The 140,911-nt window shown below is 43.4% G+C and overlaps 3 protein-coding genes across 3 annotated transcripts; all 3 read left to right on the top strand.

Moving 5' to 3' along the window:
* Positions 1 to 20,904: 20,904 nt before the first annotated feature.
* LOC308293039 (protein shisa-6-like) lies at positions 20,905 to 53,247 on the top strand (the record flags this gene model as incomplete). The annotated part of the gene is made up of 10 exons (XM_080735469.1): positions 20,905 to 21,320; positions 23,286 to 23,528; positions 24,756 to 24,872; positions 26,470 to 26,630; positions 28,818 to 28,868; positions 37,966 to 38,141; positions 39,234 to 39,375; positions 49,514 to 49,925; positions 51,793 to 51,952; positions 52,930 to 53,247. 10 exons carry the CDS (start codon positions 20,905 to 20,907, stop codon positions 53,245 to 53,247), a joined length of 2,196 nt encoding a protein of 731 aa, XP_080591595.1.
* A 12,061-nt stretch (positions 53,248 to 65,308) lies between these two features.
* LOC308293456 (uncharacterized protein) lies at positions 65,309 to 80,272 on the top strand. The gene is made up of 4 exons (XM_080735987.1): positions 65,309 to 65,369; positions 65,808 to 66,664; positions 67,109 to 67,222; positions 74,780 to 80,272. Exon 4 carries the CDS (start codon positions 75,234 to 75,236, stop codon positions 79,308 to 79,310), a length of 4,077 nt encoding a protein of 1,358 aa, XP_080592113.1. The 5' UTR covers positions 65,309 to 65,369; positions 65,808 to 66,664; positions 67,109 to 67,222; positions 74,780 to 75,233; the 3' UTR covers positions 79,311 to 80,272.
* Positions 80,273 to 85,780: 5,508 nt separating this feature from the next.
* On the top strand, positions 85,781 to 127,669 carry dbpa (D site albumin promoter binding protein a). The gene is made up of 5 exons (XM_080735984.1): positions 85,781 to 87,085; positions 93,994 to 94,277; positions 98,305 to 98,476; positions 123,902 to 124,263; positions 126,794 to 127,669. The coding sequence occupies exons 1-5, from the start codon at positions 86,893 to 86,895 to the stop codon at positions 127,007 to 127,009; spliced, it is 1,227 nt and encodes a 408-aa protein (XP_080592110.1). The 5' UTR covers positions 85,781 to 86,892; the 3' UTR covers positions 127,010 to 127,669.
* Positions 127,670 to 140,911: the final 13,242 nt, after the last annotated feature.

Genomic DNA, 140,911 nt, shown 5'->3' with positions numbered 1-140,911 from the left:
GGTCCTGGGTTCGATTCCCGCCGGGGTACTCTGTGGGCGCTGGGGGCGTGTTCTCTCCTCCACGTCATCAGTGTGCGTACCCTAGGTGAGGTTGGTGAAAGGGCCTTTCCGTGTCTCCTAGGGTAGATACCCTCACAAAAAACATGCAGTAATTCTCTATGATGCCTCCCCCTGGCCTGTCGGGGCATCTGTTGGAAGAGAAAGGAACTGGTTGGATTAACGTGTTCCTTCCAAGCAGCCTGCTCACTCCTCATGCACTGAAGGAAGCCTGAGCTCAGTTCGGGGCTCTCCCCAGGTTGGCGAGGGAGAGTAGTGCCCAGGATTACAGTTGAGTTTAGGCAATTGGCACTGGGTGAAAAATGGGTTACAAAATCGTGGGATAAAAATGTAGACCAAAAGATATATATAATATTTGTTTTACATTATTTAAAACATTTTGTCTATAATGATGACCATAATGGGGATTGATTATGAATCAATTATTTTATTAAAGGAATCAATTATCAGGTATTTAAAAATATATAATTGATTAATTCAATTAGTAGATCTGCTATTTTTGAAAAATCGTGAAAATTAGTATTTTGACCCCATTCTATAAGTGTCTTTTGAATCCTTCTAAGAATTTCTGAAAAACCCTATGTTTCTATGTCAGCAATCTGGCCAGCCATCGTCAAAGAAAAGGTCCTTTTCACTTAAAGGAGTCATCCAGACCAAAACACATATAGGGTTAAATCTGCCTTTTATCATACCCCTTCATACCTGCTTTAGTCGATTTTTTTCGGCTGCCCCTGTTGCTAGATTTCGCAGGCTCTCTCATAACTAACACAGTGGATTGTCCTTAGGCTAGTGCGGTCATTTCTTTAGCTTCAAAGTTAGTATTTTTTTATTGGATTGTGTTTACACAACGTCCTGAGATCAACCAAACCGCTGTTTTGACCTCACAGGCACCCTTACTTGTCAAACGGCTTCTGCTCTGCACCAGAGCAGGGAGAGGAGAGGCTAGAAAGGGAGGGAGGGAGGGGTCTGTTTGACAAGTTGTGAGCTTGTATATCTGCTATTTTTCACTGGTTAAAGCATTCAATAATTCTAGGCCTAAATTTAAAGAATGAGCTGCCAGGTAAGAGGAGGTTTAGAAGACATGCATGCATGAGTAAATGTTACTTTCCACCGCGGTGCTGTCAAGCAGATGGACAGACAGGGATGACAACATCGCACGCTGCTTACTTAGACACACTTGATAGGCAAAACAATTATGTTCAGTTCACGCCTTTAAAAACAAAAACAAAAGCCTGGCCTTTATGGAAATGACACGAATGAATGTCCTGTACACAAAGGGAATCATTCTCAGAGCAGATTAAGCGATCATAGCAGATGAGAGTTTCAGAGGGAGACAGTGATGAGAAAGAGGAGAAATGGATGACCAAAGAGGAGGTTTATGGATGTGGCTGGAGTCACAGAGGAAGACCAAAGCTGTCTCCATTGAACATCAACAAAAACTCATTTTGAGTGTCAGTCTGTAGTAACATAAGAGACAATCTAACTCTGAGAGTGTACACATGGAACAAATAGAACCCCCCCAAAGACGCACCACTTTTGTGCGTCACTCCGTGATTCTGTGATGAATTGGGTCATTTATTCCCCCCCCCCAAATCAAACATAAAAGGTTGACAACAGCGATGACACATTTGCTTTTAAGTTGGTCACTCAAATGCACTCTCATGGTCTCATTCCAACACAGAGTGTGTGTGTGTGTGTGTGTGTGTGTGTGCGTGCGTGCGTGCGTGCGTGCGTGCGTGCGTGCGTGCGTGCGTGCGTGCGTCATAGATTGAGAATTAATTCATGGTATTTGGTGTAGGGTCATAATAAAAATATGGCTTCGAGGAAGCAGTGAGTGTTTTACAGGAGGAGGTGTACTATATGACATCACAGCTGTTGGCTCTATTATGAGTCAGTGTGGGGGGTGGGGGGAGGGGGGGGGGGCATCACTAACGGGCAGGCAGAGGTTTTACTGTTAGCTGTTAGCTATAGGTGCGGAGTCAGGAGTGTTTTTTTTTCCAGTAAATGTGTAGGCCTGTTGTTACTGATTATTACATAATCTCTTTTTGTACGATCGGCAGAAGCGCTTGCAGAACATTCACCTGTTGTTGAAAAATATCTACAAGCTCGCCTTGATGTGGTGAGCTTGTATTTGCAGGTTTTCTTTTTCTTCCCCCTGCTATATTTTGGGCAACCTTGAATTGTAATGGGAAAGTAAGCCAAAAATGTCTAAACGGTCTCTAGAGAGAGATCATCGGGCATCATTATTCTGACCTACATACTGAATATGGGTTTCTTCTTGCAATGTTCATGACCTGGGAATGGAAATGTGCTGTCAGGGGTGTCGCACCAAATTCTGGGCCCTGGGTACAAGGATTCACTGCGGGACCCATTTAGACTGGGAATGCATTATTACGCATTATTTTGTGCTTTAACTATTGGAAAATAGCAGATCTACAAGCTCACAGCGCGGCACTCGTAGATCTGCTATTTTTTCAATAGCTAAAGTATAAAATAATTAAGGCCCCTCCACCTTGGGCCCTAGTAACTCAGTCACACTTTCCCCCTTTGTGACACCCCTGCCTGGGAATGTAACTAGGAAATGTGCAGCACAGTAATACTGTATGAGATCATTGAAATACAGTGTAACTGTAGTGAAGTAACTGTAGCCAGCGTTGTCATCTCTGCTTATCATCAGCGACTTATTAGCGATCAATATTAGTGGTTGTGTTTTTCATGGGGACTTGTTTCTAAAGTGTAAATGTTCCTTATTTGGCTTATGTCCTAATGTTTAAAGTAGTGCTTCTCAAACATTTTCATGTCAACGCAAGGACCCCCAAATTAACACATGGGCTGCTCAGGTTTATAACATGTCTAGCTGTTGCTGCTGCCGCCGTTCACTCACGCTTTATTTTGAAGAGCCTCGGAAGCTTCGTGCGTGTGCACGTGGGTGTCCACTGACGATTGAGGAAGATAATCCCTTTGTTTACAAAAGCTCACAAAACTGAAATCCAAACCGCGGCCGACCATCGCGGTAAAGTGTCGCCGTGAAAACAATCAGATCTCGGCTTCCCTGGCGTTCTTTTCACCTCATTCATAGATGAAGCCCTTTTTATGTTTCAGAGTAGAATGGAAATCAATGAGTTTGGCTCCTTGGGTGTTAATGTATTAACACATCTGGTGCCGAGTTTCCCGAGTTTGTATTGATAGCAACGCTGTGCCAACCCCGAGTTTCCCGAGATTGGGCTGTTTTTGAAAAAAAAAAAAAAAAAAAAAAATCAATTTTTTTTTTTTCAATTTTTTTTTGGACCTCCAGAAATGTATTAGGCATGATCGCGATCGCGAAATTGTACGTTTAACCCCCATACCAACCCATTTTTTCAAACATGGCAGCCATGTTTGTTTACATCTGAAGAAAACATAATGGCCCATAAATCATGAATGCCTGAACGGATTTCCAAGCAGATTTTTTTGTTTGAAAGCTGTGAACAGCATCTACACACGTGGTGCATCATCTAGGCATGGGCGTGCACTTTTTACACAATTGCACAATTACATGGAAGTCTATGGTAACCATGGCAACGCGAGACATTGAAGAGAAAAAATCATTGCAACATAAGTGTTAACTATTAACTTAAGTTACTTTGTAGATTTGTATTATTGTTGCCAAACACCACTTAATCCCTTTAGCCTACTTCGGCTATTTGAAAGTAGCCGATCTGCAAGCTCACAACACGCCATTTGCGACAGGTTGTGAGTTTGCAGATCTTCTATTTTCATACGATTTTGACACATTTTTAACACTTTTTAAATAAGACATTCTGCATAATGAGTACTTTTACCTTTGTTACCTTGAGTACATTTCTATGCCAATACTTTTGTACATTTACTGCATTGCAGTATTGACACTTTCACTCAAGTAAGAAATGCAAGTACTTCTTCCACCACTGGTTGACAGCAACTGGGACACACACACACACACTGATCTGAAATTCATTCACCCGGACCTTCAGTTAGTCCCTCATTTGCGTCATCTAGTGTTCGTTCGTGCGACCCAGGTCTTAATTCCCGTTGTGCTGCTGATGTGTCCTGTTCACAACAGCTATTTTTCACCACTTTTGTGCGTCACTCTGACTCTGGTGTGATGAAGTGGGGCATTTATTCACCCCCCAAAATCATAAAAAAGTTGACAGCGACCCAAGAGCAATGACACGCTTGTCAGGACATCTGCTGCTCACCCTATTCGTCAGGCACGTGCACACATAGACATCAAAGGAGGATTGAGCCCCTGCCCTTTTATCCCTCTGCAAAAAGTGCCCTTTCCAGACCATGAATGCAGTTTTTACTCTGGTGAAAGAAATGCCCTCTTTCCAATGCCATTATCTGAAAGCACCATTAAAGAGAGACTTGCCTTGTCTAAACTCTCCTGAACTTGAATGCCGCGTCTTATGTTGAAAGAATTGCCCTCTCTGTGTAGCCACATTACCAGTATTGACTTGATTTTATTTAGTTCAGTGTGGTATATCAAGCACCTAACATAGCCGACCTCCAAGCTCACAACGCGTCGCGCTGCGACACTTGGAGGTTGGCTATTTTCGATATTTCCACCAAACGGCCCTTTTAGAAACTTCAGCCCTTACCTCTCTAACATTCTCTGCACGCAGGGGCGTCACAAGGGGGAGGAAAGTGGGACTGAGTTACTAGGGCCCAAGGTGGAGGGGCCCTAGCAACTATTGAAAAATAGCAGATATACAAGCTCACAGCACGGCACCGAGTGCCGCGCTGCGAGCTTGTAGATCTGCTATTTTTGAAAAGTCGTGAAAATGTGTGCAAATCTTTGAATATATGTATTTTTTAAGCCGACATTTGGAACTCAAATTTTGCTCTTGGGGGGTCCATGGCCAAATACATATCATCTTGGGGGTCCTTAACATGAAAACGTTTGAGCACCACTGACAAGGAAACATATAGGTTTCTTGCACACATTTTCACAATTTTTCAAAAATAGCAGATCTACAAGCTCACAGCGCGGCACCGAGTGCCGCGCTGTGAGCTTGTACCGGTATATCTGCTATTTTTCAATAGTAAACATTCATGGGGGGCCCGCAGTGAATCCTTGTACCCAGGGCCCAGAATTTGGTGTGACGCCCCTGTCTGCACGTCCCTGCTACTCGTTCAGGATACTGGATTCTAGGGATTCTAGGGTTCTGGGCGCTGCAGGCATCTGTTATGCTGAAGGTGACCCTGAGTCCATCCACAAGCAGACCAAAAATATCACAGTCACACAGGGATCACTCCAAGCACTGGTGTCTGGAAGAAGTACTCAGATGTCTTTGTAAGTAAAAGCAGCAATACTGCAATATGAAATGACTCTGTTACAAGTAAAAGGCCTGTATTAATAAAATCCCATTTAGTGCCCCAGACATGAACGGGTTAAAAGTCCAAGCTGCCGTTCGCCTGCTCCGTCCGCGGTCAGTCTCTTATTTTGAAGGCCGCAAGTAGATCGCGCTCACAATTCCTTACTTGACGATGTTTCCTTACTTGACGGAAGTCTTGCCGTCCAAAGCGTAAACCGTAATGGCGGATCGATGCCTTTCAGCTTGTAATATTTTAGCGAGAATCCAATGCCATCCTTGGCATCAAAAGCGTTTTTTGAGAAAGGCCGTTGGCTTCCATGTTAAGGGATCACTATTGTGTGCACGTGGATGCGCGATGATGATGAATCGGCGAGTCCAAGCGTGCCAGCACTTTCCAACGGACGGTACGTAGCCCTTGCCAGCTTTACTGCATACAGTATATTTCGCGAGTATACTCGGGATCGGCTACAAATGAGTAAAAATTTTACTTGAGTAAAAAGTACAAAAGTATAAGGCACGTTTTGTTTCGTCACTGTGTATTCGTAAAGTAAATCCCTGCTTCATCATGCAAGACTGTCGCACAAAACTAATGGAAATAGCAGATCTACAAACACACAACGCCTCACATCGCGAGGCGTTGATCGGCTATTTTCACTATCTTAAATCATTTTTAAAATGATAAATACAAATGGTTTTGGACATACAAGGTTTCCACCCAACAACGACGATTTGTATAGCACATTTCAAGGCAACAAGGCTATTCAATGTGCTTTACACAGAAGGCCAAGCAAAGGAAATTAATATAGCACAATTATACAATGACATTATAATACCAAAGTTAAAGTGCTCATTCAAACATATAGCCGATTTGCTCAACGCGCTACAAGCTTGTTTTTCAACAGCCAAAATATAAACTAGGACCTCTGAAACGTAGAGGAGTACGTTTAAAGTACCAAAAGAGGACGTTAGTCTTTCATCCATATTTTCTAAGGATTTGAATACATTTACTTGTAACAGAGTATGTCTACATTGCAGCATTAATACTTTTACTTAAGTAAAACATGTGAGTGCTTCTTCCACCACTGTGTATACTTTCCACCACCGGTGTCTTCCGGCTGATGGGCAGGCAGGCATGACAACGTCGCACGCTGCTTACTTAGACACACTTTGATATAGGCAAACAATTATGCTCAGTTCACGCCTTTGAAAACAAAGACAAAAGCCTGACAGTTATGAGAACGACAGGAATGTCTGTCAGTGTGCAAAGGCAGTGGTTCTCCGAGCAGATTAAGCGATCATCGTACAGCAGACCAGAGTTTCAGAGGGAGACGGTGATGGCGCTGGTCGGGGACTGTGGGACTGACGGAGTAAATTAATCACAGTGCGCGTGCCCTGTTGAGACGTCTGCATCGTAAAGTAGTGCTGATTAAACCTACAGAAATACTCTAGAAAGGGATTGCTATTGCGCGCCTCTTAACCTTAATTCTGGTCACCAGTGCTAGGCTTGGGTCCTTGCTGTGTGGAAGAAAAACAAATCAAGGTGAACCACCCAAGTATAATATTGTTGCTGTCGGGCAGAAATCTCTTATCTCTGTATTTTAACTTTTTGTGCCTTTTTTTTCTTGGCCTGCTTGATCATGCTACAGCGCTCACACAAAAGCATCAATAGCATTGTTTTGAGCTTGTAGATCTGCTACTTTTCTTTTAGAATTTGAATCCTGAAAAAGTAACAGTTGTGGACATACCTGTATGAGGTTTCCACCCAACACAGACGAAATACTGTATAAAGGGAAACAGTCTGCCAAAGATCATGTCCTTCTGAAATTGCTGCTTAATTGCTTTGCCTCTTGTCACCAGTACTAGTGTGGGTCCTTGCTTGCTGCGGGGAAGAAAAACATAGCAAGGTGATTTATTTCAGAAAACAAGGACCTAAGTACACTACCGTCGTTGTCGGGTGGAAACCTTATATGTCCAAAAGCGTTCGTTTTGTATAATTTAAAAAATGCAACGCATCGCAGCGCGAGTCGTTGTGTGGGGCTTTGTGGAAAAACTTTGTGGAAAAACATACAAATTTGAAACTTGGAGATACGAAGTTTCTGCCCGACAGTGACGATATAAGAAGTTCCATTGTTGAACTGTGTAGATAGTTGAGTTTAGAGAAAATACAGACACACCAGTAAGACTCCCTAATCGGGAGATAAGCGACCGTAGGTGGCTTATCTCCACAAATAGGGCAAAAATTTGTTTTTCCAAAATCTTCCTGATCCATGTTGATGACATGAGTGTAGACATGCTGTGTAGTGATATTCGTGATTTTAGGGCAAAAACTGTAGGAGCAGTGTCCAAAAATGTGTTTTAAAAATCGGCCTGAAGGTGGCGCTAGAATAGGGCCATGTGAGAAATGAGGGGTGGGGTCTCCGCGTTGCCTTGGCGGACGAATAGGTACCGGCCCCGGCTCTCCCGGACGCTCCTAGCCCGAGTTACGGCATTTTATGTGCGCTGCAGTGGCAGGGGGTCCTCCACTGGGGGCGCCACCACTTTTGCATCCGTTCTGGAGCACCAGGAGTCGGTGGTCCCCGGGAATTCCCCGTGAGCAGCCCCGTTGGGGTGGTCATTTGGTCATTTTTGCACATTTGGTCATTTTTTACATCTGGGGGTCCCCCAGGGACCTGGGGGTCCCTGGGGCTCCGGGGGTCCTTGGAGGTTGTAGTTTGGCAGACAAGGAGTGTGTGTGTAAAATCTGGCATGGATCGGGTCAACGGGTGAGGAGATATAAGCAGGGAAAAAGTGTGACGTGTGACGTGTGACGGACTCACTGACTCACTCACAGACAGCCTGTGGAGGTTTTGGTAGTAAATGCGACCTACGGTCGCAATAATTATACTGTATGTTTTTGTCATCAATGAGATGTAATTTACAGTACAGTGCCTACAGTATGTATATGTAAGTAATTAAGTAAGTCAATTGTATTTATTAGCCTGATTTCAGACTCAGCTGAAGCTTTAGTCTGACATTGTTCCCTGTCTGAACGATTTACAGGGGAGGGACTTTGGACTTCCCCTACCAGTAAGACTCCCTAATCGGGAGATAAGCGACCGTAGGTCTCGCTAGAAGAGGGCCATGTGAGAAATGAGGGGTGGGGTCTCCGCGTTGCCTTGGCGGACGAATAGGTACCGGCCCCGGCTCTCCCGGACGCTCCTAGGCCGAGTTAGGGCATTTTATGTGAGCTGCAGTGGAGGGGGTCCTCCACTGGGGGCGCCACCACTTTTGCATCCGTTCTGGAGTAGCAGGAGTGGGTGGTCCCCGGGAATTCCCTGTGAGCAGCCCCGTGGGGGTGGTCATTTGGTCATTTTTGCACATTTGGTATTTTCTTTACACCTGGGGGTCCCCCAGGGACCTGGGGGTCCCCCTGGAACTCCGGGGGTCCTTGGAGGTTGTAGTTTGGCAGGTAAGGAGTGTGTGTGCAAAATCTGGCATGGATCGGGGCAACGGTTGCGGAGATATGAGCAGGGCAAAAGTGTGACGTCTGACGTGTGACGGACGGACTGACTGACTGACTGACGCACGGACACCTGGTGGAGCTTTCTGTAGTAAGTGCGACCTACGGTCGCAATAAACCAATCACTAGAGATCAGCGGATCCGCCTTCTTGTGGCTTCATCAGTGCGCACAACATTGCTAGCCATTAGCATACACAATGGCAACAAACATCGCAATGGCGCACTCTGCTGGCGCACAAGTAGGCCATGTATGGCCTACTTGTGCACAAGGTGCAAGTTGTGCAACTCGTGTGCAGTTCTAGTTATGCTATTGTTGCTATTGCTTCTGTCTCTGTCTCTCTCTCTTTCTCTCCCTCCCTCCCTCCCTGGCTATTTCTGTCTGTCTCTCTTCTCCTTCCCTCTCGTAACACGTGTGTAACGTGTTGATGGCGTAGTCATGCATTTTAGAACGTCGCAAAGAAAGGTCTGAGAAGGTGTAATCTCCTACAACGAAAATATAGCCTAGGTCTGCGAGCTCACAATGCGTAAAGCAAGTTTGCAGATCGGCTGTATACGGAGCGCAACAGCGTCGTACGACGAACATTAAATCAGGCTTAAATGAGCCTGTCACACTGGTGCTACCGTAGGACGCTGACTGATAGTGTCACATGCAGTTCACTGTGTCAAGTCCCAAGTGCAGACCACACATATGTATTCGAATTATGTTTGCAAGTAGCTGCCAGTCTCAACTGGTCTCATTGCGAATCTTTGATCTAAAGCAGGGGTCTTCAACAGGGGCTCAACACGGATCAAAGAATTGAAAAACACACCCTCTCTGCGTCTCCTCCACCTGCTAAACAAAGACAATAATCTGTAACAAGTAGCAACGTTTGGGTCAAGGACCTTCTTCAGACAGCAGACAGTCAAGGTCTCCCTGCTAGAGTTCGAGATGTCACAGTTCCCACCACTAAAGCCTGATTTATACATAGTTGGTGAATATACTTTTACTCTGTAAATAGCATATCTACAAGCTAGCAACACGTCACAAACGTGACGCGTTGCGAGCTCACAGAGCGCGACACCAGCACACAAACAAGTACAGTGCACTATACTGTAAATCAGCCTTAAGTGCACTTGAAACGTCACACGCTCCTGCTGCCGTGCGTGAGTCGAGTCCAAGGACACAGACTGCGTGCAGGGTTTCTCGCCAACCAGACAGACAGAGACACCACATCAGCTTATTGCGCTAGACCTGTCCTCTCAATTCTGTTCAATTCAAACAGTGCCTTGAGTGAGTTATACTATGTCAATGAGCTATTTATGAACGACATGAATACGCATACATAAATACATGTATACATACGGTAGACATAGAAAACAGAGAGAACAGAGAGACAGACAGACACTGTACAGGAAGGAGGGATCGGGGGTGGAGGACAGATGGATGGAGAGATGAAGGAACCCAGAGGAGGTGGAGGAGGAAATGGAGGAGGAAGCACAGGAAGAGCAGTGAGGTGAAACAGAGATTGAATGGAGAGCGCTCAGCATGGGAGAGAGCAAGAGGGGACAGCTGCACAGAACAGCAGAGATGGAGGAGGAGGGGAGGGAGAGTCTATGTCATGGTGTAGTCCTCAAAGGACTACAATTTGTCCGGAAAGATCAAACCGGATTCAGTTTTAACCGAAAATAATTCCCCTGCGATCATACTTTAAGGGCCTACTTAATAAACCCCTTGACGCCGCGTAGTTTTGCTTTTGGAAAATTCGTTTGGTATATGCATCTTTTAGTCCAACTCGTAGCGACTGGCAAGACTACACTACGTAGGCTACTCGAGCATTTTAATAGGGATTGGGGAAACAAAAGGGTGGAACCAAAACAAAGCCTTGCCGCTTCTTCTGCTTGTGGTTTCCGCCGGTCACCGGATCAAACGGCCCGTTGTGAACGAATACCAGGCTTTCCTCCAACAAAGCCTGGTGACGCGAGGTTAGAATGAGACTAAGGTAGATAGTGTGCATGGATTAAAGTTTGAAGCCAGCATTGGCTTCATGTGGAAGCATTTTCGCTTCTCAAAATGCTCTGTAGAAGCCAGCATTCTATACTAATGAGTACGAATATAAAGCAATTTAACACTTATCCTAACAAAAACATCACTTACCCTACCTTTAAAATAGCACATATTATACCCTACCTTTACATAATACAAGCTCACTGTAGAAGCCAGCATTAATGAGAGCATTTTGTGTAGCGAAAATAGCCGATCTACAAGCTCTCAACCACATACTATGACTTGGCCATACACATTCTTTCAGTCGTGAGAGTTTATTTTGCTTTAATCAATGTAATGTCTTAGATTAGTAATGAGTTCTTCAACTTCAGCTCGGGGGACCACCATGAGTCCATTTGGTTCTATCTGAACACTCCCAGAGCTACAGACCTGTAAGGGTCCATTCGGACCGGCGGTGGGTCCCCGAACCAGAGGTTGAGAACCAGCATGTTGTTCAAAGAAATGCAGTGGTGTGAGATGACAGCTGAGTAGTGTGTGTGTGTGTGTGTGTGTGTGTGTGTGTGTGTGTGTGTGTGTGTGTGTGTGTGTGTGTGTGTGTGTGTGTGTGTGTGTGTGTGTGTGTGTGTGTGTGTGTGCGTGCGTGCGTGCGTGCGTGCGTGCGTGCGTGCGTGCGTGCGTGCGTTGTATTATAGATGGACACAACACACAACAGATCGTAACAAACTAACAGCCGAAGAGAGAGAGAGAGCATCTCTGTCTCTCTTCCCTCTTATTCGCTCTCTCCCTCCCTTACTCCCTCCCTCCCTCCCTCCCTCCCTCTGTCTCTTTCTCTCTCTCTCTCTCTCTCTCTCTCTCTCTCTCTCTCTCTCTCTCTCTCTCTCTCTCTCTCTCTCTTCAATGCTGCAGTGCTATTCTGAGTAAGACAGAAACCCACGCGTTGCCAGAAAGGGAGAGAGAGATAGAGGGAATCATGGAGAGAGAGAGAGAGAGAGAGAGAGAGAGAGAGAGAGATAGAGGGAATCATGGAGGGAGAGAGAGAGAGAGAGAGAGAGAGAGAGAGAGAGAGCATGAGGGTCACAGTGGGAATGAATGGGGGGGGGGGTCATCAGTGTTGTGTTCACACGCTGTATGTCAGTGTGTCTCTGTGTCTTCTCTTTATGTAGGCCATACATGGGCAACTGGCGGCCCGCAGGTTAATATCAGAAAACGATATATTACTGATTTCAGCTGTTACAATTCCAAACATTACTTAGTCTATATTAGTAGCTTAATGACTAGTATTAAAATGTTATTGCCTTTTTTATGTCCAATGTATTTGTATTTAAGTTCATAAAGTTAACAAGTATAACTAAACGCAAATATTCAGGATTCCAATGCAAAAATAGCAGATCTACAAGCTCAAAATGCTCCTGTAAAAATACGTACAGTACTCCTGTAAAAATACGTACAGTACTTGAGTAAATGTACTTAGTTACTTTACACCACTGCAGTATAGGCAGTCAAACGAACTGGAAGACATAAGAGAAACACAAAATATCTAGGTCTATAGTATACTATAGGTATACATAGCAGACAGAAATAGGCTGTGTCAGCCCACTCCCATATACAGATCCATCTTTAAAAGATTTGAATGTTGTTGAAAAGTTCATTTTCTTCTGTAATATAATTCAAAAAAAGTGAAAGGCTTACATATTCTAGATTTAGCGACCTACGGTCGCTTATTTCCCGATTAGGGAGTCTTACTGGTATATTATAATATATAAATATGGACCGTCTGATAAGTATGGCAGTTAAAGCACACAACACAATACTTGGTCTGGGCTACAATTGAACACATTGTTTCATCAAAGGGGCGTGGCATGGAGGTGATCGGCCTGTGGCACTGTTAAGGTGTTGTGGAAGCCCAGGTTTGTTGAGTCTCAGGCATTGACACTAAGGCTTGCCCACCTGCCCCTGGCAGGTAACTAAAACTTTGGGGCAGGTGGAGTTTGCTTTCAGGTTGCCTGACCGGGCAAGTGCTTGTTTGAGAGGGAACGCAACAACCGTCTATAAACACAACGCGAGATATCTGTCTAAACACCTGAACATGGCCAGCGTGCTCTGTCTTCTGCTCTGTGGAATGTAACAAGAGTAAAACCATACTCTGTAGACATATTCAGTCATAGCTATGTAGGTATTTGGAGGTATTGAGGCATAACATTATTTATCGCACAGCCCTAGAAAGTAAAGAAATAAGTGTTAAATCGAGCAGTAATTAAAATCGTACCTTTATAACGGACGGTTTACTTTTCAGGGCAAGTGGGCATGACCTTGGGCAAGTAGAACATGACCTGTACTTGCCCGACGGGCAAGTGCCTCTGAGACCTTAGTGTCAACCCCTGAGTCTGGTGTCTCTCACCTTCCTCTTGACAATATAATGTAAATGCTCTGTGGGGCACAAAACATTTTACCAGATGAGCCAAATACGTGTCAAGTTGGGGGTCCTTGACATGAAAATATCACACCCAGTGAGTGGTACTATTTAAGAGTTCATTTCATCAAGCGTCCCACGTAGCTTGGCCAATGTGGGATGGGGCGGGACAGACAGATGTGGGACATACGTACATTCAAACAAAGCCAGATGTAGGAGCAGTTAGCAGCGCTCTATCCTAATGAGAAGATTGGCTACCATTGCCTTCTAAAGTTTGTGTACTGTATGCGACCTGACGGTCGCTTATCTCCCGATTCGGTGAATATTACTGATGTTACTAATGTTCACTGAGTGAATGTGGAGTCAGGCTCTACTAGTCTAAAGCTTTTCATTTTGAGATTGTTGTTTGGCTTTCAGTCCCCCCCAACCCCACGTTTTATTTAGTCATGAAACACATTATTTTGACAGCATAGTAACCCAGATAGCTGTTGGGTGTGTGTGTTGTGTTGTGTTGTGCTAGAAACTGCTGATCTTATGCCCTGCCTGCCTGCCTGGCAGCTTTATAAAGCTGTGTGTGCGTGCGTGCGTGCGCGCCTGCGTGCACGTGGATACCCCCGGGGGACAGTTTTGTCTCTCTGATGTGGTAATTACGAGGCTCCCAGTGCCAGGCAGCTGACGTCCTCCCCCATGTCACACCATGTCACCGTAGAGCCCAGTGATCTTCTTTTTCTAGGCGAAAAACTGGCACTGCTGCACAAAGCTTGCAGAACGTGTGTGAAACTAAGATACAGTACGGGCCTTCACACGCACGCACTCACGCAGGTCGCAGTGCAATACTATTTGACTATTTTAAATCGTTTTGGTAGTGAAAAGAAGACTTGCGCATACCCAGTTCCTTTCAAGCAGGTGCGTATATTAGGGCATTAACGAAAAAGTCGACTTCATTACACAAGTCGACTCCCACCAGAGAAAGTCGAAAGTCGAAGTTGAGGAAAAAAAAAACAAAAAAACATTCTATTGTGAAAATAGCCGATTTTCACAATTTCTGCCTCTATTTATTTGACAATTTGGACAATGTTTAATTTGTCATTTTAGAGGTATTAAAAAGTCCTTAAATTGGCACTTTAGAAATGTGTAGATACCTTCTATACACTTAAACTTTACGTTGGTTTGTTTACAGTTGGGTGAGAAAACAATGTTTCACATTAAGTTAATCATCTGGGGACCCCCCAAAATAATCGGGGTGTCGTGTGTGATGTGATGACGTCATCAAATGATAAAGTCGACTTCAACTCAACTTTTAACTGAGTCGAGTCGACTTGCAAAAATCACAAGTCGTTAATGCCCTAGCGTATATAGGTGACAAGACGGTATACGTATGAATCTTTAAAAGATAAGACCCGCACAATGCCACTTGCGAACAATTTATTAGAGCGACGTTTCAGTGGTGAGACCTTCCGCAGGCTTTTTCATTTCGGGAAAAATGCTATATTTGTCACAAAAGTGGCCGCAAAAAAAGATTGCTGCTATTTGTTTCAAAAAGCTTTATGCTCTTGCGTGTACATATTAACGTTGCAATCTCCAAATATTCATATACTTTTCCCATGTTTTTCTTCAATTGTTTTATTATGTTTTGACACTTGCTTTGTCAATGTAAAGGTATGTTTTCTGCATGCCACCCTGCTCCTAAAACCTTTTTATATAACCTAAAACCTACTTATATAACCTCTAAATGCCTTATCCAAAACCTAACCCAGGCATACTGAATACAAGCATGTAAACCTAACTCTAAAAATATGTTTTATCCATAAAACAACAATTTCTCTTGTGAGGAGGACCAGGACATTGTACTCTGCCGGGTGGAAAATGTCCCAAACTCTTACTTTTCAGGGTTCAAATTCAGATCCACAAGCTTGTGGATCTGCTACTTTTGATGCTTATGTGTGACGCTGTAGTATGAACAAGTAGAAGCATACAGTACATTTACAAAAAAGCACAAAAAACAACAACAACAACGACTTAGTTGTGGGGATATTTGGCACTCCCAAGTATAGTAATACAAGTACACACACACACACACACACACACACACACACACACACACACACACACACACACACACACGCGCGCGCGCGCACACACGCACACACGCACACACGCACACACGCTCACACACGCGCACACATGCACAGGCACACAGAACATCAGCTGGCAGAGGAGAAGGGAGCAGCCGTGTTTTGACTTTGATATAACGACACATACAAGAGGATATCAGGGACACCATATGGACACATCTGACACACTGACAGACAGACAGACAGACAGACACACAGACAGAGGGGTGTGTGTGCGCGTGTGTGTGAGTGTGTGTGCGTGCATGTGTGTGTGTGTGTGGATGGGTGGAGTATCAAAAGGACTGTATGTTCCTGTGTAAAAAGCCCTGTGAAGTTAATCTGACACACGCAGCCATACTGACATTTGAACATGCAATCAGCATCACATGATATTGGCACTCCCTTGACACTTTTAAATCTAGACTAAAAACACACCTCTTCTCCTCCTTTTGACTGCGTTTCATTGCACCCAGGCCCCATGTTCTTATACCTACTGTCTTTGTTTAGTTTAGCTAACGACACTGTAGGTCAGGGGTTCCCAAACTTTTTTGTCTCAAGGCACCCCATAAATATGTTTTTTTAATCCGAGGCACCCCTACATTATAATTTTCACTCCCAGCACGTTATTTTTATAGCATATCGTCGTTGTCGGTGGAAACCTTGTATGTCCAAAACCGTTCGTTTTGTATTCATCATCTATAAAATCTACTAAACTAGCAGATCTAGTGCTTGTAGATCTGCTGTTTTCACTAGTTTTGTGCGACAGTCTTTTATGAGGAAGCAGGGCTTTGCTTTACCAAAAGACGTACACATTTGAAACTTGGAGATACAAGGTTTCTGCCCGGCAGTGAAAACCCCTGCTGTAGGGCTCATGACCCTGATAGGAGAGTGTGGAGGGCAGCGATTAGTTCTGTGTTAATTGTTGTTTACTGTCTGTTACACTTTTGTAAGCTGTTTTATTACAATGTACAGCACTTTGGTCAAACATGGTTGTTTTTAAATGTGCTTTGTGATTACATTTGACTTGACTTGACTTGACATTGTCATGTGTTTGGATAAAGAGAGAGAAGCTATACAGTAACTGATCCTGGGTCTGGGGGCCTATGTGTGCTTCCAGCAGTGGAGGAAAGAAGTACTTAGGTTTTTCTTTAATTTTTGGAGCTGTGTGAAGCACAGGCTCCCTATACGTGGCCGTGTGGGTCTGTCTGTGTGTCTGTCTGTCTGTCTGTCTGTCTGTCTGTATGTAGCCTGAACTTCCTAAACTTCGGCACGCCACTAGTCCCACAGTTTTGCCACCACACACTCGCGCCATATGTCAAATCGACCGGCTTACTCGGGAATCGTGGGCTATTACTTTTCTAAGAGAAAGGTTCTATAGTTTAATTGATATTAATTTATTAGTGAATTAATTTTCCCCATTGACTTATAATGGGAATCGCAAAAACTCACATTCAATTATTTGTCTCTCGCAAACCATAGGGGCTAGAGTTTCAAGACTTGGAGAGGAGGTTCATAATGATTTCAAGGATTAAATAAAAAATAATTGTGTCATTTGGCCGCATGGTGGCGCCATAACACCCCACTTTACGTTTTGGCCTGTAACTCTTGAACCGTAGGTCGGAAAATTAAAAATATTTTTTCCCTGGATTCCTTGGGTCATGACGCATCTCCCCATATAGGCCACGCCCATTTGCGCCATGATAGATTTTCCGCCATCTTGAATTTTCTCCAAAACACACTTTTTGCTCCTTTTCCTACATATTTTCTTCAAATGTCACAAAAATCGGTACACATGATCCACACACACACACACACACACACACACACACACACACACACACACACACACACACACACACACACACACACACACACACACACACACAGCTCCACTTCACACGGGTGTGATTTTTACTTAAAAAGTAGTAATTCCACAATATGAAATACCTGTTTTGCACAAGGCGATTTTTATTTGTATAGCACATTTCAACAATTCAAGTACTTGACACAGGACATCAAGAAAAGGAAACGCAGTTACAGTAGTTATTTCTAGATACTTTTCTTACATTGTGCCACAATGACGAGAAGAATTGTGTTTTCTGTTACCAGTTTTTCACCTTGACAGACATTATACCTGGAGACACCTGTCAACTACTAACCTTGTGTGTGTGTGTGTGTGTGTGTGTGTGTGTGTGTGTGTGTGTGTGTGTGTGTGTGTGTGTGTGTGTGTGTGTGTGTGTTGTTGTGCTCTTTATTTACAGTGTGTGTCTAAGAACCGGCTGTTGAGTGGAAGGAGTACTTAAAAAAGGAAGGAAGAAGAAACAAACAACATATGGACGAAAAAGAGGACCGAAAGAGGAATTTAAGAGAGAATTAAGAAGGCTGCACACAAACGGAAATCTTGTGGTACCAGCTCTCCTCCCTGACCAGGGGGCTCTCTGCTAATTATCTTCCTCTCCTTTTGTTTTGAGTTTTCCACCGTTTGCTTCCAGGAGAGAGAGAGAGGTTTTTGTTTTCTTGGGACTCCACATGTGTGCAGACACACATATAATTATTCTTTGTCTTCTATTGTTTTGAGCGAGACCAAAACCCAGTGCCAAAACTGACTGTGTTGTCCTAAAGTGAAGCAAAAAAACTAAACTAAACAAGAAAAGGGACTTAAAAGGAGAAGAAGAAGAAAAAAAATCAAACCTTTGACAATAGAACCTATCCACTCCACATAACCTGAATAATTGCATTCCTTCGCTCCTTGTTTGGTCATTTAGCTTTGACTTCTTATGAGAGAATTTTGATACTATCTTTTTTTCCTATCTCTCCATTTCATCCCACACAATACCACAAAACCTCCCACCTTACGTTAGCGAACAGCTTTGAAACATATCACACACAGACAGCAAACGCCAGCATTAACAGTAACCAACCCCCAACAGACCCTACGTTAAGTTTTAAGTTTTCACAGTTGGCTGCTGCCATCGCTAGAAACAAAAAAGACTCGATAACGATAACCAGTGCATTATCGGTTCAGAAGTGCTTTATTGATAAACTTCCTGTTAACGAAACGTCGGTAGACGGCACACGCTAAGTCTCTCCATCCTGTTCCCGTCTGTCTGTCTGTCTGTCTGAGCATTTAGACCATCAGGAGGCACGTCTAAACGGACAAGCATTCACTCACCTCACCCCAACCCTACCACCACTCCCTTCTCTACCTTCCCTAAAGCTACTACTGCTGCTATCTCCTAAACACTGAGTGATCTACACGTATACCCACGTCTTAAACTCTACTCTAAAACACTTTGGACACTTTATCTACCTTATCTTATTTCTTCCAGTTGCCATCAGACGAGCCTCTGTTCTGTTGTTGTTGTCGCTGTTGTCCCTCTCTCGTGATCTTCCGTTTGTAGCGTGTGACTGAGCTACATATCTCCCAAGACACCTTCAAACCCTATAACCCTTTCCCTCTTTTTTCTTTCGCCATGACCTTTTTTTCTCCAAAGCCTCTATACGACTTGCAACCCTAAAGTTTTGGGAGGAAAGAAAAAAGCTCATTACCTAAAGCCATATCAGACACCAGCCATATGAGTATCAGCGTTAACACATTCTAAAAAACAGCAAAGGTGACTTTTAGACACACAACGGCGCACTTTCAGGGAGTTAACCGAGGAAACCACTCACGGCGACAACGACTACGTATACCACATGCATCTTTTCGTACATTTTGACGAAAGAACAGCTTTTCTTTTTTAAAGCTCAAACTTTTCTACTGTGTTTTTTTTTTTACTCTAGATCACGCTCAGCTGCACTTTAACGTTCAGCTGGGTTAGCAAACTGGTCACCCTGAGTTCCCCCGTCGTCCTCCTCCCCCCACCACCCACCCAGAGTCGTTTTTCCCTCCCGATTTTGACGTTATTGACGGATGAATCCGGACATTTTCATGTCTGTTCTTTGGGCAGAGCCTCCCTGCCCTGCTAGAGCCGGGCCCAAGCCGTCCCTCGTTCTGTTCTGTTGGGCCAAGCTAAACTCAGAGCAAAGACACACACGCAAAGGGTTCGAGCGCACATAGATCCTCCTCCTTTTTCTTTTTATTGCTGTTTTTTTCTGTCCCTCCTCCCCCTTTTCTCCTCTCTTTATTTCTTTAACGTCCTCTCTCCATCACAGCAACATCCTTCACCCATTAACCTTCCCCCACTCTTAGTTGATGGTTCAATCCCCTTAAGTCTTTCTCATTTGTCGCTGCCTTTATCGTATCTGACGATGAACACGTTGATTTAATCACTCCCTGTTTTAGTTAGTTAGTAGCTGCTGGTTCTCTTAAATCTGTGTCAAACATTTGTTGCTGCTTGTTACCGGCCGTTTAGTACCCAGGACCTAGTTGACTGAGCTCAGTCCAAAATCCAAAAAACATATTTTAGCCGATTGTAGTCTGTGCTAAAATTAGATCCAAGTAGGATCCAAATCTCTCTGAAGCTGACAACACTGTTTACGCCAAACAAAGAGCTAAGGATTTAATTTGATTTCAAAAGAAAGAAAAAAAAAGAATTCCATTATCAATTTCTTTTTCGTATTTGTTTTAACGCAGGACAACAGAAGTGCCAGCCTAAAAAGAAAATCCATCCAGCATAGAAATAAAAACTTCTGAAACGTAAAGAAAAAGGTTTACATATGTACAGCGCTAAATGTTTACACTGCACTACATTTTTCAGTGATAATTTCCTACATGAATCGTAACTGTGTGCCATGAAGTGGATATACCAGTTTAAAAATCTCCCAGAGATTTTCACTTCACTGATTTAAGAGTTTACACTTTTCACACTTTGATTTTGTTTACAGAAAAATGACTGCCTATCGTGAAAATATCCCAAGAATAGTTTAGGATTATTATCCAGTTGATCAGTTAATAGAATTCTCTATTGGTTATATTTTTTAGTTAGGAAGTACTGAATATCCGATACTTGCTGCTATAAATCAAAACCCATATCATTCCACAATTTATTAAGTTCAAGTTTTGCTGGTCCAGAGAAACCTAGCCACTGTACAGGCAGTGTACTTTAAGGCCTACAAACTTTGAAAACATCTCAATGTTTACAAAAGCTGCTTATAGGTGTGGATATATGTAGAGATACTGAAGGTATATATACTTATATATCCACTGTAAGCTATATGTTTACATTAGGATCTAGAGAGTGAAATGCCAAACACGCATAACGTTGCTTGAACAAAAAAAGTGAAAATCTTCATCCCACATCAGAGTGTACTGACACGGGATCAGTTTGCCATAAAAAAGAACTTTTGAGGAGAAGAGGGTTTTCCATTTTTTATACTCTTCAGCCATCACACGTGCATAGGCTGAGTTTAACTCCAAAACTGTGAGATATATAACCCCTGCGGAGCATCTGTGAAGAGCCTGTGGATATCTAATCTCACCTCAACCACCAGCCACTTTATCCTCTTGTTTTTATCCTTTTTTTGTAAGACCAGCTTGAGAACTTTGCGATTTAAAAACAAACATGAGAGCTGCCATGGCGAGGTGGGAGATGTTTCGCGTCTCTTTCCTCCCATTCTTCCTCCTCCTCCTCCTCCTCTCCGGCCTCGCCGCTTCCACAACGGCGACGGCGACCACGGACGACACCAAACCCGGAGGAGGCTCCTCCACCTCCTTGTTCCTCCTCACGGGCTACAAGCCGCCGGTGGCCCCCCGGCCCCCCACGCGGCCCAGGGGGCCAGCGAAGGAAGCCGAGGTGCACGGCGAGGAGAACGGGGACTTCGGCGGCGGTGCCCCCAACGTCGCAGGGGCCGAGATGCCCCCGAAGCCCCTCCCCCAGAAAGCCAGCAACGTGTCGGCGGCGGACGCCCTGAAGCCTCCCCTGGGGGCCGCCAAGGTGGCACCAGCGCCCAGGCAGCTGGTGGACACGGACTCCTGCAGGTACGACACGCAGTGGTGGAAAACATACTCACATATCGTCGTTGTCGGGCGGAAACCTCGTATCTCCAAGTTTCAAATGTGTACATTTTTTCGCAAAGTAAAGCCCTGCCTCACCATACAAGGCCGTTGCACAAAAGTAGTGAAAACAGCAGATCTACAAGCCTCGCGAGGCGTTGTATGTGTGCTTGTAGATCGGCTGTTTTCACTAGTTTAACTAATTTTTAAATTGATAAAAACAAAACAAACGGTTTTGGACATACAACGTTTCCACCCGACAACAACGATATTTTACTTAACTCTTATTGTGCCTATCCCGAACTAGTTCGGGATATTTATTAACGTCCTGGGTGCCTATCCCGAACTAGTTCGGCTTTTAAAAAAAAAAAGATTTTTGTAAAAAAATATATTTTTTTATTTTTATTTTTTTGAGCCGCGCCGCCGGCCGTCATCTGTTTACACGGCCCGCGAGAGTGTCGTGCCGCCGATATTTACCATCCATTCCAATGCAATCCAGGATCTTTAGAGCTCATTTTCTCTGTTCCATGCATATCCATGAGGTGTGCAAGGTTTAATCATGGCTAAATCGCCGAAAATAGGGCTTCTAAAATGCTTGGTAGCCAATAGCTAACTTCAAGCTAACTTCATCCTGTTCCTGTACATGCACAAAGGAAAGTGTTCAGGCGCATCATGGCTGCGCACGGCTTGTGCATATACCAGCATATACCAGCGTATCTCTATGGTGTTTTCTATGGCCATTGGGCGCCCTCTAGTGGTGAAAAGGTGGCATTGAAAGGGTTAAGTAAAAGTATCAATACTGCAATCGGAATACAAAACGTACTTGAATAAAAGTATGAAAGTATTGGCATCAAAATGTACTCGAAGTAAAAAAGTAAAAGTACGAAATGTTTGAAAACAGCAGATCTACGAGCTCTAAGAGCTTGTAGATCGGCTATTTTCAAATAGCCATGGTATAAAGTAGGGCGTATAAAGTAAGTGTTTTATGTATGTTTTATAATATTATAATTTATATCTGTAAAGTAACTAGTAACTAAAGTTGTCAAATAAATGTAGTGGAGTAAAAGTACAATATTTGGATCAGAGATGTGGAGTAAGAAGTAAAAGTATTGGAAATTGGAAATACTCAAGTAAAGTACAAATACCTGAAAGTTGTACTTACCGGTAAGTACAGTACTTAATTAAATCTACTTGGTTACTTTACATCACTGAGGACACCACTGCTTTAAAGGGAACTGTTCCAAACCCTATGTGAGATACACGTATCTTTTTCATACTGTATATAGCCTATCAAGGTCCATTTATTTGGCATTTGAGCCACGGACCACCATTTGATAAGATTTAGCCTCTCAGACCCAAAACCTGGAATATTTTGTCATTGTTGGATAAGATTTTGCCCACAATGCCATGCTGTATTAATGTTCGTACCATAGGGGAGATAACAGGCCGACTTGACCAAAATAAAAACAAAAACTCATTTTTGGGGCCGAACTACTCCTTTAATTAACAATTGCCATATTTTGACAAATCGATATAATTCTGGCCTTCATTTACATGTTTGATGAACACAAATTAAATTGTTCACTGAAGGCTAAGACTATAATCAGAATTAGCTTTCAACAATTCACCCTTTATTAGCCTTCTGGTTGGTCCCTGACTGACCAACCAGCACCGGCTCTATCTGCCTGGTCCCGCCCTGGTTCCACCTGTTTTATGTTGAATTTGCTGAACATTTAAAGTCACTATACTGCCACTGAGAAGCTCCATTTGACTGAAACCAAGTTTGATATTAGAATTGAACGCACAGAATAACAATACGAAGCAACCAAATTAAAAATAAATGGTAGTGGATGGAGTGTCCCACCGAGTGTCCCACCAACCAATGAGTGTGAAGAGGGGCGGGACAACGGGCGGTGACTTGACAATGCTCTATGTCTCTCCATGCACCAGGGGTTACTTTGACGTGATGGGGCAGTTTGACAGCCCCTTTAACTGTTCCAAAGACACCTACATCTACTGCTGTGGGACCTGCCACTACCGCTTCTGCTGTGAGCACCAGAGGAACCGCCTGGACCAGAACTCCTGCAGCAACTACATCAGCCCCGTGTGGGCCAACACCCAGATGACTGCCACCGTGGCCACGGGGAACCGGCCCGACCCGGACTTTGAGACGCTCCTGCAGCAGAGCAGCAGGTACGTGGGACCATATGTTTTTGAACCCTCAAAGACCTGGAACGCGCCCCGAGTCGTGTTAGATTTGAACCACTTTAACCATTATTTTATGCTTAACTATTGAAAAATAGCAGATGTACAAGCTCGCAGCCGCGCTGCAAGCTTGCAGATCTGCTTCTTTTTTTTTTATTGTGAAAATGTGTGCAAGTCTTTGAATATCTTTGACCCGATCTTTGATCCGACTTCTAAATCCTTCCTCTAAATCAGTGGTTCTCAAACTTTTTCATGTCAAGGACCCCCAAAATTACATTTATTTGGCCGCAGACCCCCATCTCAAAATATGTTGTTCCAGGGACCCCCCGGAAGCAGAGATTTGAGTTACAAAAGTTTGCTTTGAAAAATATATATTGAAAGATTTGCACACATTTTCAAGATTTTTCAAAAATAGCAGATCTACAAGCTCGCAGCGCGGCACCGAGTGCCGCGCTGTGAGCTTGTATATCTGCTATTTTTCAATAGTTAAAGCATTCAATAATTCTAGGCCTAAATGGGTTTTAATTAAGAAAGAAATATTGAAAGAATGAGGCAAAAGTTGCTACCCATGAAGTCAGTAGCGCTGTCGCATCACAGCTAGAAGGTCCTGGGTTCGATTCCCGCTGGGGGACGCTGTGGGCATGTTCTCTCCTCCGCGTCATCAGTGCCCACCCTCTAGGTGGGGTTGGAAAAAGGGCCTTTCTGTGTGGAGTTTGCACATTCTCCCTGTGTCCCCTAGGGTAGATACCCTGACAAAAACATGCAGTAATCCTGGTCTCTATAATGGAACTGGTTGGAATAGCGTGTTCCTTCCACTCGCTACGTCCAACCGGGGAAGCTCACCCCCTGTCAGGTGATAAGAAGCGGCCTGCTCACTACTCATGCACTGAAGGAAGCATGAGCTCAGTTCGGGGCTCTCCCCAGGTTGGCAGAGGGAGAGCAGAGCCCAGGATTACAGCTTAGGCAATTGGCACCGGGGGAAAAAATGGGTTACAAAATCGCGGGATAAAAAAAGAAAGAAAGAAAGAAAGAAAGAAAATATTCAGAGTTGAATCTTTTTAAATTCTTTTAATGCTATCTTTGTGCGCCACCAAGTTGTTTTGACTATATTCTTACCATTTTTTGGTTAGGAGATTCTATTTAGCTTAACGTTTCGTGTGAAGCATATTGAGTTGCCCTGCCCTGAAATAAACTTGCCTTGCCTTGAATGTGCAGCACGACCTATGTGATCGGAGGGGTGATTTCCTTCACACTGGTGATGGCTGTGGGCGTCAGGATCGCCTTCAGCAAGGTCTCCCGTCGGCCCAGGAACAGAGACATCAACATGCCCAGGTCAGTCTGAGATCAATGTCTATTGACTGATTATTTACTCTGAATGCATTTCCTCTCTGTTGGGAAGAACCTTGTACCGGTATGTCCAAAAAGGTTATTTTTCAGGAAATGGGGAAAAAAAGAACATGGGCCCTAATCTTGGCCGGGTTTTCTAAAGCCGCAATTTGGGGATTTAGCATTGTACACAGGGCGTTCCCATGCAAAGGTTGCTATTTTGGGAAACCTGCCGTATCCCCAAGACACCTGTGCTACCTGTTACATTATGCATAGGTGCGGTTTGGGCGTTACAATAATAAAACCAGTCACCGTGCCAGATGCCATTGCCTTTAAGAGAAGACTGCGCAAGCCGTTATCCCCAGTGCAATCTGGAGCCCTCCCCCTCTCTGCTAATGAAAGAGCAACGTTGACTTGGAAGACAAATTATATAATAGGCCTTTGTTGTATTATGCTTTTAGCCTTAATTGCGACCACAGGTTGCATTTACTATGAACACCTGCAACTCATGTGCGTCAGTCAGTCAGTCACGCCTCATGTCACGCTCCACAACGCGAGTCACACTTGCAATTTCATTCCGTCCTTGTCCCTTTTATGTCCATATATGGAGATCCCTGATTCCATCAATATTAGGCCCATATCTGGGAATGCCCATATACGGACATATTGTGTCAGTCTCTGTTGTTTCAGCGCGTCCTCTCTTACTGGTGGTAACTTTAACAGACAATAAAATAAAACAATGCTGTTTAAAGAGACTGCTCCCCATCTTACTGCGTCTTACTGCAGTGATTTTCAACCTTTTCAGGCTGCGATCAAATATATATTATATACATATTTGAACTGGGAACCCCCACCCTATGAGCACCAAGAGTTGAGGCTTAAGATTTTGTATAACGCGGTTCTATTGTGAAAATAGCCGATCTACATGTAGATCAACTATTTTGACAATTTCTGCCTCTAATATTTGACAATATTTTACATTTTAGAGGTAAAAAGTCCTTAAAAGGATCCCTGGCTAATACGACAAATATGCCTTAATACATTATAATTGTCCTCTATAACTACAATGTAAAATTAAAAACACCTTCAATTGTATTTCTTCTAGAAATAGCTAATCTTTCACTCAATAGGGGAAATGCCTGTCGCAAGTTGATGATGTCATAAATGTCATGTGTAATTTTTATGGCATGCAATGTGCAAAAAAACAAAACACAAACACATTTGAAATATTGATTTGATGCTCATATTAACCATAGGAAGTATTACGCTTGTTTGTATTTGCACATGCATACCATAAATTCCATAGGGATAAATCACAAATTACATTTATGACATCATCAACTTGCGACGGGCATTTCCCCTATTGAGTGAAAGATTAGCTATTTCTAGAAGAAATAAAACAATTAAGGTGTTTTAAATTTTACATTGTATTTATAGAGGACAATTATAATGTATTAAGGCATATTTGTCGTATTAGCCAGGGATCCCTTTAAATTGTCACTTTAGAAATGTACAGATACCCTAGTAGTCTATACACTTAAACGTTATGCTGGTTTTGTTTACTGTTGAGAGAGATGTTGTTTACATGTCTCTCTGTCCTCAGGGCGTTGGTGGACATCCTGCGTCACCAGTCCAGCCCGGTGCAGCCGGGCGGCGCTGTGAGGAACAACTCCACCATCCTCACCAGCAGCAGCAGCACGGCGCCAGACGGACGCGCCGCCAAGAAGCTCTACGCCCCCGTCCTGACCAGCAAGGACAACCGCAGTGAGTCTCCGCTCGCCTTCACACCGCCTGTCATAATTAACTAATTTACTGTCTTTTACAGTAAATTATGCGTGCATATCGCAAATCATCTGTGCACGGATCATGTAACAGGTGTGTGTAGACCCGATCACAGCTTTCAAATAAAATAAAAAAAATGATTGAAAAAAGAAAAAAACAACATGTTTCAGGGTATTATGGAGGTTTCTGGGTTACCTTTCATAGTTAAATGATTATAGTCTACTTGAACCCAGCTCCTGTCCCAACCAGCTGCTCTATTGTAAAAAATAGGTAGGAAGGTTAGTTAGTTTGATGTATGATGTAGGAACCAATAATTATACAGTATGTGACCTTTTAGCTGTGACTGTGTCACTTGGCTTGCGTTGAGAAATAATTTTCAAAAGTTTATTTCCAAAGACGTCAAGTCTACTTATCTTCGTTATATTTAAATAGCCGTTGACCAATCAAGGATGACCAGCGATGGCATTATAGCCATATAAAAGCAATAATACAAAAGAATAATGTTTAAGTTCTGCTGGTTGTGTGTGGTGTTAAAATAAACGTGCTCTGACAAATACACGTTGCCCACCCATCGATGGGCGGGCCGCATTTTCAAGTGGGCCCTGATCTAGTCTCGCGTAGCCAGACAACTATTCCACAATCTCCGAATGCTATATAGAGTCTGGAACTACAGCTCCTGAACGGCGAGTAATGGAAGATGACATTTCCGTTCAAGAAAATATATTTAAAAATGTAATTTCTGCTAAGCAACAAGCTAAACATGCTTAGATGATTTTTATTTATATTTGGATAAATGTGCGCGATGTGAGACGGAAACGGAACTGAGGAGGAGGCTTCACTTCCACTTTAACCGGGTACTCATCATTCTTCTTACGTTATTCTGTATGACGGGAGCATTTGCAAATCGCGGAGTCAGCAGTCTGGCCACGCAAGACTAGCCCTGATCTAATGGTTGGGCACTGTTGGACTGTGTATTTCTCTCTGTCTCTCTTACATTCTATCTTCCTGTCTCTATGAACATACATTACACACACGCACGCACGCACGCACGCACGCACGCACGCACGCACACACACACACACACACACACACACACACACACACACACACACACACACACACATACACACACACACACACACACACACACAGATGCTCTACCTTTCTGTCCTCTTCCTGTCTTTCTCTACACCAGAGCAGTGGTTCTCAAAGCTGGACCCATTAGGGTATTTGAGGGGGTTCCAGCAAAATGAGTTAGTATATCATCAAAATCTGTTTAACCACTTTAACCCTACTGGATGGTCGAAAATAGTCAATCCAACGGCTCACAATGTTGAGCATCAGGAGTTAGGACACCTTGTGAGCAAACTGCAAATATTTTAACAACACAAAAGAAAGTTCCTTCCTGGCACAAAATGTCTTCCAAATGGGGTTCCAAATGGACACTTAGAGGTGTTTAACTCGGAGAGTACACATTGGCTCCATTTGTATTATCTCAGAGTTATGGGGATCCTTACATTTTAGACCTCCAATACCTACATGTTGTTATACCTTTCAAGCCAGGAACACCTCTGTGTCTCATTAGCTGTTGCTAATATACTGTATGTATGTAGATGTGCCGTTTCAACTCTTCAGTATGTACTGCTCTTTTCCTGAAAATGTCCTGCAAATGCATGTTTTCCACAGGTTTCTTTCCCTTTTTTGCCTTTCACATTTTTATGGAGAATGGAGCGTATTTTTTGAGAAACTCGCAAATGTAAAGAAACCACTCCATTCACATCAAAAAGCAGAATCCACCGAAACTTCAGTCAGAGAAGGTCATAAAAATAGCAAAAATACCTGATCAACAAGCTCAATGTTCTGCAAATCCCCTGAAAATCTACTGTCCTGCCAATGGACGTGTGAAGTTTTTAAATGGCACATCTGTAGCAACATCATTTTTGGTGGAGTTTTTCCAGAAAACCTCAGGTCAGGATTCATTATGCGTTTTTAGAATCGGCTCCTGCAGGGGAGGTACAGGCATCTAAAAATTGTAAAAAAAAAAGAAAAAAGTCTGAGAACCACTACTCTACTACACACGGCGCCACACGCAGACAGAATCGCTCAAGTAGTGTCTCCACTGTGTGAGAAGCATCAGTGAGTGTGTGTGTTGGCTCTGATCTCTTACAGCTTTTAAGCAGCAGGGTGCTGGGTCCAGCCCCAAACATTCTGCCACAATCGGTAAGAACTAAAGAGGAGGCTCCAGAGTCTCTCACAGCACGGCACCGGGCAGCAGCAAGCAGCACGGCACGCTCAGCTGATGATGCAGTCTCACTGTCTCACTAACGGGCTGATGGGCCAACTCTGGCATTGGTGGAAACTAAAACTGAGCACGTTTCCTCTCTGTCGGGAACGAAACCTCTTATCTCCATGTTCTTTTTTCTTTATTTTATTTTGTACTTTAGGTATTGAAAAATAGCAGATGTACAAGCTTGTAGATCTGCTATTTTTTTTTTATCTTGATAATGTGTGCAAATCTTTGAATGTATAATTTCCAAGCAAACCTTTTTGGGACTCGAATCTTTGCTACCGGGGGGTCCCTGGAACAACATATTTTGAGATGGGGGGGGGGGGGGGGGGGTTGTGGCCACATACCTATAATTTTGGGGGTCCTTGACATGAAAATGTTTGAGAACCACTGATGATAGAAACATGAGTTTTATAGAATCGGGTCAAAGACTTGCACAAATTGTCATGATTTTTTCAAAAATAGCAGATCCTGCTATTTTTTATAGTTAAAGCATAAAATAATGGTTAAAGTAATAATACTTGATCACACTACAGCGTCACACAAAAGCATCAAAAGTAGCAAATCTGTTACTTTTGCTGTTTTTGAATTTGAATCCTGAAAAGTAACAGTTTTTTGGACATATGAGGTTTCCAACCTGACAGAGACGACTGTAGGCTACCTAAGTACTTTTTGAGGTAATTTCTTTTTTTTTAACCTTTAATTGGGTATTTCAAGTTCGTTGATACTTTACTCTTCCGATCCACTACTCACATCTAAGAGGCGCAATGGCGCATGTTGTACTTTTTAACTCCGGTTACTAGTTACTTTGCACATTTAGATTATTCATAATTAATACAATTATTCATTACAAAAATATCCGATCATATAGAAGCTCACACAGCACGGCCACAATGTGACACATTGTGATCTTTCAGATTGGCTATTTTTGAATAAGCAAAGTATAAAATAGGGCTTAAGTGGTTACTGGTTAATGATCATAGATTATTGTTCCATAACATGATATATATTAACACATACAGTGCCTATCCCGAACAAGTTCGGCTTTATTTCAATCCAATACAATTTTTTTATTTTATTTTATACCCTGAGCTGCTTGTAGAGCCGTGGGTGGTCCTGGCTCGTCCTACGCTAGCCAGCGAGCCATTTTACATGGTCCGACGATATATTCCATTAAAAATGGTTTAAAATACATTTTTGAGCCCCCCAATGTTCACCGAATGTTCAGCGCCGCTTCCGGAACGTAGTCCAGTGTGCCTATCCCGAACAGGTTCGGCTTTTTTAATGAAATGAATAAAATGATCCGAGGCCTTCTGAAGCCTGGGCCTAAATTTTCAATCCAGTGACTGAGATCCGGCCGCCCCCCGGCCGGCCGTTAGCGAGTAACGTCGCCGCGAATCGCCGCCGAATCCAATGGAAAACCACATCTTTGAAGGTCCATATCTCTGGATTGTGTTTTTAGGGAGGCGGCGCGAGGTTTATTTATGGCGAAATCGCCGAAAAATGATCTTTTAAATGAGAAAATGCTAATAGCTATTGTGTAGCCATTTTCATCCGGGACCTTTCCATGACGTGCATGAACGTGAGCACGCGCGTCACTGCAACGTGAGTCCCCGGATGCTAATGCGCTCGCCTATGGGACATACCCTGGCATTCTTTGGTGCCCTCTAGGGGCTGGCACTGGAAGCGTTAAGTGATTCTGAAATTGCCGTTCTGCATACTTTGAATTTTGCTACTTTAAGTATGTATTTGCCTATTTGGTGCTGATACCTTTGCACTGCAACTTAGGTTTGTAAGCGACCTGAATGCAGGACTTTTACTTGTATCAAAGTATTTCTATCCTGTGGCATTGCTACTTTAACTTCCAAAAACATGAGTACTCAGTTCTTCCACCACTGCCAAATGGCTGGCTGGCTGGCTGGCTGGCTGGCTGGCTGGCTGACTGACTGGCTGGCTGGCTGGCTAGCTGGCTGGCTGACTGGCTGACTGGCTAGCAAGCTGGCTGGCTGGCGGGCTGACTGGCTAGCAAGTCGGCTGGCTGGCTGGCTGACTGGCTGACTGGCTAGCAAGCTGGCTGGCTGGCTGGCTGGCTGGCTGGCTGGCTGGCTGACTGACTGGCTGGCTGGCTGGCTAGCTGGCTGGCTAGCAGGCTGACTGGCTGGCTGGCTGGCTGGCTTGCTTGACGGCCAGCCAGTCCCCTCCTGAACACAGTGTGTGTCTGTCTGTCTTATTGGTGGTGTCTGCTGTTTTATGAACCAGTTCCAGACCTGCACTCTTGCTGTAATCAGTGTGTCATTTTGCAACACGTTCTGTGTGTGTGTGTGTGTGTGTGTGTGTGTGTGTGTGTGTGTGTGTGTGTGTGTGTGTGTATGTGTGTGTGTGTGTGTGTGTGTGTGGGTTTGCTTGTGTTTTGGTTTTCATGTTGCTTTCCAAAACAACATGCGTTGGCAGCAGCCAGCAACACTCTGAATGAGATTAATGTGAGATATTGATGTGGGCAAGGCTGTGCTGCAAAGTCATTCATTATGGGTGATATTAAACAGACGGATGCTGAAGAAGCGCTTTAGCACACTGATCATCACATGGGGCCAAATGGACCTTTACGCTTCTGTAATGCAGTGTAGGTTCCGTTTGTACACTTTCTGGGCCCTATAGTCTCTGAGTCTTATTCCCAGGCCTAATAACGCCACCATCTTATGCACAATAACTATTTTACAAGTCGTGCTGAACACAAACACTCGCCAGTATATTTGGGGGAGTGTTTGTACAGGTACGGTATGTTTTAAAAAAAATATACAGTATAATTAATGTTAATGAATGATTTTAGCCATATTCTTAGTCATCACAACTTAGTTTTTATTTAAAGTCCTTATTTAGCTTTCTGTCAGTGAAATATGGTAGTTGACGAACATACTTAGTAGGGATGGGACGATATGAACAATTCATATCATGATGATCGTGACAAAAGAAATCACGATTTACAATATTATCGCGATACTCAAAATCCATTATACTGGGGGCGGAACATTTGCCAAAAAATAGCCGATCTACAAGCTCACAACTTGACTTGAAAAGCTTGCATCAACTATAAAGTAAGCACAATGCAGACATGTGGGTAGATGCGAGCTTGTAGATCGGTTATTTTTTGATAGAGAGTGAAAAAAAGACTGTATCAAGTATGTACAGTATAAGTACCTTTTACCAATCATAGAGGGTTTAAGCGGTACCGGATATGTGGCTCGGAAAATAAAGGGTGAATTGATCCCATCCCTAAGTAGAAGTGTTCTATCTGCAGTCTCCTGTGGCCTGTTTCCCAAGCACCGCTCCCTCCGTACAGCCTGTCCTGTCCTGTCTGCCTTCCACTGCCTGGCTGCCTCTGGCCTGCTTCACAACTATCCAAGTGTGCTTCCTCTTCTTATCTGTGTAGCAGTGATTTGCAACATGTGCGCTTAACGGCGGGAGCTGCTGCACGTTGCCAGGCCGGGCCTTGGCTTTGAAGGCTGCACGCATGTGCTTGGTTTCTGCTGCTCCAAAGCAGGGAGCAAAGAAATGCTATACTGACAAGGTTTACAGAATACATGACTTGAAAAGCCTGCATCGACTATAAAGTTATCACAGTGCAGACATGTGGATAGATGTGTAAAGGGTTATGCTCTAATCTGGGTCTAGAATTTGTAACCAACGCTATTACGGCTGGAATCAACAATGTGGAGTTACACCGGCCCGTGACTAAAAACACAGGTTGGAAAAGAGAGGAAAATGAAATAAATTTGTAAAGATGTAAGATAATATTTATATTCTCATTTACATATTGTTTTATACAGGTAAATATATATATTATTGTGTCAGTTCAATTTCTTTCATCCTAGCCCTATTTTGTGTGTGTGAAATAAAAAATTAAATAAAAAGAACATAGCAATTCTACAAGCTCACACTATGGTGATGCCATGAATGTTGAGCTTGTACAGTAAGTACATCACCTATTTTAGCTATTTTCTTACGTTTCTTTATGATTTCACAATAGGGGTCTGTTTTGGGCTTGGCATACTACTATAGAATGCGATCATTTGGCTGCAGTGTGGAAGTCATAATGGCAGCAGCCCTAGAATATTCTATGAGGTGGCTGTGTGGGGGGGAACAGGATTCAGCACACTGACCAGTTGCCATGGCAGAGGCCATTATTAGGGCTGTTCCTGAGCATTCCTACTCTCCTGGGAGTCATATGTACTGTCCACACCTGCGCTTGTGCTCTGTTCCCTGACCGTGTTATGGAAATGCTACGCCACATGCAGCCATCTTAGCTGGGTACAAAAAAAAAGACTGGAGTGTCACACCAGGATACCCCCTCTTAAAATATTAAAATATTAAATATTAAAATACATTTTTGACTGTGCTTTGTTTGTTGAAATAGTAATGTCACGCAAATGTTTTTCCAGCGGGCCTTGGTGACGAGATTTGGAAGAGATTTTGGAGCTCCTCTGGCTCCAAAAACGATCGATTAAAATCCTTGATATCCCAAAGCAAACCAACGGGTGAGCTGTAATGTGTGGGGCAGAGCTTGGCGAAAGGTCTATTATTGATTGTTGGGGTGTTTCATTCAGGTGTTTCAGTGTGCCAGCATGACGTTTGGGCAAGTCATTATCGGCGGGAACTTCAAGACATTTGTACAAATGTCGACTAAATTCGCGGTGTGGCCTTTTCGATGGCCTATTTTCTGCCATTCATCGTACGACAAAGTATAAGGTTTAAGTGGTTAAATACTGTTCGGTGTCCATGCTGGTTTTACAGTAATACTAGAATGAAACATGCCCACAATTAATGTCATTCCCTTCAGTGAAATGAGTTCATTGATGGTGTATTAACAGAGATATGTGTGAACTCTGCAGCTTCTACCCAGCAAGACACATTCATCTCCTCCCTCCATCCCCTCCTCTTGTCGATGCAAATTGTCAACTTAAATCTGTACTGTAGCATCGCTGCTCTAACATGGTGGCCATGGTGGCTCCCTGCTGGGCTGTTAAAGGGCACATTACAGGCCTTCATTGCCCATTACTGTCTAATGTGGTCAATGAGCAGTACATGTGCATCCATAATCTGAACTAGAACACAGCTCATAATTACCCCACTGAAAAAGAAAGATTACACTGAGTCTCTCTTTTGTTTTTGGGGGGTTGGGGGCTTTTATGCCTTCATTGATTGTGACTGTAGGTTGCTATTTATATTAGTATATGAAAACCTGCAGCTCATATCCGTCTGTCTGTCTGTCAAACCTCATGCTCCATATATGGCCAAGACACTTGCAAATAGACGTCTGACATCATAGATGTCTGACGTCATAGACCACATGAAACTGACACAATATTTCCATATATATGGGCATTCCCCATAGACCATGAGACTGACACAATATGTCAATTTATGGGTATTCCCATTAAGCCCATATCTGGTATGAAAACCTGCTGCTCATGTCCATCTGTCTGTCTGTCACACCCCTTGCTCCATATATGGCAAAGACACTTGCAAATTGACATCTGACATCATAGATGTCTGATGTCATAGAACACATGAGACTGACACAATATGTCCATATATGAGCATTCCCCATAGACCACATGAGACTGACACATTCCCCATAGACCACATGAGACTGACACATTCCCCATAGACCACATGAGACTGACACGATATGTCCATATATGGGCATTCCCAGATGATGCCCTTTTAGGGCAACCACATACAGTACAGTATATGGACATTTTGTGTCAGTCTCATGTGGTCTATGACGTCAGACATCTATGATGTCAGACGTCAGTCATCTCCATATTTGGGAAAATATGGCCACATTTTGGCCACATTTTGTCCAACTTAAACAACCAGGTCTGTGATTTTTGTGGGGCAAAGTTGATCCCATGCCAAAGCGCCAGCGCTCGCTCAGCAGTCTGCTGTCACCCAGGCGGATGCGTGCACACGCCCATGTGCGCTTTTGCTACGCTTCTCACCCTTAGGGCATCTTACTAGCAGAGTGACATGCAGCAACGGTCGTCAGGCTCGGGACTCAAACCTGCGACGCGCTGTCAGGCTACTTTGGATGAGCTGTAATGTTAGCCTGTAGATCGGTCCTTTGTAAGTGACACCCTCGTACGATGGACGATGAATTCAACTTAAGAAACCAACAATGGGCATGTTTGTGTGTGTCATTCTAAAGGGTGAAAGTACAAATCAGGCATAAAATGTTGAATGTGAGTCTAGGCCTGTCACAATTATTACATAATCGTCTAATCGCAATTATTTGACATAATCACAATTCTTTGACATAATCGCAATTATTTTGTCATAATCGTCATAATTGTTTCCATTCAAACATTTTCAAAAATAGTGGAAATGGCAGATCTACAAGCTCACAACACGTCGCATCGCTTGTAGATCGGCTATTTCCACTATCAATGTTCTTTTTTAATTATAAAGTTGTCAAATATGTCATTTCTTTGTATGTTTAGGTTATATGTCATATACTGTATGCCATGACTTGTGCAACTTCAAAGCCTACTAGCCAAACCGAAATGTAATTTTCAACAACAAAAACACACAAAAAAAGAAGGGGAAAAAATAAATAAATCGTTAATCGCAATTATTTGAGTGACGATTAATCGTCATATAAAATGTCATAATGGTGACAGCCCTATGTGAGTCCTCTCCGTTTTTTGTCAAATGAACCTACATGTTAGGACATTTGCAAAATGCCACTACATGTTAGTTCATTATAAATATGACCCTTAGTTTTAAGAATGACTGTAACTGCATTTATGGTAAAATGTATGTCAATGTTGATTTTATACGTGTCTATATTTGTAAGAACAAGTCATGTACTGTATGTGTATGGCTTCATGGATTGGCTCTGCTTTTGGCATCAATGTGAATGAACACTATATCTGTGATGTTACACATGCATTTATGTACGCACTGTATGTATGTACTGTATATAAATATATACTGTAATATATATTATAACTATTGTCACTGTTGGCCATAAACCTCTTATATCCATATTTTAACTTTGTTATTTCATCAATTAACCCCATTTAGGCCTAGGATTATTGAATGCTTTAACAAAAAAAAATAGCAGATATACAAGCTCACAGCGCGGCACCGAGTGCCGCGCTGCGAGCTTGTAGATCTGCTATTTTTGAAAAATCGTGAAAATTTGAATTTTGACCCGATTCTATAAGTGTCTTTTGAATCCTTCCGAGGTTTTTTGAAAAACCCATGTTTCAATGTCAGCAATCTGGCTAGCCATCGTCAAAGAAAAGGTCCTTTTCACTTAACTCATTGAGTGCCAATCCCGAACTAGTTCGGCTTTATTAGCGTATCGCAGAGTGCCGATCCCGAACAAGTTCGGCTTTTTTTTTTTTTTTTTGGACCCCATCAAATCTGGTGAACATGATTTCAATCGCGATTTTGCATGTTCCACCCCCATACAACCCCATCTAACATACAGGGCAGCCATGTTTGTTTACATAACATGTAAAACATAATGGCGATTATCTCAAGAATGCCTGAACGGATTTCCAATCGGATTTTTTTGTTTGAAAGCTGTGAACAAACTGCACAAATCCACTCCAATGCAATCCAGGATTGCATTGGATTTTTTAGAGCTCATTCTTCTCTGTTTTTTTCCCATGCATGAGGTGTGCAAGGTTTAATCATGGCTAAGTTGACGAAAATAAGGCTTCTAAAATGCTTGGTAGCCAATAGCTAACTTCAAGCTAACTTCATCCTCTTCCTGTACATGCACAAAGGAAAGTGTTCAGGCAAGTCATGGCTGCAGGGCTTCTGCATATACCAGCATATCTCTATGGGATTTTCTATGGCCACTGGGCGCCCTCTAGTGGTGAAAGGGGTGGCACTCAAAGAGTTAACTGGAGCTCAGTTAGCCTGTTCTTGAGAGACTACTGTCAGAGGTTCTCTGACATAGTAGTAGTTTTCATGTGAAGGACCCTCAAAATGATGTGTGTTTGGCCACGGACCCCCATCTCAAATTATTTAGTTCCAGGGACCCCCCAGAAGCAAAATTTGAGTTACAAACGTTCACTTAAAAAATACATATATTCAAAGATTTTCACACATTTTCACGATTTTTCAAAAATAGCAGATCTACAAGCTCGCAGCACGGCACTCGGTGCCGCGCTGTGAGCTTGTATATCTGCTATTTTTCACTGGTTAAAGAATTCAATAATCCTAGGCCTAAATGGGTTAACTCCCCACTTGGTCATACAGTGTCACACAAAAGCACCAAAAGTAGCAGATGTGCCAGCTTGAAACACGACACGAAGCAACACGTTTTGAGCTTGTAGATCTGCTACTTTTGAATTTGAATCCTGAAACAGTAACGTGTGAGGTTTCCACCCGACAGAGACCATATACTGTATATAATATATATTACAACATACTGTATATTATGTTTGTTCCTTCAGAAATATAATTGTACATATACTGTATGTGCATTGTCTGCTGTAGTTGGTTGCTATGGAGATGTTGTTGTGGAGTGATATGCTTTCCTCAATTTTAACCAACCTGTGGATTCTCTCTCTCTCTCTCTCTCGCTCTATCTTCCTTCCTTCTTGCTCTTTCTTCCTTTTCTTTCTGTCCATTATCTCTCTTTCTTACTGTTTTTGTATCTCTCACCTCCACCTCGGCCCTCCTGCTCTCTGTCGATCCTACTCTTATCTTTATTCCGCACTTTGCCACCTGTCTCTCTCTATCTCTCTCTTCCGTCACTCTGTCCTCTCCCACACTAACACCATCTCTCTCTATCACCTCCTCTTCTCTCTCGCTCTTTCCTTACCTCTATCCTTACACCTTGTTCTCTATCGCTCCCCTTCACTTCCCTGTATCTCTGTCTACCCTGCTTTCTCCTCTCTCTCCCTCTCTCTCTCTGTCTTTCTCTCTCCGTCTCTCTCTCTCTACCTCTCTCCTTCTCTCTCTCTGTCTCCTCTCTCCCTCTCTCCATCCTCCTCCCCCCTCCCCCCACAGAGCGAGCTCCTCCTCGCATCATGAACAACAGTCAGCTCCCGGCTCTTCCTCTGGGTGGAGGTGGAGGGACTCTGCCCAACGCCAAACACAACAACACCATCTTCACCAGCACCTCCTTCTCCTCCTCGCTGTCCCGCCCCGCGCCCCATGCCCACCACGCCCACCTCTATCACCAGGTCAGTCGTTTTTTCTTTTTTCAATTTCATTTTTTTTTAAGGCTTAGGTTTAGTATATTTTTAAATTAAAATAAATTAAATAATTGCCACTAAGTGGAGAAAGCCAATCCTTCAGTAGCACCGGCCCACAGAGCAGAGAGACATCACATGATTGGCCCACTGGCTTGTCTATCATCTGAATACCGGCCTAGTAGCCCAATCACAGGCTACTGTGGCCCAGGAGTCACACCCAAACATACAACAGCTGATACAAGCCCACAACGTGTCGCTGCCTCGACGTGTTGTGGGCTTGTGGATCTTCTATGTTCAGTTCGTGCCAAATTTGTGTCCCAGTCCGGCCCTGGCGCAGAACATAGTTTTGTTGAAACGTGTTTCCGGCTGGACGTCTTAGACGTGGCCGGACGCACACAACAACACGGCGGTTTTGGGGCGGCCATAGACCTTATTCACACAGTGGCCATCTTGGATCACATGACCACACATGGTGGCAGCCTGCATTACAAACCATTGTAAACAATGGAGCGATGGTCCCAAAATATACGTTCTTTTCAATCAATTTCTCTCGACCAAATTGACAAATGGGCAGATGAGAACATCAACATCCCCAAAAGGATTAAATACAATTAAATAGAAGGGCTACAGTAACAGTAAGTTAATATGATGGCAGAGCAAGCACTAGTCTGCACAGATACTGTAGCATAACAGCGTAACATTGCAATCATGAATATTGTGGATGTACCCTTCTATTTAATCCTTTTGGGGATGTTGATGTTGTCATCTGCCCATTTATCGATATGGTCAAAAGAAATTGGTTGAACAGAACTCATATTTTGGACCATCGCTCCATTGTTTATAATGGTTTGTAATGCAGGCTGCCAACCCATGTGGTCATGTGATCCAAGATGGCCGCGGTGTGAATAAGGTCTATAGCTGAGTGGTTAGTGAGCCCGTCTGGGGAACCAGAGCCCTGGTTGTCGCATGACGCTTCCTAAGTCACAAACTAACAACACCTGGGCATGGAATGAGCTTGGAATTTAGTCGTTGTAAGATAGGATATGACAATAAAGTTGTGGTACTGTTCCCCACCACCAGGGGCAGCAGCAGCAGCAGCAGCAGCGTCAGCCCTCGTCGCACTCCTTCTCCCACTCCTTCCACAACCTGGCCCAGCTGCCTCCTTCCTACGAGTCTGCTGTCAAGCCTGACATCAGCCGCTACTGCTCCCTGAAGAGACTGGGTGAGTTTCATCATCATTTCATATCATAAAGTAGTCGATTAATACAACATACCTTTTTTTATTATTAGTAGAGCTACAGGCTCAACAAGTGTCGCAATGCAACACGTGAGCTTTTATATCTGCTATTTTCACTATTCTTTTAGATCAGTTGATCTAAAAGAATATTGATCAGGTCAATATTAGACAGTTTACAAGCTTACACCGTGACCAGCATTATGTCATCAGACGACCGGAGCCAACGACCGGATGCACCGGTGCCATGCACCTCCAAAATGTTTCCCCTAGTTTAAAATGTGTTTAGTTTGGTATAATCGTTTTGTTTATTTTGGTATAATAATCGCTTTGGTACGTTAGGTCCATCTTTTATTCTAACTGGTGGCGCGACTAGCAAACTAGTTGATTAGCATTATGTGGGGAACAAAAACAAAGTGACAGCAACCAAAACACAATTATTCTTTTCTAAACCGGATCACATGGGCCAGTTTGGAGCGAATACCAGGCTTTCCTCCACGGTGGAAAGGCTGGTGACGCTAGATTAGGAAGTAGGCGATATCCACTGAAGGAAGACACGCCTCCTCAGAGCAGAGGAGGGAGGGTGGGGAAGGAACGGAAAGAATAGAGCATCGCAGTGAGGTGTCAGAAGTAAACAGCCCATTCATTTTCACCATAGGGTTTTTCATTATCAGCCACAAAGTCGTAGCAATTCAATGTACACTTACTACTAGGCTGGTGGTTGTAAAATGGTTCTATATGCTCCTGTAGAACCCCAGAGTATGTATGCAAACACTCTAGTTTTAGTAAAACACGTTTTAATCAAGATCGCATAGAAAAGAACTGCATTACCCATACTGCTAAAAATGTACATCCGCTGAAATAGACGTCTGTGATTGGTCTAGCTTCTTCTTCTTTCATGTATCTTGCGGTTACCGCGGAAGTAGCTTACTGCCCCCTGTCTTCCCGGCGGATTATTGCACTTCAGCAGAAATCTGTGAGCGAGTGTCTTTCTTTTACAAATATGATGCACTATGTTAAAGATGACGATAAGAGCGTCCACAGAGATGAAAATCACTACATGTCAGGCCATATGCTGGCCTGGATAACTAAACTGAGCGTGATTTAAGGGATATATTTCAGGAAACAAGTGTCATCCGCAATGCATTCTGGGAGTGTAGTTTCCGCAATTTTTTAAATAATGATGTACACAGTCTTGTACCCTGCCCTTTTTCAGCTTTCTAATTAATTGTTGCATTTAAAAAAGAAAATGAATATTGTCATGATTCCTCACCAGCCGAGGTGGCTTTGTCCGAGGCTTAAAACGTTTAAATAAATACTTTATGAAATATCTATGGAAGAAATGAATGAGGAAAACGCTTCCGACACCAGAGTGAGGACGAGGTGGGGCTTCAACTGCGATGCTCTATAGACGGTGAAAGAGGAAGGAAGAGAGACAGAGGTAAAGATGGCATATTTGGATGACCGTACAATTTACAATTTAGGCATTTAGCAGACGCTCTTAATCCAGAGCGACTTAGAATAAGCAAGGTAATACATCAATACATCAAATGCTAAATGAAATAGTAATCTAAAAAAAAAGAACGTAGGTAGACCAAGCACCTATTCAGTAAAAATAATGCTATCTAACTTACTTGTATGGTCATTGAGTGTAGGCAAGTGCCGTAGTGCTATGAATGAGCTAAGGTGGAGTCTGAAGTGGTCTTCAGACCACAGCGGAAGCTAGGGAGTGAGTCTGCTGTTCTAAGTGCGACAGGGAGTTTATTCCACAGTTTGGGGGCCAGAAGGACGAATTGTCTAGGAAAGGTGGATTTTTGTCTTGGGGTTTTTAGCAAGGGTTTTTGACTTTCAAAGCCCGGGACCCTTCAGTGAATGTGCACGTGCACGCCCATTCAGGCACGTTTGCGCGCATGCACATTGTACACACACCATGTCGTTGCATGCATGCATTCAGGCAACCCCTGATTGACACACATCAGTGTTGAATTCAGACACGCAATGCATTGTTCATGTTTTCCGATTGGTTAGGTATATGTGAGCAATAATGTACATGAACAGAACAGTACCGCTGGAAGAAGACAGTATAGACGGGAGCCTTGACAGAGGATGTAAACGGAGAGAGAGAGAGATGGAGAGAGAGAGAAAGAGAGAGAGATATGAAGGGGGAGGGGCACTGAGGTCTGTGCGGGCCTGTGACAGAGAGAGAAAGAACGACCTCTCTCTCTCTCTCTCTCTCTCTCTCTCTATCTCTCTCTCTCTCTCTCTCTCTCTTTCTCTCCCCAGATGTTGTCTTTAGGGCTGGGCAATTCACCGAAAGAATATCACGTAGGTTAATCGAATAATTGAGAAGCAGGTTTATATATATATTTCTCCGTCTTTTTTCGTCTTTTTTATGAATAAACATGAAGATGTTTTTTTTTTTTTTTTTTTTTATTAATTAGATTAGTCTGATTATCCCCGCAAGCCCTATATTATTCTTTGCTGTGCAATGGTGTCGTACAAGAATAGTGAAAACAACAATCTACAACGTTTGTTGATAGCTATTTTCGCTGTTCCTTTTTCAAATCTATTGATCGTAAACGAGGCAAAAGTTTTAAATAATGGTGGTATTGATTTGAAGTCAAACCGCCCATCCCCAGTATGCCTAGTTTATTCCTCCCTAGCTTCTCTCTCTTTTTTTTCCCATTTTTCTTCTTGTGTCTCCCCTCTTTTTTCTCCCCCCCACTACCTTCCACTCTGTTCCTTCCTTCCCTGCTCTCTCTCTCTCTCTCTCTCTCTCTCTGTCTCTCTGTCTCTCTCTCTCTCTCTCTCTCTCTCTCTCTCTCTCTCTCTCTCTCTGTCTCTCTCTCTCTCTCTCTGAGGGCAGTGTGTGTGTGTGGGGAGGGGAGTGGGCTCAGATGGAGCATGCAGAGGGCTGGGTGATGGATAGTCTCTACGTGGGAGATCATATGCACGTGCAAGCCTGTGTACGTGTGTGTGTGTGTGTGTGTGTGTGTGTGTGTGTGTGTGTGTGTGTGTGTGTGTGTGTGTGTGTGTGTGTGTGTGTGTGTGCGCGCGCGCGTGTGTGTGTTACGTGTGTACATGTGTGTGTGTATTACTCGTGTAGCCAAAATGTCCCCGCGCGTATAGAAGAATTTGATAAATAGACGTTGTGAGGACAATTTTTCCTGGTCTTCACAAGATAAATGTTATTTTTTTTTAATGGTTGGGTAAGAATTAAACATTTAAAGGTTAGGTTTAGGGTAAGGATTTAACATTTAGAGGTTAGGTTTAGGGCAGGGGTGTCCATTATGTCAGGAGATGTATAGTCGGCCGCTGGGTGTTTGAATATTTTCTAATGTGGCCCCCTTTGAAAAAGGTTTAGACACCACTGGTTTAGGGTAAGGATTAAACATTTAGAGGTTAGGTTCAGGGTTAGAATTATGCCTTACTTATACTTATAATAGTTGCTTGACAGTACAGAAATTATCAGATTTGTTGATATGCTTGTAGAAATTCAATTCAATTCAAAGGAGCTTTATTGGCATGAGAAAACATATGTTTACATTGCCAGAGCAAGTGTCAAAATATAATAAAAACTGTTGAAAATGGGGAACATATACAGTAGTTGGAGGGGGTTCAGCATTGTGTTAACAGAGCTATGTCATATTGTGTCATTACTCGTTATACAGGGTATAAAGCTTTTGGAACAAATTGCATGACATCAAGTCAAGCAACACTTGACTTGATGTCAAAGCCCTGTGGAGCACATGCAGGCCATAGAGATTTAAACCATATTTACAACCAATAACCCACCTCATCTTGCTCATGAGGGTTAATCCATTAATTGAGTACAAAGGACCCCAATGGAAACAAGTCATTCTTGGGTTTAAAATCATCTTAGAAGACTTTGTATTGAACTCTACTTGCCGTTGCTCTTTTTTTTGGCAAACTGCTAATAAAGTATTCGATCAATCGATCAATTAATCAATCAGTCAGTCAGTCAGTCAGTCAGTCAGTCAGTCAGTCAGTCAGTCGAATAATTGCATGAGAAGCAGTTTTATTTAATATATTATATCAACAAATTGTTTTTTTGAATAAATGATTAAAATGATTAGCTCTGCATTATAGCCTATACTTCATTGTACAATGATACTGTGCAAAAATATCTGATCTACAAATAGCTGATCTACAAGCCTTTCAGTCAGTAGCATACTTTAAGACTTTTTATGCAAGACTTTTACTTTTTTATTGTGGTATTGCTACTTTTTACTTTTAATCTGTCTGAATACTTCTTCCAGCACCACTAATGTCTTCCAGCTGTTGGAGGTTGTCCAGTGCCAGCCTTGCAGGGCCATACATTGAGTTCAGAGGCGCCGCGGGCCATTTTCATTTTTCAACTCATTTGAATCAAAGTTCAACATCTTAACCACTTAAATCCCACTCCTGCTGCACTATTTCTGTAGTTTGAGGGAAACAGAAAATGCATTGCAATACCTTTTGCCGCCAGAGGGAGGAGACAAATCAGTTAAATCCGGGAAATCCTGGATTCCAGCTTTAATAATAGCATTTGCTGTCTCATGTCTGTCTCTATAGCAGTGGTCCCCAATTTCTTTTTTTTTTTTTTTTCTTCTTTTTTTGGGGGGGGGGGGGGGGGGGGGGGGGGGTGAGAACCACTTCTCTATAGCCCTGCAATTCTATGATATATCCCCAGAATGTTTCTTGACGACTGTGAAAGCAAATGAAAAACGGTACTAGCAGAAGAAAAAGAAAGAAAAATCACCATTGGCAAAAACTCAAGGAATAATCATACGCCCAGACATGGAGAGTTAATTTCCTGCGGTCCTATCATTTAGCATACTTTTGTTTATGCTTCAATCACTTAATAGCTTCCAAGAAGGAGGACATCATTTGTTGTAATTCTGTGGTACTAATCATTTTGTACATAATGCCTCTGCTTTTCAGAGCAGAATGTTTCATGTGAGGAGACCTGTCTCTTTTGATGTGGTCTCTTTCTCTCCACACACACACACACACACACACACACACACACACACACACACACACACACACACACACACAACACACACACACACACACACACACACACACAGTGCCACGGACGGGCACGGATAAAGGCCTCTTTGTCTGCAATCTTTGGCCAGGGAGAGTGCAGTGAAGATAATATAAGCTGCACGGGAGGGAGAGAGTAAACACTACAGAGAGAGAGAGAGAGAGAGAGAGAAGAGAGAGAGAGAGAGGTGGAAGGGGGGGGCGAGGGAAGACAGAGAAAGGGAGAGTGAGAGAGTTGGGTATCACTGTGACAGCAATTGTTTCTGTTTAATATTGTCTTGCAAAATTAAGGGAGGGAGAGAAGACAGAGAGAGATGTACTTTGTTGATCAGTCTAAACGCTAGGCTGAAATTGGCTAAACGTGATTGTTTTTTAGGACGTCCTTAAGCTTAGACTTGTTTGGGTCAATTTAGGACCCCCCCCTAAAGGAACCCACAGAGTCCCTGGAACCCACTTTGAGAACCACTGATATAGATCGTCTGAATATTTACGTTGAAATAACGTCTAAGGTTAAGGTTAGGTTTAGGTGGTGGGACCAACGGGAGATCGAACCAAAGTAGTCAGACTTTTGGCACCTCCGCGCAGCCAATCACAAGCTTCTGCTGCCTTAACCAAGGTGCTTTTTTGATACACTCGGACTGAAAGACCTGCAAAAAAGGGAGTCCCAGACAGTGAGAGGAGAGATAGAGAGAATTTTGGGGGTCTTCATGTTTTTCAGGCCAAGGACCCCTTAGTTGAGAGAAAGATGAAGCAGGGACCCTTACTACCTTTTCATAGATTCCTTACTTAGTCTGCTCTTTTTCCCCTCTACACCAAACCTCTTTACCGAAAATAGCCGATCTACAAGCTCACAAACGCCTCACGCCTTTGAGGCGTTGTGAGCGGCTATTTTCGGCTAAAGTTCTCAAAATATGGACGCTAGGGTTCAAGTGGTTAGTACTGACATTAACCCCAAAACAGATGTTCAACTAGTCCTTAAAAAGAGAGAGTTAGGTCTCCATCATCCATCCTCCCCCACCATACATTACACCAGGGGTTTCAAAGTGGGTGACGGGGCACCCTGGGGTTCCATGACGGCAGTCCAGGGGTGCCGGATAAGATAATTTGATGATATATGGAATTTATTTGGACTCTTAAAATAATTTTAAACTTGAAGTACAAAGTTATTTTCAGTCAGTTCAAACCAAAATGGCTATTATCTCAAGGTTTTCCTCGCAACATAATCACTAAAATATCGTCACTGTCGGGCAGAAACCTTGTATCGCCAAGTTTCAAATGTGTACATCTTTTGGCAAAGCAAAGCCCTGCTTCATCATACAAGACTGTATGCGAGGCGTTGTGTGCTTGTAGATCGGCTGTTTTCACTAGTTTAGTACATTTTATAGATGATAAATACAAAACGAACGGTTTTGGACGTACAAGGTTTCCACCCGACAACGACGATATGCTATAAATATAAGGTGCCGGGAGTGAAAATTATAATGTAGGGGTGCCTCGGATTAAAAAAATATTTATAGGGTGCCCTGAGACAAAAAGGTTTGGGAACCCCTGCATTACACAACACATCAGGAGAGAAGCATAGAGGACACATACAGTACACTGTACATTATTGCTTTGATGGGTTCGGCAACACGGTTCTGGGAACGTTCATGTCGATAAAGCTATGACTGAATTGAAGAAAAAAAAAAGAAATAGTAATCACGTAGAGGGAGAAGAATAAAGAAAACCTGAGAGGGAGGGGAGAGAGAGAGAGAGAGAGAGAGAGAGAGAGAGAGGAGAGAGAGAGAGAGAGAGAGAGAGAGAGAGAGAGAGAGGAGAGTGAGAGCTGTGGCTAAAGGTCAGTGTTTAAATTGGCTCTCGGGTAGCTGGTTTCAGGGGAAATGCCTTTGAAGACCGAAGCATCCACACGGTAACAATACGGTAACAATTACGAGTGTTAATTTAACTCAGAGAGCGGACCCGATTGGACCAGTAATTGGGGTCCATTTGTGTACTCTCTGAGCTAAACAAACACCCAGGATTTTACCGTGCTCTGTCCAGAGAACAGAGGGTGAGAAAAACACTGTTTCTTTTCACCATTAATGAATGCTACTTAAAAACGGCTCTCAATTTCAATTCAGTTCAAAGGAAATGGCATGAGAAAACATACGTTTACAAAGCAAAACAAAACAATAGTGCAGGAATACACAATGATTTGTAGTCTTGAATTCCATTAGATATGCTGTGTTTGCACATTGTTGTACTTCAATCACCCAACAGATATGGGAGTTCTTTTGTTTTGTTATTTGTCATTAGTCATGTTTTCAAACTCTCCCTGGGTGATTGTAATCTGTACAGTACAGTATGTGTCTCTGATGTCTTGGTACAGTGGGCAAGTGGTTAGGAAGTGTAGCTCAGTTTCGACCTCCTTTTGGGTTCAGTGGGTGCACAGTCTGTCCACAGTCTGTCTTCTCTCCCTCCCTCCCTTCCCTCCCTCTTTCTCTCTCTCTCTCACTTCATCTTTCTCTGTCACCCTATCTGTCTCTTTCACCTCCTCCCTTATCTTATCATTCTGTTCTGTGGCACCCTGTCACTCTGCCTTTTTGTCTGACCCCTTCTCTCTGTCTCACACATCGCACACGCACGCATGCATGCACGCGCTGGGTGCGCGTGCGCACACACACACACACACACACACACACACACACACACACACACACACACACACACACACACACACACTCTCTCTCTCTCTCTCTCTCTCTCTCTCTGTCTGTATCTGTCTGTCTGTCCCTTTTTTGAGCGGTGGTCCCGCCGCTCCTGTGATTCGCTTTCAAGATGTTACTGGCTGGCTGGCTGGCTGGCCGGCCGTGTATGTCTGTCGCCTGACTCGCCTGCCATACCTCTCCTGACCACACACACAGACCACACACACACACACACGTTAAAGGAGGGGCGCTATTGAGCAGGGCACGCAGACAACACACTCTCTCTCTCTCTCTCTCACACACACACACACACACGCGCACACACACACACACACACACACACACACACACACACACACACACACACACACACACACACACACACACACACACACACACACACGGGCAGTGATGGGCAGTAGCGACGCTACATAGCTTAACTACATTTGTCAGTAGCGTCACGGTAGCGCAGCTCCTTTTGAACCAGCGTAGCTGTAGCGTAGCGTAGCTATTTTTAGACTCCAGTAGTGACGTAGCGTGCAACAAACGCTACACGTTACCATCCCGGCGAAATTTGACTGCTAAATAAAGTTTGTGAGGAAAATAATTCCCACAACAGATCCCCAAACATGTTGTTCTGCACAGCGCTGCTTTCACTTCATTTCAACGAACCTCCTCTGTGTTGAGAAGCGACAGCGTAAAGCGAGACACTTCACCCTGCAACTAGAGGGATTTATGGCTCTTTGAAGTGAGACCGAGCCAAGGATCTGTCTCACTATGCGCTCTCTACTTCGCACTCTCTACTGCGCGAACCGGATTCCCATCGTTCACTTCAAAGAACCGTTCAAAAGATTCGATTCGTTCGCGAACGTCCCACCTCTGCCTGCACCGTGTTCAGGGAACGTCTGAGAACAACTGACATACAAGCTCACATCGCGTTGCAAATGCCAACATTGTGAGCTTGTAGATCTCCGGGGGCGGAGTATAAATCAGGCTTCAGCCAGAGATGGACAGTAGGCTACTCGACCCAAGTACTTGAGTAAGAGTACAGAGTACTCCTGGTCACACTCCAATCCACAGTAAACTCAGTCAAAATGTTACAAGAGTAAAAAAAAGTAGGCCTACTTAATTATATTCACTTGTAAACCTTTTGTAATAAATATCATTGCATTTATTTTGTGTGCTGAAGTCTCTTTTAAGTTGAAATATTAATGAAAGAACAATTGTTTGCCATAACCTTACTGTCTCTGTATCACACTCACCTTGCTTTTGGCCCCACTGCTATACCAGCACCATTTACTTCCAACATCTGGCTGACCTACCTTCAAGTGCCTCTGTTGAGCAATCTTGAAATTAGAGATGTTACCGATCAATCGGCAATGGATCGGATCGGGCCGATCAAAGCGTGATCGGCGATAATCTGTGGTTTAGATCAAAAGGTAAATTCACCGATCCGATCCGATCGGTGCATCCGATCAACCAGCCGTTCAGTATGCCCACTTGAGGCCATTTTGGGGTATTGATTTCCACAGTGCTGAAGGAATAATTAGTTACTGCTATGATAATAAATACATAGTAATGCTGGTAAATAACTATAAGGCAAATATATAAATGAATTCATGAGTGAATGAATGAATTAAAGTTAAAACATTAAAGGAGCTATAGTCAACTTTTTCTTGAAAAACGGATGCTAAAATAAAAATAATGTTTCAAAAATATTTTATAAAAAAATAAGCTTCATATATGTGTTTCAATTAAAAAATGACCACAAAAAGCGGAAAAATAATGATAAAATAATCATTTTGGTCCTTTGTTTACATTTACAGGGCCCGTAAATGTAAACAAAGGGCCAAAATGATTATTTTATCATTATTTTTCTGCTTTTTGTGGTCATTTTTTAATTGAAACACATATATGAAGCTTATTTTTTTATAAAATATTTTCGAAACATTATTTTTATTTTAGCATCCGTTTTTCAAGAAAAAGTTGACTATAGCTCCTTTAACATTTAGAAAATATAAATAATAACTTGATCGGATCGGTGATTGATCGGTATCGGGTGATCAAACTTTTGTGATCGGTGCTCGGTGATCGGTTCCAAAAAACCTGATCGGACCATCCCTACTTGAAATGCATTTATTTGACCCATAAGTACTGCAACCCCCGCTGCACCCACCCAGTAATGCTGTTGCGCAGCCTCCACAACCACCGCTCACTTCACACGGGTGTGATTTTTTCTTTCCTGAAAACTGTGATGAATAATGGAGCCTTCTTGCACAAAATGTGTTTCACCCGCTTTTTTACACCTGTACGCCTGTAACGTGACAATAAAACTGATTCTCCCTCCCCGTCTCTCTCTCTCTCTCTCTCTCTCTCTCTCCCACCAGAGAAAGAGCTGGACGACTACAGCGGCTACTACAGCTCCTCCAACTCCAATAAGCGACGGGGGGGCAACACCAACGCCCCTCCGTCGTTCCACTCCTCACAGCACCACCTGCAGTACGGAGGAGGAGGAGGCGACTACACGCTGGGCGCCCGCGGCACGCTGCCCCTGCACGGCTCGCGGCCGCGCCTCCACATCCCCTCGTCCACGCCCAACCCCTACCCGCTGCCCCCCCAGCAGCCGTCGTACGGGGGAGCCGCCTTCGACCGGCCGCCGCGCCGCGTGCGCTCCCAGGACGAGCTGCTGGCCTTCGGGGAGGGGAACACGCTGTCCCGGCTGGCCAAGAGCCAGCAGCAGCAGCAGCAGTACTACAAGCCCTCCATGAGCAGCAGTAAGACCCAGCAGACGCTACGCAGGTGAGGAGGGCTTTTCAACCCTTTTCATATCAAGGTCCATTATTTATTGGGAATTAATACATTTTAATACTTTGTTATCCTTAGATACAATTGTGTTCACAATTCCATGTGATACCATAGGAGACAGGCACACATAAACACACATACAGTAGACATCAAAGGGGGCCTCAGCCCCTGCCCTTTTATCCGTCTGTAAAAAGTGCCCTCTCCAGACCATGAATGCAGTTTTTACTATGGTGAAAGAAATGCAAATGCCCCCTTTCCATGCCATACCTGAAGGCAGCATTCAAGAGAGTTGCCAAAGTAAATTCTCCTGATCTTTAATGCAGCATCTTATGTGGAAAGAATCGCCCTCTCTGTATAGAAAACCATGCCGTTACACCCCATCTCCAGTGTTGATGATTATGCTTAGTTCAGTGTGGTGTCAAGCACCGAAAATAGCCGACCTCCAAGCTCACAACGCGTTGTGCTGCGAATAGTCTAATAATTCACGTAACCTGTGTCTGTCTGTGTCACGGGCATTACTCGGACACTGTCCAACCGGACTGCCTTAAATTTGGCATGTGTGTCCCATACGACCCCAGGGGGTGCAAGGAAATGAGGGGAGGGGAGAGCAGAGGAGATCAAATGGGGAGTTCCTGACTATTCCACAATATTAGAATGCTACAAAGGGTCTGTAACCATGCCTCTTGAAAGCCACGAACAGAAGCTGTCATCTGTTCGCCATTTACGTTTATTTGTATATATATTTATATATATTTGATATAATATTTGTAAAATATATAATAGAATTTCCATTTCTGCTAAGCAGCAGGCTATGTACACGTCGTATAGGACATATCTATGCAACGGCAAAGACGAAACAAAAGTGGGGTGGTGGGAGGGGGGCATCCACTGTAGTTTCTTCACATTTCCATTTCACAGACACATTTGAAAATTGTGTGAGAGGAGAGGAGAGGAGAGATGGGGAGGGGAGAGGAGAGGAGACATCAGATCACTTTCACTGTTCAATTATTCATCTGAAGTGACTTACCTTCAGTCTCCTCCCTGACACTGACATTTGGTCCCGAGTAACTGAGTACATTTACTCAAGTAGGCTACTGTACTTGAGTATAATTTTAATGTACAACATATACTTCTACTCCACTACATCTCTCAAAAATCATACTTTGATTATGAAAACATAAATCTACACTTTTACAATGCGTGGGCATGTTGTATATTATTTTTTAAATCGCTAATACTTTTGTACTTTCACTCACAGGAATTCAAATACAGGAATGTCTATTTTGCGGTATTGCTACTTTTACTTTTACAAATCTAGCAGACAAGCAGACAGTTTCCTACCGCAGACTAAAAGACTAAATGCTAAATAATGAACATCAACTCATTATGAACATCAACTGTGGTATTACGGCCTTGTAACTGCTTTTAACCTTCTTTTAGAAATGCCTTTAGGGCTGTTTGTATAGGCTTATTGTTATTTATGTATTGTGTTTTACTGTGTATTATGGAGCACCCTGACCCAGGTTTTTCACAGTGCTCATTCTCAGAAATTAAATTTGAATATATTTTTATGTTTTTATGTTTATTTGACAGAGACAATACAAAAAACTATTTGGTATCCTGTTTTTAAGTCATTTTCAATGGGGAAAATTCGTTTTTATAACGTAGTTTTTTTTACATTGTTCCTGTCAAATAAACATAGAAAAAATATATGTGTATCTTTTTTCCTTTTTTTAAATAATTTGAATACATTTTTATATTGGATTTTGGAATATACATTTATTCCTCAGATTCCAATATTCAAAATTAGAATGTTGGTCTACCAGCCCAGCCCTAATGTCCTGGTACATCCTTGTGACAGGTCTCAGGAGAGGCTGCTGGTGTCCCCTGACCGCCTGGAGGAGCGGCTGATGGCCATGGGCCTCCTGATGGGAGACAGGAGAGTGAGCGGAGGAGGAGGAGGAGGAGGAGGAGGAGGAGGTGGTGTTCCCACCATGGGTCGTCTGAGCCACAACCATAAGGTGTGTGTGTGTGTGTGTGTGTGTGTGTGTGTGTGTGTGTGTGTGTGTGTGTGTGTGTGTGTGTGTGTGTGTGCGCGTGTGTGTGTGTGTGTGTTGCTTATTGTCATTGTTCGGTGTCCAAAACCGTTTGTTTTGTATGTATCATTTGAGAAATGATTTAAACTAGCGAAAACAGCCAATCTACAAGCGCACCACGAACGCCTCGCGCTGCGAGGCGTTGTGTGCTTGGTTCTGTGGCGCAGTTCTGCCCGTTGTGTGTGCAGATGCACCCCAGCCTCCGAGATCCTGGACAGGGCTGAAAGTGCTTTGAAATTCTTGCCGGAACTGCTCTCCCCCCCCCCCCCCCCCCCTGCTGTTGTGCTGCTTCTGGTGAATATCTATAAGAAGAAACGGAGAAGCGAAGAAGTGGCTTAGCCTTAATGACCATGCAGTCTTATGCAACGGTTAAAAAGTAATCTAGATAGCCTGTTATTTAGACAGATGGTTCATTTGTTTACCTGGCACTGCATGGCATCCTATAGTTTCAGTGTTATTATTACTATACATTTTTTTTTCTTGGTTTAGCTATGATCCTAGTTTACTGAGGCACTGCACTGTCTCTATGCATTGTGTCCAAAACGGTTACTTTTCAGAAGAAAAAAAAAGAAGCAAAAGTAGCAGATTTACAAGCTCAAAACGAGTCACTTTGCCTACACGTTATGAGCTTGCAGATCTGCTACTTTTGATGCTCTTGTGTGATGCTGTAGTATGATCAAGTAGGACATTCATTTAGGAAAAAAAACTAAAAATGCTAAAATATGTAAATAAGAGATTTCTGCCCGACAGCAACGATTTGATGCATGTGTTTACCTTGCTTACTGTTAATCGCTCTGGATAAAGAATGTCTGCTAAAGGCCTAAATTGTATCTATCCATCCATTTATCCATCCATCCATCCATCCATCCCTCTATCCATCTATCTATCTGTCTCCCTACAAGGCCCAGTCGCAGCAGAACATCTGCGCCACCACTCCCTCGCTGGACCGCCACCACATGATCAAGATGAACTCTCACCCCACCTCGGGCCACGAGCACGAGCAGAGCACCCCGCCCGCCAGGGGCTGGGACCCCCACGGCGGCAGGGGGCACATGGGGGGAGCAGGGGGAGGGCATCCTAACGCCCGGCGGATGGCCTTCGCCACCAAGCGGCAGAACACCATCGAGCAGCTGCACTTCATCCCCGGAGGAGGAGGAGGAGGAGGAGGGGGAGGGGGGCAGGGACTGCGGACTGGGAGCAAGAATGAGGTGACGGTGTGAGCAGAGAGAGAGAGAGAGAGAGAGAAAGACGAAGAGGTAGAAAAAGAAGAAGAAGAAGCAGCGTTTTGAAAGGATGACTAAGCAGAAGGTTGAGGAGATCCTGGACCGATGTCGACCAACCCTCGAGTCCTACACCAGCGATTGACCCAAGTCAACAAAAAGAAAAGTGCTATATCAATTCTAATCATTTGAAAATCGAAAATAAAAACTAAAAAAACTAAAAACAATATAGCAGATCTACGAGATCTTGTAGACCGGCTGATATTGTTGGAACATTTTCGCTGATATCGACGACGAGGCCAAAACAGGGACGCCAAGGTCGAGAGGGGTTAAAAAAAAAGAATCGGCACGTCACACATCGCCCCGCCTAATTGCCGATACCGACGTTGTCGAAACAAGTCAAAAATAAAGGCTGATCTAATTGGCCAGAGCGACGTGCCGGTCTGTCTCTGGCGAGAAGGTGACATTAAGTGAAAAGGAAATGAACACCCTGAGGACTCTGTCAGACTGACGGTCTGAGAAACACGAGATGCACGACAACCACCTCCCCCACACGCCCGCACGCGCTTGCTCGCACACACACACACACACACACACACACACACACACACACACACACACACACACACACACACACACACATACACATTCATGCACATGCACACACAGTAAAGAACCCCAACGGAGGGCAAAAGCTAATTGACCTTATCTCCTAATAAGCTTAGACAATTGATTTTTTCATCCTTGTAACTTTGTGTATCAGAAAAAAGAGAATACTCAGCCATATTAGTATAAGGGGGAGATTTGGATACCCCTAATAACGAGCAAAAAGAAAAACATATTTCAAAAAGGAAGAGAAAAGGTTTAACAGGTTCTGGGGGTAGTCGGGGTATGTTGGACTTGATTTTTATTGTTGAATCCTGAATTTGTTGGATATTACGTAAAACGGTCTCTCTTGAAGTGATTTCTGCCATCTTGTGAGTGCTCTGATGCTCTGACAGACGCAACGCTGTCTTTGAGTCCAGCGTGTTTTTTTTTTTTGGACATAGAGAACAGAGGTAACGAGACGGATGGCTTTGGTTTGTCCTTTTTTTATACCGGTATATCGAAATGAACCCTACGTTAATATCTACCACCAAACGTTGTTGAAAATGGTTGCTTTTGTATGAAAATTAACCTGTTATATTCTCGTTAGTAATGTTATTAATGCCCTGTAAGGACTGTATACTCCTGAGAGAAATAGTGTTGCTTAATTAATAATAAGGCCCTCCGTTTGGACCAGCCTGCGTGCAGGCTGCTAAACAAGCAAACACCCAGCGCAGCACAGCGGTTCCCAACCCTTTTCTGGATCGATCCGGGGGGCCGAAAGGGTTGGCGCGGCCCTCCCATCTGATCACTTAACAACCATTCAAGGTTTAATAGAAAATACCATGACATCTTTATATACATACATTTATATATTAATGATTTATTATCAATAAAAACATAGTGTTTTAGTGCCAATAATATGGGGGCGCACTAGCAATATCCTCAGCGGCCCAGCGGTTGGGAACCGCTGACCTGATGGGGGATATTTGAGGTGCCTGTCGTCTGCCCCTTAAATTAATATTGGACTCACTAACCACCCCATATGGATGAAGAGCTAACAACAGCTTGTCAGTCTGCTATTTTCCTGCGAAAGCTTTCTCCGCAATATGGATGCTGAGGTTAAGGAGATCCAGTGTCACCAGTATCTCACCTTACAGTCCCAATGGAATCCGTGGGAAATTCACGTTAGAATCAATCACTGACTTCCCTCCATTTTACTTTTTTCAAATTCTTCTAATGGTCTGTGTGATGGGCCATTCATTGTCACACACACGCACATGCACACACACACACACCAGAATTTTAAGTTTTATTCCACAATGCAAAAAGATTTGTCATTCCATAGCTAGAATATATAGCCTATAGGCTATATAGAAGAGCCAGTCTGTCACAACAATGACTGAAACGTATCAGCCAGTGTGCACACCCTTCTTCATCCGCTTTAATTTCACGTAATATTCGTAGGTTTCAATTTGTTTCATTTTTTACTTCCTTTTTTTCCCTGAACAATAAGCTGTCTGGTTGCTAGCCAGCAGTTTTCGCAGTATAACCTGAACAACAAAAGCTGCCATATATCTTGGAGTCTTCACCGATTGCCACATACATACAGTATTACCTAAGTCTGTCTCTTCACAGTTAAGGGGATGGGGTATTGGGGCATGGGGGAGGGTTACTCTGTTATGTGACACTTCACAACAAGGGCTATAATAGTAATAAAAAATATATTATGTGTGTGTATATGTCGCCTGTACAGTGTCTGCTTTTTCAAATGTATTTTTTTCCCTCCCTCTTCTCCTCCCACTTATGTGTTGATATGGGGAGACACTGGTGTGCATAAACTATGTTGCTAAATGCACCTGACTTTTTATATAAATATTTAAATATGGGTAAGAAAAAGGGGAAAAAAAGTAAGAAAACTTTGTGCTCTTTGTGAGATCTGAACTATGTCAATGTAAAAAAGAAGTCACGCTGCCATGAGCTCTATTTTGTTTTGCCATTTTTGGTGTCCGTCATAATATGTTATACTGTATACACCGATCATTGCTTTTTTAAGTTATCTTAATTGGTATGAGAGTATGGCTATTATAAGGTAGATATAATCCTCCTTTGTGGATGAAAAGTCACACTGTGTAACATTCATTTTAATAAGTCCTCTTGGCAAATGGCCATGTCTCTGGCAACGTTCCGGTCATTAGGCCTACCTAGAGCCCGGGCGACATTTTGGAACGTGACAACAAGATGTCGGAAATGGTATTTATTAAACGGAATAATACGTGAATAAATGCATTTTCGGTGCCTACATCGTTTTGCTGGTGCAGTGTCGGGGGCTGACACTAGTGAATAAAAGTGTTATTTATTCATGTTTGGAGAAAAAAAGAAAAAAACATGTTTATGTGGAATGGTTATTGTGAAAGATATACCAGTGAAAGATTATAATTATGACAAATGTCTTTTATTTAGTTGTAAACGCGCTACACAGTATGACTTAAAGACAATTGGCCTCTGCTTTACAGTATTCAAGGAGGTCCTCTGAACTGCATTCATGGGGGATTATATGATGGAAGTATGACATTTCTGGAGGGAAATATTCTGGTTTTACTCCATGTGTTCATGTGTTTACGGTTCACAACCATTAAAGTGTGGCGTCCTTTAATATTTCGTTATAAATATTTTAATTATTGGTCATATCCTTTGTTGATGTTTTTACTTTTTTACATTGCAATGTGAATCTTAATGTATACTACTCCTGGATTTTGATTATTCAACTTTCTAGCGGAATTCTAAAAAAAAAGAAAAAAGTTAAAAAGAATCCTTTGTATTCCTAACTGAGAGAAAAAAAGCTGATGCAATCAAAGAGAAAAGAAGAAAAACGCATGAAAATGTCAAAAAGCAAGTGTTGATGATGATATCATAGTGACATCGCGGCGTGTTAACTGTAACATGCGTCTGTTTTTTGTTTTTTATTTGCGTGCCTGTTACGTGTAAACCTTTTTATCAATGTCTTCATAGGAATGCTGAAACCTCATTTTGATTCAACTTGGGAATATAGGAGCCAATAAGGGGACGTTTGATGTGTCTTCTAGGAGCCAGTAAGGGGATGTTTGAAGTGTCTTCAGCGAGGGCACGTTATCAGACAATTTTAAGACCCAAGTTGCGATCATTAAAATGTTCATCTCAAACTTTTTGAGCCTGTAGTAGTATTATTACACACAGACAAAAAAAAAAGAGACATCGCTCACATCTTTTCTTGTTGAGCGGCGTTCACCAAAGCTAGAACTTTTCACACTTTGTGTGTGTGTACATTTTAAAGGTCACTTTGTTAAGGTTTTGGTGTTTAGGACGAAGTGTAACAGGAAAAGTGCAAAAAGTATACTTTTCGATGAAAATAAAATACATGAATCTGCAAAAAGTAGTGTTTCCAAGAATGGAGAAATGTTCTTCTTCGATGCTCATGTATTTTTTTACATGATTTAATTAGGTTTGTTGTGTGTTTCATGGACGAACCCATGGGACATGACAGAGTTGGATTTGCTTGGGTGGGGGGCTGCTTTTGTATATCCCCCCACTCTGGTCAATTTTGTTTTTATCGCTGGTGAGCATTATGTTTTATTATTTTGGGAAATTTAGACTGGTCTCATATGTTTGATAATATCTCTATTTAACAATTTAATTGAACATGTATGTTAATCACATTAAAGCTCTGGGCCTTCCTAGTTTGGGGCAAACTTTCTAAACTTTTTCATAGTTAGTTTTTTATTAAAAAATAGTGAAAATAGCTGATCTACAAGCTCACAAGGCGCCACAATTCGACACATTGTGATCTTTGTAGATCCGCTATTAAGGCTATGTCGTACATGGAAGAATATAAGGTGGTTAAGAAAATATGCCACCATCTCTTGTTCTTTTTTTTCCACAACTCCAACATGAGCAAATTCAACTTGAGACTGAAAAACACCAAAAATGTCAAATGTGTGTTTTATTATTTTTTTCGTTCCACAAAAGTGGTTCTGTTCTGTTCTTATTTCTAAGAGGGATTGTGGTGGAGAATGTATTATTGTGACATGGTTCTGGTTGACAGGACAGGATAGGCCCGGTGATTCTTTTTGCAGTTGTTCCCAAACCTTTTCTGGATCACGGCCCGGCACTTGAAAAGTATTCACATGAATCGCAGCCCACCCATCTGAGTGACCACTAGGTCAGTTCGGTGGGCCACGTGCATATTTTCAGAGCATGTTTATTTTTACCAATCCAATCCAATGTGTTCCCGGCTTGGGATCAATGGAACTATACTTTTTTTTGTATGTTTCTATCACGGTGAAAACTGATGTTTCATATTATCATTAAACTCTTTTACGTGTTTTGCCAATTATTCGGGGGCCCACTTGCAATATCCTCACGGCCTCCCAGTGGGGCCAGGCCCACAGGTTGGGGAATCGCTGCATTAGTGCCAAGAGCAGAACATGCAAAAAAAAAAAAAAAGAAAAGAAAAGAAAGAAAAGGAGGGTGGGGATAGTGGTGCCACAAGAAGATTCAGATGTATAATTAATGTGTCTTTGTTTTCACTTGTATCTTTGGAGATGTAGGGACGACGTGATTCATGCTCAGTTGACCGCACCCCTGATAAATCTGTGTGCCTGTAATATACAGTCTGTGTGCGTGAGTGTATGTGCGTGAGTGTGTGCATGTGTGTGTGTGTGTGTGTGTGTGTGTGTGTGTGTGTGTGTGTTTATGAGGACCTTGAGGGCAGGTCACATAAAATAGTTATAGGGGTGAGCTTGCTGTGCGTGAGTATAAATGAAATGTGGCGTTTTGCGTGGTTTCACAGTATGTATGTAATATGCACGCCACGCGCGCTTATCACGGGTTTGGGGAGGGGAGGCATGGGCTTTTACTTGTATTCTCAAAGTTACTCTGCATTACCTCAGAATAAAGTGTATGATACATTTATTTAATATCATTACCCCCCCTTAATTATAGCCTATGTCTGTTTCCTGCAGAATCCCCTGACAAAAGGTCTCACAAAAATGTGTGCAACCCTTTGATTATTGGTGATCAAATCTTGCGTTTGTAGAATTATTATGTTTGATTGATAATAATAATAAAAAATACAAATGCAAAAAAACTTGTTTGTGCCTTGTGTAATTTCACTATGATGAAATTGATTGATGCATTTGAAATGGATCAACGTGTAAAAGATGCTCACAATGATATTCAATATAGGTCAATTTCAACCACTGAGTCCATTAATCACTTAAAGGAGAATTCTGTGCTAAATCGCTTTCTCACATTTTGTGTTGGTATTTTGTCGCCAAAAAGCTGGTCCAATTTTTTCAAAAGACGCAATATTGTCCATTTAGGCCGATCTGACCATGAGCGGTGGGGCTTATGCAAATCCGTTTATTCCATTGCTCCAAAATCAAGACTCAAATCAGACTTCCAAATCCTAATCGATCCAATAGGATTCAGAATTTTTATTCCCCCTACGCAAAATCTCTTCGTTGAAAGTAGAATGTTTGTCAGAATAGGGAAACTAGGGCTCTTGTGGTTAAATGTACAGAAGTTGATGATAATGGTTTATATATACATTCTGAAAAGTCACAAAAAGCCATGTGACAGGCATGATATGCAAGCTCACAACACATTGTGATGTGTTGTAAACTTGTAGATCTGCTATTTTGGGCTATAACAAGGACATTAGGTTGAGAGTCGTTGAGTTGTTAAATGATCTTCCTGTGTTATGCAGTGGTTCACAAACATTTTAGCTTGAGACCTACAGTACTTTTACTTTGGCCAGGGACCCAAACTAGTGAAAACAGAGCTGTGTTGTGAGCTTGTAGATCATCTATTTTCACTACTTCTTAGACATTTTGTTTTCTAATTTATGGAATTTATTAGATTTTTCTTTTATTTATTAATGAAATTACTTAGAAAGATCCTTGTTTTTTTTTCTTATTCATGAAAATCTTCGCTTTTTTGGTAATGTTTTTGGTGGTTCTACAAAAGAAATGTTAGCTAAGAACACAGGCAAAAATCTGAGCTATTTTTGTGCAAAAGTTGGAGTCTGTAGAACCAACCGACATGCTTACTCGATTACTTCTTATACATAAAATCCCTTCTATGCCCATATATGGAGACCCCTGTCTGTAGAACCAACCGTGTGCTATGACTATGAGACCCCAGACATGGGTCTGTGCGTGTCAGTATCTGTCTCTCACTCCTTTCTGTAGAACCAACCGTGTGCTGTGAGACCCCAGACATGCGTCTGTGCGTGTCAGTCAGTATCTGTCTCTCAGTCCTTGTCCCCTTTTATGGGCATAAAAGGGATTCTATTAGTGTGGTTGCCCTGTTAGGGGCAATCAGATGTAGAGGTCATCTCCATGTATGGATATCCAGGGTTTGATCTTTGATGAGGTGTTGTAACATGATGTCACAATGTCAACAAAATTGAGGAGTCACGGAAGAACGTACAGACAAGCCGGTTTTCATAGTTAACTGCGACCTACGGTCACAATTAAAAACAAAATGTAGGAAACAAAAATTAAGGGACCCATAAAAATGTGTCCGCGACCCACAACTGGGGCCCAACCCACTGTTTGGGAACCAGTGGTGTAATGTTTGTAGTTGTGGACCAATTTCCTTATGGCGAGTGCTGGGCCCTTCCAAGCAAACAGAGAGCACATGCCTCTTCAGTTATTTGCAAAAGGCACAGGAAATGGTTTGGGAGGTGAAACAAGTGTACTGAGGAGGCACATGCCAACACATATCTTTTATCTAACAATCTTGCAGCTGTAAATTAAACATGCTTTTCAGTGGGGCTGGGCAATATTTAAATTATAATATTGATGACGATGAGAGTTATGAGATTTTAGATATTTTTGTTTTTATTCATCATAATATCGTAATAAGAGATACAGTAAGTGAGACATAAATGTAGAGAAAATAGCCAATCTGCATGGTCACAATGCTAAAACTAGAAGCAGTGCTCTTCCGAGCACAGGTCTCCACCAGGTCAGGCATGTAATGTGTTTTACATAAGTCGGCCTCCTGATGGCGCTATAAAAGGCTGATGTAAAAAATGCATGGAAAAGGTTTTACCTTGGCCTCTAAGTCTAAGGAGTGCGCATACAAAGTTTGACACTAATCGGTGGAGTTATAGGTGAAAACATGAATCGGCCTGTTATAGCGCCACCATGAGGCTGATTTGATTTTTCTTAAGTGGCATTTATTCCTCTGCCTATTGGGAATGTGCATGCACAATTTCACCAAAATCGCACACTGCGTTCAGGATTTCAGGCATTTTATTCAAAACTGACCAATCCTGCAAACTTTGAAAGCCAGTTTTAGGCAATCAGGATGGAATATGGAAAATCTGACACATCCATGTCGATCACATGACTGTAGAGATACTGTCTACTGATTTACGTGATTTTTGGAAAAAATCTGTAGGAGTACTGGCAAAAGTTAGTTTTGCAAAAGTCGGCCTCCTGGTGGCGCTAGAACAGGCCCATGTGAAATATTTGGGGCAGAGGTTCTGAATTGGTGTAGAGGGAGTGTGTGTGCACAGTTTGGCAGCGACCGGGCGAACGGCGCCGGAGATTAGCTGGTAACGGACAAACGGACGGACGGACGGACGCACGCACGGACGGACGGAGGGGAAAACATACTCTCCCTCAGCCTTCGGCTGGTGGAGACAAATATATGATCACCACAATACGATGTGATCGTCACAATATCGATATTGAGCTATTTGGCCAAAGGTAATGTCATTTTTGATGTTGTCCACAGTCCAGGCCAAACTTTCACTTGCATCTTTTATATACTGTATGTGCTTCTACTTTCTACCTTTGAACTGGGTATTCACAAATGTAATTTGCACTAAGCTCCCTGGGAACTTAAATGAAAATCATATATCTTTTATATCGTCTCTGTCGGGTGGAAACCTCATATGACCAACACTGTTACTTTTCAGGATTGGGCATGTTCTCCCCTCCATGTCATCAGTGCCTATACCCAAGGTGGGGTTGTTGAAAGGGCCTTTCTGTGGTCTCTCTATACTGACTTCCCCAGGTCAGTCAGGGCGCCTGATGGAGGGGAAAGGAACTGGTTGGTTTAACGTGTTCCTTCCATGCATTCCATACGTCCTACCGGGGAAACTTCCCCCCCTGTCAGGTGATAGGAAGCGGTCTGCTCACTTCTCGTGCATTGAAGGAAGCATGAGCTCAGTTCAGCGCTACTTACCCTCTCCCCAGGTTAGCAGAGGGAGAGTAGCGCCCATGATTACAGCTTAGGCAATTGCGATAAAAATAAAATAATAATAGTAAAGTTAGTGTATGGAGATAAGAGGTTTCTGCCCGACAGTAACAATTTACAATTTAGGCATTTAGCAGATGCTCTTAATCCAGAGCGACTTACATTAAACAAGGTAATACATCAACATCAGTACATCAAATGCACAGCAATAGTAATATAAGAAAAACATAGGTAGATCAAGCACATATTCAATAAAAAAATAAACGTTATAAGAACCAGAAAGAACAGATAAAAAATGCTATCTAAAAACATGTATGATCATTGAGCTACGTTAAGTGCTATGGGCTAAGTTGGAGTCTGAAGAAGTCTGAAGAAAGCGGAAGCTAGAGACTGGGAGTGAGTTTGCTGTTCTAAGTACAACAGGGAGTTTATTCCACAGTTTGGGGGCCAGGAGGGCAAAGACTCTAGGACGAGTGGATCGTTGTCCTGGGTTTTTTAGCGAGGGTTCTGTCAGCCTCCCTGTGTCAGCTGATCTGAGTGAACGGGTAGGGTTGTAGGGTTTGATCAAGCTTTGAAGGTATGGAGGTGCCACACCTTTGGCTGCTTTGAAGGCCAGCATCAGGGTTTTGTACTCTGTGCAGGCTGCAACCGGGAGGGAGCGGAGAAGCGGGGGAGACATCTGAGAATTTGGGCTGGTTGAAGATCAGTCGTGCTGTGGGATTTTGGATCAGTTGGAGAGGCCAGTGAGGAGAGAGATACAGTAGTCGGGTTTTGATAGGACTGAAGTCTGAATGAGGAGCTGGGCTGACTCCTGGGTGAGGAAGGGTCTGATCCTACGAATGTTGAGTGTGAACCTACAGGATTGGGTGACTGATGTATTAAATGAGAGCTTGCTGTCCAGGACCACACCTAGGTTCTTAGCAGTTGGAACTGAAGTCATCAAGGCGTTGTCTATGCAAATAGTGAGATCCTGCATTGGGCAGGACTTAACTGGGAAGAAGAGAAGCTCTGTCTTGTCTGGGTTCAGCTTGAGGTGGTGGGCTGTCATCCACTGTGAGATGTCAGCCAGACATGCAGAGATGCACTCTTCCACCTGGCTGGCAGAGGGGGGAAAGGATAAAAACAGTGTCATCTGCATCGGCATAGCGGTGATAGATAGGATAGATTCATTTTGAGCAGAGATGACGGCACCAAGGGATTTATGGTTTTTCATGGTGTGTCTAATTTCGTATAGAATTTAAATTGTCTAAGAAGCAAGAAAAGGGGTCATACATCTTTGTGAGCAACAGCTTTATTTGTGTTGTGTTAAGTTGCACGTGTGCACACATCATGCATCATGCATAGATATAGGCTCACACTTGCATGCAAACTGCATAAACATTATTTGTTTCTCTCTGTGCCTCTCTCATGCCCAAATAAACATTCATTCAAACTTGCTGGCACACACAAATATAGCACTCTCACACTTGTGCAAGCTTGCACACACACATACACGCACGCACGCACGCACGCACGCACGCACGCACGCACGCACGCACACACACACACACACACACACACACACACACACACACACACACACACACACACACACACAGATAGAGAGATTACATAGCAATATTGTGCTGTAATGACATCTATAATTGAATGCAAATTAACATTCTGCACACTGAGAAGCCAACACACTACACACAAGCACGCGTGCGCACACACACGCGCACTCACGCACAAACGCACACACACACACACACACACACACACACACACACACACACACACACACACTAATGTTATGCAGTATGCCCAGTAATGATATCTTTAATTGACTAATTAACATTTCACACACTGAGTGTGAATACCCAGAGTAGCTACTCACTGTCTCTATTCTCTCTCTCACACACACGCACGCACGCACGCACGCACTCACACACACACACACACACACACACACACACACACACACACACACACACACACACACACACACAGACACACACACACACACACACACACACACACACACACACACACACACACACACACACACACACACTACAGCTTAATGATATACAGTGTCAGAGACTGCACTGTAATGATATCTTTCTTAATGGAATGCTAACACACAAGGGCACGTGTGCACACACTTTTTTCTATGTATTCACAGGCGGCCCTATGCTGGATATAATCCCACATTATTAATGCTTAATAATAGGGATCCGGATGCACCATCGGTATCGGACAGATATCTTTATCGGACAATATTTGCAGTTTTCGGTCAATATCTATATCGGCAAATAAAGCTGACCTAACCGATGGCAGCAGCCGATATTTAACGTTGTTGTAATCATATTTTTTTGCGCTGGCCATGTTGGTGTATTGGCTATCTGCAGCCTACAAAGCTGTAGATTCTGAAGTTATTTTTTATAATGAAGATGTATTCAGGGGTTAAAGTCAAAATACATTCCAAGACTGAAATTTATTTTCAGACCATGACCAATTTGTGATTTTAAAAAGTTCTCACTCTGAATCACTCTCCTGTCTTATTTCTGTGTGATGGATTAATGTATCTCAAAGGGTAATAAGAAGGTGTTGTTGTTTACTAATAATATATTTATCAGTGCCAATCCATGCTTCATTTTATAGAAGTATCTTCTGAAGTTCTGTTGTATTCTATGCTAGTCTGGCCAATTCAAATACAGTACTCATATCTTGAAATTATAACTGCTTTTTAGTTTGGAGATCACTTGACTAGCGTTTTGACGACTTTGTCATTCACGCCATGGACTGATCCATAGCCCCTATGGAATCCTCAAGACTGAAATCAGTCCCCTGGACTGAGAATTTTAACCCCTGTGTATTTGTTTCCCTGGCATAAAAGGACAAAATAAATATAGCCTATAAACAAATATTGGTATTTTAAGTATCGAGTAACGGCTAAATTCGGTAAACATCGGTATCGGTCAATAATTTCCATATCGGTGCATCCCTAATAAATATCAATTAATATAAAGGGCACGGGTATTAATGTGTGGTCAGATTGTGTCCCAACAAAAATAAGACTGGCGGTGTGGGTCTACTACCCGGAAACATTCAAGCACACAGGAAACTACCATTTTAAAGCCTAAAAAAAATAGAGAGATTTATGATCCGTCCGCACGACGGTGTCGTGCAGAAATAGCAGACCCACAAGTCCACAAGGGGTCGCCTCAGTAACGTCGCGTGGGCTTGCAGCTCTGCCATTTCGACACCGCCGCGCGGACGAAGCACACAACGGCCTCTCGTCGGTCGGTCGGGGGCTAACCTCGCCCACCAGGCTTTCTGAGAAAAAGCCTGGTGTTCGTTCACAACAGCCCGTTTGGTTTCCGCCTAAAGCGCGGAAACCACTAGAAGAAGCGGCGTCGCTTTGATTTGGTTCCCTCCGTTTGTTTCCACAATCCCTATTAAAATGCTCGAGTAGCCTAGTGTAGTCTTGCCAGTCGCTAAAAGTTGGACTAAAAGATGCATGTACCAAACGAATTTTTCAAAAGCAAAACTACTCTGCATCAAGGAGTTTATTAGGTAGGTCCTAAAAGTGTGTCCTTGAGCGCAGGGGAATATTTTGGGTTAAAACTGAATCCGGTTTGCTCTTTCCGGCAAATTGTAGTCCTTGGAGTACTACAACATGACGTTTTGTGGTTTCCGCTCCAGACCGGTTACAAACCCGAAAAGTGAAGTGATCCCAGACTAGTCGGGGGCTGCTAAAACACAGCAGCTAGCTAAAAAAAGAGACTGAGCACAGCCTAGCCTGGGCTGGCGGAGGAGAACCGACGACGTGCGAGCGGTTGTGCAACACACTAGGGGGGGGACAAGCTCCAAAAAAGACTTGACACGGGGCGGTAAAGAAAGCAACAGCGAACCAACCGCCGGGGAGTCCAAAATAAACGCCTCGGAACAAAAGCCAAACCGTGGGATAATTATTTTTTTGTGGCCTTTTTTTTTTTTTTTTGGCGACGACGGGACTATTATAGACCTGCATCCACAGTTATACCCAACAACATTAGCGGCCGTGGGGCCTCTTTTTTTCTTCTTTTAGGCTCCAAACAATGGACATAATATCAGGGCCGCGACGACGGAACTAGTTTTTTTCCCCCTTTCCTCTAACAGTCAGCGGGGTTGGGAAAACGTCCTGCTCTCTCCTCTGCTCTGCTCTCCCTCCCCCGTCTCGTCTCGTCTCCCCGGGCCCCGATAATGATGGACGCCGCGGTGGAGGCCTCCTCCTCCTCCTCGTTCACCTCCTCCTCCTCCTTCATCATCACATTCATGAGGGTTTTTCCATCATGGACGGAGACCGAGAGAGAAAAGGCCCGGCAGCAGTAGTGACTTGTTTTTAGAAGAACGTTAACATGAACCAGAAGAACAACCACCAACACCACCGAACGGACCCCGTGTTCTCCTCCTTCTCGCCGCCCCGCGCCTTGTTTTTATTAACCTTCTTATTACCTCCAGCGGTTCTGTGTGTTTTTTAATATATAAATTCTCCTCCTACTCTACTCTGCTCTCCGGGGGGCTCCGCCGCTTGTCGCCGTCGTGTGACAACGAGGTAAAAAAAATACATGAATAAAGGGAAAACGTAAACAAAACGAGCAAAGGAAAGGAAACCAAAACAAACATTTTTTTGTAGTAGATATGCTAGCTAGCCTCCCCCCTTCACCACCCCCCTCCCCTCCGGTTGCTAATTTGCTACGTAGCTAGCCCCCGATGCTAATGGCTGGCGTTAGCATCCGTGCTAACACATTTATCGCCCCATAAAGCGTGTATTTACGTTGTTGTTAGCTGCACATACACGATTACACATCAATCAGGCACAACTTAATGCCTAGAAAATGTCTTAATACACCGGGATAACGTAGCGATTTTGCTGATTATCACTTGCTGAGTGATTGATGACTGCTAGCTTACGTTGATGATGAGTAAACGAAGGGGAGAAAAGGCTATTTTCAGTCCCTTTTGTCATTCACGTGTTTTTATATTCTCGTTATTTTAGGCTCTTGAACTTCACCATACGTGTTATTGACGGATGAAGAGACCTACAGCCTCTCCAGTTCCTTGTGTATCTACTATCATCAGGATTTGGTGCTACGGACCTGTAGCCGAGCTGGTAAGAAGATGCAAACAACACTATACAACTTGTCAAAAATAATAATAAGGCGCCATTCGTTTACTTTTAGTACAGTTCAGTCCTGCTGTTTAAGTTATGGCCCCAGGCCCATACACAGAATTAATGTTTTGCACATATGTGTGATCTTAGGTACAGCATGTCCCTTCTTTGCAAGATAATATGAATTCAAGTCACCACATTTCCTGGAGGATACACATGTGTACTGTGTATATGCCAAATAACGGCAAAAAAAAAGTATGGACTTCTACAAAAAAATGAGAGTGGTGGGAAACTAGGCAATTCAGTCCTTGGTTGGTAAATTACAGAACGTTTGTATATTTATTAATTCAGGTTTAAATCCGAGTGTTGTGGCAATGCATCTCCCAGGATTCATGGGTGACATTTTGGAGCTACTCAGATGCTGTCATAGATCAAAACTAGCCGCAAATTGCAACATTAGATTTTTTTATACTCGGATGAATCTAGGGTTGCAATACCTCCCATAGGGATCCAATGCATGAAAACAGTTTTGCTATCTGATTGTATTAAACGACTTCAAACTCACCAATATTGTGGCTCTATGGAAAGCTTGGAATTTACTCTTGCTATCTGCAAAGTGTTTGTTTCTGAGAATTCCACCGTGGAATTGTTATGATTTATTTTCTGTCAATAAAATCCGAGCAGCCATGTTTTTTTTCTAAGTCTTGAACTTAGGAAGCGCTCGTCTTCTATAACACCACGTCCCGCTGCCTCCTGCATTAGGCTATGTGACAGAACCAGCTGGTACACAGGACTGCTGAGTGACTTCCCACGAGCGCTTCCAAACTCCAGCACTTAGAAAAAATAATCACCCGAACTGAATTTCTTGACAGAAAATAAAATCATAACAATTCCACGGTGGATTTTTCAGAAACAAACACTTTGCAGATAGCAAGAGTAAATTCCAAGCTTTCCATAGAGCCACAATATTGGTGAGTTTGAAGTCGTTTAATACAATCAGATAGCAAAAAACTGTTTTCATGCATTGGATCCCTATGGGAGGTATTGCAACCCTAGATTCATCCGAGTATAAAACAATCTAGTGTTGCAATTTGCGGCTAGATCAAAACATAGGTTGTTGACACCCCCCCCCCCCCCCCCCCCCCAATATCAGGATATTGCGTCTAGTTTAAGAAGTTGTGTCGATTTAGCTCATATACACTCAAGATTGTATGTAACTTTTCCCAATGTTTCCATAACAAATAATAATACATTTTTTTATTACCCATCATTTCCTGCCATATCAGCAGTTACAAGCCACTGGAGTTGGTTGTGGGGGTATTTACCTCCAGAAAGACACTGCTGGTAGACCAAAATGTCCCTGTCTAATGAAACAGTGGAAAGTAAAAACCTCTAAACACGTTTCTGCAGGTAAACACCACCACACTGCTGGCATAGAGGGAAACTATTGTTAAAACACAGGGAAAAGTTGCATACTATGGCTTTAATCTTACATAATCATACAATTATATACCGTAAATTATTAGGCACCACTGACACATACTTATATAAAATACATATTAACTCTACTCTGTTTATCGATAAATTATACTAGACTAAATGGGAAGTTATGCTGCTGGCAAACTATGATCTAAAATTATTTTTAACCGATGTACAACTAATCATCAGTTTTAATAATATTAATAATACAGGTAATGTTGTCTATGAAATTATTGTGGTAGGCTTCTTTTCGTGGGATATTACCACTGTATTGGCCAATAATTTAATTTCATTCAGTTTGCCTCTGTGCGTGACATGAAGCTTCTTCACAAACCGAAGCATCTCCATCTGACTTTCATTTGATGGAATATATTATAGGACATTTGACAGCTAGCTGCGTTATGTGGATTTTAAGTTGTCCTTCAAGTTGTTCAGTTATGTGTCAAACACCGAGCTCAAATAACATGAAACAATCTGTCAGCATTTAGGCTATTTTATGGTCTTCTAAACTGGGCAGTGATAAATAATCAGTGATTCAAGTGGCTCTTTGTCTAATATTTTGCTGCCCACCCACCTTCCTGTACAACCAAACAAACAAATACCCCTCACTGATACACATACAAACACATTACTTTCATGGTGGTTCAAAAATCCTTCTCACAAGGATCCAACAGTGATAGTGAGAAGTCCCCACCCATATATTTGTTTAGGCAGCCTATTACATATTCTAGAAGATCTTCTCTGTCAGGTGGAAACCTCATGTCCAAAAATGTCCAAAACTATTACTTTTCAGGATTCATATTCAAAAACGGCAAAAGTTGCAGATCAAAAAGCCCTGAACGCATCCCTTCATGCTTGCAGATCTGCTACCTTTGACACTTTAGTATGATCAAGTATGGCATTAGTTTACAAAGAAAACACCAATTGATTGAGAGGAGCACACTGGAAGCTCAGGTGGTATTCAGTGCATGGGTAAGTGTATCCTTGCAGTCAGGATGTACCCAGCCCCTTGACCATTGAGAGAAACTATAATGTAACAGAAAAATGTGGTCCGTTTCAATTTTTGGCCAATCTTTTTCAAAAAGGAGGGTGCCACCTGTATACTCTGAACACTCTTTCAGAAAGGAAATATTACCCTGAGATGGTCATTTAGGACAGTAATGTATTTACACTCTTGAATGCCTTCCTTAAGGAATATTTCAATTCATTCTGATTCAGTATTTATATCTTTGATATTTATTTTATCAGACACGCCCCCTTCCTATGCAAACCCATTGCAACTTCAAACTATTTTAACCATGATCGGTTCATTGAAAACACGTGTGCTTGGGTCTGTTAACTGACATTGTCCTTATAATACGTGAGGGGCCTGTGTTTTTTCAATTACTACACACACACACACACACACACACACACACACACACACACACACACACACACACACACACACGGAGCCTCTCACATATTAGAAGGCTAAAATCGGTTGCCAGAACCAAGGACGGGTGTTTTCAATGAATCTAACATGGTTAAAATATTTTGAAGATACAGTACAATGGGTAGGAAGGGGATGTGTCTGATAAAATGAATCAAATATCTAAATATGGAATCAAGCAACTTAAAAAAATGTCTGATGTTGAAATGAACCCAAACATGTTTGTTTCAACTTGTTTTATTCTGATACTTGCAAAATAATTCCCCCTACTACATACTATCTAAGGAGTATTTCATAACAGAGCAGAGGCAATGCATTGTGAGCTTGTAAATCTCCTAATTTGATTTTATATATTATTATTACTTTTCAACTATAATGACCCATTATAGAGATTATTTATAAAGCATTGCATTGAATGATTGATTCCTTGCAAATTGACATCTTTGGTATTTGGCTGAAAAAGGAAAATAATAATTGCAGAAAAGGATGTTGTGATCATGGCGCAGTAGTTGCAACCGAAGGTCGCAGTTAAGTATGTAAACCGCCACATCCTGTGACAGTAGGTCCACGATTCCTTATCACTTCAATGTCTATAGTTGACCTCAATGCCTATGGCTGACCTGCCCATGTATGGAGGCTGACCTGCCCATATATCGAGATCCCTGATGTCATCCTGCCCATAACGTATATGGAGGCTGACCTGCCCATATATGGATATCCATGATGTCATGATGGACCTCCATATATGGAGCTGACCAAACACTAGTTGTGTTTCCATGAAGCTTATTTGAAAATAGGAAGCGAATTATCAGAATTTGCAAAAGCCAAAGCGAATTTTGCCTGTTTCCATTAAACTGATGAAATGTGATTCTTGGGAGACCCGATAGTCCATTGCGCTAATGCACATTACGTTTATTCAATAAAGCCTCAAAATCTGCCTCCAAGCGCATAAATATTTTTGCCGATAATGAAAGTTTATTTGAATTTTGAAGTGTTTCCATTAAAAGATTTACACGCAAAAGCCTTAATGCGCAAAAAAAAAAAACAGCTTCATGGAAACGCAACTCCTGACATAACTCTACATCACCTAGATCTCCATATATGCTATGGCTGACTCATTCTGACATCACCAGGATGACTCCCATAGCTGTGAATGCCGTGGCCAAATACATTCATTTGGGTGTCCTTGACATGAAAAAGTTTAATAACCAATTTAAAAAACTATTAAATGCTAGACAAATAACATACAATGCATGAGGGATTTGGACTATAAACCTTCTGCAGAGTTTAACTGACTTTTGACATGTGGACAACAATGAACTAATGCACTAATGTGACTATTATTTTACCTGCCTAAAGTCTGTCATTTTCTATGCAATATTAATATAAGGGAGGGGCACTAGGGGTAGGGGGAGACAGGAGGGAGATGAGGTTACACCCATGACAACAGCAATGGTCCACAAAATTGGCAAAAATATAATTAAAATATAATTGTAAACAAACAACAAACCCTTATTTTGTGGTGGCTTTTCATTTGGCATCTGGATGACATGACACACTTTGTTATAATGCTGTTATTTCTCACCCAAATATGAGATGTATGTAACATGACACCTCAGTAGTCTTATCTAGGATGTTATATTATGTTCTCAGCTGCTGTTCCATTCTTTCCAGTTGTGGATCTTAACATTCATGTGACTTCACCGTTAAGGTTGTGAGAGGAATAACTTTTGGAAAAGGTCATGTTCTCAGTAGGGCTGGGAAATAAATGTCTTGTTTAATTATCCATGAGTTAATTAGCCATTAACTGACTTAATCTAGGTTAGTTAGGTGAATCAAATAATTTACTTGCAGGTTTTTTAATTTATTTTCATTTCTAAATTCTTCTGGTTGGCTGGTTTGCAAGGAAAACAAGCGCTCCCCATCTCTCACAAACCATCTTTGCTGGAAGGCGAAGTAGCTAGACTAGCAGTTCGCAGACGTAATGACTATGGCTTTGGAAACTTCTTCAATCGCTTACCTCAGAAACTGCATGTATACCTTGGATCAAATCCTGCCAAAACTTTCTTTTTCTTTCTTCAGTGAACTCTCTCCCCCTCTCTCACACTGTCTGCTCTTACCTCAGTAAAGATTAAACACAAAGGGGCGTGAACCTTTTGACAGTGAACCATTCGTCTCATTGCTGATAGTTACAGCTTGTATTTAGTTGATGGATGAAGGTTTACAAAGATTGTTTTTGTGGCAGTTAATATGGATTTAAAATAGAACAGGACAGAAAAGCCAAGGCTGAGAGTGGAGGCTATGACCGGCAACACAGGTTTTCGTTATATTTGTTGTTCTGAGAACTAGGCTTGTCACAATACTGGATTTCTAACTTCGATACGATATTTTGAACATTTTTGATAGTCGATACCATTTTTGATACCACGTAACCACGGCGATTTTAGTGCAGAAATGTTCATTTTTATTTAAAGAAAAATACAGAACTTCTTGAAGTAGACAGTAGTGCACTTTTTAAAGGCCTGCCTTTGATGTTTTCACATTCTAAGTACAAATAGGCCTTTAACATAACTAGGAATAAGTAGGAAGGATACACATAAAAGTAAGGTTGGTGTAACTGTAAACCAACAAGAGAGGTAAAAACTGAGTATCGATATTATTAATACTATGGAAATTTTCAAAATCGATACTTTTCGATAAATCGATATTTTTTACAACACTACTGAGAACAAGCATTGCAAAGCAGAATGCACACAACACCTTCAGATTGATCAAGTCTCAAGGTGCACGGCACAACAATATCACAAAACTGAGAAAACGGCCATTCAATACATGTCATTGTCTAGACTAGAGCAAGGGTTCCCAAACCTTTCAGGCTGTGACCCCCAAAATAATCATTTGAACTGGGAACCCCCCACCCTGACAAGGAGTTGAGGCGGTACATTTGCTGCAGCGTCACAGCACAATGCTCATTATACAATGGTAACATTTATGTCTAATCTCTCTGTCTCAGTGGAGGCCTGTGGGCAGTTCAGAAACATGCCTACCAGGTACATCTTCATTAGGCAGCTGCAGCTTTGGTCATTTCAAACAAGATTTGAAACTTATATTTTTATTTTGTATCAATGCAATAACAACCAAGGTTCACCACACGAGAGACGGTGAATAGATATAAATTGTGCCACCTTATAATGATCAACCATTTGCAATTTTACATGAAGATAGGGTTGAAAGTGGTTGAAGTGCTTCTTCGGTATCGCACATGGAAAACCGTAGACTTGAGGCTTTACAAGCTCACAATAAACCAACGTTCTGGTGCTCCAAAAAGTATTCAGTCATTTAGTTTAGTTGACATTTCTGTTTTATAAATCCTTGTTTTGAGTGGTCTTGTGTAATATTGCAATATTTTGATATATGGAGTTTTGATTTTTATGAGCTTTATGCCATAAAAATCCAATTTAAAACAAAAGAGGTTTTGAACATTTCACTGCATGTGGAATGTATCTAGAACTCTGTTTACTAAACACTGGGTTGGGACCCATTTGTGGGTCGTGGACACATTTTTATGGGTCCCTTAATTTTTGGTTTCCAACATTTAGTTTTTAATTATTATTGATCTGTATACAAACTTAGTTTACTGGAGTCACCCCAGCTGTCTATGCTACGTACCACTTCCTTTTCGCCTCTACAATGATTGTCTTTTACCAAATTCTTGTTTTGAGTGTTCTTGTGTAATATTGCAATATTTTGATATATGGAGTTTTGATTTTCATGAGCTTTATGCCATAAAAATCCAATTTAAAACAAAAGAGGTTTTGAATATTTCACTGCATGTGGAATGTATCTAGAACTCTGTTTACCAAACACTGGGTTGGGACCCATTTGTGGGTCGTGGACACATTTTTATGGGTCCCTTAATTTTTTGGTTTCCAACATTTAGTTTTTTTTTGAGCGGTGGTCACAACGCTCCTATACGTGGCCGTGTGTGTGGGTCTGTCTGTCTGTCTGTCTGCGTGCGTGTCTGTCTGTCTGTCTGTAGCCTGCAGTAACCTTTTCTGACCACACATGTTAAGGGAGGGGCGCTGTTGTTCAGGCCAGGCCAGACCAGGCACACACACACACACACACACACGCACACACACACACACAGGGGGAAGGAGGGGGGGGGGGGGGGGGGGGAACCACCGCTCAGTTCACACGGGTGTGATTTTTATTATTGATCAGTATACAAACTTAGTTCACTGGAGTCACCCCAGCTGTCTATGCTACCTACCACTTCCTTTTCGCCTCTACAACAATTGTCTTTTACCAAAATAGCCTCTACACCAAATTCTTTCCCATAAATTTCTCTTATTTGTTTTGCCTCAGGATAGGGTCAATAGGTTTAACCTTTCAAACAATGTAGATTTTTGCGTTGCGGTTATTTAGAAATAGCAGATGTACAAGCTAGCAGCCCGGCGCTTTGTGCAGCGCTGCTAGCTTGTACATCTGCTATTTTTGAACATTTTTAAAGATTCTTGAAATTGTGAGGACCATTGATTTTAGAAGTCTTTTGTAGAATCGGCTTCGGGGTCTTATGGGTTAATGTGGTTTAAACTAAGTGACCTTTTCACTCATCCTGTGCGCTTGTTGTTGTTTTTCTACAGACACTCTGAAGGACCTCGTCGAGGGACCGAAGAGGAAGTGAAAACGGTTCATCGTCCTTTTGAAGCAGTCGACACGCCTCAGTCCAGGACTCATGCGGCCGGACAGATAAAGAAACAAAGCATACTGTTGACTAACAAGGACCCTCGAAAGAACACTACAAATTTTATCTCTTTTTCCATGTAAATGTTTAGTATGTATTTATAACAGATTTATCCTACCGAAGCACTTGAAGGCTTGAAATGAGTAGGACTTCACTGTGATTTAGAACATAGGAATAAGGGTGTATTGTAGTGGTTGGTAAAATATCACAGTGACGAGAGAAAGTTACAGAATCACTATTTTGTTGGTCAACATTTATTCAACGCTTGTGTTGTTGCCCCAGGAACGGATTGGGCGAGTTGAAGGGGTGGGGTGCGTTTAGCCCGGGACAACCTCCCTTCTCTTAGTTGGGAGATGTTCCAGTTTAGCAAGTACCCTATGGACATTTTAGAAATGCTTAGCGGACACCAAGCCCATCAGTTCAAAGGCCTCGGATTAGAGCGACAACTGAGCCACCAGCAGCAGGTACAGCTCCAGCATCAACAGCAGTTGCAGCAGCCTCACCAGCCCAGTGCCGACGCGTCGGGCAGCCTCCTCTCCGGGCTGGGCCTGGGCTCGTTGCAGAGCTCGCGGAGCAACGCGTTCGCAGACTCCTCCTCCATCTTTGCCAAGATGAGTGCCCCGCCCCCACCCACCATCTCCCACCAGAGCCAGTCCTCATCTTCTCACAGCTCACGCAAGTCCAGCAAGATGAGCAGCAGCAGTAGTAGCAGTGGGAGCTCCTCGTCGGGCTACCCCCAGTTCTTGCGTCCGTTCCATCCGGCAGAGGCTGCTCTTGCCCAGGAGCAGCTTCACTCGGGCATGGGGAGGTTTGACTTTAGTGGGAGCAGCGGGGGAGGGAGCTCCGGGGTCATCGGGAGCGTGGTCACCTCCGCTCCGCCGCCGCCTCCGCTCCACCCGGGCCTCTCTGTCCCACAGCCCTCCTCAGGTCCCTCCTCTTCCTCCCCCTCTCCCTCCACCTCGGCCTCGGCCTCCAACAACGCCTCAGGCAGCACCGCCGTTCCCCTGGTCGGGCAGTCCGACCCCCGCAGCCTGCACCAGCAGTTCAGCTGCATGCTGGCTGCCAACCAGTACTTCTTGTCCGGCGTTCCCACCAACAGCAGCCTGGAGCAGTTCCTCGTGCAGCAGGGAACACACAACCACTTGGGCCTGGGGCTGGGCCAAGGGGCCAGCGACTCCAACTCGGCCCTCGCCCCTCCGCCGGCGCTTCACTCTTCTCACAGCCACAGCCATTCAACCCCTCAGCAACAGCAGCAGCAACAGCAGTTGGCTCCCCATGCCTTAACTCACGGCCATAGCCATACTCACCACCCCCATCCGCTCCACCCGGCTCCACAGCCAGCCCCTCTGGGTGGCTTCGACTTTCAAGGCATTCCCGTTCTCTCCTCCAACCAGATAGCCTCGTTGATGCAGCAGGAGGCCGGACTTCCCCTCCCCCTGCCCCTCCATCTCTCCCTCTCGAAAGACGACGGGAAGGGAGCTGGCGACAGCTCCTCAGGCTCTGGGACAAGTGGAGGCAGCAGGCGGAAGAAGGCGATGGCTGGCTACCTGCCCCAGAGAAAGTCTGAGAGTCACAGCAGCAGCCACAGTAGCAGCCATGGTAGTCATAGTCACGGCCACAGCAGCAGCAGCAACTGCCATAACAGTAGCTCCAGCGGGCACAGCTCGTCAGGGCTTGTGGGGGGCGGATCCGGGGGTGTAGGAATAGAGCAGCACTCCTCTATGCTCTCCCCTTCCTCACAGCAACAGTCTTCCTCAGCCGTCTCTTCGTCCTCTTCCTCTGCCCCGCCTTCCTCTAACTCCACTTCCGTGCTTGTTGCCAATGGTAACCAACAGCTGCCCAAACCACAAGAAAGCCACAGTTCATCTGGTTCATCGGGGCAAGAACCGGAACCCCTTTATCACTGCGGTGAATGTGGCAAGACCTTTACGCATCTCTCCAGCCTCCGTCGACACCTCCGCAGTCATGGTCTGACACCCGAAAACAATATCAGGAGGCAACGCGATTCCCCAAGCCCGGAGAGGGTCTTCAGCTGCGGGGAGTGTGGGAAGGGCTTTAAGAAAAGGGGCCACCTACTCCAACACAACGTCACCCACTCCCAGCAACGCCCCTTTGCTTGCAGCATCTGCCAAAAGTCCTTCAACCGCCGTGAATCCCTCACACGGCATGAGAAGATTCACGATGAGAAGCCTTTCCGCTGTCCAGCCTGTGGCCGTTGCTTCCGGGAGAGTACATCGTTGCTCAACCATGCTGCATCTGGTTCTTGTGGCAAGCCCCCACGAAGCTCCAAGAACCGTTCCAGAGAACCCGGAAGTTCATCTAGTCACAACAACAGCGGCAGCAGCAAAATGGGAGGCAGCGGAGATGGGGCTGGGATGTCCAATGACAAGTATGCCACAGATTATTCCAGGAACCGTTACCAGTCGTCCTATGGCGGCGGGGTAGATGACTACCGTAGGTCACAGTCCTCATCTTTGTACTCCTCAGAGGGATCACTGGGCAATGGCATGGGAAGCCAGACCCTCAGGAAGGCTCCCTTAGCGCCTACTCTCCACCCCCACCCCCAGAGCCAACAGCAGCACCATCACCACCAACCGCAGCAGCAGCCCCACCTGCCCCTCTCCTCCCTGCTGGATGACTCTGAGGACGAGGTAACCAGCAGTGCCATGTCAGCCATTGCTGCTGCTGCTGCCGCTTCCTGCGACATTAACACAGAGAACCGAGATGGAGAGAGGAGGGACATCATTGGAGGCCTGCTTGGAGGTCTAGGCTTTGGCAACATGGGTGGCCCGTCATCAACTTCAGGTGGCCTCAGTGGCTCCACAATGCCCCTGACACATCCCAGCGACCCCCATGCCAAGCCCAAGAGGCCAAGGAAGCCCAGAGACAAGAGAGACCCAATTATGAGGAGGAGAAGGAGCCCAGGACCTCAAGGTGATGGAACAGACAGGCCGTATGGGTGCCAAATCTGTTGTAAGCGTTTCAGGAGGGCTGAGACACTGCGCCGCCACACCCGTGTCCACACAGGTGAAAAGCCACATGCCTGTGATGTCTGTGGCAAGACGTTCCGTGAGCCTTTCCACCTCACAAAGCACTTGACGGTACACTCGGGCTCGAAAAACTACAAGTGCCACTTGTGTGGGAAGGTGTTTGCTTATGCCCAGAGCCTGGTGAGGCACGGGAAGCTGCACAGGAAAGGGGAAATCGACAATGAGGGCAGGAGGGTTAAAGGTGGTATCGGGCCCATCAGTCAAGTTGGAACCACCGCAAATTCTGATTATTACTCCTACTCCCAGGGGGATAAATCTCCGACCTCTGGAACTCCCTCTCAGAGGCTGTACACCTGCACTGTGTGCTGGAAGTCATTCCGTCACCACTTCCATCTGACGGCCCACCAGCAAACTGTCCATGGAGGAGGGCTGGGCTTGGATAAGTCCTTTCGCTGTGACGTCTGTGGAAAATCCTTTGCCTACTCCAACAGCCTAGTGCGCCACAAGCTTTCCCAGCATGGCATTGACCGTAATGGCCAGCGTGTCAGTCAGCCCCAGACCTCTGTATACTCCCCGATCTACTATGACTCTGGGTCAGGGACAGCGACTGACTATACTGGGGCATCCCACATGGCCGAAGGCGGCAGCGGACAGCAGCACCCTTTTCACTACCGCTCAAAGTCCTACCAAAGGCGGCACGGTCAGACAAAAAAGCACCGCAAGAAAAAACGCGTAGTGATCCACAGCATCATGAGGGACGGCAAACTGGTGGGCGTCCCTCTGAGTAAGTCTACACGCAGGAAACTGATAATCCTGAGGAAAAGGAGGGGCAAATTCATGGCACAGCTAAATAGGAAAAAGTTGCTGGCCCAGCTTAGGGTCAAGAGCGGCGCCTTGAGGATCAAGTCATGGTCTGGTGGAGTCGTGAAAGTCACCAACCTCACTTCCATGGAGCTGCAGGTGAAGCGCTTCCCATGCCCCATCTGCCCCAGTGCCACCTACGCCACCAAGGCTTTCTTGCTGATCCACCACGCCGTACGACACCCGCCCAGAAGCTCTGGACGCCAGTCCCGTCGGAAGTGCCAGGCGTGCGGCAAGCGCACCAGTTCCTTACGGAAAGCCCTGCAACACCGGGGACGCCACCTAAAGGACAATGCCTTCCGGTGTCAAAAATGCCGCCACCGCTTTTGGAATGCCAAGCTTCTGAAACGCCACAAGTTCTCGTGCCGGGGTTTGTCGGGGGGAGGCAGCGCAAACTGGGGGATGAGGAAAGCAAGGTCTCCCTCTCCTGAGCCAGTGGTTGAGAGTGTGCAACCCGCGGATGCAGAGGCACAACCTCATGAGCAGGTCCCAGCAAGTGAGCAGGTCCCAGTTCAAATTGTTGAACCGGAATTGGTCCAGCCCGAGAGATCAACGGTTCTGACCGAGTACAGCCAGTAAAGAAAAGGAAGAAAAAAGGTTTTGTAGACTAGATTGTTTCTTTTCTTGTTTCTTTTTTTTTTTTTTTTTTTTCAAGTAATACCAGAAAGCGTGCAAAAACGTGCACGTTTTTATAACAAATACAACAAAAAAGGGAGAGACTGGAGGCTTTAGTGTAACTACCATATCCCCCCACAGCCCCCCCTCCCTACCACGACTGTATACAATCCCAACTTAACTACATCAGAGGTGGCTGAGAAACAAGCTTGGACTTAAAAAGGCCTGCAATCAGAAGCACCCATCCATCTCTGTCTCCATTTCCCCAAAGGGGAAAGTGGTGTTCTTAGACCATGTGACTATTTTTGAGTAGCACCTATCTAAAAAAGAAAAGAAAAAAGAAGCAGCATTCATCCAACAAAATTGTTTGTTTGTTAGCTGTGTTGGCGCGGAAACTACGGACGCATATTTTGTAGGAGTGGGGTACCATTAGTACCTTTTCAGTTATGTTTTTGCATTATTCACAGTAAAAAAAAGAAGAAAAAAAAAGAAAGTATAGTCTTTGTCTGTTGGTCTGTATGACGTGTGTTGCTTTGTTACCCCCCGTGGAGAAGCTATCTTTTTATATTCAAATGTTTGACCTGAAGGTCTAAATTTGTCACGTGAAAAGAATCCAGATCCCAGAAAATCCTGAGAATCATGTCTCATACTCGATGAACTGATGTTTTAGTTGCCTAAACATGAAAAACATTGACATTTCCTTGTGAATCAGTTAATAACATCACTTTGTACTACAGAAAAGTGTCTTTTCTCGCTCCAAAACTCGACAAAACTGGTTGACTTTGTGCTAAAAACTGACTTAAAGTGGTTTGTTTGGGGTGGGGAGCTCCTCCTGACATAAGGTGTTAGTAACCTTGTTTTAATGTACACTACTTTTTTGTCATTTAAAAAAAAGGAGGGGGGGTGGGGGGGTGAAATGAGACAACCCTGACTACATTTGGGAAAGCTGTTTTAAGTGTTGAGGATTGAAAAGGACAGAGCGGGAACAACGGGAGTGTACTGTACAATTCGTATTATATTTTATTATATATTGATTATTTGCTGTTTTTTACTCCAAGTATCATTTCTTTTATCATTGTTGCTATTGTATGGGTGGGTGGGAACAAGTCGGGGACTATCTTTGTAAAACAATGGGATGAGTATATGTATCGATGTGTTTTTTTGTTTTTGTTTTTCTCCCCTTCCTCCTTTTACCCTCCTACCCTCATGCCACAGTTATGCCCATTTTTTTGTAACAAAAGCGTGTACACATAGTTCATTACTAGATCCTGTCGAGCAGTGTTTTTCCTTTCTGTAAAACTAAAACATGTAATATTATTACTAAATTACTATCCTTTTTCTTTGCCTAAAAAGTGAGTTGTTGAAAACCCTCAGAAATCAAATAAAAAAAAAAGTTTTAAATCTTGCCTTGACCTTCACAGTGCTGTTGAAGAAACTTTTTTAGGGATCAATTCCAAGTTGGATTTGGATTATTTAAATTCTTTGACTTTTGATGGAGTAGTTTAGTCATTGCTGATGATTCTCAATATCCATTTATAAGTTTGGAAGCTCTAAACGTGTGGATTGCAGTCGACTATTTTTTTTTTCTTTAATTAAATATGCTAGCAAGGTTTGGCCTTGACTTATTTGGTTTTAAAAAGCTAGATTTCAGATTGGTCTTCCCCATGATTATGTGATCCTACATTTTATTGCTGGCAACAATCTCATCTGGAGCATTTAGGCGTTCAGAACACTTCAATCGCTCAACTAAGTATGCATGTCTCGTGTCGGACAGAAACCTATCCATATTCTAACTGTCTTTTAAATGAATGCCCTTCTTGATCATACTACAGCAAAAGTAGCAGATCCACAAGCTCATCAAAACACTGCTTTTTTGGGGCTTGTTTCCATGTGTTGTTTGGACCAGTGACTCAAACATTTACATTTCAAGGACCCCCAAATGTTGTCCACTGACTCATCTGACAATATTTGGCACCTGGGACTCTCCAATCCCCATACAAGATTTGTGGTGTTTGGGCCCTTATTTATTCTTTTTTAATAGCTGATTTTGCTCATGCGGCCTAGTCGCTTTTTTGGGGGGCTTGTTTTTCAGAGACTTGGTTGCTTTTTTATTTCTCTCAGGGAATATGGCAACACTGGAGAGAGAGAGAGTGGTGTGTACGTGGAGAGGCCAGGTGCCATGCACCTGGAGCCCTGCTGCTGCAATGGTGATGTTCTCTGCCGCTCACTTCCCAGATGCATTGGTCGGTCTGTAGGCAAGCTCGCATGTGTTTGCAGGCACATGCTCAATTGCTCAACTGAGCACAAAAAGTACCCAAGGGACAAAAGACAGGCACGTTACCTACTGTCTTTCCTAAATTAACTTAACTTTTTGCTGATACAGGTAGTATTTGAGAATGGAAAAAAATATATATTTTTAGAGAAGTTTTTCTCCTTTTTTAATTTATGTTTTTTGTATTCGAAACTTCTGTATCGGCTTCCTAATCAGGTTATTTTTTTGTTGTATGCACCCATGATGATTAATGATTAACCAAACCTTTCTTGTCTATGGCCTAGTTATCGCCTGCTGATCAAGCCATCATCAGATCAGTGGGAAAATTCACCCACTCAACTGCTGCACGTTTTATCATGTGCATTACCAGTGAGTGCCCACAAGATGGTGCCCTATGACACTTGGATGTTGCTGTGTTGTCATAATTCTCAGAACCTTTTTGGAGGGATATGAGCTTTGTTTTTTTCGACGTACATTGATAAACCTCCAGTGCTGCTGCTGAGGCTTTAACCTGGCAACTTTTATCATATTTAGGCCAGCTTCATATGTATGGATAAAAGTTCTCAGGTTGCCACAACTGATTTCAGTCGTTTGGATTTTATAGAAGCCATCTCTGATAGCATGATCTGCACCTCTGCTCCTAAAATAGCAGATCTACAAAGATTTCACAAAGCATTGCAGCGGGACACATTGAGCTTGTGTACATACTTATGTAAAAACATCATTTTATATATTGTGCACATTTTTTATATATATTTCAAGATATGTTTTGGGTCTTTTATGCCTTTATTGATAGGACAGTATACTGACCCCCTCCCCCCCTCAACATTCCTGAATTGTTGTCTTTTTAGGCCCCATAATCAGAGGGGACAGTTGTATTGTGATTGGCCACTTGGTTGTACAGCAATCGCTGTCGCGAAGACGAAGAGACAATGATGTCCAAAACCCTGAACTGATGTCCAATGATGTCCAAAACCCTGAACTGAACAGCAACCGTGTTTTTGTCAGAGGTGAACAGTTTGTACATCTTTTTGAAAATTCAAAAACTATCCAAAATGTTTGAATAATAGGCTATGCTCTTGTGGGGGTCCCTGAACATTTTCAGATGGGAGGTCCATGGCTGAGAACCAATTAGGCATGGGAAATCAATATATCCGTCCACAGACCAATATGTCCGATTGTCCGTGGCAAGACTTGGTCATGTCTGTTTTTTTACACACCATTAGGCTATAATGTTTAATCATAAGACCCATAATACTGAATGCCAATTCTCCAGGTTTTCTTAAGAATATATATGACTTATTTACTATAGTACATAATGGCATATAGTCCACACTATAGCACTAGTGATTCTCAAATGTTTTATTAGCAAGGACCTGTTGTGAAGAAAAAAAGAGTTGAGCCGGAAGGCAAAGCTCTCTGTCTACCGAGCAATCTTTGTTCCTACTCTCACTTATGGTCATGAAGTGTGGGTCATGACCGAAAATATAATGTTGTGGGTACAAGCGGACAAAATGGGTTTTCTCAGACGGGTGGCTGGTATATCCCTTAGAGATAGGGTGAGAAGTTCAGTCACCTGAGAGAGACTTGGAAAGGAGTCACCTTAGGTGGTTCGGGCATCTAGTACGGATGCCCCCCGAGCGCCTTTATAGGAAGGAAGGTCCTCGATGCACGTCCCACTGGGAGGAGACCTTGTGGCAGACCAAAGACCACATGGAAGGATTATATCTTCAAACTGGCTTGGGAACACCTCAGTATACTCCCGGAGGGAGTGGAGGAAGTTGCACAGGATAAGGAACTCTGGAAATCTCAGTTGGAACTGTTACCCCCGTGACCCGATTCTGGATAAGTGGTTGAAGATGCATGGATCCACTCTGAGAGAGTGGATCCATTTGTATTTGGTTCCATGCACTTAGGCCACCTGACCCAAATTTTTTTTTACACATATCAATATCATGCATAGTCCATAGTTTGAGAATCACTGTGTATGGAGAGAGTCTAGTTTTCTGTGTCACAGCCTGATGGGTTTGTCTGTCCAGAGCTCCACGGTTCCTCTAGGAACTTAAACTCACGCGACAGCTGCGGCCGTGTCTATTCAATTTAAGAAAACTGAATGTTGCATGACTGGAGATAAATAACGGCTGGCACAATGCTGCATATTTATGTTTCTATTTTGTGTGTGTGTGTGTGTGTGTGTGTGTGTGTGTGTGTGTGTGTGTGTGTGTGTGTGTGTGTGTGTGTGTGTGTGTGTGTGTGTGTGTGTGTGTGTGTGTGTGTGTGTGTGTGTGTGTGTGTGTGTGTGTGTGTGTGTGTGTGTGTGCTCTGCTTTTGACTGATCATTTGTAAAAGCAAAAAAGAGCGAGATTAAGGGCTGCTGTGGAAACTGAATCAAATCTCTCACACTCCCTCTCCCCCCCTCTCTCCCTCACACTCTCTCCCTCTTGCTCTCTCTCTCTCCCTCTCAACTCTAATCAGCTAGGCTTATTGGCATGGGAAACGGTATGTTTACATAGCCAAAGCACGTGCATGTGCAAAAATTAATCAAAGGCATGCTAGAATAAATAAAAAAAATCTACTGGTATGTAAAAAATAAATAGCTACAGTATGTTGCTAGATACAGATGGCAACATAGCTATAAAATAGTACTGTAGGCTTGTTATAATGTGCCAATTTAATAGTGAACAGAATAGTTTTTGCTTCTGTTGTTAAAATATGTGCAATGGACTGAATGGAGTTTAATTGAGAGATGTATTTTACTTATTACTACTTATAGCCTCTGTGTCTCTCTCTCTCTCCCCCCTCTCTCTCTCTCTGTGTCCTGCCTGCTCAGTCTCTCACGCGGCAGTAGCATGGGGAAGCCTGTGGGAGGGGCGAGTGACCTAGATTTGGCCAATGGGAGCCGGGAAACGCCGGAGAGTGACCTACTTACAGCCAATCGCGGCGAGGCTCAGTCGCCGGTAGGCAGCACGCGGCGCGTGCCAGGGCCATGTGCAGGGAGAGAGAGCTGAGAGAGAGAGAGAGAGAGAGAGAGAGAGAGAGAGAGAGAGAGAGAGAGAGAGAGAGGTAAAACAGGGATATTTTGTGTGTGCTGATAATGCCTTCGATTTTCTATTTCTTTTGCTGCCTAAAAAATATAGTAAATTTGACCTATTATTGTTGATTGTTTTATTGTCACAGTCACGTGGAACAGACCTATGGTCCATGCTTGACCCCCCGCCCCTCCCTTTTAGGTAATTTAATATCCCTGGCCTCAGTGGCCTGTCATATTCCCTGCGTGACAAACTTGTCACATTGTCACATGTGTAGGCCTACAAAAAGGAAACAAGGGAAAGAAAATAAGAAAATGGTGCGAGCTTGAATTGCAGTTGGAGTAGTTTACAGCCAGGACATTGTTTGACATGGCGTTATATGCGTCTATAATAATAGCAGAGCTACAACAAGCTCACAAAGGCGCCTTGTGAGCTTGTAGCTCTTTAATTGAAGCCTACATTTGTTTGTTTATGTCCTGGCTTTAGTTGGATGACATGCGCTGACGCAAGCCAAGAAAAGGACACTGAGAGAACAGAAGCCAACATGTCACATGCATGACGATGATTATGCAAATCGTTTGTTTTCCACTTGCATGGTCATTGTTTTTTTTTTTTTTTTTTTCGCCTCATGTTTAATATGACAGCGTGAGAGAAGAGAGAGGGAACGGGGGCGTTCCCACCTGGTTCCGCCCACAGGAAATCGAATTCGTTGTTTTCAACGAGCAGGGGGCGTGGCCATCAAAAATGGAGCCCTCAGGGCGCTCTGCGATTGGCCGGCGCGGGGCCGGAGGCGCGGCGATATGTTAATCTCAATGCCGGAGGGGGCGTGGCGCGAAGCCTCGATGTATGCAAATGAGCCACGCCCCCTAGCGCCTTTCCCCGTGAGCCGTGACGTCACGGCGAGCAGCCCCGTGTTGGTTCCAGCTGACTCTCTCTCTGCCGCTCCAGGCTCCACCGACTGACAGAGAGAGAGAGAGAGAGAGAGAGAGAGAGAGAGAGAGAGAAGGAGAGAGGGGAGGGAGACAGAGAGGAGGGAGAGAGAGAGAACGACAAAAATAACGTGTGTATTAGAGAGAGAAAAGGAGAGAGGGAGGGAGAGAGAGAGAGAGAAGGAGGGAGGGAGGGAGTGAGCGACAAAGTGAGGGAGAGAGAGGAAAAACAAGAACCATCAGCTCCATCTATCTTGAGTCCTCATATTGTTGGATTATATATTTTTTTCCCATACTTTTGCGGAGATATTCTTTTATTTTATTTTTCCTGCAGTCCCACTTCATTCTAGCTCTTCTCCCTTGGGGCCTCATTCTTTTTTTTATTTCCAAGTTTCCTTCCTCCTTTCCTCATTATTATTGGTCTTTTTAACATTTTTAGTTTGCTCGGTGGAGACAGTCAGCGTGCAGGAGAGGTTCGATTCTAGAGCTACACAAATCCTTCATTTCCATGGACTAGGCTACTTCTAACCAGGCTGCCGTCATCGTGATTTCTTCAGGGTTTCTTTTTGGTTCGGGGAAATATTTGTTGTTGCCTCGGCCAAAGAGAAGAGAAGAGAAGAGCCGTCTCTCTGCACGACCCAAACAAACACTGGGATTGGGAAAACCCGTTTGTTTCCCCCCTTCAAATGAAAAAACGCATTTCCCAGCCAGGATCCTGGATTTACTGCTCGGACCCAGGCTGCTCGTATCTGTCTATAGAGACTGTAGGTCTAAGTTTGTTTATCTCCCGCTGTGAGGAGTCAACAGAAGGCGGGGTGGCGAGAGGAACTCCTGCTGCAGGCCCTCACCCTATTAGCCTGTTATTATTACAGCCTCTGATGATAACAATGAATTAGATTCGTAAAGAAATGATTCCTCTTTGGAGATAAATCACCCCGCTCCTCTTCTCTCGGTCTCTTGAGTTGTTGTCTTCATGCATGGGACGACGGGCGAGCGTCGACGAGTCGCAGCTCCACTGGGAAGAAGCAGAGATTCCATGGAAATCGTCGTCGAGTTGAAGTAGCAGCAGAACGTGTGTAGGCGTCCTCTCTCCTCTCCACCTGTCCACACGCCGCCCGTCACTCACCCAGCTCTCATGACAGCGCGTCTGCTCTGTCAATCAATCATCCTGCTGTTGGATTATTAGATCCTTGTTTTGATTTCTTTTACCCCCCCAACAACTTCTTTGGTCCAAAAGTTGCTTTGATCCAGGGGGGGATTTATTGATCCACCACCACCCTCCTCCCTCTCCCCCCACGCGTGAGCGACCGTGCGTGATGTCGAGACCCCTCACTCAGCTCCTACCAGCTGATCTCCCGGCCGGGGCGGCCAGCCCGCAGTTCGGTACCAGCAACCCCCCCGGAGGCAGTGCCCCCAACGGCGGCCACTTGACCTCCATGGCTAACCTCAAGTCTCTGCTCCAGCTGCCCATCAAAGCTGACCAGAGAAAAGACTGCTGTGAAACGAAAGGTGAGTGGGGTTGCTGTTGTTGTTGTTGTGTACATGCGCACGCACGCACGCGCGCGTGCACACACACACACACACACACACACACACACACACACACACACACACACACACACACACACAGTTTTCACTCCATTGACTTGTAGCCCACGTCAACATCATATCCTTGTCTCTGCCTATCTTGATACAGTAATTGTTAAGATTACAGCTAAGGGCAGCCAAAGCTTAAACAAATCAAGTCATCAAACCAAGCTAAATGAGATAAGATAAATGGACCCGAGCAGATGTATCAGTATCACACAGCCTGTTGTTGATTTACAGAGTAATCATCATCAGACCACTAAACTATACCTAGATATTCCACCACGCGTTATAAAGTGTCATGCATGCAGGGCTGTGTATGTGGACACAAATCAACAAAATATGGTGATATTTTGTATAGCAGACTGGCTGGTTTAGAGGTCAGATGGGTGGGTGGGCCGTGAACACTTGCAAGGTGTTAAAGTGGGCCCATCGGATAGCTGTTGGTGCTTTCACAAAATATTTGATAGGCCTACTAGTTTGTTACATTATTTGATAAATAATCATCAGTAATATCATAGCCTGATTTCGACTGCAGCTTCAGCACCACACCACACCACACCACACACCACATCAAAAATATCTACCATTACTACCCCCAATAATATAACATTTCCCAAATCCCAGGCAAATATCTTGTCTTATGTGTGTCGCACGCACGCACGCACACACACACACACACACACACACACACACACACACACACACACACACACACACACACACACACACACACACACACACACACACACACACACACACACACACACACACACACACAGTGACACACACGCCAGCTTGCACAGGCAAGCTTGAAAATAGTCTAGCTTGCATCGACCCAATTCCACCCTCTCGTGGCCATGGGCTACGACTGCACCTACGTCTCTCTCTCTCTCTCCCTCTGCTGCTCTGCTTCTTTTGTGTGGGAACAGAATATGACAGTAAACACAGCTGACAGGCTCACCGTGACGGCAGGAGGCACACAGACGCCCTGCAGCCTCATTGTCAACACCTAGGAACACATTCTTTGTGCTTCTTTAACCATACTTGATTCTTCTTCTATTTTTGTTTTTGTTTGTGGGAGTCTGGGATAGAGCTAGCTTGCTTTTTGAATTAAGTCTAGTTTTGCCTGTGGCTGCTGCCCTTTTCTCTCCCACCACGAAGCAGTTAAAATGCCTCTCTCTCTCTCTCTCTCTCTCTCTCTCTCTCTCTCTCTCTCTCTCTCTCTCCCCAATGTCCCTGGCGAGCTTTGTTTGACGCCTTCATGTACACCCACTCTTTTTAGCGCATTGCTCTCTCTCTCTCTCTCTCTCTCTCTCTCTCTCTCTCTCTCGCACTCTCTCTCGCACTCTCTCCCTCACATTCTCTCACATGTCTCTAGCTCTCTTTTCACTGCTCTCTCTCTTTCTCTCTCTCTCTTTCCCCCTGTCACATTCATTCATCTCTCATCTGTCTTTTCATTCTCTCTCACTCTCTCCTGTTTCTCTCAGCTGATTTACATTTCTCTACCTCCATCCTTTTTCTCTCCCTCTATAACTCATCTGCTATATTCTATCTCTACGCCACCGTCTCCTCTCCAATTCTCCTCCTCTCCTGTCTCCTGTATGTAGGCCAGTGGTTCTCAAAATGGGGTCTGTGGTCCCCTCAAGAACCACATGGACCCTTATGGGCTGTATGAGAGTGTACAATTGAAATCTTGAAATAAAAATGGTGGAGAATCACTGCTATAGCCGTAAAAATCTTCTTTTCTTTAAAATGTTGACGATTTTGTAAACCATTTTTCACTCGGTGTCAATTATCGAATGTAATCCTGGGCGCTACATTCCCTCTGCCAACCTGAGGAGACAACGGACTGGCCTCATGCTTCCTTCTATGCATGAGGAAGCAAGTCGCTTCTTTTCACCTGACAGGGGGGAGGTTCCCTGGTTGGACGTAGCGCGTTGAAGGAACACGTTATTCCAACCAGTTCCTTTCCCCTCCATCAGGCGCCCGGCTGATGGAGGCAGTATAGAAACCAGGATTACTGCATGTTTTTCTGTGAGTGTACCTACCCTAGGAGACACAGGGAGAACATGCAAACTCCACACAGAAAGGCCCTTTCGCCAACCCCACCTAGGGTGTGGGCACTGATGGAGGAGAGAACATGCCCGCAGCGTCCACAGCGTCTCCGGTAGGAATCGAACCCAGGACTTTCAGCTGCGGTCCCTGGCACAAAACATTTTCAGATGCGGGTGTCCGTGGCCAAATGCTTATCAATTTATTGCCGTGGCACGGAAACGTTTGAGAACCACTGATGTACGGTAGGCAGCTAGGCTATAGTGGTCAGTCTGTAATGATCTACTGTAGGCAGCTAGGCTATAGTGGTCTGTCTGTAGTGATGTACTGTAGGCAGCTAGGCTATAGTGGTAATGACTGTGTGAGCACAGAGCCCCACTCGGGCTTATTATTATTATTTTGTACATCCTCTCTCCTCATCCCTTTCTATCATTCTCCTAATCCTTTCATTCTTTCTTGAATGTAAGGATTGCCGAAAGGAACAGCAGACCCCAATCTCTTCTCTTCTCTTCTCTTCTCTTCTCTTCTCTTCTCTTCTCTTCTCTTCTCTTCTCTTAATTAGTCTGTCCTGTCTCATCCTTCTTTCTGCCTCTCTGATGCTCTCCATCTCATTGTCCCATCATCTTCTTCTTCTCCTACTTCCACCTCTGGCTCTTAGCTCTTACTCATCTTGTATCATTTCTTTCTTTAGGCCCCGGCTACACGGAGCTGGATTGTTGCTGGATTGTTGATATCTAGACACTTTTTTTGCTGTTGGGGCATGTAGCCACACGAAGCTGGATAGTTTGGCAGTGAATCTGGATAGTTTTCAATCCGGATAAATAAGTGGAGACACTGAAAACTATCCGCTTCACTGGATCCGTGTAGTCAAGATAGGCGGATATTTCTGAAGACAATGACATCACCGTAATCTTCGCGCATGCCCATTGATTCTTTTGGCATGTAACACGAATCCCAGTCAACACTCTCTTGTGCTCTCATGGCCTTGTATTGTACGGCGATATTAAGCAGCAACTCAACCTCATCGTCGGTCCATATAAAAATTTTATCACTTTTTTCACTTTTATCTTTTTTCTTCTTGCTCTCCATGACTTCACTCACGTGTTTTCAGTAGCTGTTTGTTTTTGTTTTTGATTCACTGCCGGTGTTCCGGCTTAGTACTGCGCATGCTGAGATGCTGAGCCTATTCTTCTATGGTAGAGCACTCTGGGTATTACTTATCCCTTACCACCACGGCGCCACCTACTGGCCTGGCATGCTTGTTGGAGCCTATAATTATAGACCTCCCTCCATGCCTCCCTCTAGTGGAGGTCTGGGGACTCATATTTTAGACCTAGATATCCAGCTCCGTGTGGACCTAGATAGTTTTCTATCTGGATATCAACAATCTATCTGGATATCAACAATCCAGCTCCGTGTAGCCGGGGCCTTAATCTCTCTCTCTTTCTCTTCCCTCTGCCAGATCGACCTCCTCACATTTGTTGAACTTGTCTTTTATTGTTACTAATCAGGCATAACAAAACAATAAATACAAATTATTATTTTTTTTACCAATCACTTCACAGCAATCAGATGCTGCGTCCATGATTTACAGCATTTTGTTTAAAACGGGCCACTCCTGCAAACCTTAGATGTCAACCTTAGCCAATCGGAATGGAATATGACAAATCAAACAGAGCCGTCTTGATCACATGACTACAGAGATAATGTGTACCGATTTGCATGAAATTTGGATAGAATTTGAAGGAATAATATAAAAAAGAAATGTTTTACATACAGTGGCCTCCTGGTAGGCGCTATAAAAAGCATAATGTGAAAAATGCAGGGCCAAGGTGTTTTCTTGGCCTCTAGGGAGTGTGCATACAATGTTTCACACAGATCGGTGCAGGTAAAAACACAAACTGGCCTGTTGTAGCGCCATCATGAGCATAGTTACAAGCAGAAGTAGCTACAAGCTCTACAAGCTCTAAACGCGTCGCTTCGAGCTTGCAGATCTGCTACTTTTGATACTTTTGTGTGACGCTGTAGTACAAGTAGGGCGTTTAATGTACAAAAAAAACATAAAAATGTAGAATATGGATTGTGGAGGTTTCTGCCCGACAGCAACGAAATGGAGGGTGGTGTGCCCGTCTGTTGTCTGTCCGTCTGTCTTTCTGTGTGTGTGTGTGTGTGTGTGTGTGTGTGTGTGTGTGTGTGTGTGTGTGTGTGTGTGTGTGTGTGTGTGTGTGCGTGCCTGCCGGTGTGCCTGTGTGCATGCGTGTGTGTGTAGGAGGGTGCTGAGCCGCCCTGACTCCTATCCAGATGTCAACACGTGTTTCTCATGCATGGACAGGCTCACGCTCCACATCTGTTTTTAGAGTTCTCTGTTTCTGCCCGAGCCTGACGGGACCCCAGCGGGTTCGTGGCCCACAATTTATGCTAACCAGTTGGGCTGGGGCGGGCTTGTCAACTTATTCATTGCCCTAGTAAATACATACATAATCCAACCACTGCCGCGGATATTCCATTTTTCGTACGTTTTCCAAGTAGTCACAGAATATTTATCTCCAGTACGACCGATCGTTGGTAAAGACGGACGTTATCTCTGTGCTTCCGCGAGAAAAAAAGCGATTCCTTTCGATCATCGGTTCTCTAGATATGGACCATTGAATACAGCGTCTTTCGCACATATTCCTTCCAGTTCCAGGGGGTCCCCAGTCAAAAGGAGTTATTTACAGTATAACATCACGGTCAGTTTAACCACTTTAACCCCTGTACACGTGGGCTATGCGTTGTGAGCTTGTAGAAATGCTATTCTCAAAAGATCTCGAAAGAAATGTGGAATATATTTGAACCATTTTAATAGGGCTGCTGTCTCCATCCCTACCTGGTTTCCTCTCTCCTCTGCTACCTTATAATCCTGTCTTCCATGACAGCTCATCTGTGGAGTTGTCAAATCTTGCTTTAAATATATTATACCGTCGGTGTCGGCCGGAAACCTCTTATGTCCATATTTTGACGCACTTCTTGATCACTCTACAGCTTCACACGAAAGTATCAAAAACAGCAGATCTGCAAGCTCAAAATGCGGCACAAAGCAATTCGATGCTTTGAGCTTGCGGATCTGCTGTTCTCGCTGCTTTTGAATTTGAATCCTGAAAAGTAACAGTTTTGGACATATGAGGTTTCCACCTGACAGAGACGATATTTCACACCCCCTACTTTTTAGCTCTGTCAGTTCATTCCGAATACATTTCAGTCAGTTGTTTAATGATTATTTCATTGGGTCCTTATTATTCATTACACACACTTCATTCAATATGCTCTTTTCCATTGCACAAATAATCTAGTGAAAACAGTACAGCTGAAGTACCCAAAATATAAACATGAAATAATTAAAAGCGGGGAAAAGATGCTGTCTAATTAGTGCCTCTTTTTCGGTTTTAGCTTGTGGCGATGAACAAATAAATGTCAAGTATATGAGAATATACTCGTATTCGCTGGTTCACTGGCAATTCAACACGAAATACCAACAAACCCATCAACACGAAAAAAGGACCCAGTTAGAAAACTGCAGACTGAATGCTATGCTCAGTAAAATCCTATGTATCCATCCATTTGTACACTCTCAAGTGGTGTTAGTGATAATAAATAGCTCTATATTCCCATAGTAATTATTGCCATTAGAGTGTTTGTTCAGTAACAGGTGTCCCCATCTCTGCAGCTCATTAGTAAACAGAAAATACATTTTCAGGTCGGGATACCCAGTGTTATCCAAACAGGAAATTTGAAGTGATAAACAAAAACGAAACGCTCTCCTTATTGAATGAAATTGGCAGCCCACCTCAAAATGTATTTCTGTTTTCTAAAGAGCTGAAGAGATGGGGAGAGAGAGAGAGACCCCTGTTACTGAACAAACACTCTAGTCTATTGCAATGATTAATATAATGATGATAAGTAAGCCTTGCAGAGTCATGTGGCCTATCTCCTGTTTCTGAAGCGTGAGGCAGCTTGATTGATTGATTGATTGATTGATTGAATACTTTATTAACAGTTTGCAGAGACAGGCACAGGGAAGTACAGCACAATACAAGGTCTGCTAAAAGGATTTCCAAGAAAGCCTTTGGCTTGTTTCCATTGGGGTCCTTTGTAGTCAATTCATCGAAAGCTTGATGTCCAAGTAGATGGAACTTATTGGAACTGACGCTAGTATGTTGCAGGAACTTACCCCCAATCCAACCTTTGATGCTGATTGCCAAGCAGGGAGGCACTGGGTCCCATTTATATAGTCTTTGGTATGACCCGGAAGGATTTTCGAACATTTCCCAACAAATAGTGGAAATAGCTGACGTGTTGTAAGCTTGTAGATCAGCTATTCCTGCTATTTCTTTTTGAGTATGACGTTATTAAATGGGTAATTGATTTCTTTGTACATTTAAGTTATTATCTGCCCTGTGAAAATTGCAATTATGAAGACAAAAATTACAATTGCATTCATATTTTGTTCCAATGTTCAAAAACACAATTACAGCTTGTCAGATGAGCTATCTCTGCCGTTTTAATTATAAAGTCATTAAAAGTTATTTGTCATATCTGCCCTGCACAATGTTTAATTACAAAGCCTAAAAAGCAAACAGAAATTATGTTTTTATTAATTTGGTTCCAATGTTCGTTAATCGCAATTATTCGTGTGACAATGGATCGTCAACTTCAAATGTGTAATCGTGACAGCCCTAGCCATGCATACAAATGAACGTGTTTTTTCCCCTCTTCTTTCGTTGTTGCCCGTCGTGCAGACATCGTGAAGGACATCAAGACGCAGGACTCGGACGAGGACACCACGGCGGTGCCCGTGGCCTCCTCCGGGGGCGTGCTGGTGGGCCCGGGGACGACTGGAGGCTCGCTGCGGCCCAGCTCCCAGTCGGCCTTCCTGGGCCCTCTGCTGTGGGAGAGGACCTTGCCGTGCGACGGCGGCCTGTTCCAGCTGCAGTACATGGACCTGGAGGAGTTCCTGACCGAGAACGGCATGGGCATGCACAACAACAGCGCCAGCTCCACCACCGCACAGATCCCCTCGCAGGTATGAGAGAATCCATGCGGGACAGGGGGGGCAGGGGCGTCACACCAAATCCTGGGCCCTGGGTACAAGGATTCACTGCGGGCCCCCCATGAATGTTAACTATTGAAAAATAGCAGATATACAAGCTCACAGCGCGGCACCGATCTGCTATTTTTGAAAAATCGTGAAAATGTGTGCCAAGAAACCTATGTTTCCATGTCAGTGATGCTCAAACTTTTTCATGTGAAGGACCCCCCATCTCAAAATATTTAGTTCCAGGGACCCCTCCCTGAAAGCAAAATTTGAGTTACAAATGTTCGCTTAAAAAATACATATTCAAAGATTTTCGCACATTTTCACGACTTTTCAAAAATAGCAGATCTACAAGCTCGCAGCGCGGCACTCGGTGCCGCGCTGTGAGCTTGTATATCTGCTATTTTTCAATAGCTAAAGTATAAAATAATTAAGGCCCCTCCACCACCTTGGGCCCTAGTAACTCAGTCCCACTTTCCTACCCCTTGTGACGCCCCTGAGGGGGGGGGAGTGGGACTGAGTTACTAGAGCCCAAGGTGGAGGGTCCTTAATTATTTTATACTTTAGCTATTGAAAAATAGCAGATCTATAAGCTCACAGCGTGGATCTGCTATTTTTGAAAAGTTGTGAAAATGTGTGTAAATCTTTGAATATATGTATTTTCTTTTAAGCAAACATTTGTAACTAAATTCTTGCTTCTGGGGGGTCCCTGGAACAAAATATTTTGAGATGAGGGTCCGCGGCCAGGTACATATCATTTTGGGGGTCTTTCACATGAAAAAGTTTGAGCACCACACTGACATAGAAACATAGGTTTTTCAAAAAAACCTTAGAAGATTTGAAATATTCAAAGACTTGGACCACACTTCCTGTTTCACTGTTGTCGTCGGCGCTCGTCGGGCTGAAAAACCTCTTATCTCCGGGTTCTAAGCTTTTGTGTTTCTTCATAAATTATTTTTACATTTGTAGTCCTAAACGGCCATGTTGAGGACGAACACAGGTATTTCTATTTGTCTGATTGGCACAGAACTAATGTTCTACGCCAATCAGAACACCTGTGTTGGTCCTAAGCATGGCTGGTGTAGGGACTACAAATGCAACCCATGAATTTGATCATACATACAGCGTCACACAAAAGCATCAAAAGTAGCAGATCTGAAAGCTTAAAACGCGCCGCAAAGCGACGCCTTTTGAGCTTGTAGATCTGCTACTGTTTCTATTTTTTATTTTGAAACCTAGAAAAGTTACAGTTTTTCCCTGTAAATGAATGCCCTACTTGATCATACTAGATCCACAAGCTACTTTTGCTACTTTTGCTTTTTTATTAGAAAAAGTATTATTATTGACCTTTAGGGTACACACACACACACACACACACACACACACACACACACACACACACACACACACACACACACACACACACACACACACACACAGCTGACCATTACAACCACAGTCTCATACTGTGGGCCACTGAGGAGCTCCACTGGAGCAGTCAGGGGGGCGGGGGGTCTGAAGAGACAGAGAGGAGCGGGTAGATGGGAGGTATAGGGCTACATGTACGACAGAGGAAATCTAGGAGGAAATTACTTTTTATTTGGAGTAGAGTCGCTTCGCTTAACAGTCTGCTTCTATAAATGAAAAGCGCATAGGCCTACGCTTGGATCCGTGCAAAATAAACAGTGTGGCCTGGCACAGGTCCAAGATCCATCCTCATCCCCATCCCCGGCACTGTTGGAGAGAAAGAGAGAAAAATTAAACCAGGACGAACCCCCCCTTTTCTTTCTTTTTTTCCCCTTTTTTGCCGTTGGTGTTTTTTAATCAGTTGACTGTCAGTGCGGAGGTCCTTTTACATTACATCATACTGGCACTGTTACACACATTCACACCTGGGAGCTGCCCGGCCCGCTGACGGTGACACCACCACGCTATTCTACTGTTCCACTGTTCTACTTTACTGAGAGAGGGACAGCTGGGGGGTGCAAGGCATTGTAGCTGCTGCTGCTGATGCAGGTACAGTAGGTAGGTGGGTGGGAAGGTGGATAGGTAGGTAGCAGTGGTGGGAAAATGTAGCCTCGCGTAGACTCACCAGACTATATCACTGCATGGATATGATCTGCCAAATCCACCAAGGGCAATTTGTTTTTGCACCGGCGGATTCGTCTGATTCCAGGCTATAGGAAAACATTATTAATGTTTTTTATTTTTACTGATGTAGTAAGTAGATGTAGTGGAGTAGAAGTAAAAGTACTGAAAGCTGGAGATACTCCAGTAAAGTAAAAAGAATACTTAATATTTGTACTTAAATACAGTACTTGAGTAAATGTACTTAGTTACCTTTCACCATTGGTATGTAGGTACCCCTGTGGCTTGGAGGCACTGCCTCTATAACTGAGTCACACACTCACTCCACGAATCTAAGCCAATAGTAACGAAGCCTGGAGTGAAAAATAAATCCCCTGTGAATTCAAAGGCCTTTTTCAACATGATCTACACAAAAACTCCAAACTCCCAAAAATGACAAAATGAGTTTTACTCCTATGGTTATGAAGCATCAACTGACGGTGAAAAATTTACACATTTATGCAAAGAGGAAGCAAATAAAAGTGCTGGCGGCTGCAAATCGACTACAATTCTCGGCGTAGAAAAGACCTAAAGACTTTATCTCTCATTACACGTGTCGTGCGGCCTCCTCTCTCCCCCTGGTGTCACCGGCGGAGCACATAATCAGTGTCTCGTCGTTTTGCATTAGATTTCTGTTCACTATTAGGAGAGTAGCGCTGTCAGTTCTCACTAGTTTCATCATCAACCAAAGTAAATGGTAGCGCTCTGATAACAAATGTCACGCAATCGAGCAAATCTCAGGAATGTTTTTGACGGAGCGTGACACGCTTCAGTGGTGACAGAGATTCCTTACTGTAGTCCCCAGACACTGCTTCCGTGAACCACCGCAAAATTAATTACATTTTCTCCAAACACAGACGGTATCAAATGTGGGGACCCCCTCCAGGACTGGGGGTCCCCGGACATAGCACGTCACTTAGCTGCTATAGCTGCTATATTTGAAAAATCAACTGACAACTCTTTGAATTTATTTATTATTTTAAAGCAAATATTTCACTTCAAATCTTTACTTTGGGGGGTTCCTGGAACAAAAATATTTTGAGGTTGGCGGCCAAATACATTTTGGGGGGTCCTTGACATTAAATACTTTCAGCACCTACTGATATTTTAATTTAGCAAAACATACGTTTTTCCAGAAAACCGGATTTAGAAGACATTTAGAAGAATGGGCTTCAGGTCTTAACGGGTTGTGAGTAGGGATGGGACGATATAAACATTTCATATCACGATTATTGTGACAAAAGAAATCGTGATTTACGATATTATCGCGATAATCAAAATCCTTTATCCTGGGGCGGAACATTTGCTAAAAAATTGCAGATCTACAAGCTCACTGAGCTTGTAGATGGGCTATTTTTTGGCAAAGACATTTGATAGAGAGTGAAAAAAGACTATCAAGTACATATATTATAAGTACCTTTTACCAATATAGAGGGTTTAAATGGAACCGGATATGCAGCTCGGCAAATAAAAGGTGAATTGATCCCAGTGCATGACGATATCACGATAAATGTAATCTCCACGATAAATGGTAAATGGTGCATTTATATACCGCTTTTATCCAAGGCGCTTTACATAGATTGTGCATTACATTCACCCATTCACACACACATTCATACACCGGTGGCGGAGGAAACCATGCAAGGCACCAACCTACTCACCGGGATTTAGGGGTTCAGAGTCTTGCCCAAGGACCCTTCGACATTAACTCAGGGGGAGCCCGGATTCGAACTGGGAACCCTTCGTGCTCTAATAAGGTTTCTCTTCCCCTGAGCTATGCCGCCCCACACAATGCGAGTGTTTTTATCAGGATAAACTATAATATCGCTTATCGTCCCATCCCCAGTTGTGAATCGTTTGTTCTAACGCCTCCTCTCTCTCCTCTCAGAGCTCCCAGTCGGCGGTGCCCAACCAGAGCTCCCAGTGTCCTCCGTCCTCTCCTCCTCCCTGCTCCTCCTCCTCATCCATCTCCTCGTCCTCCTCCTCCTCCTCCCTGATTGGACTGGAGACGGTGCAGCCGCAGCAGCAAGGCATGCTGGGAGGGCCCGAGTGTCTACACGGTGAGTGAACCTGGTCTGTCTGTGTGTGTGTGCGTGCGTGTGCTCGTGTCTTTTTTCTTTTTTCAATCTAATGTGAGAAACGAGACATTGTGGGGACACATGTTCCAGGTCCTCACAAGAGCTTTAATCGACACACAACAAGATTTTTATGTTAAAGGTGTATTCAGTGATAATGAAAGTGGCCGGGGGTCAGCTTGTCCCTTACTGACCTTACAGCATGGAAATGTTTAGTTTTTTATAGATCTTTTTACACCATTATAATGTTCTCGTTTTGATCATTAGACCCAATCACTGAATATCAGTAGGCCTACGTCTCCAGCTTCGAGATATGTATGATACTGATTTACTACGAGACTGTGGCATTTTATGTGTTCAGTAGTTTACAATCTAGGTATTTAGGTATTCAGAGCGATTGTGGTTCTCAAAACTTTTATTTTGACCATCATAACTAAACATCATAACATAACTACAGCCATACTCTACCCTGATTAGTTGAGGACTGGCTGGCCACCTCTGAAAACCGAATCTAGCTATGCTCGTAACACGGGCCATGGTGGAAGTCCTTATATGGTCAGCACACATTCTAGTGAGGAGAATGAATGGAAAATGTACCAATTATATTTTTATTTGAATGAAATACAATCACTGAATATACCTTTAAGCGCCATGCTGAGCGACGATAACTACTATACAATAATTATGTGAGGTTCAAGTTGAAGCTGTAAAACGGTGGCAACACAAACACGCTGCACCGTCCAGCTGTGCAATAGGATACATGGATAATCTGACTGATGTCCGTCAATAACAAAACGTTCCGAGAGTGAGAGTGACAGATTGCGTCCCAGATGTCCGATGTATTTTGAACGGTTGTCAATGCTTCTGTTGCTCACAAAGTCGTGCCGAAAGTGATCAAAACGATATTGTGTGTGCGTGCGTGTGTGTATGCGTGCTTGCGTGCGTGTTTGCGTAAGTGTGTGTGTGTGTGTGTTTTCAAGGTTCAGGCGTTCTTTATTGTTACATTTTAGGGTACATAAGAGTACGATTATTTTGTTCTGGACGCCTCAGATATATTGTAGCAGCAACACTTAGAACACACATACTGTGTATATATAATACAACATCAAGGATATAGAAAACTGATTATAGAATCAAAGTGCAGCAGCAGTGTACTGTATATGGAGATGGTTCAGTTTGTCTGTAGGTCCTCCTGCTGCTTAAAGTGTCTGAAGGTGCTGCTGTGTGCAACCTTCTTACTACCCGAGATATACACTTCCATCTGTGCCAGTGTCCTTGGCACAGATGGTGTGCGTGTGTGTGTGTGTGTGTGTGTGTGTGTGTGTGTGTGTGTGTGTGTGTGTGTGTGTGTGTGTGTGTGTGTGTGTGTGTGTGTGTGTGTGTGTGTGTGTGTGTGTGTGCGTGCGCGCGTGTGTGTATGTGTGTGTGTTGTCTGTTTGTCTGTGTGTACATGAGTGAAAGGTTACGGTGATTATGGTTTGTAAATGGGTAATGAAAATTAAATCAAAAACAAAAGGCTAGCGGTCTCCAAATTTGTAATTGTAATTGTGCAGAGCCTTTGTTTGGTATGAAAGGTTCAAAAGGTTATCTCTGAATAGCTGAAGGATGAAATTGGGTTAAAGAAGTGTCTCAGGCCAGCGGCGCCATGAGTATCTGAGGTTAGCTGAGGTTTACACGGTGGAACAGTAAGATTATAAATCCTTATGTTAACTCCTGATAGCGTGGGGTCCATTTTAAACTAACATGGTTGGCATCATTTCAAAGTTCAAAGAGTTATTAAGGAACCAAAAAAGAAAAGATGCGTACATTTAATTTGTCGAATCGCCGTTACAATGATGATGTTTTACACCAGGGCAGTCTACTAGAGAGCCAGAGAGACAGAGAGAGGGAGAGAAAATACAGAGAGAGAGGGAGAGAGAGAGACAAGAGTTTGATTGATTGACTACTTTATTTACAGTTTGCAGGTTGTACTGAGGTACGGTCTACAAAGATTGTTAAAAGGATAACACAAAAAGCCTTGTGTTGTTTCCATTGTGGCCCTGTGTATTCAATGCAAAGAGAAGGTTCCACACAGAGACAGGACAAAGGCGGCGACGAGAGACACAGAAAGAATAACTCGCCAGGAGGGAGGAATCCATTTTTAGAATTCTAAGAATCAATCTCGACTGGAACATCGCGTTATGGTTTTTTCCCCCTCGTGTTTTCTTTTCTTATTGTGAATTATAAACAGTACAGCCGACCTGCAAGCTCACAACGCGTTGCGCCCGCGACACGGTGTGAGCTTGTGCGTCTGCTGTGTTTTTCGGGCCGTGTGACACCGCCGTGAAAAAAGCAGCAGCGGCAGCCTGCTGCCTGCCCGGCCAGCTGAACAGCTGGAGACGACACAGTGCTGTTTGCAAAATGTGAGACACACTCACATAGTGCTCTGCACTGCTCTGCTTTATGGAGGGAAAATAAGAGGGGGTTGGGGTGTGTGTGTATGTGTGTGTGTGTGTGTGATTGTTGTCTGTTGTGTTTGACATCTATGCCAACACAGTATTGTACGGAACAATGTTATGCCCTACATGCACTTTGTAACTGGCTGTTTTCCTAATTATCTGACTGCACTGATACTGTTTATGTCCTTTTACATTCGTGTACTTCTGCTTATGTGGACATAAATAAACATTTCAAATGTGTGTGTGTGTGTGTGTGTGTGTGTGTGTGTGTGTGTGTGTGTGTGTGTGTGTGTGTGTGTGTGTGTGTAGTACTTGTGTTACTATACTTGTGATGACCATTATGTCCCCAATATGGATGGGACGATACGCGATATTATCGTTTATTGTGATAAAAAACACTCACGTTAATCGTATCGTGGAGATTTAATTTATCGTGATATCGTCCTCCGTCATGCACTGGGATCAATTCACCCTTTATTTGCCGAGCTGCATATCTGGTACCACTTGAACCCTCTATAATTGGTAAAAGGTACTTTTAATATACATACTTGATACAGTCTTTTTTTCACTAACAAATCTCTTTGCATAAAAAATAGCCGATCTACAAGCTCACAACGCGCTGCGTTGCGACGCGTTGCGACGCGTTGCGACGCGTTGTGAGTTTGTAGATCGGCTATTTTTTGCCAAATGTTCCGTCCCAGGATAATGGAGTTTGATTATCGCGATAATATCGTAAATCGCGATTTCCTTTGTCACAATAATCGTGATAAATGGCTTGTAGATCTGCTGCTTTTGCTGCTTTCGAATTTGAATCCTGAAAGGTAACAGTTTTGCACATTATGAAGTTTCCACCAGACGGAGATGATTTTGAGAAACAAGGCGTTGTGAGGACCGTTTTCCTCGTCCTTACAACAAGAGAAATGGTTGTTTTACGGTTAAAAGAAAATGTTAATGTTTGGCGTACGATTGGGAAAAGGTCCACGTTGGGGTGAGGATTAGGTTTTTAGGGGTTCGGTTAGGGTGTGCAGCTGGAGTTAATCCTGAAGTACAGTATACCACTGAAGTAGTCGTGTGCCACTGTAAATAGTTATTTTACGAACCTTTGTGAGTGCGTGTGTGAGTGTGGAGGATAGTGTGTGGCTATGTTTGTGCATGCGTGCAAGCGTGTGTGCATTTGCATGGAAGCTAATCTGTTTTTGTGTGGATTTGCATGCCTTTGTGCAGACATGCATGTGTGCACTGATGCATGCATACCTTTATGTGTGCAATGCATGCAGTTCCTTTGTGTCTTATGATGTACACATACTTATATTTGCATGTGCATGCAAGGAGCCGTTTTATGTGCATGTCTGTAAATGGATGGATCGATGCATGCATGCATTTGTGTGTGCCTGCGCAGTGCACACTTGTGCAGCCAAGCGTGCATTTGCATATGTATGCATTTTTGTGCATGCATGCGTCTCTGTACTTGACTGTGCATGCACCTTTCTGTATGTATCTACCGTATGTATGTATGTACTGTATGTATGCATGTACAGTCTATTGTACTGTGTATGTGTGTGTATGTATGAGTGTAACTATGCATGCGTGCACGCGCAAGTATGTGCGAGCGGCTGTGTGTCTGAATGCATTTGCACAAGTGTGTGTGCACCGGAGCATGTATGCATGCATGTGTCTGTGTGTATTTGTATACCTTCGCAAAGGGATGTGTGTGCATGTACGTGTGTGTGTGTGTGTGTGTGCATGTGTGTGTGCGTGCGTGCTATTCTGGATTCTAAACACGTGACTGAAGCTGAACGTGATGCATGCATCCAGCCATAAATCCCTGCAGTGTTCAGTAGCTGTAGAGACAGTGTTACTACAAATATTACCATGGAAAGAAAGAGACAGAGACAGACAGACAGAAAGAGAGAGAGAGATACAGGCAGACACAGACAGACAGAGAAAATAACGAAGAAATATAATTGCTTGTATAACTGACTGCTACTGTGGAACATTGCCTATGCAGTCACACTGCTGATAGCATAAACATAAACGAGAGAAAGAGAGAAGCGTCAACAGATCCTGTCAGAAACACACGAGGCTGAAATAGAAGTGCAGGTCAATGGGGAAGAGTTTTATAAAAATAGCACGTATCCACGCACTCATCCACTGAATAAATAAATGCATCCTCTCGGTATCCATCCACGCACCCGCTTTATTTTATACACCATTTATAGTAGTAAGTATAAAATAACACGCAAGTGTTTCTTTTTGTTGAGATATGTATATTTAAAAAGCTTTTGGAGCTGTAGTATGATCAGGTAGGGCGTTAAATTACGAAAAAGAAAAACACCAAACGTTCAAATATGTTGATAAGAGGTTTCTGCCCGGCCAGGGGCGTCACAAGGGGGGGAAATGTGGGACTGAGTTACTAGGGCCCAAGGTGGAGGGGCCTTCATTATTTTATACTTTAGCTATTGAAAAATAGCAGATCGGTGCCGCGCTGTGAGCTTGTAGACTTGCTATTTTTGAAAAGTCGTGAAAATGTGAATCTTTGAATACCATATACTGTATGTATTTTTTAAGTTAACATTTGTAACTCAAATTTTGCTTCTGGGCAGTCCCTGGAACTAAATATTTTTGGATGGACGCCCGTGGCCAAATACATCATCATTTTGGGGGTCCTTCACATGAACAAGTTTGAGCACCCCTGACATAGAAACATATTTTTTTTCAAAAAAAGGATTTGAAATATTCAAAGACTTAACAAAAATATTCTTCCTATGAAGAACATGCATGGGGTGCCCCGCAGTGAATCCTTGTACCCAGGGCCCAGAATTTGTTGCGACACCCCTGTGCCCGGCAGCAACACATGACTGCAGCAACACATGACTGCTTTCAGTACCAACACAACAATACATCACGCACAACAATAGCGCTCAGTGCAGCCTGAGAAGGCACCGAGGTAAACACTCCTTTTAGCGGATGCATTTGCATCCTCTCTCTCGAGTTAAATGAACCCTGTCGACTACTGAGGATTTGAGTGTGCAGATAACTCCACATTTGCATGCCTCACATATCACCTCTAATCCATGCAGCTGATAACTATACTGATCCAGACTAGATGAACTCTCTGACCCGCAGATTGACGGAAACCTTTGAGTGACTCAACAATCGGCTTATCTAAACCTGCCATTCCCCCCAACCTGCAGGCCACAAGGGGGTTGCAAAGAGGGCCCCCAAATTATTGGCAAAACTCTAAATTAACTTTTTAATGAATATAGTTGTCACTGTCTGGAAAACCTGTTTAGATATCCATATTTTAACTTTTTTTTCTTTTTTTCATAAACACACAAAGGCAGGTGCCTGGATGAACTGGACAGACAAGCTTACACACACACACACACACACACACACACACACACACACACACACACACACACACACACACACACACACACACACACACACAAAATCATACACAAACACATTATGAGTGTTCCACTGTGTGGAGAGATAACTTTGCTTTCTTTTTAAAAACGTTTACATTTAGAATGCAAAACTAATTTCTAATGTAATCTAATCAAAATGAATGTCCTACTTGACCATACTGCAGCGTCACACAAAAGTACCGAAATAGCAAATCTACAAGCTACTATTTTTGCAATTTCTTTTTTGCAACAGTTTTGGACATATGCGGTTTCCACCCGACAGAGACGATATGAAAAAGGATAATGTTTAAAAAACGACACAGGGATTTTTCTTTAAAGTCTAAAGAATTGTTTTCATCGTGACAGAGATAAATATAGGAACCTCAAGTGTACTATGTTGGTTCCATTGATCCAAGCAGGAAATGCGGTCGAATGATCGATCATTAAATGCACACTGCCCACCCATCTGACCACTTAACAGCCTGACTGTCAGATTTAAAGATTTTTAAGTGGACCTTGACCCACAAAAGGTTTGTGAACCACTGATCTAAACTACAGTGCCTACCTATCCAATTGAATGAATCTGTGATTACTATCTCACATGAGAATTAACCGCTTTCAACCTTTGATCGTTCGATTGATTGATTGACTTAACAGTTTGCCAAAAAAAGGCACTGTGGCAAAGATGTATACAAAACAATGCTAAAGGGATAACCCAGATAAGCCCAGGTCTTGTTTCCATTAAGGTCCTGTGTACTCAATTCATTAAGACATTTAAAGATAAACAATAATATACGCAAGAACATTGTATATACGAGTAGTAATAAAACAGAAAGATATACAGTAAACAGCTGTGTGGTGGGTGGTCATTTCTGGTGATAAGCTTACTAGCTATTGTTTATTTTACACCTGGTGTCCAATTTTTTTTTTCTCATCTAAGATTTTTTGAAAGTATGGCTTAAGAAGTGGTTAATCCAGGAAAGCAAATCTCATTGTTTCATTTCCGACAGGCGCGCAAGACAGCTAAACGAAACAAATCAAAAATGTTGGCATTGCTTGCATGCATGCATGCAACGACGGTGCAGCGCATGCATTATGCAGCAAGGAGGATAGGACACAGGTGGGACTGTGCGTGTGCGCGTGTGTGCGTGTGTGTGTGTGTGTGTGTGTACTTTTTCAAAACGTGCAGAAAAGATCCAGAGTGTGCGTGCGTGCGATTTTGCTGAAACATGCAAATGAAAGCGCATGCCTGGCCCTGCCTCAGATCTGCTGCCATAAATAACACTCACATGATGATGCACACATTAGCGCTCAGAGATGTGAGGCGAGGTGAAACGTTGTGATTCTCCTCATGTTAACCCCCCAGCACAGTGCTTCCCAAACACTGGGTCAGGACCCATTTGTTGGTCGTGGACAGATTTTCAGTGGTGGACAAAGTACTCAAATGTTTTAAGTAAAAGTATCAATGCTGCGATATAGATATAATCTGTTAGAAGTAAAAGTCTGGAATTCGAAATGTACTTGAATAAAAGTACGAAAGTGTTGGCATCAAAAGTAAAAGTACAAAATGTTTGAAAATAGCATCTACCAGCTCACAGCGGGGTCGCTTGTGGATCGCCAATTTTTGGTGAGGGCGAGGCAAAACAAATTGTCATTCAATTCAATTCAAAGGGGCTTTATTATAGTCATGAGAATACGTTTACATCAGGGGTCTTCACGTTTTCAGTCCAAGGACCCCTTAGTCGAGGGAGAGATGAAGCAGGGACCCCCACAACCTGTTAATAGATTCCATATAGTTTCATCGCTTGACAGCACAATCATCAGTGTATGTTGGATTCATGTCAATTTGTGTTTTCAGATATTTAACCACTTGAGCCGTCATTACCTAATAAACTTGACCTTTCACTCTGCTCTTTTCCGCCTCTACACCAAACCTCTTTGCCGAAAATAGCCGATCTAGAAGCTCACAACGCCTCGCAGTAGCTACAGTTCTCAGAATATGCACACTAGGGTTCAAGTTGTTATTATAAAAAGGATTGGAAGATTTGGAGGACCTCTTATTGTAACTCTGAGGACCCCCTAGGGGTCCCGGACCCCCTGTTGAAGACCCCTGGTTTACATTGCCAAAGCAAGCGTCAAAATATAATAAAAGCAGTTGGGGAAAATATGTACAGTTGGATTGGGTACAGCATTGTGTTAAACAGAGCTCATTTTCGGGATATATATATTTGTTAAACAAATAGTCCCTTTGGGACAATTTAGCATAATATAACTATTTATATAGTATACAAAAAATGCCTCAGATTTAAAATAATTATGGTTAAAGGTAGCAGCTCTGTTTATATGCGCAGTAGGTCTACGGATAAATACATGGGGGAAAAGAGCACCTCCAGTTTACTGAGTACAGCAGGGGTCTTCAACATTTTCAGGCAAAGGACCCCTTAGTTGAGAGAGAGATGAAACAGGGACCCCCACAACCTGTTCATAGATTCCATATAGTTTCATTGTTTGACATCACAATCATCAGTGTATTTGGATTCATGTCAATTTGTGTTTTCAGATATTTAACCACTTGAACCGTCAATACTTAATAAACTTGACATTCTTTTTCCCCTCTACACCAAATCTCTTTGCCCGAAAATAGCCGATTTACAAGCTCACAACGTTGTGAGCTTGTAGATTGGAGTACACACAGGGTTTAGCTGGTTAACAGTGTTAAATATTGCATGGTGGTGGGGATGATGAGATGCAAAACTGCGAGTCAGTAAGGGGTTAAACAAGACACTGACTTTGCAGTCCTGATACACTGCACACAGACAGAGGGGGGAGGAGAGAGAGAGAGAGAGAGAGAGAGAGCGAGCGAGGGAGAGAGACATTGCTAGAAGGGGAGTGTTCTTTTTGCATGTTTTGAAATATCCCTGCTCTCTTTCTCGCTCTCTCTCTCTCTGGCCTCTGTGTGCTGTGTCTCGGTGTCTCTCTCCCTCCCTCCCTCACACGATCGAGCCATGTGCCGGAGCGACATCACGTGCCGCTGCAGAGAGCAACGGAGCGAGGGAGAACAGAGAGGGGAGGGGCTAGAGAGAGAGAGAGAGAGTGAGAGAGAGAGAGAGAGAAAGAGTGAGAGAGATTTGAGGGGAGGAGTGAGTGGCTGAAGAGCAGTGGTGTAACTAAGTACATTTACTTAGGTACTGTACTTAAGTACAGTTATGAGGTATTTGTACTTTACTTGAGTATTTCCAGTTTTCAGTACTTTTACTTCTACTCCATTACACCTCAGAAGCAAATATTGTACTTTTACTCCACTACAATTATTTGGAAAATGTAGTTACTAGTTACTTTGCTGATATAAATGATTATATTATAAAACATACATTAATCCACTTTAGCCCTATTTTATACCTAGGCTATTTGAAAATAGCCGATCTACAAGCTCACAAGGCGCCGCATCGCGACACGTTGTGAGCTTGTAGATCGGCTATTTTCAAACATTTTGTACCTTTATTTTGAGTAATCTAAGTTAGGGTTCAAGTGGTTAATATTAAAAAAAAGCTTCTATCACACAAAGATTTTTTGGAGGACCCCTGTGGTAACTCTGAGGACCCCCTAGGGGTCCCAGACCCCTGTTGAAGACCCTTGCTGTAGATAGAAACCCCACCGTTTCTCAATGTCTGGCCTGGGGCCCCACCAAGGGTCCCCTAAATGGACAGTCACGGGTCTGTGACTCTTGAGAGTGTAAAAAATGAATATTATATTTTCTTCATTGGGGGCCCATCAGTCAACACTGTAACATTTTCAGTGTTCTTTCAATCCTCAAGAGTAAAGAGGGTCCACACAAAATGGACCCTCTAGTCCCCGGAACCCCAAGTTGAGAAACAAGGATTTAAAGCAGTGGTTTTCAACACTTTTTCATATCAAGGACCATTATTTATTTGTCATTTGAGCCACGGAACACCATTTGATGAGATTTAGCCTCGACTCAGCTGTATTGATGTGATGAGGAGAGATAAACAGGCAAACAATCAAAATAACAACTCTGCAAATGGACCCGTGAGAAAATGAAACCAAGTGGACCCTTACTTGGTTTCATTTTCTCAAGAGTTAAGCTGGGGACCAGCTGGAACCTCCTCAAGGACCACTGGTGGTCCCCTGACCACTGGTAGAGAACCACTGAGCAAAAAGAAGGATATGGCCACTTTAAAGTTTAGATCATGCCTTTTTAGGCATGACATTATAGGCGGAAATCTCTACAAATGTCAGAATTTTTCAAAATGTTAAATCAGCCGATCTGCAAACTCCACAGGGCGTTGGAATATCACATGTTGTGAGCTTGTAGAGTGGTGGACATTTCCACTGTTCATTGTATACGTATATGATTAAATATAAAGTGGTTCAACCACTTAACTCATTAAAAGCCAACCCCGCGATGTCGCGGGAAAAGTAATAGAGTATCTATAGTGCCATCCACGCGATGTCGCGGGAAAAGTAATAGATTACTGTAACGGCGAGTAAAAATACCTAGTACAATGGCCGACGCTCCGGAGACGAAATCCGCGCTGATTTGTCATCATCACGGCTCCACGAGCACACAATAGTCATCCCATAACATTGAGGTGGACGGGCCGCCTCATCTTTAATGTCCATTATCTCAAAACTACACTTTAGAAGCGAAGATGGAGGCAGATGCTCGCTTATAAAACACATGTATAAACGCTACGAGCCGATCCAGCATGGCTCCACATAAACAATGATCGGTTCAGTCGAAGGATCCGATGACGTCAGACCGGAAGTACTTCCGGTGGCCTTCAAAATAAGACAAAATAAGAGAACGGCCGTGAATGGGGGGGGGGGGTGGGAGGCACTCTGGATATTATAATCCGTTAATGTCTGAGGCTTTTAATGAGTTAAAATGCTACATGGTTGACCAGAGTCCCTCAGGGCTCTGTACGAGCGTAATTTCTGTTTTCTTGCGGGGAAAGCTTTTTAGTTGAAAGTAGCCGTGGTGGGATAAGTTGTTGTGAGCTTGTCGATCTGCTATTTTCGTGCAAAAGCTGGGGTTTAAGCAGTTAAGAGAGTTAGAGAGGGAGGGAGGTCTAGTCTCTGTTAGATTAATAAAAACGTTGAGGAGAAAAGAGAGTGAGAGTTAGCGGATCATGATGACGGAGACAGGAAAGAGAGAGAGAGAGAAGCTGGCACAGAATGAGAGAGAGGGGGGTGGGAGAGAGAAAGAAAGGGATAACGGAAGCGGATAGATGAAAATGGACGATAGTGAAAGAAGGAAGACAGGGAAGAGGAAGAGCTGAGAGAGAAAAGAGAAGAAATAAATAACCAGATGGGTCAGGGGGGGGGGGTTGGGGGAGGGGGTAGTAAACAAATAGAAAGCGAAAGAGGGAAAAGAGAGAGAGAGAGTGAAAGAGAACGGGAACTGTAATGAAAGAGAGAGAAGAGGAAATGATGGAGCGAGAAAATTAGTGAAAGACTGAAGGAGCATTCTCCCTCCATCCATCCATCCATCCACAGTGGTGGAAAGTAACTAAGTACATTTTACTCACTGAGTATTTCCTTCTCTTTCTTTTCTTTGGGTGATTTATACTTCTACTCCACATACATATTGTACGGTACTTTTTACTCCACTGCCAATTATTTGACATGTTTACTTACTACGTAGTTACTTTGCCGATTTTGATTGTTAACACAATTAGTGCCTCTTAATCTGAAGGTTGCTTGGTGCCTCGGTGCCACGCGGTTTCCTCCATAGGCCGCCGCTATTATTTTGAAGGGCTGGAAGGGGGTTGTTTTTGTTTTTTTGGATTATCACTTGACGGCAACGATTACGTCATCTAGTCACATGACAGTGTGGGACAAGAAGAGGCAAGATGGCTGCGCCCTGCCTTGTGCCTTGTTTACATTTAGATCTGCTGCAAAATGTCTCAAAATGGCTATTTTGTTTAAATGAAGTTTCTTTATGGGCCTCTCCATTGACTTAACATTGAGGAGCTTCACTTCGCGTGCACGCCCAACGTGCGTTGTAAACAAATCGCCGACATTACCGATGCGAGCGGGACCGGAGCGACATTAAGTAAGTAATAATATCTTTACTGTATATACAGTAAGATTCACAGTCCTCACCGTCAACGGCGCCATGGTATTAACCCTTTCAATGACGGTGAGGACTGTCAACGGCGGCGAAAAAGTTAATACAAAAACATGCAGTAAGCGGCACACAAGCTTCTACTTTTATACATCAGCCATTTGAAAATGCCACCGCTTATTGTCGCTGTTGGGTGGAACCTCATGTGTCCAAAACTGTTACTTTTTAGAATTCGGAAAAAAATAGCAAAAGTAGCAGATGTACGATCTTGAGGAACTGCTACTTTCGATGCTTTTGTGTGACGCTGTAGTGTAGTGTGATCGTCGTGAAGGCGACGATATGTGCCGTGATTCTTGGTTTGTTTACGTTAAAAAGAGTGGAAGATGGATGTGCACCCTTCACCCTACAGGCAACATTTCGGAAACGACGGAAAAGGGTTTGATATCGTCACTGTCATGCAGCCAGAAACCTCATTTCCCCCACTTAATTAATGCCCTCACTTTGTCATACTAACAGTGTCTCACAAAAGTGGCAATGTGTCACGCTGTGAGCTTGCAGAGCTGCAATCCTTTTCGGCTATTTTTGAATTTTGTACTAAGCGAATGTGGTTAAGTCTGCCTGTAGCTTTTATAAAATAATGAACCAATGAAAAGATCCATTGAAACACGTTGTTTGTGTGTGTGTTGGACATGGTTTCCAGCCGACAAGGATGATATGCAGGCACATGCACACATAGACATCAAAGGGGGCTTGAGCCCCTGCCCTTTTATCCGCCTGTAAAAAGTGCCCTCTCTAGAGTCTAGACCATGAATGCAGTTTTATATGGTGAAGAATTGCAAACGCCCTCTTTCCATGCCATACCTTAAGGCAGCATTCAAGACAATTGCCTTGTTCTCCTGAACTTGAATCCACACACACCACATCTCCAGTATTGCCTTTTTTATGCTTAGTTTAGTGTGTTATGAAGTACCGAAAATAGCCGACTTCCAAGCTCACAACGCGTCGCAGCGCGACGCGTTGAGAGCTTGGAGGTCTGCTATTTTAAATATTTTCATCACAAGGCCCTTTTAGACAGTTCAGCCCCTGCCTCTCTAACATTCTCTGCACGTCCCTGACGATATGTATGTGAGATAAGGAGAGGGAGGCCCTCTCTCCTCCCTTCTGTGTGTTTTCTACCATCGCTGTGTTTACATCTAAGGTAGGGAGGGAGGAGGGAGTGCCTGCATGGGTGTGTGTGTTTTTATGTAACACAGGTTCCTATATCACGTTCCTCTTCCACCGACACACACAAAACACACTAACAGCTGCCCCTGGCACTTATAAACATCCTCTGTGGCCAATCCATTCTCCTTGTCAGACACTCCCCACTATACAGTGAGGAGAAGCCCATTAATGTAATGTAAACGCTGGCTGCTGCTGTAGCAGCAGGTGTGGCTGCATGGCAATCTGACGCTGTGTCTCGTTCTAATGGAAAGGAGAAGAGGCCTGTATGACTATAGGATGTCGATGCTGGGGGCCATAGCTAGCCTACTACCACTGCTGCTGCATTACTGCTAGGCTAGGGTTGCCAACTACCTAATCTCTCAAGACAGACTTTGATAGCATCAGATGAAAAGGAACAAAACAGAGAGGGCGTTCCCTTTTATTTGACGATGGTTAGCCAGATTGCCAACTACCTGACATTCAAATAAGGGACAGGGACATCTGGCTTAGCCTGGAATCCAAACCGATCTGCTACGTTGGGTGGATCCCCCCCCCCCCCCCCCCCCCCCCCCCCTCATTTCGCTATTCAGTCTGACCAGGGTCCTATTTGACTCATACTTTCAAACATCACCATTCATGTAGCCTGGGTATCAGCCTGCTACGCTATGTTCAGTGGATTTCTTTTGTAATTTTTTGTCCTTTTTTAGCCTACAGTACTTGAGCAATTGTACTTAGTTACTGTCTGCAGGTATATCTGTAACAGATAGGCCTATACAGTAGAAAGATATGTGTGCAACAGCGACACTCTATTATAACACCATTATGGTATTACATAAGAAGGGGATGGAATTCTATCCATTATTATTATTTACTCAAGTGCAAATGTATCTCTTTGCTGCTACAAGGATTTCAAATAAAATCACAGTCATTAATCACTTTGACTCTCTACTCCTGTTATGTCATCATTAAGGTATTATCTTTAAAGGTAAACTTTATTAGATAACTTTATAAGGAGCACATTTATTTTACAAAGCTCCTTGCCTACGCAGCAGAGGGCACCGACACTAAAAGCCAGTTGATAAAACACCAGCTGTATCATCACATTACTGTTGCCATTGTTGCATAAGAACGGTGTAGCATTACAGGGGAATGTAAAGAGAGATAGAATAGCATGGGAACTATCGCATGGAATATGAAATGTAAACTGTGAGAGAATTGACTGGAAGAAATAAAATATACCACCTGTTATCTACTGTATCTATCTATACATTCATGGAATCTCTTGTCCGTGTTGTGTATCTGTGTGTCTGACTGTCTGTCCCTCGGGCATAATTCGGGCGGCGTCACGTCGTCACACAGATTGACTTGGCGAGCGTCCCAGATGACCCGGGAGCGAGCACAGCATAGTAGCATTTTGCTCCGATTCTGACCAATGACTTTTGAGAACCGAAAAGAAAAACTAGCACATATTTCTGTGTTTGATTGTTTGTGGGTCTGCGGATGACGCACCGAATCTCTTGTTATTTTTATGGGAAGGTGGCCATCGGCTTCTCTGATTGGTAGACTAAATGTTACCGGTACATTCATACACCGATTGAGGAGGAAACCATGCAAGGCACCAACCTGCACATCGGGAGCAATTAGGAGTTCGGTGTCTTGCTCAAAGACACTTCGACACCAACTCTGGGGCTGGTGCTCCTTTACAACTGTAGTGCAGTAACTTACTGCACTACTCAAAGAGAGTTTGAAAACATGACCGATGACGAAAAACTCCCATATCTGCTAGGTGAAGTACAACAATGTGCAAACACAGCAGCAATGGTGAGCTGCTGTGATAGGAGAAGGATATCAAATGGAACACAACCACCTTAAAGACTACTAATCATTGCGTATATCCCTGCACTGTCCGCATTGAGTAACCTTGATATATAAGAACAGTTTTATTCCCTTCAATTGTACATATTTTGTTTTGACTGTACAGTATTGATTGATAGTATTGTAGTGTGTACAACACTTCTACTTTGAGGACCATGTTCCTGTAGGTGGTTTATAATTATATTATTATGGTGCATTTTAACAGTGGTCGGCCGTATTTTCCGGAAGTGCGTTATGTGTCTATGGGACCCGGCAATAACTACTGCTGATATCAGGCGATGAGGCGATAGTTGAAAGGTGGGCGGAGCAACGCCGTCCAAAAACATGAAAATATTTGATCTTTGGGCGACATCGTTCGAAAATTCATGTGTTGCTTTGTTTGCCCAGTGGAGGACATACGGGTATGACGTCCGGAATGTCCACTCGCCCAGAGTAGCCGGCTGTTGCCCACTGTTAAAAGGTAGGGTTAGAGTTTTCTTTACTTTATATCTAGTTGTGAGGCGAATCCGGCGATGATTCACGGCATAACTGAGCACCTGGTTGTCCCAGGTTCGATTCCAGGCCAGGGTAGCAATGTCGATGTGTGTCCCTGAGCAAGACTCTTAACCCTTAATTGCTCACGCGCTCCTTGTGGGCAGTGGGAATTTCCCTCGCGGGAGGAAATAGGTAACTATAATAATATAAAAATTGCTCATCTACAATGGCGTCCTAATATTTTGATGTCCTCACTCCTCATAGTGATACAAATGTGTGTGTGTGTGTGTGTGTGTGTGTGTGTGTGTGTGTGTGTGTGTGTGTGTGTGTGTGTGTGCGTGCGTGCGTGTGTGTGTGTGTGTAAAACAAGAGCTTGCTTCTGGATTATTGGAGTAACCTACATGAGTAAAGATGAAGTCAGTTATTGGATCTAAACATGGCTTGTTGGCCAGTGGTTAGAATAGTAACTATTGCTATCTACACAGTAGCTTAAGTTTTCAAATAATCGTAGTAAAGTAAAAGTACAATCTCAGAGATTGACATTTTTTAAATACTCAAGTAAAGTTACTTCACACCACTGTATTTAGTGGCTGTGTGGAGAGAGAGGTTAAAATCCTCAGGCTCTGAACATCTGGACACAGCAGCTTATAGCCTGGACAGAACGCCACATCTGGGAGGAGGAGGAGGATGATGAACTTGAGTACTGTACTTAAGTACTTTTCTTTTGCAAGCTGATGACTTTCACTCCGCTACATTGTAATTAGAAATACTGTACTTTTGACTCTCTGCTTCCAGGAAGGGGCTCTTGGGACCGAAACGTATAAAACCTACCAATAATATATATTATGAAATTAACTACTTACAGGACAACTTTGTTTTCTTACAGCAAGGGTTCATATTTTAGATTGTAATTAGAGAAAAGAAAAGAGGAGTGTTAAAATGTACTGCTTTCTATTGTTTTAGTGATGTTAGCGATTTTGATTTCGGTGGGTGGGGGCATGCGTACAAGTGGCTAAATATGTATTTTTAGATAAAATAAGCTGTGGATTTCTTTATTACTATTTACAGTAACACTACCATCCCCCATAAGTCACATCTTAAAGATTAGTTTTTGGGGCTTTTATGTCTTTATTCGATAGGACAGTATAGACTGACAGGAAATGGGGGGAGGGACGGGGAGAGACATGCAGCAAAGGTTGCCCGGATCTGGACATTTTAACACTCATCTTTTATTTTCTGTAATTACAATCTAAAATATGAAACCTTGTAAAAAAACTAAGTTGTCCTTTAACCCCTATTCTGAACATGTATTAAATACTTGAGTACTTGAGTAGCCTATATACTTCCTCTCTGGATGCTTATTAAAGTGGGTGGTGGTGGGAGGCTAGAGGACTATAGGCCCTCGGGAGACAATATGGTCTTTATTTACATAAGCTGCTGTATATACTGTTTGTACTCCACTGTGTATTATTTGCAATGCCTAGCTCTGGCAGTGTTAGTGTACACTACATTTATCAAATAACATTAAGCTTTTTCTTCTCTTTTTTTAAACCAGTAATTTTATCTGGCTTTTTCTTGCATTTATTGATGGTTCCCAGTGTAGAGCAGTGGTTCCCAAACCTGTTATCTCACGACCCAAAAGAGAAATTTGACGTTTTCCCAGGACCCAAACTAGTGAAAATAGCCGATCTACAAACTCACAACGCGTCGCTTCACGCCTGGTTATGAGCTTGTAGGTCGGCTTTTTTCACTACTTCTTTAAACATGTTTTTTTTTCCTAATCAAGTTTTATTTATTTATTATTTATTCATTTATTCAAGGGCGAGGTCGCGCCAATTCTTGGCCATCTGACCAGTGATGTATATCGGACCAGTTACCCATATATGGAGACCCCTGCATGATAGTCAACAATGTGATGTCAGAGCATGCCCATATATGGGCATTACCAAATATGGGCATTCCAAGATATGCGCTTAATATTGATGGGACAGAGATCTCCATATATGGGCATAAAATGGACAAGGACACAATTCATTTGCAAGTGTGACTCTTGATGACATCAGCGATCTCCATATATGGGACATCAAGCCAGAGCGGCAAATCCATTCTGTTAAGAGTGGTTCCTCAGACATCACAGTGACATAAGAGCATGATGTCATAGAATGTTTCTAAACTTGCTACTGTGCTGCTTTTATGCCCATCACTCTTTTTTATGGATCAATAAGAAATACAGTAAACATCAAAAACAATAAAGGTTTTGAAACAATCTTCCCACAGTCAGACAAGACAGACAGACATTTTTGGAGCTGTGTGGAACACAAGCTCCCTATACGTGGCCGTGTGTGTGTCCGTGTCTGTCTGTCTGTCTGTATGTAGCCTCAAAGTTTGGCACGCTACTCCTCCCACAGTTTTTGCACCACACACTCGTGCCATATGTCAAATCGACCGGCTTACTCGGGAATCGTGTGCTAGTAACTTGCTAAGAGAAGGGTTCTATAGTTTAATTGATATTAATTTATTAGTGAATTAATTTCCCCATTGACTTATAATGGGAATTGCAAAAACTCACATTCAAGTATTTTTCTCTCGTAAACCATAGGAGCTACAGTTTCAAACCTCGGAGAGGAGATTCATAATGATTTTAAGAATGAATCCAAAAATAATTACATCACTCGGCCTCATGGTGGCGCTATAACGGCCCACTTTGCGTTTTGCCCTGTAACTCTTGAACCGTAGATCGGAAAATTAAAATTCTCCCCATATAGGCCACGCCCATTTGCGCCAGGATAGATTTTCCGCCATCTTGAATTTTCTCCAAAACACACTTTTTGCACCTTTTCCTACATATTTTCTTCAAATGTCACAAAAAACGGTACACAGGATCCTGGGTGACCAGAGAGGTGCTACACACACACACACACACACACACACACACACACACACACACACACACACACACACACACACACACACACAGCTCCACTTCGAACAGAGGTTCGATTTTTTCAATACCAGTGGTTCTCAAAGTTTTTTTTTTTTTTTTTTAAGTTCAAGGACCACCATAACTTGGGTGGCAAAGAATGCATTCAATAATCCCATCATTTGACTCTCTTCTCCAGGAACACATCATTTACTTTACACCCTGAATTAAGGATCACATTAACTCTCAGCTGTACATCATAACTCAACGACTGCACGCTTAACGGCCAATCCATGCTAACCAGATTTCAACAGTGACTCAGATTAGCCCAGCTTGGATACCATGGTGCATACGTAGGCCTGTCAAAATGATTAAATGATCTCCTAATAGTAATTGATTGAGATTGTCAATTATTATAATCGTCATAATCCCAGGTTGATACATTTTCAAATATTTAAAACAAAAGCAGTAATAGCAGATCTACAAACTTTGTGACACGTACAGTAATCTTACTTAGTAATCTAGATGAGCCATTTCTGCTATTTTAGCTTTTTTTTTTTTGCCAAAGAAAATAAAAATAATAATAAGTCGCAATTATTTGTGTGACAATCATTGACTTAAATTAGTAATTGTGACAACCCTACTGTACATACTGTAACACGATGGTTGTCTGTGAGCACAGCCAGCCACCATTACTAGCTGTTATGTAATAGCCAGAGGGGAGGAAGGGGGAATTCCGAGGGCCCCCCATATTGAGATGTAACACCGGGGCCCTCCTGCCTTGACCCCTAGCACTCTGAAGGGCAGCACATTACAGTCCCTCTGCTATCATTAACCACTGTAAACCTGGCCTCCCTATTTATAGGCTTGTTGTTTTAAAATTCAAAGTTCAGTGTCAGAAATAGCAAATATACAATCAATTGGATAAAAAGCAAAAAAAGCCAGCGGCTTATTTCCACTGTGGTCCTTTCATATGTAAAGTATGTGCAGATTATGTTGTGTTGCATGATGTTACTTGTATGTTGTATTTGCACATAAGTCCACGGACGAATATAGGAGCGAATTTCTGAGCACGCAGTCAATCACGTTTGCCCACACTGCCGCTCGTTTTATATTTATTTTCGGACCACTGGGTCCCTTGGTCTCTCTATCTCTAATTTTCAGTTTTCGCCCCCTAGTGGCGGAAAAAATTACCTCTGGGAACTCAAGATTGCTCTATCTCTCTCTCTCTCTCTCTCTCTCTCCTTGCCCTGAAAAACGGATTTCGCAACAAAAAAACGTAGCAGTATGAATTTTGATGTTTCTTACAATTCAGTTCAATAAGACAAGTCAAGTCCGAGTGCATGTCAGTCCAAGCACCCATAGGTGCAAGAAAATGTCCTGAATGTGAGCAAAGTGTGGGTGTGCCTTGCCTTCCACTCTAGGGGGTAGAGTGGCCATGCATTGTGTAGACCTGCTGTTTCTGCTATTATTTTCTATAGGGCTTATGTGGTTAACATTGCAACGACTACTACTGTACTACAATACTGCTACTATGACTAATACTAGAACTAGTTCTAATACTGCCTCCCTCTCAGCTTTTCTACTGGCCGTCACAATACAGCAGTCAGTTTAAAAACAGAACTAGATGCCACAGGTTTAGTTGGGACTCTGATGGAAGCTTGATATAGAGCATTATGAGCTCTGTTTGTGCGTGAGTGTGTGTGTGTGTGTGTGTGTGTGTGTGTGTGTGTGTGTGTGTGTGTACACACACTGCACATAAGATGTGTGTGTGTGTGCGTGTGTGTGCGTGCGCATGTGCATGCGTACTACACTGGGACCAGAGGGCATGGGAGGCCTGGAAATGGAACATCCTGTTGTTAAAGAACGGTGCGTAAAACTAAAAGCAAGACTAGACTTTAATGTGGACCGTGGAGAGGAGGATGAAGAAGTCAGACAGAGAGAGAGAGAGAGAGAGTGGCAAGGGATGGCAAGGGAATTATAAAGTGAAAGAGTGGAACAGACAGACAGAGAGACAGACAGACAGACAGACAGACAGACAGACAAACAGACAGACAGAGAAACAGAAAGCCAGACAGACCTTAATCTTACCTAAATTAATAACAGCGAGAGAGAGAACACAGAGAGAGAGAGAGTCAGAGAGAGAGAGAGAGAGAGAGAGACAGACAGACAGACAAATAAAGAGAGAAAGTGAAAGAGAGGAGCACAAATGGGAGAGAGATATAAAAGTGCTCATCCATCTGCTCAGAGAGAGAGAGAGAGAGAGAGAGAGAGAGAGAGAGAGAGAGAGAGAGGAGGAGGCGAGTGAAGAGTGAGCTCTCCTCTCCGCTCCGCCTGCCTGCCTGCCTGGGGGCTGTGTTTACATCAGTGGCAGCAGGAGCCATGTTCTTGGATCCGTTTCAACTTTTTGCCCAAAATGGTTGTTATTAAAGCCAGGCCCTCTGAATGGCTTTATCCAGGATCAGCCTGGCTCACAGCTGCCAGACGGCACGGCCAAGGGCTGGTGGTCAACCATTCACTATTCAGACATTCACCACGCTCTTAATATACTTTACCACACTCTTAATACACTTACCACACTCTAGTAAGAAGTGCAAGATCACGGTAAAATATGGCATGAACCCATGTCAGTTAAATAGTCATTAAAGTAAAATGGTCAGTAGAGGAAAACAATTACAGTGCTACAAGTTAACATAGCTATCGGGCAAACATAAATAGCTAGCAACACATCAGACTGAGGCAAATGAATGCATGCATCTATTCATGCATGCATGCATTGAAGGAGGGATGCATGGATGGATAGATAGATAGATAGATATGGTATTATGGTTCTTATTTATTTTTTCAATTCTGTGAAAACTGTTGGTCCTATCAAAGTGCCACTCGTCACTATGTTTCACACAAGTTTGAGGCCGTTCGGTTAAACAGCGCCCAACTTATGCCATAGATCTTCTGCTAGAGCAACTTGTGGATTATAGGCAGCCATTGTTGAAGATTTTAGAATATTTCTCAGAAATGTGACGATGTACAGACAAGCTCATGATGTGTGGTGACTCGCGACGATCTACAAGAAGCTTGTAGAATTGATTGATTGATTGATTGATTGATTGATTACTTTTTTAAAGAGGTGGTGCCATAGTTTTGTACTTTTTCTGTTTTGTATGTGTCTATGGAGTTAACATTGCTCTAATGGACCTGCAGGTGGGGTTATAATGTGCAAATTTGTCTGCGTATTTTTGGTTTCTTCCTGAAAGCTGAAAGCCTCTAGGTCTAAAGGCCCGATCGAAAAACACTGCATTTAAAAAAAAAAATGTTTTTGGACCCCAAAAAATGTAGTAGGCATGATAGCAATCGCGAAATTGCTTGTTTAACCCCCATAGCAACCCCATCTTTCAAACATGGCAGCCATCTTTGTTTACATTTTAGGAAAACATAATGGCTGCTATTTCATGAATGCCTGAATGGATTTCCATTCAGATTTTTTTGTTTGAAAGCTGTGAGCAATGTGCACACACGTGGTGCATGATCTAGGCATGGACATGACATTATCAGTGCACTATGAATTACATGGAAGTCTATGGAGACAGAGGCATATGAAAGTACGAAGGTATTTGCAAATGGCGGGGTATGAGTTAACAGTTCGCCAAAAAAGCACAGATGTACAGTTTGATCCAAAAGGATGCTAAAAGGATAAACCCAAGAAAGCACTATATGGCTTGTTTCCATTGCGGCCATTTTCAGTGAATATATTTATAATGTGGCGGGAAAACAGAAAAGATACTAGCATAGAGCCCTGAGGAACTCTGTTTATATGGGGTTGTTTAAGTGTTTAATTAAAGGAGATGAGCGACAGCGGTCAAACAGCCCCTGGGTACAGGCCTGGACATGATGACATGATGACATGTCATCTGGTTGCACATTAGTGTTATCTGAGAGAGCTGTCATCATCTTGTATGTTCACCGCGATGCAATAACATGAAACAGGGCAGTGGTTCGCTTAACGTCTTCATGTCAAGGACCCCCTAAATCAGGGGTGCCCACACATTTTTGACTTGAGAGCTACTTTTAAAATTACCAGCTCAACATGATCTACCCACCCCAAATAAAATTAACCGGGGCTTTGAAATAGGGGCGCCTGAGTTACAAGACAAACACACTTGAAATGGAAAATAGTGGTCTTCATCCCAGTCTGTATGGAAGTGGTAGGTCTACGGACCCCCATTTAATGTCATTCCTATCTCTGGGACCCCCATTTATATTGTAAAATCAATGTTAATTTGACTCTTAATGTTAATTTTGACTTTGGACCCCCTAGAACTCCCTCAAGGATCCCTGGGGGTACCCGGACCCCACTTTGAGAACCAATGTTCTACTATGTAAATTGTAAATCCAGAATTGGGTGTACAACACTGTGGCTTGCCTGATGTAGTGTTTCTGGTTCTGCACTGCCACCCGCTGGTCAACAGGCAGCACTGCACACAACAGCAGCAAGCCTTCTGTGGCACAGCCATGAACTGATGTTTGAATGATAGAGCAGTGTTTGCCAAACAGTGGGGCGGGGGCCTATTATTGGGTTGTGAACTCATTTTTATGGGCCTTAAGTAGCCCCCCCCCCCCCCCCCCCTTCTTACATTAAAGAAATATATGTTATAGTAATCAAAAGAATTGTCAAAAACGAAATATTAAGAATAGGTATTACAGAAAGAAATAATGTTTAAGACTATATATCGCCAACGATGAAATATAAAATAGAGAAATGGTTGGAAAGCAGACTCAGACAGTTGGAGAAGGCTGTGGGATTCTGACCCTGGCCAGTACCATGAAGCAGGTTTATTTTTCCTTTGATGAAATCTTCAGACAAAGAACCATTATTATGGCAAAAACATAAGCTTTGCGACTGCCTGCCCAACCGGGCCTTGGACATTGTTAAGCAAATGAACGCGTAATACTTTGACCCCCTCTTAACCACTAAAACCCCAGCATCCATACTTTTTCTGAAAATAGCATTTTGACAAGCTCACAATGTGACTGACATATTGAAAGACTGACTTACTGACTGACTGACTGACTGACTGACTGACTGACTGACTAACAGACAGACAGACAGACAGACAGACAGACAGACAGACAGACAGACAGACAGACAGACAGACAGACAGACAGACAGACAGACAGACAGACAGACAGACAGTGTTGTTAATGCTGTCCAGAGCCATCTCCATCTAAAGGAGAGTTACGCCATCTCCGTTCACTTCCATCAGGCCAGGTCTTGTACATAAACTTCTATTGGTGAATAGTGACAAAGCGCTGCACCGGAAGTTCACGGAATGCATTGGAGTCTATGGGCATTCGTCACTATTTCGAGTTACATGAACCACAGGACTGGCGCTGTTTTCTCTGGTGCAACTCTTTAATAGATAGCTCTAATGCTGTCAGGCTGTGTCCTACAGTCTCTCCAGTGACCATGATGTGCCAGATGGACAGTAATCTGTCCATAATTACTCTCCAAGACAACATAAACCAAAGGCAGTCCCAGAGGCAGGGTGTTTGCTCATCACATCTGTACTACACAGCACGCTGTTAAAGATGATGATGTGTTCACCAGTAAGCAACCGTCACGTCGCATACACAAACTTTAGAAGGCAAGCGTAGCCAATCAGGAGGGAATATGGGAAATGGGACAGACCCATGTTGATTACATGACTTTAGAGATACTGTGTACCGCTTTGTGTGATTTTAGGTCAAAATCTGTAGGAGCAGTGTCCAAAAATTTGTTTTGCAAAAATCGCCTGATGGTGGCGCTAGAAGAGGGCCATGTGAGAAATAAGGAAAAAGATCAGACTAAATATCAGAAAACAAATTGACATGAATCCAAAATATGCGATTGTGCTGTCAACGATGAAACTATATGGAATCTATGAACAGGTTGTGGGGGTCCTTGGCCTGAAAACGTTGAAGACCCCTGATTTAGAGACATAGTATTTTGCGGCCTCTTGCGGAAGTCATGTCAGACTTCATTGCTCTATAGAACCGAGCTCTCACAGAGACGTGGCGACAGGTTTATACACGTCGTCGTTTGATAACAAGCGTGTCTGAGTGATGCTTGCATTATGTCAGCCAGGGGCTTTATGGGTTTGGAACTCTTGAGTTAAATTAAGACTTGAGGATTTTTAATCAAGTCTGTGTGGGTGGGGGACTGATGCTAATCAAGCCGGGGGTCCTTGAAATTCATAAGGTCGAGAATCACTGCATCATTCTCTCCCTCTCTCTCGCTCTCTCCCTCTCTCTCTACACGTGTGTGTGTGTGTGTGTGTGTGTGTGTGTGTGTGTGTGTGTGTGTGTGTGTGTGGGGGGGGGGGGGGGAGTGTGTGTGGGAAGGGAGTGTATACACAGTGCGTGGGCAAGTGCAAGTATGCTGTGTGTCTCTTGACTGTGTGTGTGTGTGTGTGTGTGTGTGTGTGTGTGTGTGTGTGTGTGTGTGTGTGTGTGTGTGTGTGTGTGTGTGTGTGTGGGAGGGGAGTGTGTGGATATTTCTGTCTACTGTGTTGCTGTGAGAGCTTTCGCAAAAGAACAGCCATGTCTGTCCGTCCGTCCGTTTGTCTATCTGTCTGTCTCTTGTGCTCTCTCTCTCTCTCGTTATTTCCCCCCGCGGTTCCACGTCAAAACAACCATTTTAAATGAAGACCTGGAACGCAAATCTGTGTCACTTTTGATTTGAACCACATTAACCATTATTTTATGCCTTAACTATTAAAAAAATAGCAGACATACAAGCTTGCAGCGCGGCACCGAGTACCGCGCTGCGAGCTTGCTATTTAAAAGAAATTGTGAAAAATGTGTGCAAGTCTTTGAATATTTTGACCCGCTTCTATAAATGTCAAACTTTTTCATGTCAAGGACCACTAAAATTACATGTATTGGTCTTAAATGAATGGGTTAAAAACACACAGCTAATCCCCCCTCTCTCTCTCTCTCTCTCTCTCTCTCTCTCTCCTCCAGGCGGTCAGGCGGTGTCTCAGGACCCCTCCCCTTCCCCTTGCTCCTCCACCACCTCCTCCTCTTCCTCATCACCCTCCCCCTCCTCCTCCTCGGCCTCCGGGACCCCCCTTCCAGGACCCCCAGGAGGACCCCTTGCTCCTCCTCCCCCTCCTGTCCTGCCTCCGCTGGCCAACGGCGGCGGCGGCGGCGATGGCGATGACATCGAGGTGGAATTTGACCCGGACCCGTCGGACGTGGCTCTGTCCAGCGTGCCGGGCCAGGAGGCCTTCGACCCGCGCCGCCACCGCTTCAGCGACGACGAGCTCAAGCCTCAGCCCATGATCAAGAAGGCCCGCAAGATGCTGGTGCCTGACGACGCCAAGGTTAGGGTACTACGACTTCAAATCTTTTTTTGTTTAAAACTTTTTTTTATGGCAGCTCATGAAAATCAAAAATCCATACCTCATAATAATACAATATTACACGAGACCACTCAAATATTTGAATATATCGATATTTTTTGAGTGCAACCAAACATAAAATGACTTGCCTTTTAGCACACACACAGTGTATGAGAACCACGGACATCAACTGCAGATCACTCCGGTGCTTATAATCTAGGGGGAGAGACAGCAGGACATGGCCGCTAAAAGCGTCTCAGAGCTGGGGAAGAGGAGCGTTGGACCCTTGTTACTAATAATCTCTGACACCTTTTTTGTAGAAGACCTCTGCATTTTTTGTGGTAAATATGCCATGAAGTTGCAGATTCTATATCATTTTTACACCTACAACCGCTAGTTTTCAAATTTGGTTTAGAAAGTTGTCTTAAGGATTTTTTGGCAATCTATGTGTTAAGTACAATGTTGAGATATTTTACTTGAGTATTTCCAATTTTCAGTACTTTTAATTCTACTCCACTACTTCTCGGATCCAAACATTTTACTCTGCTGCGTTTATTTGAATTCTTTAGTTACAAGTTACTTTGCAGATATAAATTATAATATTATAAAACATACATAAACCACTTTAGCCCTATTTTATACCTATGCTATTTGAAAATAGACTATCTACAAGCTTGTAGAGCTTGTAGATCTGCTATTTTCAAACATTTTGTACTTGTACTTTTGGTACTTTAAGTAGCTACATTTTGTTGCCAATACTTACATACTTTAACTCAAGTACATTTAGAATTCCAGACGTTTACTTGTAACAGAGTATTTCTACATTGCAGTATTGATACTTTTACTTACGTAAAGAATGTGAATGTGGTCTTTCCACCACTGATAAATCACGTGCGTCTGCTCTGCTGTACATGAAAGATGACCTTGACATCCAAGCCGTGGAAGATGAAAGTCAACAGAGAGCTGACTGTGCTTTCATAAATTGGAGTTTTGCAGTCTTCTGGGGGGTTGCTGCTTAGAGAGGTTTCACCTCATTAAAATTGATCAGGGACGTAGAGGCTGATTGTTGACTCGGCAACAATCAGCCCTAATGATTGTCTCAAACAATCAGCTCAAAACGCATTTCCAGCTTGTGGATCAGATACTTTTGATGCTTTTGTGTGACACTTTAGTATAAGTGGGGCATTCATTTATGAAAAAGAAAAAAATAATAATAATAATTTGGGGATACAAGGCTTCTGCCCGACAGCACCAATATGATTTATGAATATTAATGCTAACCCTTTACTTGAAGGTCGCCTCTATAACACATTATAATCACATTTGTAATGCATTATAATGCAATTGGGCATTATAACATTCTGCCACTCCGACATCACGCTATGGCTTCACTGATGTCACACTAACAGACTCCCTTTTATGCCCATATATGGAGTTCCCTGATGTCATCAATACTAAGCCCATATCTAACAGGACTTCATATGGAAATACCCATTATATGGAGGCCACATCGGCCACATACCCCACTAACAGAATCCATATGCGGCCAAGACATATCCGTGTGGTTGGTTCTACAGACAGGGATCTCCATGTATGGGCATAAAAGGGTATGATGTCAGATGTCATAGACATCATTGGACTTTCACATAACCCCCCGGCTCCACCGGGCGCGTCGAGCGTCGCGTCAACGTCAACGCAGGGAACGCTCCCGTTTTAATCAATGAAGGGTGCTCCACTGCCGACGTCAACGTCCGCGTCGGACGCTCAAATTCGCCCCGGTTCATTTTTTGACGGCGTCCAACGCCGGCACGACGCCGTTGTTTTGGTGGAGCCCTAGCCTTACGAATAAAGGGCTTTGCACACAGACAAATTTTTTTTGCACAGAAAAAAAGGATAATTTCATTTTTTTAAAGAAAGCAGTGATTCTCTATGACCTCATGCACACCGGCTCTGAATTTGCCATACGGCAGGTGGCTGCGGCAGTACGTCTTTTTCCCGATAGAACCCAGTTTGTGCGTCTTTTCGCATGCGGTAAAAACTCATCACTTATGACTCCTTTTTGGATCCGCAGCGCGGATTCTGCACAGCATTGCACACCAAATCCAATGTGTTTTAAACCTGCAGCAAACGGGAAAAACGCAATTGTTGAAAATCGTGCCTGTGTGCAAAGCCCTTAACTGAGTAAGCATGTTTGGGCTCTCACAGCATATTTCCAATTCTCCATGGGTACCAGGGGTCTCCATATATGGGTAACTAAAACTGGTCCAATATACATCACTGGCCAGATGGCCAAGAATTGGCGCGTCGCATGTCGCCCTGAGGCATCTTACTAGTATTATTAATATTACTAGTATTATTAATATGCTGTATTTATTACCTGACAAAACTGGCCCTTCTCACATTGTTTTTTTTTTCTCTCTCTCCCTCCCCCCACACACTCACGCCGACCCCCCCCCCTGCAACCTAAACCTACCCCCCTACCTCTGCCTTCCTCCCGAAACCCACCCGACAGGACGATAAGTACTGGTGCCGGCGCTACAAGAACAACGAGGCGGCCAAGCGCTCGCGCGACGCCCGGCGCCTCAAGGAGAACCAGATCTCGGTGCGCGCCGCCTTCCTGGAGCGCGAGAACCAGGCGCTGCGGCAGGAGGTGGCCGACATGCGCAAGGAGCTGGGCCGCTGCCGCAACATCCTCAACAAGTACGAGAGCCGACACGGAGACCTGTGAAGAGAGAGAGAGAGAGAGAGAGAGCAGGGGGTGTCGCACCAAATTCTGGGCCCTGGGAGGTACAAGGATTCACTGCGGGCCCCCCACGAATGTTCTTCATAGGGGGAGGAGGGGGTTTAACCCATTTAGACGGGCAAGAACGCTTTCTTTTGTGCTTTAGCTATTGAAAAATAGCAGATTTACAAGCTTGCAGCGCGGCACTCTGCGAGCTCGTAGATCTGCTATTTTTGAAAAGTCGTGAAAATGTGTGCAAGTCTTTCAAATCCTTCTAAAAGGTTTAAAAAAAATAATATATATATATATATATATATATATATATTACATGTGTATATACTGTATATATATATATGTTTCTACGTCAGTGGTGCTCAAACTTTTTCATGTCAAGGACGCCCAAAATGATATGTATTTAGCAACGGACCCCCATCTCAAAATATTTAGTTCCAGGGACCCCCCCCAGATACAAATGTTTGCTTAAAAAATACATATATTCAAAGATTTGCACCCATTTTCACGACTTTTCAAAAATAGCAGATCTACAAGCTCGCAGCTTGGCGCTGTGAGCTTGTATATCTGCTATTTTTCAATAGCTATAGTATAAAATAATTCCAGGCCCCTCCACCTTGGGCCCTAGTAACTCAGTCCCCCCCCCCCCCCCCCCCCCCGGAGGAGAATACCAGCGACCACCCCATCGTCCCCTCCGCCTTCTCCCCACCTACGGAACAAAGGAGACTTTTTTTAAAAGGCCCCTACATTGCTCCAATTTTAGCCATCCACCCACCCATCTGGGTGGGCGGAATGTCCTACAAAATGACGTCAGTGAGCCACGGTGCTATAAGTGGCGGTGAGGTGGTCACCTCAGCTCACCTAGCTGTTTTTAACTCTCCACCCACCACACCGCACCGGAACCAGAGGGAGTTGGAGTGGGGTCAGCCCTCAAAGGAGTACCGTGATGTTGTCTCATCGATGAGGACCTTTCGGTGGATAAGTGTTAGGAAGAAGGGGTAGGTGGGTGGATGGCAAACAGTGGAGCATGTAGTAGTGGGCTAGGAGAGCAGAGAGGGTGGGCAGAAGAGGGGAGAGAGAGAGATCTCCCCTTCCCCTCCCCCACCCTCTCTCGACTAGGGGTGTGCAACAGTAATTTGAACTAATCGAAGAAGAAAGTTAACAATGTTATTGATTAATAATCTATCCTTGTTTTTGGGGGCATGCCATTATAGGCAAAAGGTCTAAAAAACATTTAGAAAAAATATTGAAAACAGCCGATCTAAAAGCTTTGTTGTGAGATTGTTGTACATCGGCTATTTTCACTACTTTTGCCACGACACCGCCATTGCGGCAAAGTATAAAATAAGGCTTAACCCGATTATTCGATTCATTGAAAAAGTGGTCTATAGAATAACGAGTAAATATTTGATCGTTGCAGCCCTACTCCCAACCTACGAAAGGACTCACACTTGTGTGGGAGGGGGGGGGGGGATGGGAGAGGAGAGGAGGGGACGGGTGTCAGGCAATCCAAAACAACGGCAGCACTTTAGTTGAATTGGTTGAGATGGGGTATGGCGGGCCGACGGTTTAGGAGGGGGGTGGGGTGGGGATGCGCCAACGCAGACCTGCAAGCAAGGAAACGTTGGCGCGACAACGCCGGGTGCAAGCGCCTCTCCGTTCTCAGTCACGGTTCACGTACTGTATGGTGTGTGTGCGTTCTCAAAGTGTGCGTTGTTTTGTCCGTATGTGTATTTGTGTCCTCACAGGTGGTGTAGCACAAAGTGAAAGCGCAGCAACAGCAGTGTTATATATTTGGGGAGGATTCAATCACTTCCCTTTGGTTTTTTCTTTTTGTTTATTTTATTTTACGGTTGTGGTGGTTGTTGCTGTGTTGACACTCTGCTCTCACCCTGGTTACATACTCTTTTCCCGGCAGCTTACTTACGTCTCCCCACTGGTGCTGAGGTGTCCTGCGCCCGGTGAAGGGGGTCAGTGTTTCTCAAACTTTTACATTTCAAGGTCTCCCCTTAACTCTGACAGTGTACCAAAGGGTCCATTTGGTTCCATTAGTACACTGTTAAGAGTTACAGACTTGAATGGGTCAATTTAGACCCCCATAAAGGAACCCACAAAGCCCCTGTTACCCACTTTGAGAACCACTGGTTTTGGTTTTGCACAGGTAGTGTGGTGTCTCCCAGTATCCCCCCACCCCCACTCCTGGGACCCCTGCCTCCCCCCTCCCCAGGTTACCTCTGTGTGTTCAGCTTATTCAAACAGGGTGTTGAGTTCACACTATGCCAGTGAAATCACGCTTACAAAAAGAAAAAGTAAAATAAAATAAAAAAGCTTCCCAAAGTATGGGTGCAACAGTTAATCGAACTAATCGATTTAATCGAATATAAACATAAAAGAAACATAATCGATCCTTTTATACAAGAATTGATTAATAATCGATTCCTATTTTGGGTGTGTCAAAATATTTGTATTATTATGTGAGAATAGATGATCTACAAGTACAGCACTGTTGTGTGCGACAAAGTTATGAAATAACACTACATTGCTTTCGGGATATGTCGACATATTTTAATGTATATATATTTTTAAGGAAATCAATCAAATGGATTATTCGATTAAGCGAAAAAGTAATTGAGAGAATAAATGGTGAAGAAAATAATCGCTATAGTTGCAGCCCTACTTCAAAGATAAGGAGACAAGCCAGAAGACGAGGGAGACGGAGAGACGTGTAATTGTTTTTCTATATAACAGGACAAATGAAATTAAAAAAGCATGTATATTTTTGAACTGAACAAGGCAGCAAAGGAAGGCAGGAAGGAAGATGCGATGATGATGGAAAACGAGAGAACACAAATGTCAGAATGGAAATCTCTTGACAGTCTTGGTCCCAGGCTAGGGAGGATAGAGGGAGAAGGAGTGTTCACTTGGAACAGAACATCAAAGAGATTTTGACATAGAGGATACCTGTATATTTTTCTATTCGCAAACAAAGGTCTTGTCGGGAGGCGATAGTTCAGATTTCTGAGATGTTTTTTTTGTATATTTTATATATGGGGAGGGGGTATTGAAGATGGTGGTCGTTTGTGTGTGTGTGTGTGTGTGTGTGTGAGTGTGTTGGCGGGGGGGTCGCTAGACAGTTAGGGTCTTAAGAATCTCTATTGGGTCCAGCTGTACTGCATAAACGAGAAATTATCTATTTTCAAGTTTTCACAGAGGGCTTGTTTAGAGAGAGGCTGATGTACAGTTTGAGGTGTAATATGGGGGGTGGTGTTGCTGTTAACACAACAGAGAATGTATCGTGGTTTGAATCCAGGTATTTCACAAGGGTGCGAGAACGGGCTAAGTTAGCTAAGCATCAGCTGTTTTGCTGTCTTTTTTGGGGGGAGGTGGGGGGGACACACAAGCGGAAGGACAATGAAACAATGCATAAAATTGTATAGTTTTTGAGCATTTCTTTTTGTTGCTGTTGTCATTGTGGGCTTGTTCAAAAGCACGTGATTTCCTATATTATTGATTCCTTTTCTGACTTTTTCCGCATAATCGAATGACGCTTCTTTTTTTTCTCCTTCTAATTTCTTTTGATAATGTGGCATGGGAGGAAGGAGAGAGAGATAGAGAGAGCGTGTCGGAGGAAAGAGAGAGGAAGAGAGAAAAAAAGAATGGTGCGGTGGAGTAATTAAGCATCCCAACATCTGGATGCTGACAGATGTTTGAGAATACACTGCTGTATGCACAGATTCTCTTTGGCAAGCCTTTGCCTTTTTAGATGAGTGAATGTGAAAGTATGGCTGCTTCGTCACGCCCACACACACACACACACATAGCCATACACACGCGCAAACAACAAGCGCGCGCACATGCCAAGTTTGTAACCACGCGTCACTGCACAAAGCTATCTCTCTGCTAAATCGCTCTCTCTGTCTCTCTCTCTCTCTCTTTCCCGATCTCTCAAAGAGATTGCGAAAACAATTTGTTTTACCACTTAAGCCCTATGCGTACTCCATCGTCCGGCAAATAGCAAAGAAATAGCCAATCTCGTTTGCGAGCGTGTGCTATTTGTTTTTGTTGCTAATTTTCAATCGGGATTTCAGGGTTAACCTGGTGAAAAGTTGTGAAAGGGTTGTTATTATTATTTCGCCCAGGCTGAGCTAGCGGAGACTGAGGCGCGCATGCTCGTCTGGTGGGACCTTTCAGCATGCAAAACACAACTTTTACACACACACACACACACACACACACACATGCACACACGCACGCACGCACACATGCACACACACACACACCTATTTACAGACACCATCGTAAGAATATTGATTATAATTATTGTCGTTGTTGTTCTTATTCTTATGGATCTCTATGGTGCTGAACTGAACCTTGCATTACACACAAAAACAACAACCCAAAAAAACCACACAAGTACTCTGTAAACTGCCTAATATATACTCTTCTTCAGTTTGGTCTCTCCTTTCGTTATTTTTTTCTTTTGTTTCACTTGTAGTTTAATTTCTTTGCGTATTGTATTGATGAATCACATTTATAGAATGACACGCAAAAAAACACCCACAACATGTCTATACCTCTCCTTCAAAACTTTACCCAGTGAAAACAATAAAAATGCACCCTTGTTTGCTACTGTAACATACCGTACATCTGTACTTTTTTGGAATATGGAAATATTCTCTCACTAGATATATGTGTATATGATATATGCTTGAATTATGTGACTATAGCTGTAATATACATAATTTGAATATATCAATGTAGTATATATATTATATATATATTATAAAAATGGATTGGAGGCGTTCGTCGACTTCTTCCTCAGGTGTTCTGTCTGAGATGTTAAGAGAAGAAAGGAAAAATGCAAAAAAAAAAAAAAAAAAAAACTGAATCAACCACGGAAGTTATGTTTAATTTTTTTTTTTTTTTAATAGAATTTTGTTTGATGATATATTTGTAGCCTTTGCCCTGAGGTGTTTCCAAGTCATTGTGTTCTAATGGCATGGTCTTATTTTCTTTTCTCTTTGTTTTTTTTAACAGTGGAAATTAGCCAAATATATTACTCCATCGTGGGACAGCAAAACATTTTCCTCCACACGTCAATTCAGAACAAACTCTGTTAATTTCTGTTTTAGATGTAGGATTTCAATGTGATTTTTAATAAACAAAACAAGATGGAAAAAGACATTCTGCTACACAGATATGATTGCTAGAGTTATTATTATCGTTGTTGTTATCGTTGTTGTTATCGTTGATAATTCCTACTCTTCTATATTTTTTGGTTTCTCGCAGGGCAATGGGGGGGAGCGAGTACATATAGTGTTTCTCTCTCTTTTTTTGTTTGGTTTTTAGCTCCACTCTCTTATTTACTTCTTGAACTCAATTTCCCACGAGCCTGTTCACTGTCGGCACCAGGGGGCTGTTGTCTCATCCTCCTTTTTCGGGACCCTAATGAAACCTGAAATACACAGACTAAAACATTAACAACTTTCCATATGTTGGCGGGGGGAAACGTTTGTTGAACACTCGGATAATAAGAGCCCCACGGATTGTGCCGGAGGCCAGTTTTTTGATACCCGGGGATTTTAAGAGTTTCCTTTGCAAGAGGATGCAGAAACTTTTTACCAGTAATATTTTTCTATGTAACTGTGTAAAAGTGTTTTAAACGAACTCCGTTGTTTGTTTGTTTGTTTGTTTGTTTTTTGGGGGTGGCGAGGTAGGGGGCGGGCTCTGGCAGGCATTTGTTAGCCCGCCCTCAACGCCAAGCAACATTGCAGTGACGGTTTGCTACTTTGAGTCTACAACAAAAACCACAATGTGGGTTAACGATGATGCTGATGATGATGATGATGATGACTATGAAGATGATGAGGATAACAGTAATGAGGATAATAATAATAATGATGATGATGATGTACACAGCCTTGTATTTCTCCCTCCAGTTTGTGGAATCCAAGCTAACTTTCGCTCCCTGTTGTGACTGACTGTTATTATGAACTACAAGTCCCACGTGAGCAACACCGCTCATCTGCACCTGTACGGTCTACTACCTATCCACACAGGGGCTGATGGGATATGTAGGCTGGCTTTTATTTCCCTCCTCCAAAAAACACCAATAAAGGCTTATCCCTACTCACTGATTGGGGTGCTTTGACGTATTTATTTTATTATTTTTATTACTATTATTATTATCTAGACCAGGGGTCTTCAACAGGGGGTCCGGGACCCCTAGTGGGGTCATAAAACAGGTACACATTGGATTAAGTTGCATGCGTGATGTTAAAGCAGCACTGTGTAACTTTCCTCTTCTACCCCGGATTTGAGAGAGACAATACAACCACCCCAGCAACTAAGTTATATTGTATTAACATACTCACAGATTGGACAAAATTAAATTTTATTAACTAAAAAAACCAAAAGTTACATTTAAGTGATTATAATAATTATTATAATAGGCCTCCTACATACATTTGAATATGTTTTTTGTTGTTAAAACGTTAAAGGTCTTGGATGGTATAATCATTGTCATATGTGTCTGTTCTGTAACTTTGGGTCTCCCTGAAAATACATTTTCAGGTGGGTTGCCAGTTGCCACTTTCAGCGGATCATCAGCTTCGATTTGATTGTGTTCTGGTCTCCCTTTTGTCTGCTCGTTTATTTGTGTCATCACTTGCAATTTTACTTGTTTATCCTGTATCCATATTATTATCTATACTGCTTAGATAAAATTGGTATCTCAACCTGAAAATGTATTTTCTGTTAAATAGCTGGAGAGACTGGTAGACCTGTTACTGAACACCCTATAGCAGTGGTTTTCAACCCTTTTCATAACAAGGTCCATTATTTATTCAGCATTTGAGCCACAGACCACCATTTGCCGAGATTTAACCTCTCAGGCCCAGGACTATATCTGTATTAATGTCGTGTCATAGGAGAGATAACATGCAGGCAAACGTTAACCAAAGTAACACATTTTCTACAATTGTGTAGACTTCTTGTCAATAAAGTAGGCCTAATGCAGATGTTTAACAATAGCTCAATAAACAATAACTCTTGAGAGACGTTAATGCTAACAAAAACATCATTACAATTGAAAGTACAGCTGCAGGCCACTAAGAGGTGCTGCTGCTCTGCTTCTCTCTGTCCTGAAATATAGGTTTGGTCTGAATAAAAGCAAGAAGAAGCCATTGTTCAGGTGATTCACCGGGCCAGAGTTAGCATGGTTTTGCACCTGTTTCGAATGATATCAACGACCATTCCCACCTTGGTGAAACACATAAGAAAAGAGGCTCTTCCCTAGGGGTGTAGCTATAGCTATTCATGGGTTGCATTTGTAGTCCTACACCATCCATGTTGAGGACCAACACAGGTGTTTCAATTTGTCTGGTTGGCATAGAACTAATGTTCTAATCTATGCCAATCAGAAGAAGACATGTGTTGGTCCTCAACATGGCTGCTGTAGGACTACAAATGCAACCCATGAATGGGAATGCAAGGAATGCATTCGCAGTAGGGCCCGGACGGGAAAGGGCCCAACACTGCTCCCGGGAAAAGAAAAAAAAAAGTATAATAATAATAATAATAAAAACATTAAAAGAATAAGGAAAACAATGCCTATATATTTTGAAATGCCCACCGGATTGAGAGGAAAGTCTTTTGCCCCTCTTGACGCCAGCATTGAGTGCTACTTGAAGGCATTGCTCCCTTTTGTTTTGCCCAATCAGATCAGTTGATGACAGGCAGCTGTTTCCTGTTGACATTTTAGCGCCAGACATGAATCTCTTCTCAGCTGGAGCTGCCTGTCGTCACGTCACGTCACGTCATGTTGTTTACCGGTAGTTTACAGCATGGCTCTGAAACTAATGTCTGATGTCTTTGGTGGGCCCAATAAAAAAAAAAAAAAAAGAGTATTGTACAGAAGCAAGTATGCCACTAGTGTTGGTCAGTCTGTGAGGAGGACGACGACGACGTGGAGGACAGGAATTTCCATTCAATTAAGGTAATAGCTTTTATACTGTATTGTGTTCTTCTGATGGCCGCTGTGCCGAGCCGACTACTTCTGTACTTTCTGATTTTAGGGCAAAAACTGTAGGAACAGTGTCCAAAAATGTGTTTTGCAAGGATCAGCCTCATGGTGGCACTAGAAGAGGGCCATGTGAGAAATGAGGTTGTGGTTTGGCAGCCAAGGAGTGTGTGTCGTGTGCAAAGTTTGGCATGGATAGGGGCAACGGTGGCGGAGATATGAGGAGGGGAAAAGTGTGACGTGACAGACAGACTGACAGCCGGTGGAGGTTAACTTTAGACAGTAACTGCAACGGTGAGTAAAAACTAAAATCTAGAATTTGCCACGGACATATTTGTCTGTGTACAGTACGGACTACGGACATATTGATGACCATGGTGTTAAATTGTGTGCCAGCATGGACAACTCGCACACAAACACATACAGTAAGATGATGAAACACATCTGCTTTTAGCCCTCAAGAAGTCACAGATGTACTTGACTACAGCACCCCTTGGTGGTGAATGGTAGAAATTGACCATACTTGTACAGGAGATGAAACTGCACTGTAGGTCTGCTGTGATTATTTTCCCCCACAGAAAGAGGCTTTGTTTTCACTTGTTTGAAGTGCACAAATTAAACACAACTCTTTTGTTGACTCTGATCAGTGGAGTGACGTTAGCCAGTGTTTCTCAAATTCCAAAGAGCCTACCCTCTGGCAGTGTACAAATCGATTTTCACATCTCCCCTTAACTCTGGCAGTGTACAAATGGAACCACATTAACCTGTCATGGTTATGGTTCATTTGGTTCCATTTGTACTCTGTCAGGGTTACAGACTTGTATGGGTCAATTTAGATCCCCCTATAGGAATCGGTTACACCCCGCCATTCCGAAACACCGCTATTCCGAACGTTGACTTCTAACCCTACCCCTAACCCTAACCCTAACCCTAACCCTTACCCTAACCCTAACCCTAACCCTAACTAACCCTAACCCTACCCCTAACCCTAACCCTAAACCTAACCCTAACCCTGCTTCGGAATAGCGGTGTTTCGGAATGGCGGACTGTTGCCATAGGAATCCACGGAGTCCTTGGAATCCACTTCTGAGAAACACTGGCGTAAGCAATGACTAAACTGATCTTATGATCGTTGCTGTATGGCTTGGCACACTCTCATTTAACAGTCTAATGCAAGGGTTTCCAAACTTTTCAGGGTGAGACCCTCCAAAATAATCATATTTGAACTGGGGACCCCCTACCCCGGCAAGCAGTTAATTGTAGGCATTACATTAGACTTGGTTCCACTGTTTGAAAATATCCGAACTACAAGCTTGCAAGGGCCTCGTCTTGTAGAAATATGGCCATCACTGCTATGCTTTTTACTGTCTATAGATAGCACTGTGGGTTGTGACTCGTGACACATTTCAGATCTCAGATTTTTCTTTTATTTCTTCATGAAATAACTGTCACAGACTCCGCCTCAGCTGTGTGGCTCACCTCACCTGTTCCCAGTTACTGTTGAATGCTTTTTTGGGAATATTTATTGAAAATGTTTTAAAATAATAGGCCAAGTAATTAAAACAAAAAATGTAGGAAACCAAAAATTAAGGTACCCATAAAAAATGGTCCACAACCCAGTATTTGGGAACCAGTGTCATAGACAATTTGAAGCAGCCGACCCCAGTGCCAGTGTTTCTCAACCACTGTGCCTGGGGACCTTTGGTGTGCCCCTGAGAAGGGTCAAGTGTGCCCTTTGAAACTGCTTGAAAGCCAGTATTGTATTTATCTTTTTAAAAATGATTTAAACTAGTGAAAACAGCCGATCTACAAGCACGCGAGGCGTTGTGTGCTTGTAGATCTGCTGTTTTCACTACTGTTGTGCGACAGCCTTGTATGATGAAGCAGGGCTTTACTTTGCGAAGAAATGTACAAATTTGAAACTTGGAAATACAAGGTTTCTAACCGACGGTGACGATATTTACACCCCTGTATTATGTTCGTGTGCCCATGGATTCTTGGGACATGAAAAGTGTGCCCATGCAGAAAAAAGGTTGAGAAACACTGCTATAGGCGGTTCAGCGAGGTCCACTCACTGCCAGCATGGCGGATCTTCTCCTTCTATGCTGTCTCCCGGCTCCCACATGTAAGGCAGTAGATATGAGCTCACACCTGACAGGTAGCTCTGCAACCTGACATAAAATGAACAGAACTGTGATGTCATGAGGCCAGCTGCTGCACAATGCTAGCTATCCTCATACTCCGTCAGTCTCACCCCTTCTTACATCTCCCTATAAGCCCTTTCCTTCTTCCCTGTCCTTTGCCCTAACACTTCCTCCTCCCCCCTCTTCTCTTTGACCTTCCTTCCTTTTCCCTCCCTCGCCCCCCCTCCCTCGCTTCCCTTGTCACACAGGCTTCACCTTCCTGTCAACTGTGACCTCCGCCCCCCCCCCCCCCCCCCTCTCCCCTCAGTTACTACAGCGCCTCCGGGAAATGTCAGTGGACCCATTTCCTGACACAGACGCTTAATCACGAGAGAAAAGAGAGAGGGGTGGACCGGTGGAGAGATAGAGGGCAAGAGAGAGACGATAATCCAGGCACATCGCTGAGATAACTACGTTTCTTCAAACCCACCACCCCTTTTCTCCCCCCATTTTGTGTCCTTTTTTCTCCAAACTGACACGTACGTACTGTACAGCACATGTCATGTGCATATATACGTGTGTTTCCGTACAGTGTGTCGTTTAAGAGGTCGTAAACGTGCCTCTCTGACTGACTCCACGATGAAAGTCAGCGCCGTCGTACAACTATAGATTTGGCGGTCGAATGTGAGATTCAGTTAGCGAGGTTAAGAGAGGGGCAAATCAATATGCATTGGTTGGAGCGGCGGATGGAGACAAAATCCACCCTCTTAGTTATTTTCCAAGCTGAACACACACACAGGCACATGCACACATAGACATCAAAGGGGGCTTGAGCCCCTGCCCCTTTATCTGTCTGTAAAAAGTGCCCTCTCCAGACCATGAATGCAGTTTTTGTGGTGAAAGAAAAGCAAATGCCCTCTTTCCATGGCATACATGAAGGCAGCATTCAAGAGAATTGCCTTGTCCAAACTCTCCTGAACTTTAATGCAGCATCTTTACTGTATGTTGAAAGAATTGCCCGCTCTGTGTAGAAATCCATGCCGTTACGCCACATCTCCAGTTTTGACTTGATTATGCTTAGTTCAGTGTGGTATCAAGCACCGAAAATAGCCGACCTCCAAGTTCAGACGCGTTGTGAGCTTGGACTTGGAAAAAGGGCCTTTTAGAAATGTCAGCCCCTGCCTCTGTAACATTCTCTGCACATCCCTGGCCAGAGGTGTTTGTTCAGAAAGCCTGAATTCTCAAGCCACAATTCTTAGCTTCTTATATTCTTTCTCGTAGATCTGCTATTTTCCAAAGCTCTTACATTTTAAACTGCTCATCCGTGCCAATCTGTCACAGTCACCCACTTGTACTGTGTTTGAAGTTATGTTGACCCCTGCCTACGCACCCACCTCTTTAATCAGGTGTGCATAAGACTCTGTTGCCAACCATAAAAACATAAAACATAAAATTTCTCAAGGAAATGGTCCTATTTCTCAAATTCTACCATAGTTGTGGGGACATTTGGTCCACACACACACACACACACACACGCACACGCACGCACACACACGCACACACATGCACACGCACGCACACGCACGCACACGCACACACACGCACACACACACACACACACACACACTACATGCACAACGCTGTGACGCAGGCGTGCATGCTCCACTCAATCACCCCTGCAACACCAGCTATAGCACACGCCACCCGAAGCATGTCATCACATCTCAAAAGCACGCCTGGAGGAATTACATCCCAGAGATGCTATGATTATATATATGTATGTGCGCTGCGCATGTGTGTGTTAGGGCATTAAAGGACAACTCCGCCCTAAATAATACCTAAAATGACAAATTAAACATTGGCCAAATTGTCAAATATATAGAGGCAGAAATTGTAAAAATAGCCGATCTACATGCTCACAACGCCTCGCAACGCGAGGCGTTGTGAACATGTAGATCTACTATTCACAATAGAATTTTTTTTTCAACTTCGACTTTCGACTTTCTCTGGTGGGAGTCGACTTGTGTAATGAAGTCGACTTGTCGACTTTTTCGTTAATGCCCTAGTGTGTGTGTGCGCGCGCTTGTGGTTGACAATATGGCTGACAATAAGGCGTAGTCGGCACACGCCGAAAACAGCCCCCTCACAAGGCGTTGTCGCAGGCGTGAAGCGTTGTGAGCTTGTGGCTCTGCTACGTTCACCCGCCGTATACGATGGCATGATGATGATGATGATGGCTTGGCGACGGATGAACTCCCTCCTATAGTTGATCAGGGCGGCCCCGCCATGCGTTGCACTTCCATCAGGACCCCAATCCAATCCCAGTGACGCTGGCCCGGGGGCAATTAGCCGTGAGTCTCCCTGATTGGCTCATCTGTATTCACTGTTGACATTTCCTTGGTTGACAGTCATTGGCTCCACTCACCTCTCTCTCTCTCTCTCTCTCTCTCTCTCTGTCTCTCTCCCCATCTCGGAGCTGACTGATGAAAGGAAGTTGAGGTGGAGGGGCGGTGGGGGTCAGTGTGCGCGCGTGTGTGTGCACGCACGTGCATGTGTCTATCTGATAAATGTGTTGGATGGGTGTATGTTTGTGGTTGACAATAGTTTTGTGCAGTACCGTGGCCAGCCTAATCAGCGCTCTCTGCCAGCTCTCTCGAATGCGCCTCTCCACTCGCACACACGTGATTTTTGCGGGTTTTGGGGGGATTTTAGTCGGTTTTGGGTCGGTTTGGGTGGCTCAAACTGTCGGCGGCGCCCCCCCTCGAGATTACGCTCTAGGTGGTCGCATATACTGCTATACCGAGCCACGGCACTGGTTGTGTGTGTGTGTGTGTGTGTGTGTGTGTGTGTGTGTGTGTGTGTGTGTGTGTGTGTGTGTGTGTGTGTGTGTGTGTGTGTGTGTGTGTGTGTGTGTGTGTGTGTGTGTGGGGGGGGGGGGGGGGGGGTCCATGTGAGCAAGGCTGGACCTTGATTTTCAGTATACTGATTAATGCATATACTGTAGATGGGCTTAAAAATCGATTGTCCTCTCTTGAACTGGACAGCTCACTCATAATGTTCCACTTAGTGGTCATCGGTATACCTTCTGGGGGGAATAATTCTCATAGTGACCTTTGAGAAGGTATAGACCCCTATAGAGCTAGGAAATACGTGATAGCATAGCTGCCATCGTAGCTTTTTACATAGTTTTACTAGTAGCTTTACTTTGGTTTTCATGAAAGATGTATCACAAAGGTTTCCTCTGTAAATAACCCAACGATTTAAAACCATCTAGAACATACATTCTCAGGAAATGTTTGATGAAAGAGTAAGTGCAGTGTGTAAGTAATACATATGATAACTTTCTGTTTTCCATTACATATGTGACCAGGGCACTTAGGCCCGGAAACAGGAAGCCTGACAACGCCACTCTGGGAATTGCACCCAGAGAATACCATAAAGAGTAGACCTATGACACAATGTACACTGAATACCCAATCACAGGTTTAATGAAGGAATATGAGCAGAGACGTGTATTTCCAGTTTAAAAGAGAACACTTATTTTATTTATAACTCAAGGAAGAATTAAATACCATGATAAGGCTTCAAATACGAGCAGTTCATGAGGTCAGATATTATCAATTACAAGATACTATTTAAAATGCAGTACAAACTATATCAATGTCATAAGAGTTAAAATCACAATACCGCCCTACAGTACCAGTAGCTGGGGTGCCAATTATATGCCATACACACAGGAGGAAGGCAGGGAGT

The sequence above is a fragment of the Nannobrachium achirus genome (genome assembly GCF_963921795.1).
Source record: "Nannobrachium achirus genome assembly, chromosome: 10".
Classification (NCBI taxonomy): Eukaryota; Metazoa; Chordata; class Actinopteri; order Myctophiformes; family Myctophidae; genus Nannobrachium; species Nannobrachium achirus.
This window is presented reverse-complemented; position numbering and strand designations above follow the sequence as displayed.

What these genes read in the sequence shown, in the direction of transcription:
- LOC308293456 (XM_080735987.1), top strand. Translation starts at nt 75,234, where the DNA reads ATGTTCCAGTTTAGCAAGTACCCTATGGACATTTTAGAAATGCTTAGC.
- dbpa (XM_080735984.1), top strand. Translation starts at nt 86,893, where the DNA reads ATGTCGAGACCCCTCACTCAGCTCCTACCAGCTGATCTCCCGGCCGGG. An exon ending in AGACTGCTGTGAAACGAAAG is followed by an intron (nt 87,086 to 93,993) that starts GTGAGTGGGGTT and finishes CCCGTCGTGCAG; the next exon opens with ACATCGTGAAGGACATCAAG. An exon ending in TGGTGCCTGACGACGCCAAG is followed by an intron (nt 124,264 to 126,793) that starts GTTAGGGTACTA and finishes CCCACCCGACAG; the next exon opens with GACGATAAGTACTGGTGCCG.